The sequence below is a fragment of the Lynx rufus genome, unplaced genomic scaffold (assembly GCF_022079265.1).
Source record: "Lynx rufus isolate CCGP_SWC_20201006 ecotype Redwood Valley unplaced genomic scaffold, mLynRuf1.p SCAF_3, whole genome shotgun sequence".
NCBI lineage: Eukaryota > Metazoa > Chordata > Mammalia > Carnivora > Felidae > Lynx > Lynx rufus.
In genome coordinates, this window is record NW_025814845.1 from 142582187 (window position 1) to 142726365 (window position 144179).

A 144179-nucleotide genomic window follows, 5' to 3' on the forward strand; every position below is an offset into this window, starting at 1 on the left:
ATTCTCGGGCTACGGAAGCCTTGCCTCACCTGCCATGAGACTTCCTGAACCACACACAAATCACTGTTGAAATCATAACGTTAAGTTATGAAGAGGTGAACATTTCCCTTAACCCAGTTACTGATTCAAGTAAAAATTACAGACCCAAACATTTCCCAAGATGTCCGTATCTTCCTTTCTTTTAATAAAAATCCAAGACAGGGTAGCCCCATTCCTCCCAGGTCTTCCTTTTGGCAACAAAAACACCTAGACATAACACAAAAAACAAGAATAGGAAACTTGAGACTTGAGAAATGACATGACAATGAGTTCCCTGAGTTTTCTTGTTGTCTCTTATCTATCCAAAGGAGATGAGGAGGGGCTAATCACCACTGCACTTCACCCTCTCCAGGTGTCATTGGGCTTCTAACTGCCCTCTGACCTAGTGTCAATAAGAATACATAAGGCAGTGTGTGAGATGGAGCTGATCAGAACCCTGCCTTCACCCCCTTCCCTGGTGTGTGTGTATCAGGGAGCCGGGGGTGCTGAATCTCTACCCTCAACCCACATTAGTAAGAAGGAATTAATTGGGGCAAGAGAGAACTAATCACCTCTGTCTACAAACATTTCCCGTGACAGCTGAGCTTCCATCCTCACCCTAAAACAACAGAACAGTGTGAATCAGCCCTGTTTCTCTTCTCCCTTGAAGCTCAGTATACACCCCCATTCAAAGGTAAGGAACAAGACCATGAAGGCACAGTTCCACTTTCACCGGGAAGACGTCACAACGACTGCTGCCAGGGAAGCTGAACTTCAACAATGTTGCTATCTGCACGGAGGCAATGTCAGCTTGTGCTCCTTTAGCTAGAGAGATGTCAACAGGTCTAAAAGAAAGCTGAACCCCCACCCACCTCATCATGCTCTACACTTCAACTCATCTTCTAAAAAAGATTAAACAGGACCTAGAGTCTCATAGCAAATTATATAAAATGTCCAAATGTCCAAAGGATACAATAAAAAATCATTGATCATATCAATAATTAGGGAAATCAAAACTTGAATGAGAAAAAAACACTGATGCCAATACCAAAGTAAAGCTGATGTTGAAATTAAGTGACAAGGATTTTAAAGCATCTGTCATTAAAATTTTCCAACAAGCAAATGCACATCCTCTTGAAACAAATAAAAAATGGAAAATCCCAACAGAGACACAGAAGTTACAAAAAATGAAATGGGAATTATAGAATGGAAAAATTCAATAAAAGAAATTTTTAAAAATTGCTGGATGAGTTTAATGGTAGAGCAGAGATGACATATGATGGAATCAGTGAACTTTACAACAGATAAATAGAATTTATGAATCTGAAAAACAAAAAGAAAGTAGTCTGAAAAAAAAATGAACAGAGTTTTAGGGACCTGTGAAACAACGCAAAGAAGTTAACATTCATATAATTGGAGTCTCAAAGGAGAGGAAACCTGGGTAGGGCTGAGAATATACTCAAAGAAATAATGGCTGAAAACGTCCCAAATTTAGAGAAAGGGTATACCTACAGAGTGAAAAACGTAAGTGGACCCTAAATTTTAAAAAACATGCAAAGAAAACACCATAATTAAATTCCTAAAAACTAAAGACAAAGAAAAAAATCTTGAAAGCAAACAGAAAGAAACAACACATAACCAATAGCAGAATACCGATTCAAATTACACTGGGTTTCTCATCTGAAACCATGAAGGCCAGAAGTGGCACACTTTTCAAGAACTGACAATTTTAAAAACCTGCCAATCATAAATTCTACCTCTAGTGAAGATATTTTTTAGAAATGAGGAGAAAATAAAAACTGTCCACTGAAGCAAAATTAAGATAATTTTCACTAGCAAATCTATCCTTCAAGAATAGGTAAAGGAAGAGGCACCTGGGTGGCTCAGTCGGTTAAGTGTCTGACTTTGGCTCAGGTCATGATCTCACAGTTCACGAGTTCAAATCCCACATCAGGCTCTGTGCTCTCCGCACAGAGCTTGAAGCCTGCTTTGAGTTCTGTGTCTCCCTCTCTCTCTGCCCCTCTGCATGCTCATGCATGTTCTCTCTCAAAAATAAATAAACATTAAAAAAATTAGAAAAAGAAAAGAATGGTAAGGAAAGTCCTTTAAACAGAAAGGAAAGGATTATAAAAGAAAGCCTGCACCTTCAAAAAGGAAAAAAATAAAATCAGAATGGGTAAAAATAGAGTTAAATATAATAATTCTTCTCATGAGATTCTTACATCATATTTAATGATTAAAACAGAAATTTTAACATTCTGATGTGGTGCTCGATGTATGTAGACAAACATCTAAGATAGCTATATTCAAAAAGGAGGAAGACTAAAGGGATCTAAGTAAAAGTAGCATAGTAAAACTTGATACCAGTAGACTGTGATAAGTCATCCACGTATATTGCAACCACTAAGAAAACTATGCAAAGTGATATACTCAAAACCACTACAAGTAAATCAATATGGAATCCAAAGATTTTTAGGTAATTCACAGGAAGGCAAAAAAAAAAAAAAAGAGAGAGAGAGAGAAACAGAACAAGAAACAGAGGAAATATAAATATTAATAGCAGCTTTACTTCTAATAGCCAAAAGCTGGAAACAACCCAAATGTCCTTCAGTGGGTTAAATGGTTAAACAAACTGGTACAACCAACCATACTATGGAATACTATTCAGCAATGAAAAGGAACACACTATCGACACATGTAACAACCTGGATTAATCTCAAGGTAATTATGCTGAGTGAAAAAAGCCAATCTCAAAAGGTTACGTTGTAAGATTCCACTTCTACAGGTCTTGAAATGACAAAAATTACGGAATTAGAGAACAGCTGGAGGTTGGTGGAGGTTACAGTTGGGAGCAGGAGTGTGGAATTAGATGGGACTCAGGGAGAAGCAGGAAGGAGTTGAGAGGGGAGTGGTTTTGATTATAAAAGAGCAGGAAGATTCCTTTTGGTAATGGAAATGTTCTGTATCTCGCTGTAATGCTGGTCACACAAAACTACACATGCAACAAAACTGCTTAGAACTAAATACACAGGAATGAGTGCATGTAAAACTGATGGAATCTGAATAATGGGTTATATTTATATCAGTTTCCTAATTTTGATATTGTACTATAATTATGCAAAATGTTACCATTTGGGAAACTAGGTAAAGGCTGCATAGGATCTCTCTGTATTATTTCTTTTTTTATTGAGATATAATTGACACAATATATTAGTATACCTAAATGTTTTGGTATTTGTATATTTTGTGTATATTTGTATATTTGTGAAATGATCACCATAAATCTAGTTAACATCCATCACCATACATAATTACAAATTTCTTTCTTGTGATGAGAACTTTTAAGATTTACTCTCTTGGCAACTTTCAAATATACAATACAGCATTATTAACTATAATCGCCATGCTTTACATTAGATCCTATGATTTATTTTTTTTATGTTTATTTATTTTTGGAGAGACAGAGCATGAGCAGGGGAGGAGCAGAGAGAGGGAGGCAGACACAGAGTCTGAAGCAAGCTCCAGGCTCCAAGCTGTCAGAACAGAGCCTGACGCGAGGATCAAACTCACAAACTGCAAGATCATGACCTGAGCTGAAGTCAGATGCCTAACCAACTGAGCCACCCAGGCACCCCTATCCTATAACTTACTTATTCTACAAGTGAAAGTTTGTAACTTTTTACCCCCTTTACCCATTTTACCCACCCCACTTCCCACTTCTGGTAACAACCAATCTCTTCACTGCTATGAGTTCAATTTTTGTTTTATTTTATAGATTCAACGTATAAGTGAGATCATATGGTCTTTGTCTTTCTCTGACTTATTTGACTTAGCATAATGACTGACCTGAAGTTCCATCCGTGTTGTGGCCAATGACAAAATTTCATTCATTTTTATAGCTGAATAATATTCATATATATATATATCTCACATTTTTACTTATCCATTCATCCATCAATGGACACTTAGATTCCATCCATGTCTTGGTTATTGTAAATAATGCTTCAGTGAACATCAGAGTGCATATATCTTTTTCAGTTAGCATTTTCATTTCCTTCAGATAAATGTTCAGAAATGAGATTCCTGGGTCATATGGTAGTTCTGTTTTTTATTTTGTGAGGGACTCCCATAGTATTTTCCACAGTGGCTGCACCATTCCCAAAATAGTGCACAAGGGTTCCTTATTCTCCGCATCTGCCAACACTTGAATAACCATTTTCCCAGACATGAGGTGATACCTCTTGTAGTTTTGATTTGCATTTCCCTGCTGATAAGTGATGTTTAGCATCTTCTCATGTGTCTGTTGACCATCTGTATGTGTTCTTTGGATAAATGTCTATTCAGGTCATCTCCCCATTTTAATTGGATTATTTGGAGGGTTTTGGGTGTTGAGTTGCATGAATTCCTTATACATTTTGGATATTAACCCCTTATCTGATTTATCCTTTGCAAATATTTTTTCTTCATTGGCATGTTGCCTTTTTATTTTGTTGATGGTCTACATTGCTGTGCAGAAGCTTTTTTAACTTTATATAGTCCCACCTGTTTATTTTGCTTTTGTTGCCTTTGCTTTTGGTGTCAAATCCAAAATATCATTGTCAATATCAATGTTGCCAAGGAACTCGCCTAGTTTTCTCCAAGGATTTTTATGGATTCATCTTATTTTTATGTCTTTACTCCATTTTGAATTAATTTTTGTGTATGGTGTAAGATATTGGTCCAGTTTCATTCTTTTGCACGTGGCTGTCCATTTTCCCCAGCAACATTTATTGTACAGATGTTCCCTTCACCATTGTCTATTCTTGGCTCCTTTGTCATAAATGAATTAACCATATATGCACAGGTATATACATATATTTTTAATATGGAATAGTTCACAAATTTGCATGTCATCCTGGAGCATGTGCTAATCTTCTCTGTATCCTTCCTGTTTCAGTGTATGTGCTGCTGAAGTGAGCATGGTATATTATTTCCAGCATTTGCGTCTATAATTTTCTCAACATAAAAATTTTTACAAGTGGCTCTTCCAGAAGACCCTTTATAGACCTAATGCCAATATGATGTTTTCCTCTCATGGGAAAAAAATGGGAATAAATTACGGTGGTAATAATGATTCTCCAGTAAATCTTACCAGGATGTCTATACATATTTCTCAGAAAGAAAAATTTCACATTATCACAAAAAATGGAACATAAAATGTTTTCAGAGTTCCCATATAAATTCTCTCTTCAAAAGTTGTTCCATGTTACTTTTTAGAGTTATTGCTAAAAGTCAAAAAGGAAGCAAAGGAAGCTGACCATTAGACCTACCTTAAAGAGGTTAGGTATAACTTCCTCTTTTACTAGAATGCCAGTTTGTAGGAAATAATCTTATTCTATCCCTAAAACTTAGGGAGCCAGTTTGGTTCAGTCATGGAAAAAAAATCTTCATGTATTCATCAGACTTATGAAACCACAAGTGAGAGGTGGAAACCAACGTGACAATTTATTAATATTGTGTATCAGTGTTTCTAGGAGAGATCAGTAGTAGTCTACTGACCATTGAGTGGTCAATAGAAACGGCTTTGGTTTCTATGTATTTTGGTGTCCAGAAGTTGTTACATTGCGAGTTTTAAATAATGTGAATGGGTCTAAACCAAGGAAACTAGAGACCCCTAACATGGCACATGCAATAATGGGACATGTCCAGGTAACAGAGTATTCTTTTATCTCCAGACAAAATGAAGCACAGGTGTTTTTCTAAACCAATGTAATATATGTATAAATAATTTCATACAAAAGATCATCTTCAGTAAGACATCTGGATAGAAGGAGAGAACAGACCTTTTGCTCTGAGGATAAAATACTCAAGTTTAGGGTCTAAAATAGTTTCTAAAACTGTGATCTGAGGCTTAAGGCTAGGGAGTGAAAGTGATTATATGTGAACTATTTATTATATACAAAATGTAAATGTGTGTGCAAATAGTTTGAAAGATGCATAGACTTAACACAAAGAGACCAATGGTAAGTTGACTACACCCATTTTATTTCTTTGTGGTTTTTCAGTCATTTATATACAATTAAAATCAAGCCAAATCACAAGCCATGTGTTGTTTTAAAACATCACAGGATTCATGCCAGAACTCTCATTTATATTTTTTAAAAAAAGTAGTTCAAGTTTACTACAAGCCACCATTTTAAAGACCATATATATAAGTCATATGATTACATTTAAGTTAATTAAAGAAAACATATTTCAACTTCAGCGTACTGTAGTAGCTTATTCTAGCCTTAATAGACTTTTATAAATTATGACATTGAGGCAAAAAATGTTGAGAACGTAATATTTGTTTAGGCCTCACAGAGTAAAAATTGTTCTTCAGTCACAAAGAAAATCTACACATTTTCTCAATCAATCCACAAACTAGCTGAAACATAGGCATTATTATTAAACTATATAAAGAAGCCAAGATTCAAAGACATTAAATAACTTTTCCAAGGGTACTCATGAAAGACATGCCGGGTTTGATTATAATTCTGACTCCAAATTGTTACTTCCACTTCATTATATATGTATTTATGACCAAAAATATGAGGATCACAAAATATGACTTCAAAAATGCCCATGGAAATATTTTAAGTGATCTGGATAGTCTTTGTTTTTAAACTTGGTTAAGTTTTTCAAAAAAGGTTTCACTCAATTGTTCAAATGCTAAGACCACATTGTCATCTTCATTTTCACATAGTTCACGCAAGGAAACACTGTAAATGGAAATACACAGCATTTTAGTGAGAGTCAGTACTATAAGAAGGACTTTTTCCATGTGGGAAGAATTAAGAAAATCCCATTACATGATGAAATGGTAGAAAAATATGAAGAATGATGATAAGAAACATGTTTATCTTAAAAAAAACTTGAATGGAAAAAATAACAAAATAAAGATAACAAAACAGTTCCCGTACAGTTCCTCTTCACGTCAATTACCAAGAGGATTTTAAAGGCCAACAAATGTCATGTAAACCTATCCCTCTTCCCTTCAAAAGCAACAACACAAATTCCCTTCCTTTCTCCATGCACCTCTTTAGAGGCTATTTTGTGATTTTTTTTTTTTTTTTTTTTTTTTGGCTACCGTGTCCAATATATACTGAAACCCACAAGTAACTACCGCTAAGAAGGGCAAAATATTACTTCCTTTACCTAGGTATCTAAGAAAATTAAAAAGAAAAAAACAGGGTGTAATAAATAGAATAATGGTCTTCCAGAGATATTTATGTTCTAATCCTCAGAAATCTAGGGCCATGTTAGTTTACATGGCAATGGAGAATTAAGGTTGCAGATGGAACTGAAGTTGCTGATCAGGTGACTTTGAGATGGAAAAATTATTCTGGATTTTCTGGGTTAGCCCATTATAGTCTCAAAGGTTCTTGTAAGCGGGAGAGGGAGGCAGGAGAGAGCTCATCTCAATGTAAGACTTTCCCCACCATTGCTGGCTTTGAAGAGGGAAGGGGACCATGATAAAAAATAATGCCAGCAGCCTCTGGAGCCTGGAAAAGACAATAGAGCAGATTGTCCTAAAGCCTCCAGAAAGAAATGAGCTTTGCCAACATCTTGATTTTAACCCAGTTAGACCCATTTTGGATTTCAGGCTTCCAGAACTGTAAGATAATAAATTTGTGTTGGTTTAAACCACTAAATTTGTGGTAATTTGTTATAGCAGCAATAAGAAATGAATATGCAGGTGAAAAGAAAGGAGAGAGGAAATCCACAAATGAACCGTGCAGCTGCAGTGATAAAGTGCTGAACATAATCAGGATCTGACGTTTTATCAACCTATTGTAATTCCTATTACCTTGGTTTCACTAGAGTTCCAGAATTTTTCCTAGTGTCTTCATTGACCCAATACAAACAATGACCAGATCTGTATCTGTAACACTGAATTTCCTCCTAGTTACAGACCTATAATTATGACACCGACCATTTCCTCTTGAATGATTTCCCACAGATATTATGTGACATATATAAATTCTAACTCACTATTTTTGGTTCTTAGTCCTCCTCCAACCTCACCCTCACCTCTATGTTTCTTATGTATCATTAACTAAAATAGAAACCTTGTTATCTTCACCAACTACATGGCCTTTATTGACAGTTTCTTTGAATACTATATCATAAATACTTCTCTAATCATCATTGGTTCTATTTCCTTAATCCAGACCCACACCCACTTTCACCTGCATGGCTGTTATAGCCTTTGAGTTTCTGCCACATACATAAACCATACACATCTCTGTCACACATATAAACCATAGACCCATTATCATACTCATGTCTATGCACTGTCTACACATTATTCAAAATATTAAGCCCAGACTCCATAATATGAGAATTAAGACCCTTCTCAATGTATCCAAATTGTCTTTAAAGCTCCTTTAAGCAACTCAGCATCTTCCCCATCCCTATCACAACTCCCATATTCCCCATGCCACTATAGTGAGATCGAAGCCAATACCTGACATATCAGGCCCTTTCTCATTTCTGTACTTTGAAAACACTATTTCCTCTTCCCCCTTAATATACCTTAAGACTTAGTGAAAAAAATTACTTCATTTGAAAATCTTTCTCTGAATCCAAGGTCAAGTTAGTTGCCCCCTTATCTGTCACCCTAGCACTTATTACCTTTTTAATATCTACAAGTAAGTTTCCTCACACTACACTGTAAGATTATGTTTAAAGAAGGGATAGATTTAATGATTATCTGTATCTCAAATGCTTAAACATATTCCTCAAATCAGTAATGTTTCAATAATTTTTAAAGAAAAAAAATGAATGATATTTCTAGGATCAGATTTTGAGACAGCTCCAAAGTCTCTGGAGTTTCTTGAGATGTTCTTGAATAACTATGAGCTACTCAAGAAATACACTACATAGAGATACTCAAGAAACTAGAGCAGTTCCCTCTGCTCTAGCATCCTCATAGTTTCATTCTCTGTATAAAACATCCAAACAGGTCTAACTAATCTTGTATCAAAAAAATAAAAAACAATGACCTAATTAGCAACAACTTCATGAAGATGAAGAGATTCATGGCAAATTACATGTATTCATATATGTGAAGAAATATAATTTTTAAAGCAAGTGATAGAAAAGGGAAAACCCATAAAGTATTAAGGTACATGCAGAACAGAGGCTTTAGGAAGATGTATATTTAACCAGGAAATACATGATGGGCTTAAGGATGGATCTTCTAATAGAGCCTTAGGATGGGGGTATCCATATAAAGTTTGGAATTGTTTGGGTCCCCACAGAGCTCTGTTAAAGATGAAAACAGGAAGCCAATATGAGAGATTAGTGTCAGATGAAGCCTGGGCAAAACACTGTATAAAGCAAGAGAATCCAGAATATATAAATTGAAATATAACCAGGGACCAATGGAGCCCTAAGGGGCCCTGTGAAGTATCATGTATCTGACAAACACTGGTTATGAAAACAGAATACTAGCATCTAGGAATTCCTGAGGTTTTGGAATATCGTTCTATTATGCAGTGCCTGAGGCTAGGGTTCTGGTCTGAATTAAACCTTACGTCAAATGGGCTTTGGAATTAATTCTATTATAGAACCAGTGCAACAGGGTGTTGAAGAGAAGCTCTGCAAATTGTTTGGGGAGTTGAAAGGCATGACATCGAAGAAGCTCAGTGTCACTTCTAAGTATAAGGTCAACAGGGGTGCCTGGGTGTCTCAGTCAGTTAAGGATCTGACTCTTGATTTCAGCTCAGATGGCGATCTCATGGTTCATGAGTCTGAGCCCTGCATGGGCTCTGCACTGACAATGCAAAGCCTGCTTGGGATTCTCTCTCTCCTTCTCTCTCTGCTCCTCCCCTACTCATGCTCAAGCACTCTCTCTCTCAAATTAAATAAACTTAAAAAAAGTATGAGGTCAACAAACTCAATTTAATTACCATTAAAATTTTGGAAAATATGAAATCAATACTTAAAGTATATAACATACCTGATAGATCGAATGGTGAGTGCAAAATCTTTCAACAACTCATAAGCAGTTCCTTCATTCATCCTAAACAAAATATCATTTTGAAAATTAATAGTATAAAAACATTAAAGAACTTATTTGATGCTGAAATTTTGGCTTTGTCAATAAGAGATTACTTTCATCTGTCAAGACATGTTTATTAGAATGCCACAATCCTAAAGGATAATTCAATCAACAGGAGTGTTAATTATGAATTCAAATATCACAAGTACAATACGCATAGGAGACTGACCATTTCAGGAGAAAACCAAAGTAGGAAAGTTAAGCTCAGAAGAGTGAATGGGGGCTGGAGAATCAAAAGGGAAGAATCAGACTATTTACTAATGTCACAACTACTCTTACTCATGACAATGAGTCATTTTTTAAAAAATATTTAAATATTTAAAAATATTTTTAAAAATGATCAGAAATACATCCGAGGGGGAAGAAGGCAGCAGGGTAGGAAGACCCGAAGCCTGCTTCATCCCATGAATACAACTAGATAACTATCAAAACATCCTAAATACACCAGAATCAACCTGAAGACTGACAAAACAAATTCCACAACTAAAGGTAGACAAGAGGCCACATCAAAAAAGGTAAGAAGCACAGAGACATGGTTTGGGAGAGAAACATACTGTGGCTGCTGCAATGGGGAGGGAGCCACAGGCATGGAGAAGGGCAAGAGATAGACTAGCACATAGGGGATTGTACAAGGAGATGTTTCCCCATACCAACTGGCTTGGAAAAAGAGATGGTCCAAATTTCATGAGTTCTTACAACCAGCAGGGCCTAAATAAAGACTGAAATTTTAAAGGTCAGTAGGTGTGGCACAGATAGAGCCCAAAAGCATCGAGGCTGCTCTTGGAGAGAAGACAGGGCAAACAGCCCACAGATGCACAGCATGAAAAGAACTACCTGAAGAGTGGCTGCAGCACACAGTGGGGAGGTTATCTGCTCTTCTCAGAGTATGTTTCAGAGAGGCAGTGTTCACAAGACACCCCTCTGGGAACAAAGAAACTGGCCAGCATAATTTCCTCCCCCATCCCTCAGCATACGCACAGGGCCACCTGCAGGAAGCAGCACCATGCTAACAGCTGACAATCGCTACCTAACTTGCTCACACCAAGCCTCATCCCCACACACACTCTGTTGGAACCACCCTTCCCAGTCATTCTTGCCTCAGTCCCAGTGCTGCAGGTACCCTCCCAAAGAAGACCAGCCCAAACCTGTGCCTATACCATGTCTACCAACATAGGAGCTCTTCTACATAAGGCCATTACCATAAAAAACAGGGGAAGTAGCTGAGTTTCCTAACATAGAGCAGGCACAGAGACTTAGACAAAATGAGAAGAGAGAGGAATTTGTCCCAAATTAAAGAAAAGGACAAGGCCATGGCCTTGAAACAGATATAAGTAACATGTCTGATAGAGAATTTAAAGAAATGATCCTAAAGATACCCATTGGACTTAAGAATGGAAGACATGAGTGAGAACCTTAACACAGAGATAAGTTATAATATATCAGAGATAAAGGGCTCAATAAACAAAAACACAAACATGCATGATGGAATGAACAGCAGGATGGAAGAAGCAGAGGAACAAATTAATGACCTAGAAAACACAGTATTAGAAAGTAATCAAGCTGAACAAAAGAAAAAAAAGAATTATGCAAAACAAGAACAGACTTGGGGAACTCAGTGACTCTATCAAACATAAAAACATTCATATTATAGAAGTCCCAGGAGAAAGAAAAGGAGACAAATGATTTATTTAAAGAAATAATAGCTGAAAACCTCCCTAATCAGGGGAATGAAATAGATATCCAGATCCAAGAGGCACAAAGAACTCCCAACAAAATCAACAAAAGCAGATAAACACCAAGACACAACTAAAATGGCAAAATATAGTGATAAGGAAAACAATTTAAAAGCAGCAAAACAAAATAAGACAGTTACATACAAGGGAAATCCCATTAGGCTATCAGGGTCTTTTTCAGCAGAAACTTTCCAAGGAAGAAGGGAGTGGCATGATATATTCAAAATGCTGAATAGGAAAAATCTGTAGTCAAGGATACTCTATCCAGCAAGTCTATCATTCAAAATAAAAGAAGAAATAAAGAGTTTCCTAGACAAAAACTAAAGCAGTTCATGACCACTAAACCAGCCCTCCAAGAAATATTAAAGAGGATGCTAAGGAAAAATGAAACACCAAAATTGACAGTATGAAGGTGGGAAACACAAAATCAGTATAAATGAATCTTTTTTGTAAAATACCAGCCAAAGAACTCACAAAATTAAAGTATGAAAATAAGACACCATGTACCTAAAACATGGGGAGGAGAGGAGTAAAGAATGGGTTCAAATTAACTGACCATCTACTTAAGATAGATGGCTATATTCAGAAGATATAACCTAATGGTAACCAAAAATCAAAACCACTAATTAATATGCAAATAATAAAGAGAAAGAAGGCCAAATATATCACTAAAGAAATCCATCAAATCATGAAAAAGAAAATGACAAGAAAGAACCAGAGAAAATTTTCAGAAAGAACCACAAAACAAGTAATAAAATATCAATAAATATATATCTATCAATAATTACACTGAATGTAAATGGACTAAATACTTGAATCAATGACACAGGGTGACAGAATGGATTTTTTTTAGAAAAAGACTCATCTATACACTGCTTATAAGAGTATTTTTAGTCCTGAAGATACCTGCAGATTGAAAGTGAGAGGATGGACATTTATCATACAAATGAATATCAAAAGAAAGCCAGAGTAGCAATACTTACAATGAACAAACTCAACTTTAAAACAAAGACTGTAACAAGAAGTAAAGCACCCAAATACATAAAACAGTTAATAATGAACATAAAGGAATTAATTGATAACAACACAATAAGAGTAGGGGGCATTAACACCCCCACTTACATCAATGGACAGATCATCTAAACAGAAAATTGGCAAGGAAATAATGGCTTTGAATTACGCACTGGATCAGCTGAACCTAACAGATATATCTAGAACATTCTATCCTAAAACATCAGAATACACATTCCTTTCAAGTACACATGGAACATTCTGGAGAATAGGTCATGTATTAGGCCATAAAACAAGCCTCAACTAATTCAAAAAAGATTAAATCGTACCATACATCTTTTCTGACCACAATGTTATGAAACTAGAAATAAACCACAAGAAAAAATTTGCAATGACCGCAAAGAGATGGAGGTTAAGTAACATACTACTACACACTGAATGTGTCAAATAGGAAATCAAAGAAGAAATAAAAAATACATGGAAACAAATGAAAATGAAAATACAAAGGTCTAAAACCTTTGGGATGCAGCGAAAGCAGTCCTAAGAGGGAAGTTTATAGAAAAACAGGCCTACTCAAGAAGAAAGAAAAATCTCAAATAAAAAAACCAAAAAACAAAAAACTAATCTTACACTCAAAGGAGTTAAAAAAAAAAGAACAATAAGCAAAACCTAAAGCCAGCAGAAGGATGGATATAATAAAGATTAGAGCATAAATAAATGATATAGAAACTAAAAAAAAAAAAAAATAGGTCGATGAAATCAGAAGCTGGGTCTTTGAAAAAAATGAATAAAATTGATAAATCACTCTGCAGACTTATCAAAAAAAGGAGAAAGGACACAACTAATAAAATCACAAATGAGCGGGGAGAAATAAAAACCAACACTAACAAAAATACAAATAATTATAACAGTATATTATGAAAAAATATATGCCAGCAAATTAGACAACCTAGAGGAAATGAACAAATTCCTAGAAACATGAAACTTGCCAAAACCAAAACAGGAAGAAACAGAAAATATAAGCAGACTGACTACCAATAACAAAATTAAATCAGTGATCAAAAAACTCCCAACAAACCAAAGTCCAATACCAGATGTCTTCACAGGCAAATTGTACCAAAAATTTAAAGAAGAGTTAAAACCTATTCATCTCAAACTATTCCAAAAAAATGCAAGAGTAAGGAAAACTCCTAAATTCACTCTATGAGGCCAGCATTACTGTCATACCAAAAACAAGTAGAGACACCACAAAAAAAAGGCCAATATCTCTAATTAATATGGATCAAAAAAAACTTCAACAACTACCAGCAAACTAAATCCAACAATACATTTAAAATAAATTTCATATTAAAAATAAATAAAATAAAATTTTAAGATTAAAAAATAAATAAATAAATAAATGTAAAAAAATATATAAAAAAAGCAATACATTAAAGAATTTTTCACCATGAAAAAAAAATAAAAAATAAAAAACCATTAACCACAATCAAGTGGGATTTATTCCTGAGTTGCAAGTGTGGTTCAATATTTATAAATCAACCATATGACATATCACATCAATAAGAGAAAGAATAAGAACCATATGATCATTTCAATAGACACACAAAAAAAGCATTTGACAAAGTACAACATCCATTCATAATAAAAACCCTGAACAAAGTAGGTTTAGAGGGAACGTACCTCAACATAATAAAGTCTATTTAGGAAAAACCCACAGCTAACATCCTCAAAAGGGAAAAACTGAGAGCTTGTCCTCTATGGTCAGGAACAAGACAGAATGTCCACTTTCACCACTTTTATTCAATATAGTCCTGGAAGTCCTATCCACAGCAATCAGACAACGAAAATAAACAAAAGGCATACAAATTGGTATGGAAGGAGTAAAACTTTCACTATTTGTAGATCGTATGACACTATATATAGAAACCCAGAAAGATGCCACTAAAAAACAGCTAGAGCTGATAAATGAATTCAGTAAAATCACCGTACAGAAATCTGTTGCATTTCTATACACAGGGAGGAAGCAGCAGAAAGAGAAATTAATAAATCAACCCCATTTAGAATTGCACCAGAAAACAATAAGATACCTAGAAATAAACATAACCAAAGAGGTAAAAGACCTGTATTCTGAAAACTATAAAATGTTAATGAAAGAAATTGAAGATGACACAAAGAAGTGGAAAGACATTCCATACTTGTGGATTGGAAAAACACATATTGTTAAAATGTCTTTACTACCCAAAGTAAGCTAAACATTTAAAGAAATCCCTATCAAAATACCACCAGCATTTTAACAGAGTTAGAATAGACAATCCTAAAATTAGTATGGAACCATGAGAGACCCTGAATAGCCAAAGCAAACTTGAAAAAGAAAAGCAAAACTAGAGGCATCATAATTCCAGACTTCAGGTTATATTACAAAGCTGTGGTAATCAACACAGTATGGTACTGGTACAAAAGTAGATCAATAGAACAGAATAGAAATCCCATCAATAAATCCACAATTATATGATCAATTAGTCTTCAACAAAGCAGGAAAGAATATCCAATGGAAAAACAATGGTCTCCTCAACAAACGGATAACAAATGATGTTGGGAAAACTAGACAGCAATATGCAGAAGAACGAAACTGGAAAACTTTCTTACACCATATACAAAAGTAAATTCAAGATGGATTAAAGACCTAAATGTGAGACCTGAAACCATAAAAATCCCAGAAGAGAACACAAGCAATAACTTCTTTGACATTGGCCATAGCAACTTTTTTCTAGATAGGTCCCCTGAGGCAAGGGAAACAAAAACAAACATAAATCATTAGGACTACATCAAAAATAAGTAGCTTCAGGGTGTCTGGATGGCTCAGTCAGTAGAGTGTGACACTTTTGATCTCACGGTCATGAGATCAAACCCCACACTGGACATGAAGCCTACTTAAAAAAAAAAAAAGTAGTTTTTGCACAGTGAAGGAATCAACAAAACTAAAAGGCAACCTATAAAATGGGAGAAGATATTTGCAGATGACATATCCCATAATGGATTGTATCCAAAATATATAAAGAACTTACAAAAATCAACACACACACACACACACACACACACACACACACACACAAATCCAATTAAAAATGGCAGAAGACATAACGGACATTTCTCCAAGGAGGACATACAGATGGCCAAAAGACAAACGAGGAGATGCTCATCATCCCTTGCCATCAGGGAAATGCAAATCAAAACTACAATGGGATATAACCTCACACCTGTCAGAAGGGCTACAATCAAAAGCACAAAAAACAAGTGTTGTCAAGGATGTGAAAAGAAGGGAAGCTTCTTACACTGTTGGTGGGAGTATGAACTGATGCAGCCACTGTGGAAAACTGTATGGAAGCTCCTCAAAACGTTAAAAGTAGAACTACCCTGCAATGCAGCAACTGCTTTACTGGGTATTTATCCAAAGCATACAAAAACACTAATTCAAAGGGATACATGCACTCCTATGTTTATAGCAGTATTATTTACAATAGCCAAGATATGGAAACAGCCCAGGTGTCCATCAATTGATGAATGGATAAAGAAGTGGTATATATATATATATATATATATATATATATATATATATATAAAATGGAACATTATTCAGCCATAAAAAAGAATTAAAAATGCCATTTGTGATGACATGGGTGGAGCTCAAGAGTAGAATACTAAGTGAAATAATTCATCCAGAGAAAGACAAATACCACATGATTTTACTCATCTGAGTAATTTAATAACAAAACAAATAAGCATAGGGAAAAAGAGAGATAGAGGCAAATAAAGAAGCAGACTCTTAACTATAGAGAACAAGCAGATGTTATCAGAGGGGGTGGGGGTGCAAGGATGGGTGAAATAAGTGATGGGAATAAGGAGTGCACCTGTTGTGATGAGCACCAAGTGATCAAAATAAAAACTTTAAAAATATAATAAAACACATCTGCATGAGTGATCTATGAAATATAAAAAAGTTGATCAACATTTCTCAAGTGTCTGGAGTTTTAAATACTTTAATTCAATAAATACTGTTCAGAATTTTATATAAAATGCTATTGAATTACTGACTGGTATGACAGAATGCTCCTCCCACATCCACCTGCTCAATGTCTGGGCCAATTTTTCTTCTCCCAGGTAAATCCAAGATGGTTTACCCCTCCTTACTGTTTTTGAAAATGTATTCCCTGCCAAAGAGCTAACACAACTGTCATATGCTCAGTCCTCAGATGTGTGAGTTACATACCTTTTTATATACTTCTCTCAGATAATGGTGAGCATGGCACTGTTTGTTATTATTTTTCAGTTTTAAAATATCTCATGATGAATAAAATAGGATAGTAATAAATAAAAACACATCTGTGAGTATGCACAAATATTTATATCTGTAGTGTACATCCTTAGGTCAAGTGAGTCAGCCTAAGTCCCAAAAGTATGTTGGTAAACCACAAAAATAACACAGAGTTTGTTATTCCCTCTTGCCATTAATCTACAGTAAAAAATTCCAGTATATTTAGCATGATTAACCTATACTTAAAATTGTAAAAGGCTTTGCCTAAAATTCATCCGTTAGATAGCAACGCAAAGATGGATACATAAATAGAACCAAAGGTAGAGGTAGAAATGAAAGAGAAAGATGCAGACACAGACATGAATGCAGACATGGAGACAGAAATAAAGGTAGAAGTAGAAATGATTAAAGAGCAAGAGAGAGTGGGGGGATAGGTGAGGATAGACAAAACATACCTGTTGTCCTGGACTAGTCCTGTCAAGGAACCATGTTTATAGAAATCAAGTGCATAAGCATTAAGTGGCATTCTTCTTCCTTGGTTATCAAATATCTTTGACCACAGCACAGGAGCCTGAGTGTGATTGATACCAATTGTGCGCAGAATGACCTAAAGAAATACAACTTTTACTGTTATTTATGTATAAAGGAAGGTAATGCTTTCTTATGTTGTGCTTTGTAGTTCTTTTCCTTAATCAACATTTTTGAAGCATACTCTTCATGGTGAAGGAAGAGGGTGTCTTTCATACACACTGGTTTGTTGCTGTCCTAAGTACACCTAGATAATAGTACCTATGAACACTGTTAACCTCACAGCACACTCTTGGCAATTTCAACCTTCTAATCAGTAGAATAATAACAAGACTCACTAGGAAATAAAAGCTAATTAAATTTTTTTTCATTATCCTAATTTGTACAGGAGATACCTTGTAAAGAGAGTATCAGAGAACTGGTGCCTTGTTTAAGAGAAGAGTTCAATTGAACAACTCTAACAATTGTTAGAACACAATTACCAGAATAAAAAGGAAAGGGAGAAAGATGTAGGGGGATAAGAGAAGAAGGAGGAGACGGAAAAGGAGAAGGAGAATGAGGAGAAAGAGAAGGAAAAGAAGGAGGAGGGGGAGGAGGAGGAGGAAGAAAGAAAGAAGGAAAGAAGGAAAGAAAGAAAGAAAGACGACAATGAGGAGGAGGAGGAGCAGGAGGGGAGGAAGGAGATGAAGAAGGAAAAATAAAGAAGGAGGAGGAGGAGAGGGAGGAGGAGGAAGAAGAAAGGAGAAGAAGAAGAAACAGAAGAAAGGGAATGAAGAGAAGGAAGAGGAGAAGGTGGAGGGAAAGGAGGAGGAGAAGGAAGAAAAAGAAGAGGAAGAAGAGGAAGAAGAAGGAAGAGGAAGAGGAGAAGGAGGAGGAGAAGGGGAGGAGGAGGACGAGGAGGAGAAGTAAGAGAAAGAGGAAGAGAATGAGGAACGGGAGGAGAAGGAGGAAGGGGAGGAAGAGGAGGGTGAGGAGGAGGAGGAAGAAGAGGAGACAGAGGAGGAGGAAGTAAACAAGCCAATAGCTTTTGATGTCTGCTCATTTTTTGAAAACTGTATGGGGTTAACAGGAAATCTAATATATTAATCAGTAAAACTACTTTCTAAAATAATATGGTAGTAGCTTGGGAAGCTCTTTTATTATTAAGAGTTTTGGAATATTCTTGGGGCACCTGGGTGGCTCAGTCGGTTAAGCATCAAATTCTTGATTTTAGCCCAGGTCATGATCTCATGGTTCATGAGTTTGAGCCCGCCATCAGGCTCTGTGGTGATGGTTCAGAGCCTGTTTGGGATTCTCTCTTACCCTCTCTCTCAGCCTTCCCCCAACTTGCTCTCTATCTCTCTCCCAAAATAAATAAATAATGAAAAAAAAGAGTTCTTGGATATTCTTATTCCATTATGATCCAGAAGACAGTTTTGACTGCAAAAATCCAGATTTACATTCAAGAGAAAATGCTGGACATGTATACCAGAAATTTGCAGCAGCCCTGTTTGTAACAGTAAAGACTAGAAAAAAACACAAACAGTTTTTAATAGGAAAATAGATCAATGGGTTTTTTATATTCACACTCTGAAAATTATGAAGTAATAAAAATAAAATTGAGTTTCACAGGACAATATGAATGAAACTTAGAGGCAACAGCGTTGAGTGCAAAAAAGAAAACAAAACAGCAAAAAACAACATTCTGGAAACTATGGAAACTTTTCATAAAATCAAAAGCAGCAAATATAAAAAGTGACTTTACAATATTATGTTTTTAAAAGGAGCATTAAAAACACAAAATTTTGGATAATTGCCACCGGGGGAAAGGGGAGAAGCAAGGGAATAAAATAGAAGAGGAGCACGTAGATCCTGAGTCCATGGGTGTTCATTTTAGTTTTATGCTTTATACCTTATCTCTATGTTATTTAAAGACATTGCGCATAAATATTTAGTATTAAACTAAAATCTAACAAACAATAAAAGCTAAACATGCTTGAGAAGTTATAACTTACACTAGGAAAGTAAATTTTCACAAAGTGAGTTGGGGAAGGCAAAGGGCATGTTGCCATCATGGAATACTCTGGAAATATCCATCAGTTCAAGATGCTACAAAATAGAAGAAATAAAACTGGCCTCCTCTCTCTAGTACACCACCAGGAACAACAATGAGTCTGAATTAGTTCATGCTCTGTACCTTAAAGATCTCTTCTAATTGACGGTGACTGTGTGGCAATAAGACACAGACATTATACCCTATTATAACTGTATTCATGCCCTCCAAAACCCCAAGGAAAATTTTGCATATGGCAAGGAAACAGAAGTTAATGGTACATACTGACCGTAAGTTAAATTAATCATAAAATAGAGAAAAGGGAAAATTATGTCTTGTTAAAATGTCTGGTTTTCAACGTTATTAGCTATAAACTTCTTACGGAAGTAATTAATTGTTTATGATTCTAGAAATAAAATACAGGGAAAAAAAGCTTCATAAAATCTTATAAGCTAAAGTTCAATCCTCTATTATTTCCATGCCAGAGTTTCACATTCCTCCACAATCTGTAAGACACCACTCACATGAGGGTAAAGCCCTATAGCATTAGCCTCAAAGAGCTTCACATAATATCAAGAGCAGTAGTTTCTAATTCATTTTTGAACTATATACCTTTTCGGTAAAAAAAAAAAAAAATCCTTCCCCATCTCTTCTTTCATTAATGTTTTTCTCTCATCTTATAAAACAGAAAGTCTCCTCAAACTTACTATGGTACATTTCCTTGGGGTTTGAAAACGTACAGACTACCAACAAAGAGCAATACGGCTTTCTTATCAAGAAAATGGATGACTTTACAGACTAAGTTAAAAATACTTTTTTTTTTCTTTTAAATTAGGTTGTTTCCAACTATTTGAATTCAACAAAATTAAAGTGGATCTAATTAAGCTATTCATTAAGAGCACATACAAAACATATTTGTGATAATAGATTGCTAGGTGATTTGGCACAAACTCGGAAGGAATTAGAAGAATTGTATACCACTGTTATAACAAAAGTTGCTCCATTCTGAGCTACTTATCTATTTGAATAAGGTTTCTCAGAATTCAAATTAAGATTTAATTCTGGAACTCTGTCTCATTCTAAAAATAAGTAAATATTCATCTTCAGTTGTATGGACTAATTTTAAAAGAAATAGCTTCGCCATCCCATTCGTATATACATTTCTAATACAATGTTAATTTTATTCTTAGCAATGCTTCTCAAAATTTGTATTATATTTAATTTTCTGTAATAAACAGGAAATAACCATTAAACTGAAATTGCATACTATTTAAGTGAAGAAATGTGTCAGGTAGGGTGACTTCATGTTTAAAAATATATTACATTAAGGTAAAATTATGTAGGGGGAGGTACAATCTAAATACAAGAGAAAAGAACTATGCCATATTTGAGATTGTTAAAAATTTTATTTTTGACTGCCTTTAGCTTTATAATTATGGTTATTCAAATGCTTCAGTATTCATATTCTTTTTTATGTATTAAAATGATATGATGGCTTTATTTTAATTTAGCAACATTTATCTAAAGCTGGAAATTATATCATCAGAAATTATTTGAATTTATGATTAAAATGCATGTGTCGACTTAAAATGCACAAGGGTCTATTTAGGTTTTCAAAATTCTTTTAAGTGATACTGGACTATTTTACATAATAGGGGACTATCTGATTTTGGACTAGGATGGAGTTTTGACACTAGCGTTAAACCATAATATCAAATGTAACAAAAGTTTTTTTCTTCTCAAACCTTGTCTTAAAATATCAATTAAATTTCTACGAGTTTATTCCAACATTCAATGGGTTTTCCAGCATATTCCCAAGGTGTCTAGTTCTTTACACTCCATTTTGGACACTAGTGATCCTGAATATATACGGCATTGACAGCATCTATAACAATACTGGGAAAGCTTGAAGATAGTTTTATATGCTCTTTTCATGACAAACTTGCACCAATCTACAAAGAGAGAAGGGAAGTGGTATTACTGGGAATTCTGCATAATGGAGCAGGGTCCCTCAGGCCAACATTGAAAAGCTGAAATCATACGGGCCTCAAGAGTGACATTTCCTGGATAATTCTGATCATACACCTGAAGTTTTTTTTCAATTTGAGAAATTTGAATCCTTTCTAAATAGCCTAGAAGTGTAAGTCCAATTCTTTCTCCTTTTTAAAAACATTTTTAAATGTTTGTTTATTTTTGAGACAGAGAGAGAGAGAAAGTGCAGGGGAGGGGCACAGACAGAAGGAGACACAGAATCCGAAGCAGGCTCCAGGCCCTGAGCTTTCAGCACAGAGCCCGATGCAGGGCTCGAACTCATGCACTGGAAGATCATGACCTGAGCTGAAGTCAGATGCTTAACCGACTGAGCCACCCAGGTGCTCCAATCCAACTCTTTCTTAAGGATCTTTTATTTATAAACCCCATTTCCACTTACATGGTTTGGAGTATTTGGCTGAAACAAATCACCATCAGAGTTTCCAGAGAGGCAAGCAAATGGAGAAATAGCTACTCTTCCTTCTTTGCAGTTCATCAAGTGAGACACAAGTTGGGAATCCTCACATTCTTTTCCTGTGAAATCTTGCCGTAACAGGTTGGGATAGATTAATTTTTAAAAATCAGACAAACTGTTGAGCTTTATGCACCTATACTAGACCATGCTGCATATGGAGTCCTTCAACTTTCCAGGACTGACATCAGACTGAGATACATCACATAAAGTGAATGGTACATCTAACATAAAGTGAACAGCACAGAATTCATTCAATAAATGTTAGCTATCAATACAATTATCAATGTAACATTTTGCATACTTCAGTTCCTTGACCACCAAGTAATAAAAGACTACATTTAAATTGCATAATCTTTTAACATAGAATTACTGTTATTACCTTGGTGCTTTTTCCTACTGAACTCAGATCTGGCCTCAGAATCCTTCCAAGACTGGGTGTTCCAAGAGACCACGATTAGTAGGTTTGAGAATGGCATGTGAGAAGAAATATTCTTTCCATTCTTACTCTTAAAAAGCACCAGATTATGCATTCAGTGTTCACTCTAATTTGCAATGAAGGCAGAATATTCATGCACTCCTATTTTGTCTCCTCTGGGATGCTTACAATGCTTCACTGTTGTCTGCTTTTGTTCATGCTGCTCCCACTTTAATAGGGCTCAGGAAGCTATGGGCCCTGCTTCCTTAACTTTTTCCCAGTTGAGGAGTTAGGGTATAGTGAAACTAGGAAATTACTACTCATGGCTCAACTCTTTTCCTTTATCCCAGTCAGTTTTTCCTGTTTACTTTCCCCTAGAAGATTTCTATCCAATAGCTTATGAAAAATAACAGCAAAGATTAATGTGTATACTATGTGCTTAGCACTGTTTTAAGGTATTCACATATATTAACTGAATTACTTAAAGATCACCCAGACTAGGTAGGTAATGTTATTTTCTTTTTTATATATTTTTTGAGAAAATGGAGGCATGAATATGAACTCATTTGCCCAAGGTCTCACTGCTAATAGCAGCAGAGCCAGAGTTTGGACCCAGGCAATCTGCCAAGAGTCTATGTTCATGAACACTACACATATTTCCTCTCAAGAAAACAAGTGACAGAATAGTCTCTTGTTTCTCTTCATCTTACAGATGTCCTTAATGCATGTGCCAGGCTTGCCCCAAAAGCAACCTTTAATCAAGATGGGTTTACAAATGACTCTATTTAATTTTATTCTCCATTACCCTTCTGACTTCTAATAATCAAGAGTTTCTTTCTTTGGAAAGTAGAAAGAATCCCCTTATTTTAAGGCAGACTGATATTTCCCAGGCTCTACCCTTCCTCTGGAAAAAATATTCTTAGAAAAATTACTTTTTCTTTCTAATCCACAATGGGGCTAGGATATACTTACTTATTTTTGACAATGGGAGTTGATATTCCTGTTTCATATCAGCCAATTTAGAAACACTTAGTAGGAAGGAGGCGAAGTCTTTTGTAACGTTCATGTTATACTCATGTAAAGCATCATTAAAATCCTTAGGAAGATCCTCAAGGAACACCTAAGTCAGCAAGAAGATCATTAAGAACACCTAAAGGCCAACTATTTTTCAGAAAGATCTATATATCTTTCTCAAAAACTGAAACTTTGGAAGAATGGCAAAGAACACCGCAATATAATTCTGTAGTTACCTATTTATTCAACAATGTAACTACTTCATTCCTTCATCTGTGAAAGTAAGGTAAAGTTCATTTTTTGTTTCTATATGCATTTATAAAAATCAATACCCTCACTCTCAAAAATTTGCTTTCACACTACTTAATCGACACCCTCTTTTTAAAAATTTTTTAAGTTTTTATTTAAATTCTAGTTAGCTAACATAAAGTGTTATATTAGTTTCAGGTGTGCAATTTAGTAATTCAACTCTTTTGTAAAACACCGGGTGTTCATCACAAGTGCAGTCCCTAGTCCCCATCATCTATTTCACCCATCCCTCCACACACCTGCCCTCTGGTAACCATCAGTGTGTTCTGTATAGTTTGAAGTCTGTTTCTTGGTTTGTCTCTTTCTCTTTCCCCCCTTTGACACTTCTTTTACATTTCACTTCTGAATATTTCAAAGAATCTAGTAACATGTTTCGAGAGCAAACAACAATAAAAAGTAGTACACTTGCATGCCTGGAATAACTCTCACTTGGTTGGGAAGGTTTTCAAAACCTCACCGGATTCATTTTGTCAATATTTTGTTAATTATTCTTGCACCTACATTCATAAAAGAGATGCATCTATAGCTTTCTATAGCATCTATAGCTTGTTATAATGTAAGGGTTTTGGTACGAATTTTAGGTTTTTCTCCCAAAAAGAGTTTGTATCCTCTAGAAGAGTTTGTGAAAAATTGGTGGTATTCATTGAATGTTTGAAAGAATTCTCCAATGAAATCATCTGGGCCTGTTTTTGTTTGTTCATTTGTTTTGTTTTCATGGAGATTTTTAAAAACAATTGATCACATTTCTTTGATACCAGACACTGAGGACTTTTTATATCTTCGTTGGTTAGTTTGGGAAAGTTGCATTTTCTAGGAATTTTCCCTTTTTGTACAAATAGCCAGATGTCTTGGCATAAATCATTCATAATATCCCCCTTTTGTTCTTTTTGATGACCAAAGTAAGATCTGTAGTAACGTCCCATTTTCCTTCCTGATATTTGTAAAATTTATCTTAAGTTAGATTTTCTATTTCATTTGTTTGGTTTCCCAGCTTCTTAAGTTGAAAATTAAATCACTGATTTTTTTTCAGCTTCTATTCTTTCCTACAATATGATTATAAGGCTATAAATTTCCCTACAATCACTGAATGAATTGCATCTTGTATGTGTATGCTTCTTTCAGTATTTAATTAAAATATTTTATAATTTCCATTTTATTTTTGTCCTATATGTATTTTTCTTTTTTAATTTTTTAATTTTCTTTTTTAAGGAATTTAATTTATGCCCAAGATGTATTTTATCATAGTAAACATTACAAGTATAAATTTTTTTTTAAATCAAATAGTGTTAAAAGGCTTACAACTACATCAGGTCTCTGTATTATACCCATGCTTTCAGTCTCAGAACCATGTTAACTCTTTTGCTATTTCTTCTGATGTCCTACATGTATTTGGAAATGAATCTGTTAATTTTCAGACAATTAAGGTGTTTCTGATTCTTCTGGTATTGATCTGGCATTTTCTGACCTGGCATTTACTTTCAAAATTTCTTGGACTATATAGCTAAGATGTGATTTGTATAAACAGCATACAATTGTGGGTTTTTTTTTCCTTAATACAATCTAAAAATGTTAACATTTTACGTGATGCATTTAGCACATATATATTCAATGTAGTTACTTACACAGTTGAGTTTATATATACTATTTTAGTATTTGGTTTCTATCTGGACTATATATTATATATTATTTTCTCTGTTCTTGTCTTTTTTTATCAGTTTTTCTTCTATCATCACTTATTTGTGCATTATTTTGCTAATCTTTACCCCCAGAGATTACAAAATACATCTTTAATTTACACGACTCTTAATACTGCAAGAACCTTAAAATATTTAAATATATTTAATCTTCCCAACACCTGCATTATAAATGTCATGCATTTTAGTTATGTGTATATATTATAAATTTATTATAATACATTACAATTATTTTTAGGTACAGTCGATATTATCTACCCACACATTATCCTTTCTAGTGCACTTCATGCCCTGTTATATTTTCAAGTTTCCCAAGTTTAGATTTTTTGTTTGCCTAAGGCATATATTTCTTTTTTTTTTTAATTTTTTTTTCAACAATAAGGCATATATTTCTTTTAGCACATACACAAAAAACTATTAGAACTGATAGGCAATATTAGCAAAGTTGCAGGATACAAAATCAACATAAAAAAAGTTGTGCTTCTGTACATTAAGTATTTGAAAAGAAAATTAGGACAATCTCATTTGCAATAGCATCAAAGAAATAAAATATTTAGGAATAAGCTTAACCAAGGAGGTGAAAGGTCCTACCTAAAAGCTATAAAACACTGAAAGAAATTATAGGGGACACAAATAATGGAAAGGCATGCCATGTTCATAAATTGAAAGAATAATTACTATTCAGATGACAAAACTATCCAAAGTGACCTACAGATTCATTATAATTCTTACCAAAATCCCATGGCATTTTTTACAGAAATAGAAAAATAATCCCAAAATGCATACAGAATCACAAAACACCCTGAATAGTCAAAATGACCTTGAGGGGAAAATAAATCAAAGCCAGAGGCATTACCATTCCTAATTTCACAATATATATCAAAGCCACAGTATTAAAACAGTATGGTACCAGCATAATGAAAGACATACAGACTAATGGAACAAAATAGAGTCCAGAAATAAATCCATGTATATGGTCAGCAGATCTTTGACAAGGGTGCCAAGAACACACGGGGGGGGAAAGGATAGTTTCTTCAAGCAAAATTTGATATACACATATAAAAGAATGAAACTGACCCTTACCATACACTGTACATAAAAATAAACTCAAATGGATTAAAGGCTTAAAGAAGACCTGAAACTATAAAATTCATAGAAGAAAATATAAGGACATGGGTCTTGGAATTTTTTGTTTGTTTTGTTTTTTATGACACAAGAAGCATAGGCAACAAAAATGAAAATAAACAAGTAGGACTATATCAAACTAAAAAGCTTCTGTACAGCAAATAATAAGAATAAGAATAAGAATAAAGCAAAAAGGAATTTCCAGAATGAGAGAAAATATTTCTAAGCCATCTATCTGATAAGGGGATAATATCCAAAATATATAAGAATATTCTATAACTTAAGAGCAAAAAAAAAAAAGGGGGGGTAAAGGACATGAATAGACACTTCCTCAAAGAAAACATGCAAATGGCCACCATATATATTAAGTCACTCAACTTTTAATGATGGGTATTATCAAAAAATCAAAAGATAAGTGTTGAGGGGAATATAGAAAAATTAGAATTCCTATACACTCTTGGTGGAAATGTAAAGTGGTACAGCCACTATGGAAAAAATTTGAAGGTTTCTTCAAAAATAAAAAATAGAACCATATGATCCAGTAAGTATTTGAAGTATATATCCAAAATAATTGAAATAAAGATCTTGAAGAGATGTATGTACCCCATGTTCACTGCAACATTATTCACAATAGGCAAGATATGGAAACAACCCAATGTCCATCAACCGAGGAGTGGATAAGATAATATGGAATATACCTACAGTAGAATATTATTCCATCTTAAAAAGGGAGGGAATCTGGGGCACCTGGGAGGCTCAGTCAGTTAAACATCCAACTCTTGATTTCGACTCAGGTCATGATCTTATGGTTTGTGAAATTGAGCCCCATGTCAGGCTCTGTGCTGAGAGCACACAGCCTACTTGGGCTCCCCCTCTCTGCCCCTCCCCTGCTCTCTCTCTCAAAATAAATAAAAAACATTAAAAAAAAAAAGAAGGAAAATTTTCTATTTGCAATAACATGGATGAACCTAGAGGATATTATGCCAAGTAAAATAAGCCAGTTGTAGAAGGACAAATACTTCATGATTTCACATATTTGGAAATTATACCTTATAAATTTTTATATTCCATTTATATCTTAAATAGTCAAACTCACAGAAGCAGAGAACAGAACGGTGATTGCAAGGGCCTAAAGAAATGGGGAATTGTTTTTCATTGGATATGACATTTCTGTTATACAAGGTAAGTAAATTCTAGAGATCTGCTGTACAACAAACTACCTATAGTTAACAATACAATACTGTGCACTTTAAAATACAAGAGGATAAACATCATGTTAAGTGTTCCTACCGAAAAAACAAACAAACAAACAAACAAACAAAAAAACACCCCACACACTAGGAAGTTTGGGGATGTGATGAATATATGTAGTACTTTGGTTATAGTGATGATATCATGGGTATATGCATATGTCCAAACACATTAAGATGTATACATTAATCGTGTGCAATTATTTGTATATCAATTATACTTCAATAACAATAAAGCTAAAAAAATAAGGTAGATATATGCATATCTTCCTGATATGTTATTAATTCAATCACAATATATTTACCCTATTTTAAATTATATTTAAAATATATGCAAAATATATATACATATTTCTGTATGAAAATAGAGTAGGATGAAATTTTTGCCCATCTTCTTCTAGTTTCCATTATTTTGGTTAAAAAGTCGGCCTTCAATCTTATTAGTACTTTTTTTCAAGGAAATGTCTATTTCAGCTCTAGCCAGTTTATGATTTTCTCTCTTTTTTTGACTTTGAGTAGTTTTTGTTTAATATTTCTTTATATTTAACCTTCTTGAATTTGACTTATAAGCTTTTGAAACTATGGAGTGCTATGTTTTATCAGCTTTGGAAAACTCCAAGTTATTAGTTTTGAGTACTCTTCTGCCATTTGTCTCCCTCCTCTTCTTAGGGGACTCCCATTACATAACATTAAACATTTTGAATGTGATCCATAATTCTCTTATGCTATCTGCCTTTATTTTAATTTTTTCTCTTTGTTACCATTTGGATACTTTCTATTGAGCTGTCAGCTCATTGATTCTTTCTTCTGATATGTATATTCTGATCAGATATATTTTTCAATTCTTAAGTCTCCTTTTAATTATCTGAGAAAGGGTGCCTGGGTGGCTCAGTTGGTTAAGCATCCAGCTCTTGACTTCAGCTCGGGTCCTTATCTCACAGTTGTGAGATCGAGTTCGGCATCAGACTCTACACAGAGCGTGAAGCCTGCTTGGGATTCTCTCTCTTCCTCTCTCTCTGCCCCTCCCCAGCTCATGCACTCTCTAAATAAATAAACAAATATTAAAAAATTATCAGATAAAATTCTAATTATATGGTGAAAATCCCCATCTTTCTGAATTTTGTCTATCACTTCTCCTATTTTCTTTAACATATTAACCATACTTATATTCTTTGTCTCTTAACTCCAGTATCTGAATCATCTCTGTGTGTACTACTATTGCCTGCTTTTCTTCCTGCCATCTGGTCATATGTTCTTGCTTATTCACTTTTTTAGTTTTGTACCTTTTTTTCACCAGAAATTGTTTATAAAAGGACCTGGTAGGCTGATGTCATCTTCCACCAGAGTGAGTTCTCCCCTTTTTGTATTTGGTTAAATGAGTGAAGATGTGATCACTTTGATCCAAGTAGAGATTAAAGTGGTATTGTTGGTATTGCTAATATTGTTTTCCAGTTTTATTAAGTTTCAGTCTATATCCATTTTATCTCTGTTCCTGAGTCATGACCCTCTTGGAACTTTGAGTATGAGACTGGTGGGCCTAGTTTTCTCAGTCCTAAGACTGCCAAAGATTTACCTCTTTCCTACAGAACTTCCTAACCCTTTATATCCTTCAGCTCTAAAAGCTTTCAAAATGTTTTGAGGGGGATACAAGCCTATGAATAAATGCAGAACCTTCCTTTTCGTGGGTTTTCTTTAATAAATTCCATAAGACTGCAAAAAAATGTTGTGTAGTAACCCAACATTTCATGCAGATCTGGGACTCAGTATAAACATCCTCAGTACACTCACAGAAATACTATGTCTCTCAAGTTTTTGTCACTTTAGCCCCATGTGATCACTAAAAGCTTTCATAATTTTTTTTAATCTCACAGAAGAGGCTCTGTATATGCTAAGAACATTTTCAAACCATGTCCAGAATCAACAAATTCTTTGGGAGAAAAACCATGGTTAGAGATTCCTATCACACCTTGAATAAGTTCTTGCCGTTGTATAATTTTATCAAATCATTGTTTCCACAGCTCTCTGTTGCAATACAAATGATGACCATTTACTATACCCTACCTGGAAGTGCACAAATTTCCAATAAACTTTAAGAAAAGCGAGAGAGAGTGACAGTGAGAGAGAGAGGAGGTCTTCATGCAAAACCTTCTTTTATTGTGTATTTTTATGATGTCTTTGTGAGAATTTAGATATTGACTTTCCCAAGTTTAATATAAATCATTTAAACAAAGCGAGCAATACTTCAAGCATATACATGTGATGAAAAAATGTGAAGATGATAGATCAATAACTAAAGGTGTGTTCACTGATCAAGACAACATTGTGTGAGGCCTAAGATTTGTATTTGTGGAATTAGACAATATAAATTAACTCATCTCTTTTTGTTCCTTGTCACCTTTTACTAAGATTATGTAGTACAACCGGACTATCCCACTTTCTCAGATTCTTATGGAGTAAATTGGTAATAGTATTTGATGTTGATTTAAAAATAGCAAATCATGATCAAAGAATATTTTGCAAATAAAATCGGCAAACAGTTTTTTGTTTCTATTCTGTATGAGTCAAGGAATGATTTCTTCAATGACTATTCTAATATTTTTTTCAATGAGGACATTAGAGTTCACAACATATACTTCCTACCATAGCCCTATCTCAACATAAAAAGACCCTATGAGAACTACAGATTCAATGATAGGGACTTTTCTTTAAGTTCATTAAAGTTCCTTCAATGTATAATTATCTACATGGTTTCTTTAGCTGCTGAATGCTGTAATTTGATACAATCATACAAGCAAATGGAAAACATGGACAAAATTCTTGATCTTATTTTTCTTAAGGCAAGTGATCTTTTGATAGGTTTACAAGGGAGAAGCTTATGAATTTGAGATTAAATGTAACAGTCATTACAGAAAGAAAAATTATTATTCCACAAAACAAATGAAACCTATGTTGATAAAAATCCTACTGCTGCTGAATCACTTATGATAGGCTCTATTTAATTATACTAATTATTTAATGTTATCAGAAGCATACATTTTACCTTTGATTGATAAAACTTGAGAGTGGTATCTTGGAACTTCGCTGGAAGCAATCTTCTTCCAAATAGATTTGCCAATACTAACACTAGCTTTTCCATAACATCTTGAGAAAAATGTTTTGAGCCTATATAAAACAAAGTGTCTTGTTACAAATGTAAAAACCAGTATCAATCCAATTTTTAACATTTAAATTGTATGTTCTATTGCATTTCATTTCATGAAAACTGAAAATTTGTGACAAATATAGCAACCAAGGAATGACTCCGTCTGCTGACAGTTTACATCTGTGCCTTCTTTTTCACTCTTGCTACACCCACTCTAATTCATACCCTAGCCATTCCAACCACAAATTGCCTCATCTCCTTACCTGGATTCTACTCCCCAAATTCAGGCTATGATCAGTTTTCCTGAAGCATTTTATGATCATGTCTCTCACCTATTCAAAAATCTCTGATTGTATCTAATGCCTCATAAACAAAATCCAATCTCCTTAGTCTAGCATTTAAGGCTTTCCAAAGTACAGCCCACAAATCACCTCCCAGCTTTACCTCCCTGTCTTACCTTCTCGCCACTCATACTAAGATACCATCAACTTGACTTACGTTCTATTCTTCACAACACATGAGCACTATACAGTAGTGATTAAAAAGGTGCTACATTTAATAACTTGGGCTCCAGAGTCAGACTCTTCCTATTTCAATCTTGGCTCTGACATTTAGTAATTTGTGTGACCATGGCAATTTATTTAACTTCTCTGTGTCTGAGTTTCCTCATTTACAAAATAGTGATAGCCATATTATGTGCCTCATAAAGTTATCAAATTTTCTATCTCCATGTTTATAATAGCATACACCCTCATACCCCACCCCACCCACACACACATAGCAATAAACACAACTGTATTTCCGCTTGCAGGAAATTATTTCTCTTGCAGAGCTTTTGAGGGGACAGAATTTCCTGAGTATCCTTGTTTCACAGAACAATGCATGGTCAGAGCATAGTAACTAAACCTACTGCACAAAGTAAACTGTTGTTATCAATTCATGATAGAAGATAAAGAAACGCTCTGAAAGGCACTGCATTTGCCAGGCATTAGGAACTATAACAAATGTAAGCACAAAAAGGAAAATATTTCTTTTAGGGACACTGTTTAAAGGTCCATGGTTTAATTATAAAAATCAAAAAGGTTTTAATAAAAAATGTGTTAAGTGGAGTATTAGGTGGACATTAAAATGGAATTCACAAAAAATTTACATGATATTGGCAAAAATATATTTTGGGGAAAGCAAGATTCTAGATTATGCAATTAAAGTAATATCAGTTATTTAAATATACTATATAGTTACAGTCTAAGAAAATATGATTGGAAGAAAATATACAGAAACACTGATGGTGAATTTCCTATTTAACATAATGCTTTCCTATATCCTTTTTCTATGATGAGCGTGTGTGACATTTAATTAGAAAAAATATTTATTAAAAAACCATACATTATTTAATAAGTTCTGAATCCTGGAGTCCAGAAATCACTAAAGTTCATAAGAAATTGACATTTTAAAATAAGTGTCACAAAATATGGCTGTCTTCCATACAATTAGTAGGTATATAAAACTTCATTTTATCTAGTTTGGCATCTCTAAATTATCTAAATATTTGTAGAAAAAAATACTCCTCAAGTGTTGGCTTCATATAGTCTCTGTTACTATTTTTAGATTATATACCCAAAACATCAAGCTTACCTTTCCTAGTTGGCTGACAAAGATTACGGAAAAGGCCTTTTACAAGAAAACTGACAAACACAAGATTAGAAGGCTCATGATAATGCAAATGTGATACAAGTCCAGCAAACCCCATCAGTTTACCTTCTTGATCTAAATAGCCCTAAAGAACAAAAATAATTTATTAGTTTGAGTCAACTCACCACAGACATGAATTAATAACGAACTGATTGTCAGTTTAAAATAGTACTTAATGGCAATGTAAGAGACATTGGTAATCATTACCTCGCCAAGTTTTGGTAATTATATCAAGTGTAAGAAATATTAGTCAATGGATAGGACCTTCTAAAGACTATAACTAATTTGGCATGATAAAAATTAAAGATAGTTCCATTCCTTTTCAAAAAAATAAAACAAAAACAAAAAAACAAAAACAAAGGACAGCCATACCTGTTTCATAAGAAACTGCAAAGAAAACAAGAAGTAAAGTTTTAACATCTCCGTGACTCTGGGTTGTTTGAAGGACAACAATGAATGCTTTAGCACTGACAGCACCTTGAAAGAATAATTTACACCATGTTAGTTCTATGAAATTCATTTGTAAATAATAATATGGGTATACTGTAATTCAATTTTTTTTCCTGTATATTAGGATGTTTTGACATCTTAAAAAAACTTCTCTGGCTGATGAGAGACTGCTCCTCCCAGTGCTGGCTAATTTCTAAACATAATAACAATTTGCCTAAAAGCATGCCTATCATAGGCAAACCAACCAATCCCAACCATATACCCCTAACTACTTCCTTCAGTGACTCGCATCCACAGAGTCAAAATTTCTTGTATCCTAAATCATCCCAGGGCCAGGTGCCAGGCCACAAGAGGCCACCTGTACCGCCCACACAAAGCTCACTAGAATTATTCAAACCAGCCAATGCTAAACTGCTTATCCTCCCCTGTCTTGCTTTTCCTATAGAAACTCTAATAAAAGCAGGCACCCAAACCTTCCCGCTGCTCTTATCCTCTGCCTCCTGACCAGCCTGCTGTCTTTTGTACAGAGTCCTGCATAGAGTGCCGTGGTTCCTGTCGTTAACACTTACAGTACTTTATTTTCCTGAGCTCCACCTCTGACTCCTCTTGGGGCTGCACCTGACTGACCATCACACAAAAGAATACAAAACAACAGTATAGGTATTACCCAAGACTCAGTCACATTTCATAGTTTGCTTTGCCATCTTCTGGCATGGTACATCCTTCTTTTAACAACCAGAACGTATCAAACAGAATCATCAGAAATGAAACGTATTGCCAAATAATCTGACAATAAATGTGAATCCAGTTTAAGAGTTTACAGCTCTTGGTTTGTTCTGCGAGAAAACAAGATATGCTGTGGCACGTCCTGCAGTACTGTTGCAAAAATAATGGAACTATCTTGATTAGAACCGAAGTAGTAAAAAGATTGCTTGGTTTCCAATATAAAACAGCATTGAGGTAGCAGTTCAGATATCTTTTATGTGCCCACTAAAATGTCTATGAGGTTCCAACAAAAGGAAAACTTCCCAACATCACCAAAATTTAAGCCTGGCCACCATTAAGCCTGAGAGCTTATAGAACCTAGGAAGAATCTGCAATCATTTTAAGGCCAGTGGATTCTGTGAAAAGAAGGGGGGGAGGGGAACATAGAGAGGAGAGAAAGAAGGGAGAAAGGAAGGGAGGTATAGTGGACATCACCTTTACTCTAGGATGATTCTTTCTCAGGGTGCCAAAAATGCCCTTCCTGCTACCTCTTCTCTCTGTTGCTCTACATTTAGAATTAGATGGCAACAGCAAGAAAACAGCAGACGACTAAGAGGGTGAGCAATTCATGGTGGTTCACTGTAATCTTAGAGATGTAGACACATAACTAAAGTCTGACTAGGACAGTAAGGACTCTGACAGCAATGCATAATGTAGTTTGTAGTGGTGAATGACATCCACGTGATCAATGTGGCAGCGAGACTGGCAGGAATAGATCAATAAGCTTTCAGTCCAGAAAAGATACATAAGTTAAAAATCTACTAAATACTGACATTTGGGCCAAAAGCCATTCATCTAGCTTCAGATTTAAAAGGGTATTTGGGGGTGCATGGGTGGCTGAGTCGGTTAAGCAGCCAACTCTTGATTTCGGTTCAGGTCATGATCTCACAGTGGTGAGATCGAGCCCCACATTGGGCTCTGTGCTGGGCATGGAGCCTGCTTAAGATTCTCTTCTCCCTCTTCTTCTGCCCCTCCCCTGCCAACACTCTAAATAAATAAATAAATAATAAATAGGTATTTGAATAGCAATTAGGTGGTGAGAGAGAAGCCAGAGTAAAATCATGTATTTTATTCCTTGGCAATCCATAAGATTTATTTCTTTTTTCTTTTCCTGAAATTTATCATCAAATTGGTTTCCATACAACACCCAGTGCTCATCCCAACAGGTGCCCTCCTCAATGCCCATCACCCACTTTCCCCTCCCTCCCACCCCCCATCAACCCTCAGTTTATTCTCAGTTTTTAAGAGTCTCTTATGGTTTGCCTCCCTCCCTAACTTTTTTTTCCCTTCCCCCCCCCCATGGTCTTCTGTTAAGTTTCTCAGGATCCACATTAGAGTGAAAACATATGGTATCTGTCTTTCTCTGTATGACTTATTTCACTTAGCATAACACTCTCCAGTTCCAACCACGTTGCTACAAAAGGCTATATTTCATTCCTTCTCATTGCCAAGTAGTATTCCATTGTACATATAAACCACAATTTCCTTTATCCATTCATCAGTTGATGGACATTTAGGCTCTTCCCATAAGATTGAAACAAACGTACCTGCATTCAAAAGTGACCAAAACCCACAATAGATCAACTCTTTATAAGAAAATTGATCATCTTTCTAAAATTATTGTCATGCTAACAATACTTATTAAATGTGTGCACAAGCCGGGGTGCCTGGGTGGCTCAGGCAGTTAAGCCTCTGACTTTGGCTCAGGTCATGATGTCACAGCTCGTGGGTTCAAGCCCCACATCGGGCTCTGTGCTGACAGCTCAGAGCCTGGAGTCTGCTTCGGATTCTGTGTCTCCCTCTGTCTCTACCCCTCCCCTGCTCTCAAAAATAAATAAGCATTTATGTTCTGTCTCTCAAAAATAAATAAGCATTAAAAAATAAAATAAATAAATAAATAAATAAATGTCTGCACAGAAATTAGGACAAATGTCTTTAGCCACAGGGTAAATGAGAAAATTTCAATGAGAAATATAGAGAAAACAAATAAAAACATGAGAGAGAGAGAGAGAAAGAGAAAGAGAGAGAGAGATTTGATGCTATATAAAAAGAGATATATGCTATATATAAATGAATAAGGATCACAGTGGAGCAGACAGGAGATACATTTACAATTTAGAAGGGGTGGTAACAGTAGTCTTCACTGAGAGTAATGTTAGAACAAAAACTTGAATAAGGTAAAGCAGGGAGACTATGCACGCAAAGTCATGGTCCTCAGACTGTAATGTGCCTGAAGTATCTATGGAGCGGTAGTGGGCTCATGTGGGGGGGAAGAGAAGGGTGAGGTCAACAAGAAAATCAGGGACCAGGTTCTGTAGAACCATCAGGAAAACACTGGTTCTTACTCTTAAACAAAACCAAACAACAACAAAAAGGTACCATAAAGAAAAAAAAGGTCGACCTATAAAAATTGTTTTCTTCATGCAGCAACAAAATTTTTTGAAAAATTATTTGGCATCCTCGGATGTCCTAAGACAAGACCTCTACAAGACAAGGCACAACAGCATAAGGTAAGTGGACAATTATAAACTGACATTTAAAAAAATAATATTTTATTAAGATGTGAAAGAGTTCACATAAGAAATAGTGAAGAATTTCAGGAGAACTAAAATTCCATAGCAGACTTAATATCCACATGTGTATTACTAAAGAGCAGAACTGAAACTCTGGAGAGCAGCATTATCAATGTGAAAGATAAATTTCACATGATTTATCATAATGAAGAAAAACATAGCATTAGAGAACCAAAAAAGGATTTTTGATTTAAAAATTAAACCTTTTCCTGAAAAAGTTGAACAAATTAAAACAGAAGCAAATATCAAAGATCTAATTTAAGAAACCTCTTTTGCATTCCAAAACTATTTGAGCATTGCACAATGCAAATACATTTAGCAATACTGAATTGCACACTTAAAAATGGTTAAGATGATACATTTTATGTTATTTGTATTTTGCCACAATTTAAAAAATCTGAACATGAAGGGGAGCCTGGGTTGCTCAGTCAATTAAGCGTCCGACTCTTGTTTTCGGCTCAGGTCATGATTTTGGGGTTCGTGAGTTTGTGCCCCTCATTAGGCTCCATGCTGACAATGCAGAGCCTGCTGGGGATTCTGTCTCCCTCTCTCTCTCTCTGCCCGTCCCCTGTTCGCTCTCTATCCTTCTTTCTCAAAATAAATAGATAAACATTAAAATTGTTTTTTAAATCTGAACATAAAGTTTCAAAGCTCTTAACATTTAATAACAAAAACATCAATTTAAAAACTGATTCACAGAACAGAAAATCCTGACGAAAAGAATTTGAAACCTAAGGATTTTTTTTAATATTCATATAATTACATAGACAGAAAAAAATCAAACTACAAGAAAACAGGAATTAGCATGGCTCCACTAGGGGAGACTAAAAAAATCTACTCCTCTGTAACAGTAAATGCCAGAAGAAAAGAAGCTATCTTAGTTTGATGTGATGAGTAAAGAGAATATTCTAAGAATTTTATGTCCACATTTGAGCCTTTTATGTATAAAGATTAGATAGATCTTCTCAAATATGCCAAGGCAAAGAAAATAAACCAATTCAATAAACTTTCTAAAAAATATTTTTAAAAGCTTACTAAAAATGTGTTTTTCTTTCCTACACAGAAGTAACAATTAAGAATGCAGAAATGGGGAAGTTTTGGTCTAAAATGATATGTGCCTGCTTTGTAAGACCATCAACAACACAAGAGCCAACTCATCACAGAAGTCCTAAAAGAACCCTCACATTGACAAACACATTGACAAACACTGATTTCATTGGGCATATACAAAAACAGGGAAGAATGGGTGTCTTTAACAAGGCATCTTCATAAGGATGAAAATCAAATTGGTTTAATTATGAATTTTAAACCTCTCATTGTGGGACTGGACTTAAAATATTTACCTGAGCAAATAAACTTCAGGAAAAGTTTACAACCATATTCTGAAGTCCAATTAAATATATCAGTATTTGAAACCAAATGCATACCTATGCCAAAATACCAAAATGATAATATCACTCACTGTCTTTGGATGATAAAACCTTTTCCTTCTTTCAACCTTTTGCATTATCTAAATATTCTTTGATGACTTTGGGTTACTACTTTTTTTACAAAAAAATATAAACTTTTATTATGAAATAACAACTAATCCTGTTCCTTTTGAAAACCAGAATCTAACCCACATCTTTTAAAATCTATAGCCTGCACGCTTAGTCCTGTAGGATAATGCTGATCACACATGAAAAAGGTAATCTTTAATTCCATATGTCCATCCAGCCATGAATTCTATAATTGATAGAGGAGACAAATAAAACTAATTATTATTCTCCCATTCCACTCCCAACCTTATACTATTTAAGACATTGCAAAACATAAAAAAAAAAAAAACCTGATGAAACAGAAGAGTTACTGCTACAGACTTCTAATCAAGAGCAAACCCAATCACAGCGCAGCTAGTAATGAAGACAATGCCTCAGAAAATGTCAAGCACGGTACCTTTGCCTTAGCATCTTCTGGGTCATCTCCCTTGGAAGCCAGCAGCATGAGTCGCAGGACCAGGGTTATGCTGAGAGGAAACTGTCCTCTCAGTTCAGGAACATTGGATTTAATGAGTTTTCCTATTTTGGGCAATGGAATATCAAAGAAATATACATCTCCCATCAGGTCTTGACCTCGTCTTCCAGCACGTCCAGACATCTGGAAACAAAATTACAAAGTAAAACCTCCCTGAAAGATGGCAGAGTAGGAGGAGGACCCTGACCTTGTCTCATAAACACAGCTAGATCAACATCAAATCATCTGAACACCTAGGAAATCAATCTGAGGATTAAGAGATCAATCTCCATAATTTTTTTTTTTTTTTTTTTTTTTTTTTTTATAATTTTTTTTTCAACGTTTATTTATCTTTTGGGACAGAGAGAGACAGAGCATGAACGGGGGAGGGGCAGAGAGAGAGGGAGACACAGAATCGGAAACAGGCTCCAGGCTCCGAGCCATCAGCCCGGAGCCTGACGCGGGGCTCGAACTCACGGACCGCGAGATCGTGACCTGGCTGAAGTCGGACGCTTAACCGACTGCGCCACCCAGGCGCCCCTCAATCTCCATAATTTGAGGGAGAGAACATGGCAGGTACGCAACGTGGAGAAGTGAATTGGGGGAGAGAAAAGCCACCATGCCCCAGAGAGGAGGGAGCCCTTTACACAGACGAGAAAAAGAGAAGGAGACAGGGAGCAGAGAGTATCAGGTTCACAAAAGAAAATCACTACCCCTGAAAAGTAGCCAGAGAGAAAGAGTGGGGGAAAAAAGGAGTGAAAACATACACACAGGAGTGCACAAGAAAATTGTTCCCCAAAACCACTGACAGGGAAAAGGAGAGGGTTTCAATACCACCGTTTTTTTTTTTATAAACAGCAGAGTAGAGAGTCTGAAGTTCTGGAGGTCGGCACCTGCTGATGCTCCAGCGAGGAAGCAGGGGGGAGCCCAGGGAGAAGGGAGAAGTGATTTCCTTATAGGCAGTGCATTTGGTAGAGGTGATACAGCCTCTCCATGGGCAAAAGATCTGGTGGGCGCCACTGAGCTGCCCCATGGCCTGTATAGGAACAAAGACTCTGGCTGAGGACAGCAAACCCTGGCATCAGCTGTGTGTTGTGATTTACCATAAACTTCAAGCTGCTGCTGCTGTGTGGTTATGCAACTGTTTTATGGGGTAAGCCAGGCCTGGCCATAGCACAGTGAGACCCTCTCCTACAGTATAAGCGTAGGTTGAGCCCCAGAAGTCTCTGAAGTGTATGATTTTGAAACACAGCCACAGCTGAGACAAAACAGAGGAGAGCTATACCACCTGACAGGTGGACAGCTCAGACACAGACAGGGTGAAGGTAGGGATCTGACAGAAGCTGGAGACACAGGAGGAATGATTATTTCTGTGTCTGGGAGGGTGTGAACTTCCCACTCCAGAGACTAGAGAATGGGACAAAGCCATTTTCACAAATAGCCCACCAGCATTGATTGACTTCAGTGAGCTAAACTGTGCCACTGGGTAGAGAATGGAGGTGTTACACCAAGCCCCACCCCCGCACCCTCCAGGCACATCTCCATTTAGGCAAATCCGCCTAAGAATTAGAGAAGCAGGCCCTTCCCCAAGAAGACCAATAATGATCCAATAAAAAGATGTATAGTATAAGAATGGATAAAAATAAAGAAGACCCATCTATATGCTGCCTACAGGAGACTCATTTTAGACTAAAGACATTGGCAGATTGAAAGTGAGGGTATGGAGAACCATATATCAGGCTAATGGATGCCAAAATAAAGCTAGAGTAGCCATACTTATATCAGACAAATTAAATTTTAAAACAGACTGTAACAGGAGATGAAGAAGGGCATTATATCATAATTAAGGGGTCTATACACCAAGAAGATCTAACAATTGTAAATTTTGTGCTCCCAACATGAAAGTACCCAAATATACGAATCAATTAATCACAAACATAAAGAAACACATTGACAATAATATGATAACAGTAGGGAACTTTAACACCCCACTTATAGCAATAGACAGATTACCTAGTCAGAAGATCAACAAGGAAACAATGGCTTTGGATGATTCACTGAACCAGATGGATTTAACAGATATATTCAGAACATTCCATCCTAAAACAGAATACAAATTCTTTTCGAGTGCACATGGAACATTCTCCAGAATAGATCACATACTAGGTCACAAATCAGCCTCAACAAGTACAAAAAAACTGAGATCATACCATGCATATTTTCAGACCACAACACTTTGAAACTGGAAGTCAACCACAAGAAAAAATTTGGGAAGACCACAAATACATGGAGATTAAAGAACATCCAACTAAACAATGAATGGGTTAACCAGAAAATTAAAAAGGAAATTATAAAGTACATGGAAGCAATTGAAAATAAAACCATGACAGTCTAAAAACTTTGGGATACAGCAAAGGCATTCCTGTGAGGGAAGTATACTGCAATATGGGTCTACCACAAGAAGTAAGAAGGTCTCAAACACACAACCTAAACTTACATCTAACGGAGCTAGAAAAGGAACAGCAAATAAAGCAATAAAGCATAAAGTTAGCAGAAGAATGGAAATAATAAAGACCGGAGCAAAAATAAATGATATGGAAACAAACAAAAAGAACACCCAGTAGAACAGACCAATGAAACTAAGAGCTAATTCTTCAAAAGAATTAGTAAAACTGACAAGCCCCTAGCTAGACTTACCAGAAAGAAGAGAGAAAGGACCCAGATAAATAAAATCACAAATGAAAGGTGAGAGATCACAATCAACACCACAGAAATACAAACAATGATAAGAGAATACTATGAAAAAATTATATGCCAATAAACTGGGCAATCTAGAAGAAATGGATAAATTCCTAGAAACATACAAACTACAAAATCTGAAACAGAAAGAAATAGAACAGACCCATAACAGCAAAGAAATTGAAATAGCAGTCAAAAAATCCAAACAAAAGTCTAGGGCCAGATGGCTTCCCCGGGGAATTCTACCAGCAGACATTTAAAGCAGAGGTAATACCTATTTTTCTCAAACTGTTCCAAAAAATTGAAATGGAAGGAAAACTTCCACACTCATTCTATGAGGCGAGTATTAACTTGATTCCAAAAACCAGACAAAGACCCCACTGAAAAGGAGAATTATAAGCCAATATCCCTGATGAAAATGGATGCAGAAATTCTCAGCAAGATGCTAGCAAATCAAATCCAACAAGACACAAAAAGAATTATTCACCACGGTCAAGTGGGATTTATTTCTGGGCTGCAGGGGTGGTTCAATATTTGCAAATCAATCAATATGATACAACACATTAATAAAAGAAAGGATAAGAACCCTATGATCCTTTCAATAGATGTAGAAAAAACATTTGACAAAATACTGCATCCATTCTTTTTTTTTCTTTTTCACAGCATCCATTCTTGATAAATACACTTAACAAAGTAGGTATAGATGTAACATATATCAACATCATAAAGGACATAAATGAAAGACCCATGCGTAATATCCTCAATGGGGAAAAACTGAGAGCCTTTCTCCTATAGTCAGGAACAAGACAAGGATGTCCACTCTCACCATTACAATTTAACATAGTACTGGAAATCTTAGCCTCAGCAATCAGACAACAAAAAGAAATAAAAGGCATCCAAATTGGCAGGGAAGAAGTCAAACTTTCACTATTTGCAGATGACATGATACTCTATGTAGAAAGCTGAAAGTCTCCACCAAAAAATTGCTATAACTAATACATGAATTCAGCAAAGTCACAGGATATAAAACCAACATACAGAATTATTTTGCATTTCTATACACCAATAACAAAGCAACAGAAAAATAAATCAAGGAATTTATCCCATTTGCAATTACACCAAAAACAATGAGATGCCTAGGAATAAACCCAACCAAAGAGGTAAAAGATCTATACTCTGAAAACTATACAACACTTATGAAAGACATTGAAGAGGATATAAAGAAATGGGAAAGCATTCCATGCTTATGGACTGGAAAAACATTGTTAAAATGTCTATACATTTTATGCAGTCTACATATTTAATCCAATCCCCATGAAAATATTGCCAGCATTTTTCACAGAGCTAGAACAATCCTAAAATTTGTATGGAACCACAAATGACCCTGAATAGCCAAAGCAATCCTGAAAAAGAAAACCAAAACTGAAGGCATCACAAATCTGGATTTTAAGCTATCTTATAAAGCTGTAGTCATTAAGACAATATGATCATTAACTCCATTTTACAATGTAGAAAGAAGGACATGGGGAGTAGAAGAAACTTGTCTATAGTTAAACACCAGAAAGTGAAAGGTCCTGAATTCACACCCTGGTAATTTGATTCCCAAGTTCAATTTCTGAAATATTATAACACCCTTGCTCCAGAACCCTAACTCTGTGATTCCCAAAGATGATGTGGGAGAGGAGAGCTCATGCAGACACAGGAGCAGAAAAAGAAATCAGGAGAACGGGGGTAGAGGTTGGTAAAGTGGTGGGAAATAACAGGGGTGTTATACTGAGTAGGAACAAAGTCTATAAGGGAATAGAAAGTAAGTGTTTAGAAGGGAAAAACTTGAATATTGGCTGATATATCTAAATTTGATGCCACTGGCAGAAAGAATCATCAAATGTTCCTGAGTATGGAATCCTATAAAGACAAACCATACTGTGTGCGGGGCATAGGAGAGTAAGAATCGAAAATCTAGAGAACTGTTTTAATAATACAAGTGCCTGGGTGGCTCAGTCAGTTAAGCATCTGACTCTTGATTTCAGCTCAGTTCGTGATCTCATGGTTTGTGATATTGAGCCCTGTGTCACTCTATGGAGCCCTGTGTCAGGCTCTGCACTATAGCGAGGAGCCTGCTTGGGATTCTCTCTCCCCTCTCTCTCTGTCCCTTCCCCACTCTTTCTCTCTCTCTCAAAAGAAATAAATAAATATTTAAAAAAATAATAATACAAGCCCAAGAATATATGATGAGAGATACTGAAAGCAGAAGTTGCAAGGCAAAAATCGAATACCACTACATGTAGGAGAATAATGAAATGGGCTTGGTAAAAGATTGTGTATTGGGAGCAAAAAAGAGAGAAGTGTTAGCTCCAGAGGCAAAATCATATGCACAGGAAATGAATGAGTAAATGTTTACCCGGCACCTTTGATGTGTATCTTTTGTAGAAATTACTTCATTTAATTTTTACAAATGCTATGGGATAATAATTATTACCCCTATTTTGGAGATAGGAAAAAAGGATCAGGCGGGTCAGATATCTCACCTAAGGTCACATATCTGGTTAGTGATGGCCACACCATTCCAAGCTCACATGCTTTCCCCTATACCACAGCTAAAAATGACAGTCAGGCATGAATGAATGCTAGCAAGGTGTGCTAGCACACAAACTGCAATAGGTTTGTAAACTAACAGCTCACATTTTTTACTATTTTATGGTCCTATTTTCATGATGCAATAGTGAGTGTATGCATATTGAAATACCTGTCTGTAATTTAAAGCATCCAGGTAGACTGAGTTTTGAGCAAAAACCACAGATTTACAAGGCATGTTGATGCCTAAAGCAAGTGTCCCAGTAGCTGTCACCACCTAGAGAGAAAAAAAAAATTATGTCATAAAATAGCATTTCAATAGAATGCCATATAGTTACTAAAACTCTTTGAAGTTCAGTTGAACCACACTGGGAAAATGGTATTTTCCCAAGTGAACCAAGTGGCTACAGATACTAGCCACGTTGGTAATCTTGTTATTTCACAAACACATCCAGTACATTCTCAGCCCAGGACCATACCAGTCACTGCTCTGCACGTAATATTTTTCTCCCAAATATTCGCCTGGCTTGTTCAGTTCTATGCTCGAATGTCAAAGAGAAATTTCTGGTCTACCACACCCAAAATAACCACCCACACTATCCTACATTATTTCTCCTCATAGCATTAATGACTACTAGTATAATAGTGATAGTATTTGTTTATTTCTCCTATATCAGACTCCAAGCCCTATTCACCATTGTATCTCCACACTGAGAAGAATAAATGACAGGTGTTCAGTAACTATTTCTTAATAATAACTAAAAAGGGAGTTTCCTTATGACACAGTAATAATACTTTTATAAAGCCACTTCTGGGCAATTGCCTACTTCATCCACTATAACTTATTTGTGAAGTTTATTTCTTTGGAAAGAACATATTTTATCATAATACTAAAACAAAGTTTCATTTTTCCCTCTGAATTGCCTTGATAACTGGCCAAACAAAGGGGTAGGATAAACTTTAAAGTTTCTTAAATGATCAACTTTTGCTCATTTTCTCATATAATGTTGGGTATTTTAAATGGCTTTCTTTTTCTCTTTACATTGACTGTCATATATGCTACGGTTTATTTTTAATATTTAAGTATTTGGAATAATTTTCTCTATTTATTCTGTAACTGAATATATCTGTGACAATGAAAAACACATTTATTAAGAATTTTTCTAAAGTTCTTCAATTAAAAAAAGTGGGCAGAGTAAAAACATTACATTTATGCTGTAACTAGAAAAAAACGCCTTTTTAAAAATGTGTTCTTTATAACAAAGCTATCACTATTTCCATAGTGTCTTTTCTACAGTGATCCAATTATTCATTTATTAAAATAATAGTAATTAAGACACTACCACTTAACATATAGTATTTTAGACACAAGACATAGTGATCAAAATAAGTGTGCCTATTTTCCTGAATTTATAATCCTGGAGAAAATTTTGTGTCCAGTTATTGGCTTTTAAAGCAAATAAATAGCTTATTATTAGTTAAGAGAGAAATTAAGCAAAGTTGTTAATGACATGGTTTTGTTTTTATCCAGATTAAAAAAATTACCCTTGAATTTTTCTCAACATCTAGTTCAAGATTAAAAGATACTCCTTACTGTAGTACTCTCTCACTCTCTCCTCTCAACCCTCCTCCTCTTGCTCTGTCTCCCTCCCTCTCTCTCACTCTGGGTCTCTGTATCTCTGTGTCTCTGTCTTTCTCTCTCACACACACAAATGTAATATCCATCATACAAAAATTTTAATATGGATAATTTTTAAAACTCACAGGCTATTTTTAAATATTACTCATGTAAACAAAGAAATTATATAAATCCTCCTTGTGGATTTATCCAGATTATCCCCATGCACCTTCATGGAACATACTAAGTAAAACATAATAAGGGTTGGTTTTCAAGCTATTTAAAGTAATCTTCCTCTTGTCCATTATTAGTGATAGGAGAGAGAGCATTTAGGAGTGACTCATTTAGGAATGATTCATTGCCAAGTTATGCAATGGGGCACTGAGGAAGCAATGCATTCTTGCTCTTATTTCAGCTATTAAATTGCGAAAAGATTTGGTCAAAATCCTATCATAAGCATCCTCCAAGCCCAGGAAAGAATGTCTGTAGCCAAAATTATATGAACAGCTGACAAAATTCCCTAGATATTATAAATGAAACAGAAAGGGGTTGTTCCAAGATCATAATACGTATGCTTCATTACAGAAATATTTAGAAAAGTATCTGTTTAGAGAATATTTTAATCTCTTGAAAAAGAGAAAAGCTAAATGATAAACTTCAAACCTCCTCCCTCAATTAAATGAGATGGAAGAATATGCAGTGACATTATGGGCTATTTAAAAAAAGATATAATTAGATGAGAAAAAAGTGGTCCATTTTTCATGGACATTCACTTTCCCACACACATAGCTTCACTTTTTGGAATGAAAACATTTACCTACCCTAATAAATCCTTTCCTAAAAAGAATCTCAACTAACTGTTTTTCTTTGAAGTTTAAAGAGCTGTGATGATATCCAATACCCCTTCTTGCCAAAGCCTTCAGTTGTTCACCTTTTCTTGTGGATTTTACTCGATCAAACACCATCTGCAAAGTCTGAAAGAAGCAAGAGTGTTAGGGATTTTGATCATTTCTTATCTAAGTTTAATTTAAATGAAAATAAAATAGTTAAATGAAAATAACAGTCATACTATGCAGTCGTTTGACAAAACAAAGCAAGTGCTTGAAATTGACTCTACGTGAGTACAAACAACATCTTATGGCAGCAGCAGTAACTATAGGAAATATTCCAAAATCTTGAACAGACTGTCTCTCACTTTCTCACCCCACTACTCAGGTGAAAAGTCCTGATGACACAGTAGATAAAACACCCGGAGGAAGTGTGAGTGCATGACCTGAGGGAGCCTTGCAAGCTCTCCCCAGGGAGAAAGAGAAACTTCTCCAGAATGGCCGGGCAGGTTCCTCATCCTATATGGTGGGGGAGTGCTTACTTCTCACTGCAAATCCATCACAAATGGCCTTAAAAATGTCAATTCCCTAAGAAGGAAATCCACTTGTGTAGAGATATATGTACAAAGATAAATACAGCTTATGAGAGGGAGAAAAAGAAAAACAAAAAACAAAAAAACAAAAACAACCTAAGTGTCCAAAAGCCAAAGACACTTCAGTTGTATAGTCATCCATGCAATGGAATATTGAGAAGGAATTCAAATGATGATGTAAATTCATGGTTATTAAAAAAAGAGAGAGACCATGAAGTTTACAAAAAAAAAGAAACAAAAAAGGTATATAATAGAACTGTGTGCGTAGGCGCCTGGGTGGCTCAGCCAGTTAAGCATCCACAACTCTTGGTTTTGGCTCAGGTCATGATCTCACGGTTTCATGGGTACAAGCCCCACGTCGGGCTCTGCACTGACAATGCGCAGCCTGCTTGGGATTCTCTCTCTCCCCCTCTCACTGCTCCTCCCCACTCACCCTGTCTCTGTCTCTCTCAAAATAAATAAACTTTAAAAGAAAAAAAAAAAAGACCTGTGTGTGTGTGTATGTGTGTGTGTGTGTGTGTGTGTGTGTGTGTAGTCACGAATGAAAGGTTTATCCAGAAGATAAGTGATTACCTCTGATTGATGGCATTGCTTTTATTGTTATACTAATTTGTATTTTCAAATTCATCTACCTTAAGCATGAATTATTTGCATTAAAAAAGGGTATATATTTTTATTATTTTTATTTTATTTTTAATATGTGAAATTTATTGTCAAATTGGTTTCCATACATCACCCAGTGCTCATCCCAGAAGATGCCCTCTTCAATACCCATCACCTACCCTTCCCTCCTTCCCACCCCCCATCAACCCTCAGTTTGTTCTCAGTTTTTAAGAGTCTCTTATGCTTTGGCTCTCTCCCACTCTAACCTCTTTTGTTTTTTTCCTTCGCCTCCCCCATGGTCTTCTGTTAAGTTTCTCAGGATCCACATTAGAGTGAAAACATATGGTATCTGTCTTTCTCTGTATGGCTTATTTCACTTAGCATCACACTCTCCAGTTCCATCCACGTAGCTACAAAGGGCCATATTTCATTCTTTCTCATTGCCACATAGTACTCCATTGTGTATATAAACCACAATTTCTTTATCCATTCATTAGTTGATGGACATTTAGGCTCTTTCCATAATTTGGCTATTGTTGAGAGTTCTGCTATAAACATTGGGGTACAAGTGCCCCTATGCATCAGTACTCCTGTATCCCTTGGGTCAATTCCCAGCAGTAGCACTTGTACCCCAATGTTTATAAAAAAAAGTTTTAATGAAAAAATTGACATACCACTTTTAGATATAACAATGTCTTTTTAGTGGTATGTTTTAACTACAATATACAAAGCTTCTGATTTTGACAAATTCTGTGTACATTATTTAAAGAGCATTGAACCATATGTACCCAAATATTCAAATGAAGCATGTGGGATTGAAGTCTAGAATTCAGGCTGCGAAACCCTTTTTGTGAAAGAAAAAATAATAAAAGGGCAGACCATCTCAGGGACTAATTGTTAACAAACAAGAAATAATCTATAAATCCTGATCTTATCCTTTTTAGACATGCTCTGCAAAGCCCTCAAGAGTTATGTGTAACTGGAAGTTCACACACAGAGATTTCTATTCTCGTAGAGATTGCATTCAATACTGTCTATAACTGAGAAATAACAGCTGATGAGCGAAATCATTTCCTGGAGGAGCATTTCATTCTAAGAGCTGACCTCTGTGTCTATTGCTTTTTGGTTAGCATAGGTACACTCCTGAGGGATTTCCAGGTTCTTCTCTAAAGTCCTGAGTAGATTAGTATGTTCAGCTTCGTGTATTAGTCTTTGATCCATTTTTCTGGGATTTTTCTGGCTTTTCTCATCTCTGTGCATAAAAATAAATTTTAATCAATGAATAGTCAGATTTGCTTACCATAGTGAGCCCATGACTTCCCAGACCCCCTCATCACCCAGACAGTCACTCCTATATACATCTGTACTATTTTGACTCAAACTTCCTCCTCTAATGCACTTCCTCATTAGCTTCTGGGCCTTGTGATCCCATAGCAAAAAAATTTCCCTGTACACCCATATTTTCCCTGAGTGTTCCCTTACCTTCTTGCTGCAAGTAGCCTTCTTACCACATCCAGTTCTCCCCAGAGGACTTTGATTCCTCTTGCTAAATTGGTGATCATTTTCTCTTTCTCATCTTTCATTACTCTAGGCTTGGAGGTAACATGGGCATACCCCTTGCTCCACATTGCCAATTTCAGGCCATTCTCCTTTCCTTCTTGTGGTAGAGGCTACAAGCTCTCTGAGTTTGGTTGGTAAGGAAGGGCTCTCAGTTACACTGTTCCCTGGAGAATTGTTCTCAACTGACAAGAGCTTCCTGGACAAGAGCTTACAACCTCTCCTCAGAGTGAGGAAGTTGCCCACAGCCAGTAATTGACTGACATGAAGTACAAAAATCAGCCACCTTGACCCAAGTTGGGCAATTTTGTGATGCTCTCAGATCTCCCTGTTGGATCAGGCTCAGGCAATGTTGCAGCAAGACCCATATCTATGCATGTTTTCTTCACTTTCCCTTTTTATGCTTCCTTCACTTTCTTACAGGGCCCTCATGAGCTCAACCTTTCAATAAATCACTTACACCGATACCCTCCTTTCAGGGTGCGCTACTAGGGAATCTTGCCTAAGATATGGCCGCATAAACCTCTGCCATGTCATCAGACTGTATTATCCATTACCTCTCAATGTGACAGCCTTTTACAGATACCCAGATCACTTACCCTTTCTTTTTTTTTTCAGTTTTCCCCTTAACTGTGAATATAAGACAACTCCAAATATGAGAAGATGACCTCACGTGTAACCCATCACTAAGAGGTCTCACCTCCAGCTAACATAACCCTTAACTCAAGGATATAACTATGGAAAGGCCTGGCCCTAATGTTTGCAGAGCATGAGGCAGAGTACTAGTGGAGGCCCACATATTGTGGTTTAAATATTTATAAGTTTTAAATCAAGGTAACAAACTATCAAATAAAATATATTCTCTTCTCCTACCTTGACAAATATAACTCCATAACAATGCAGAATTTAAAAGGGTGAGAATGAGCTCCAGGTGGCCAAGTCCCCTAAGATCCACTAACACCTAATATTATTGGAATAGATACAAAGAGAGGAGGACCAGAGTAGTACTCTCCAAAACACAAGGACCAAGGCAGAGGCCCCCTCTCACTCTCCGTATAATGATGGTGCTGAACAAAGTGTTAAAACATTCTTTGTATTTTTATAGTGTGAATTGTTGGTCACTAATCCAATTTGAAATGATGTCTCCTAGTGCCCTGAAGAAAAGTTGTCTAAAGATCAGTACTAAAAAGGCTTATACTTCCTACACTGTCTCTGGGCTCTTCACCTTCCATTACTTCCAGGGAAATAATACAACAGGCAGAAATAATAGAGGCAGAAAGTTCAGCAGCGAATTATAGCTTGCCCTAGAATTTGAGAACTCTGAATGAGAGAAGCTCTAAAATCTGTGTCAGCTTTGAAGAAGTATCTGCGTTTGATTGCTCAGACTTACTTAAAAATATTTATGAAATGACTATTACCTGTCAAGCAACATGCTGAGCACTAGAGATAAAAAGAGGGAAATACTAATAATGTAGGAAAAAGAAAGACAAGTAAAAATAACAGCAATACACTATAATAATTGATCTACTAATTATTAAAAGTGTAGCAAGAACACAGAAAAAAGAACACTAAATTCAACTGGAGAATTAGGGAAAGATTCAGAGAAGAGATAGCAAAATTATGAGTGTAAGCTTTGGGGGCAATCACAAAGGAGTGCAATTAGGCAGATGGGTCAGATCATGGAAAAACACAGATGCAGAAGAACAGGTCATGTAAGGAGAACCATACATACTGAATATTGCTGGAGGGGAGTGGTAGAAAGTAAAGCTGAGAAAGTTAGGGCAAAACCTAAAACCTGTTGGCATACCAACAACAGTCAAAAAATTTAGACTTTATCATCTAAGCAAGGAAAAAAGAATATTGAACATGGAATAATTTAACCAATTTGAATGTTAGCAAGGGCCATTGTTAGCTATACTGGAGAGTAGTGACCTCTAAGGCTCTGGAGTCTAAAAAGAAGACCTCTATCGTCATTCAAGGAAGACATAATGAGCATCTAAACCAGGCAGCAAGTAAAGCAGAGAGAATAATAGGGAGAGAATCTTGGACCTAGAGTTGTCAGGATTAGACATGAGAACAAGAAAGAGGAGTCAAAAATAAATTTCTACCAGGGCACCTGGTTAAACACCAGTCAGTTAAACACCAACTTCAGCTCAGATCATGATCTCATGGTCTGTGAGTTTGAGCCCCATGTCAGGCTCTGTGCCCACAGCTCAGAGCCTGGAGCCTGCTTCAGATTCTGTGTCTCCCTCTCTCTCTGCCCCGCCCCCCACCCCCCTCCCCCACTCATGCTCTGTCTCTCTCTGTCTCTGAAAAATGAATAAACCTTAAAAAAAATTAAAAAAAAATTCTACCAAGCATAAAATTGGCATTTCAATGCATTCTAAAATTCATCCTATATTTACTTATGTGACTGTGATGGTAAATCAGTGACACCTCCATGTTGTGACCCCAGACAACATGTGTTGATTTTGTTCTGAGAACTGAGAGCTGCAGTCACATATGCTTAGTTTGAGAGATGATTATGTCAGGTACATAATCCACCTATGCTCATAGGCTGTGGTCCTACCTCTCTGAAGTCCTAAATGAGACTCATCTACGCAACTGAGGAATACATACATAAATATTATGGCCACTTATCTTCACCTGATTCTCCCACCCAAATTTACACAATTGGCAAATAAGTCCAAGCAATAATTAGAACTTCTTTATTGCACGTTCAAAGTATGTTTCCCACTGGACTTATGAAGTATTTTAACCTTTTTAGCCACTAATTTGTTTAGTTAAATACTTACATTGTCTTTTGTTTCTCGATGGATTTTTTAACTTTTCGAAGTTTGTTGGTCACATCATGGGCTTCTTTATCAGCTTTGAGAGACCTTTTTTCCGCTTGCTTTTGCTCCAGGGAAGTTCTCACACTTAAAGCCCTCTCTTCTACATCTCCTAAGTTAAATCTACAAACAAATGAAAAGACTCCTTGCCTTGAAAACAATATCATTATCAAGATTCAAATAAATTTCCATCTACTGTTAACATCCTGACATATACTTGTCAAGTTTTTAATTCCACTAATCTTTAGGTCTACCTCCTAAACAGAATCAAAGACCCTTAGCATTCTGTAAATATATGTAAGTTCAGATTTCACAAATCTTCTATGAGTTGTAGAGACTCCTTTATTTTTCTCTTTGTTTTTCCCCCAGTTTTATGGAAGTAAAATTGGCATGTAACATTGTATGAGTTTAAGGTGTTCAGTAGGATGATTTCATACAGGTGGATATCACAAAGTAATTACCATAATAAGGTTTGGTAACACATCCATCACTTCACATAGTTACTTTTTGTGTGTTAGTGTGGTAAGAAGATTTAAGATCTACTCGTTTAGCTATTCTAAAGTACACAATACAGTATTGTTAGCTATAGTCACCATGTTGTACATTAGATTCCCAGAACTTAATCATATTATAAAAGTTAATTTATACCCTTTGACCAACATGTCTTCATTTCTCTCACCCGCTGTGTGCCCCCAGTCCGTGGCAACCACCAATCTACTCTGTTTGTATGGGTTCAGCTTTTTTAGATTCTATATATACAGTGAGATCATACAGTAAAAATTTGCTCTTAGGCAGTAATGGAGATAATCTCGGGCTCTCACCCTAACCTTCTGGATTGTAGTTACTTCTTTCCAGAAACCAGATAAACCTCAGGTGTTGCTGGCCTTTACAATCCAGAAATGTCTCCAGGCTCTGGGCTTTATACCTTTTGAAACGTAAATACCTAGGGACCTAGCGGTCCAGGCTTCCTGCTACTGTAGGACTTAAACTAGCAACCTAGTGCAGGTTGTAACGATTTGGCCGTTTCAGACCTGATATATTAACTAGGAAAATAGGAAAAAGACCAAATTCACATGGTATGTGAAGAGTAATATGTTTCTAGGGGAAGTAAAATTAAAAAAAAAAAATCCTTATCTTTACATCACATGCATTTCCCTGAGTCAGGAAGCTAGGACCTTTGATAAGAAGACTGAAATGTCCATGGAAGTTTTAATCTCCTCTCAATATTTTATTGGCAAAATGCTGCGGCTGGCAGTAGCCAATAGCCATCATTACTATACTAGCCACAGCTTCTTACAGCAAATCGTAAGTTGGCTCTAATCAATAAAGCTTTCTAAATGTGAGGCAAAGAGTTTTTGTAAAGTCTTTAAAGAGCCAGCATGAAGAGAAAATCTTGTTAGCTATTGAAAAGTAAATAAATTGGCATACTGGTGAAGTAAAGATTAAAAAAAAAGGCAGTCTATACCACATGGCAGGAAATTTTATACAGTAGACAATGAAACAATAAAGTTAGTAAACACTTAGACCTGCTATTTTCAGACACTACCCTAACTGTCTTATGTATATTTATTCAATTTGTACTCACAATGATCCTATGAGGAAAGCACTGTTACTATCCCGGTTTCACTACTGAAAAAATGGACACGTAAGTGATCTGCCTAAGACTCCACATTTGTACGTGGCTGAGTCTGGCCTCCAAGTCCATGTTCTTAACTACGCAGTCATGTTGTTTCTCTTTTATATTAATGCAACGTACATGATCTAGGTGAACATCTGTATGAAATGACATCATTTTCATCACAGTACTTCACTGTTAAAAATCTAAATCACTTGGAAATAATTTTTTCCTCTCAAATCTCTCTGATAACCTATTTGAAATGAATGTGCTCATGACTGGACTTCAGCCAATAATACTGTGTAGTGCTACACTTAGGACTTTCATAATTTATTTGTATTTAATTCTCACCCCAACCCTATGCATTACTATTTTTCTCACCTTATTTTGCAAATGAGGAAACTAAGTTTGAAAGTCATCAGGTAGCTGTGTCGAAGTGCCATACTAATTGACAACAGAGGTAGGATCCAGACTTGAGCCTGACTGTGAAATGCATGTTTTTAAGCACACTGATACCATCATAAACATTAAACATGCTTCACACTCTTTTTTTTCTAGAGACCAGACTGGAGACGTTGACAGGTACAACTATTATTTGAAAAGCTCTCAGATGCACAGATTGAGCCCTAAAGTATCCTGATTTGTTGATGATCTGGAGTTACTTATGAGTAAATTAAACTGCATAAGACCAAGCATTTTCATAGTACATTTTCTAAAGAGCCCAAAATTCCGTAGACATGCCAAGATTCAATTCCTCAAGCAAAATTAAATCCACGATATTTTTGTGAAATATGTTCCATTTTTTTAAACATTGATGGATTTTAATGAATCAAAATTAAACAGAATTATTTAACAAAAAATAGCACAGGCAAAGTTAATGGACAGGTGTTAGACTCAGAGAAGATAACTGCCAAATTAGTAACTGACAATGAATTAATTAGAATTCCTGAAAATAATACTCTGGTTTCTCTTCAGATCGTATAAATCTTTCACCTTTTAGAATTCTTGAAATAGTAAAAAAAAAAAAAAGCTACAAAACCCAAAAGAAAAATTACTTGAATAGCACATGAGCAAAAACTTGAAAGACTACTTACTTGAAAGAAATGCTCAAAGTCAATCCCGATCAGAGTAATGCAAATTACAACAGTAGCAAGACATGATTTTACACAATCAGAATGGCAACAATTAGAAAAACCGATCCCACAAGCTTGTGACGATAGGTCACAATAGAACCTCATGAACTACTGTTGGGACATAAGCTAAGAAACCACATTAGGGGTAAGTCAACTTACCCCATTAGTTTGTCCACACTACAAAATATGGTGATTGTGCTCCTAGGTATAGGTTCCAAAGAAGCTTTTACAGGTGCATAAAACACTATATATTCTATTATACACTGCCCTTTTTTTTTAATTGTGGTACAATTAATATACAAGATTATATTAGTTTCAGATGGGCAACAAAATGATTCAATATTTGCATATATTATGAAATGATTGCAATAATTCTAGTTAATATCTGTTACCATACATAGTTACAGAATTTGTTCACTTGTGATAAGAGCTTTTAACAACTAATCTCTTAGCAACATATGCAATACAATATTCTTAATATAGTAGCTATGCTGTACATTACATCTCCATGATTTATTTATTTTATATGTGGAAGTAAGTCTTGACTCCCTTCACACATTAGGTGAAAATATTTTGCTTTTTAAATATTTTAAGCATGTATGTGTACATGAACAATAAATGTAGTTATTTTTGGATTTCTATTTTACAGTTAGGCTTCCAGAAATATCCCAGATGCACAGAATTGTGTTTGTTTCTAACTGAAATCTATAGCCACACTCTAAAGTAAAGTAGGTGAGCTGTGTAACTTCTTAGTAGTTTGAAAATTTATTTTCCTTGTCCCAATAACAAAGGTCAAAGGAACCACTGTACTGTAATCTCCAAAAGTTCCAAACACAACAATACATTTAATTATCATTATTATTTTAAATATATATCACCAGTAATGATTAATTACTATATGTCTATTTAGGTGTAAACAATTTCATTAAACTTTGCCACTTAAGCGAGATTATGGTGCCTTATTTACTATTTATTTATTTATTTATATCTGTGGCTTCTTTAAAGCTTCCATGGCTTAAAATAGTCTGAAATTATCTAAAGTAAATAAAGCATTCTTTCTGATCGCAAACTATGTGATCCAAGTTAATATCCAATTAATAAGTATATTTTCATATAATTTATACTTCACCCAAACTGGATGATTACATTCAATTTTAAGCTATTTCATGTTACAGCACATAAAATTTAGCAAGATAGCAGTGTCTCAAAGTTACAGTTCCCATAACCATAAATTAAAAACAATAAAATACCCCGTGAATAAAGATGCTAACATATAGTAAGGATACTTTAATTTTATATGGGATACTTGTGTGCATAAACATTCAATTTATTTTGCAAAGAACCTCATTATTTACTGGAAATGTATAAGACCGAAATAAAAATATAATAGTTTACAACAAAAATATAACAAAAAAAGGAGTAGAAAACTATTTAAAGATGGCAATTTGTAATAACACAAGTAAAAAAATTTTTTCAAGAACTGAACTAGAAAGATGCTAAATATGCATTCTGCTAACAAATGAGCACCAAAAACAGTAATGAATAGCTTATTACAACAGTGGATTTTGTAACTTTCCTCACCTTAAAAGAATAAGCCTGATACAAATTATAAAAAAAAAATTAAATTAGATGACTTACAAAAAAAATAATGCCGGTAACTTTTCCATTTTCCTTAGCTTCTCAACGAGCAGTGGAAACATTTTTACTGTGTTTCCTGAACTAAATACTGAATCAGGACTAAGATTCCTCAGAACCATTTTGGCCTGTAGCAATGAATAAAAAATTTTATTAGTTTTAAATGCTGCATAATAAAAAAAGGAATTACTACTTTTGGCTAAAATATTTTCATGGTCATCTAATCTATGTTTCTGAGCTTTTTAAAATAAACTATAATAACAAAGTAAGTATAAAAATATAAAATTTTGTAAAGAAACCATCAAAGAAATATGTAAATCAATGCACTAAAAGAACAACGACAAAAAGAGGAATATATATATATATATATACATGCACACATATATGCAATTTAACATGCAATTATTTAAGTCCACACAAATCAGTCAGAAAGAGGTTGTTGAGTAAATGCTGCTGGTTATACTGTGGCTGAAGGTAGGGTAAATCAGTTTCTCTCCATGTCATGTATAAAAATCACTTTCAAATACATTCTGAATGTTTTTAAATGACAAAATAAATGGAAGGAAATGGAAATTAATTATGTTTCTGAATGGGAGATGATCTAACTCAAAACGTAATGTAAAAAACTCACATGGGAAAAGTCTAATATATGTCACTCCCCAAAAATCAAAAACCACAATGTGTGACAATAAGACAAACTTCAAAATATAAAAACCATCATCAACTTACTTAATATAAATATGTAAAACTTACATGATCCCAAGTTAAGGTTTTAATATACAAATAGTTCCTACAAGTTGCAATAAAAATCATGAAAGAAAAAAATTACAATTGGAATGCCTGGGTGGTTCAGTCAGTTAAGCATCCAACTCTTGATTCTGGCTCAGGTCATGATCTCACAGTTCATGAGATCAAGCCACCCATCAGGCTCTGTGCTGACAGCATGGAGCCTGCTTGGTATTCTCCTCCTGTCTCTCTGCTCCTCTCTCTCTCTCTCTCTCTCTCTCTCTCTCTCTCAAAATAAATAAACTTAAAAAAAAAATCCCAAGACAGCAGAAGATAGAGGAGTAAAGAATCTTCTCATTTACTGTTACTGTGATTTCAATCTCTCTGCTGTCATCAAGAACACTGACTCTGTGGATAGTGACCCCTCTGTTCTTATCTATTATAACACCAAACAGGAATTCCTGGCTTGTGGTACATGTTTTAGAAAGCACCAAGTATTAAACAAAGACCAATTTCCTTTTCCTCTTTCTATTCTATCTCCGAATCACTAGACTTCCAGTTCAACTTACAATCCTAAAATGAAAATTGAAGACTAAAATAATAACAATAATAGTAGTGGTGATAATGACACCAAGGTAACTCAAGAAAACAGGGAACATATTGTTTTGCCAAAAAACATGTGAAAATTACCTCCTCAACATGGCCATTTTTAATCCAACTTGTTAATTCTGCCTTTAAGCTCTCTTCGTATTTTCTAGCATCCAACTTTTTAATGACTATTTTATTCTTACAATGAATGGATTTCTCTGGATCCAACTCCTTGAAGAGAAATGCCACAAAGTTAAATAAAATCATGCAAGAAAATCCAAAGATGTTTCTCAATTATACATTTCACTAAAAGAATTACAAGCTTCTTGAGAGTATAAACTATTAAATGTCTTTTTATCCCCCCAAAGTTTCCAGTACATAAACCTAATAGGACACATAAACTCTTCAAAGGAAAGAATGCAGAGCAAAACCAAGTAGAAGATGAAAACAGACAGCAATTAGGGCATAAAGAGAGAAGGGGAGCACAATGAAAGAAGATGAAGGAATATGAATCCAAGATGTAAAAGGAGACTAAGATATTGTAGCATCCCAGAAATTGAAAGAAGAAATATTTTCAAGAATCCAATGGCATTGCACCCCTGTTAAAGTAACACACACAATATTAGGAAGAAGAATGTCTGAGAAGGGGCAGCTGTATTTTGGAGAGTGTATGTATGATTTTAAAAGATTAGATGCACATGATCAGAAAGGGTGAGAATTTGTCTTTATGAACAGCAATGTTACCATCCACTACAATAACATTAATTCAGATTAATTGTGTAATTATTACTTACTTGGGCCCTGGGCCAGCTTTCCCAGAATTGAAACATGGTATCATAAAGCTGGATGGTTTCTCGAGGGGAAAGGGTAAGGTCAGAAGGAAATCCATACTTTTCAATCTACATTTAAAAAAAAATTAACAATTTTAATATTCTTTTATTTTATCTTATGTTCTGTCCTTTGCCTCATGAACCTGGGTAAAACCTCCGAACATGAGAGACCCTATTTTGGAACTAAAACTTTATTCTGTTTTTGAAACAGTAACTACAACGGACTATTGAACTGGGCAAAGGAATAGGACTGAAAACAGGACTGTTGCATGTGCATTCTTGATAAAAACTAGACACTCTGAAAAAGATATTTTCCTAGTAACTGACATAATGTACTCAGAAAACCAATAAATTATAAAATGTCATCACATCTTCCAATCATAATTTTTGGAAAACAACTTGTGTAAGTTTCCTGATAGGGAAAGATAGGATAAAATAGGCAGAGAGGGAATGATTAGGACCTGAGGTACCAGGGCAGGAAAAGACACATATTTTGGAACAATACTAGGAGGGTCTGACCACAGCCAACCCCCCTCAGGGGTAAGTGTCCTCTTAAGAATGTAATAACCACCACCCACTCCCCCTCAGGTTTCCCTCAGGAATTTGACAAAAGACCTAACTAAAAATAAGTAGTAAACCATAAAATGCATAACCCAAAAGGAATGATATGGCCATAGACCACCCCTCATACAATGGAAATGAGCCAATCACGAAGGGACAAGCCAGCACGTAGACTTATCAAGCCAATGAGGGTAGGACCTGAGAAGGAACTAGGGGTAAGAGAAGGGAGGGCCGACCCGAACCCTATAAAACAAGGACTCTAGCCTATAGTTCGCAGGCATTCACTTTCAAATGTCCCCTCTCTGTAGAGAGCTTTCCTACTATTCCTCCTTTCTGATCTTATACTCTAATAAACTTTTGCCTGCTGCTCATTTTGTGCCCACCTCTTCATTCTTCGAAGCCACAAGACAAGGAACCTGGGGAGTTGAAGCAAAAACTCCTGCAACACCAGGTCTTGCTAATAAAGACCTTTGGCATTTACTTTTCAATGGGACAAAATTTGGGTTGCTACCCAAATCTGTGCTTCCCAGTTTTCAATTCTAAGACCCCAAATAAATACTTTTGTTTTAGTTCAGTTCTTCCTCTTTTTTCAGACAGCAGCCTCAGAGTCACTATAATGAACACAAAGACTTTCAAAACAGCACTAAACTAAAAAGTTCATATGATGGTCAGTGCTACATGCAAACAAAATACTAACCAAGAGTGTGCTTGATTTAGCAAAATTGGGGAAAAAAAAAACTTCAAAAAGTGGGTTTATTGTTTCCCAAACCTTTTAATTGGGCTAATTCTCTATAGATGCTTCCACATTTCAAATCAAGAGTACTGGGAAGCTAAAAAATTGGTGGACTATTTAGACAAGAAAACACAACCGGTACCCTGCAGGTTGAAATTGATTCAATTAGTAACATGATTCTTTGCTTTAGAGTACCAACCCAGGCTAAAGGGACAAGTCTTACTTGCTTAAGTTCTAAGATAAGAACTTGGTCAACTTTAACACAAAGACTTTCAGATCACCTTCAGGACAGTCAAGAAAGCTTCTTCCCCAGCTCAGTCCCTTGGTTCTGCTTTAAGCCTTTTGGATAATGCAGGGCATTAATTTTTCCACAAGTATTTTAAAGCATAAATCAAAAATTCCTGTTTCTGAAAAAGCTTGCATTGTAGTATTTTCTGCTGATGTCAGCCACTATTGCTAAAAAAATTGCCTGTCAAACCATGATCCCTGAAATGCCAGTAGGTATTCTTTAAAAGAAAGGGGAGTGTCTTTTCACGGGTGTTCTATTAAATAGGCTTCTAGAAGGTTTGCCATTGGAAATGTCAAATCTCAAAGAAGGGACAATCATATACAGATTTCTCCAAACTTATGTGGCGATAGGGCATTTGTTTTAGTAAATAGCTGTTAAGTTTTAAAAGCTAGGTTTGGAAATTCTGGGCAATAAAGCCATGCCAAACACACACATTTGGAAAACAACAACAACAACAACAACAACTGGTAGAATGGAAAGTACAGTAGAGTTTGAATTAGAAGATTTAGTTTCAATTCTACTTAAAAAGGCCAGTTTAGTTCTTCATCCATAATACAGGAATTAAAATATCTGTACTTCTGCCTGATAGAGTGGTAAAATCAAATAAGATACACATATCGGCATGATTTTTAAACTTTTAAAACTAGTAGATACGTAAGTCCTGAAGATCTAATGCACAGTCTAGTCATTATAGATAACAATACTGTATTATAAACATGAAACATGCTAAGAGACTAGATCTTAATTACTGCCACCACAAAATAACATCTTAATTATGTGACCTGACAGGGGTGTTAGCTAAAGCTACAAGGGCAATCATACTGCAACATATAAATGTGTCCAATCAGCATGTTGTACACCTTAAGCTTTCACAATGGTACATGTCAAATATATTTGTTAAAAAATCAATTAGTCTTGAATTAAGCTTTGTAGGATGCAAATCATTCCATGGAATTATCATTTAGCATCTCTCAGTTGGACTATTAAAAGCTAGCTAGATAGTAACGACTGCATTATGTCAACATAGTAACTGAATATGTTATTTTGGAATGTTAGCATTTTGTTCTTTTATTAACACTACTTGAAGGTGGTGGGGCACCTGAATGGCTCATTTGGTTTAAGCATTGGACTTCTGATTTTAGCTCAGGCATGATCTCACCATTTGGTTTATGGGATCGAGCCCTGTGTCAGGCTCTATGCTGACAGCACAAAGCCTGCTTGGGATTCTCTCTCCCCCTCTTTCTCTCTGCTCCTTTCCTGCTCTCTCTCTCTCTCTCTCTGTCTCAAAATAAATAAACTTAAAAAAAATACTACTTGAAAATGGCAACTTTCTGCCTACTAAAATACATATATGTAAAATAAATTCAAAATGTGTCACAATTTTTAAGATATAAATCTTATTTCTGTCACTAGAATGTTTATGATTTCTTAAGTCTCTTATTTAACCTTTGTACAGAGCGTGGCTTTCTTCATTTCCAAAATGGACAATAATTCTGCCTATGCCATAGATTTGTTGTAAGAATTAAGTTAGATTACGTAATAGGTCTAGTGAAATACTTGGCACGTGGTTGATGCCTCCACTGTCAATGATCAACTTATAAGTCTTAATTTTTTAAAACTAGCTTAATAACTCTGTGGCTAGAAGCTGGGAATTCAATTCAATTTTTCTCCACTACACAGTGAAAGAACTGGCAAAACCTGAGCCAGCCTAGACACAGAAGGAAGAAAACTAAAGGGTCACAGATTTGTCCCATCCTTCCTTTGTAAATACAATAGTATTATACCATGATGTTATTTTTGCAAACTACATTGTCCCTAACGCCACAGGTGATGGTAGGCATTGATCTGTACTGAGCAAAAAGAGGCAACAGTTCTTTCAAGGACTTCCTGGGGCTGACAGCTCTCCAGGAGTGAGCAGCTGTTCCTGTGTGACATGGTAATTGGTGGCAAAGGCCAAGCTCTGCTTTTTGCCAGAAATAAGCCTCACATGGATGGAAGGGCAATCCTTCACCTCAGTTGGATTAAGGCCAGTTTACTCATCCTGTTCCACCCCTTCCCTTCTGAAATGATTTCTATGATAGAGCTGTAGGGGCGACAATCAAGGTGGATGGCTCTTCTCTTTATGTTGCCGCAATTTATTATGCTTTTTCTCACCACTCAGTTCTTTCATATTAATCTGAAGTTTACTATACAAGATCAGGAATTCTTTACTTGTTTGGAAAAATCTACCTGTTTTTCACTGATGCTCCTTTAAGGAAACATACTATAAAACATATGCTGCACACACAGCTGTCAACACACATTTAATAATGCTCGGGCCTTTGAGTACATCCTCCACGACTGCTACAAAAGTCCCGAAGTCAAGAAGACTCATACAACAGCATGACCTTTGCAGAAGTCACACAGGGTCAGAGCACACTGTATGTAGAAGTTCTGTTGCTTTCCAGTTACTCCATTAATAGCTACTGAGAATAGAGGAAAGGCACTTGGACCAAAATGCCATTCTTGCTAGGTACTCCAAATCACTGTACTCATTGCTACTTAAAGATAACCTGCCTTGAACCATCCTGCACAAAATAAATAATTTTTTAAATACTATGCTGTTATAAAAATGCCAAGTGATGACAGGGAAAGAAAAAAGGAGACAGAGAGAAAGAGAAAAGGAGAGAGAGGCAGAGACAGAAAAAGAAGTCTATTATTTATGTGTGGGTTATCATCCATATTCTAAGTCTGGGGTGTGAGTTAAGTCACAGGAATTTTGTCCATAGTTCAGTTTTATTTAGAGTTTGGATTGGGCCATTACCACACAAAAGAGAAACTTTTGTAATAAAATTTATAAGAAAATTACCAGGATTAGGATTCATTCAGTTGCTTTTAGAAGCCATTGCAATATTGCCCAAAAGCTATAGTGATTCTCATGCATTCACTCATTCAAGGATTTATTCAACAGATTACTCAGAATACTGTGATGACAGGGCAAACTCTGTACTCTATCTTGATTGCAACCTGCCCCCAACACTTATTCATGGTGCAAGAATGAGTTAGCTGAATTATCTATGCCTCACCTTCCTCATTTGTAAATGGGAATATTAACAAGACATCCATCCTAAAACTATTGTGATGTTTCCAAGACACAAAATATGGACAATTATTAGAACACAAATTCAATGCTCAATTTAGGTTGGCTGTCTTTATGTACCATACATTTATTAAGCACCTTTTATATACAGTTTGTTAGGAACTCATAAGGACACAAAATTTGTCTTCAAGGAGTTATTCTGGTAAGATAAAGGACACATGTATAGAAGTAACTTTAGCAGTAAGCTGATCATGACTTCTGTCATACAAGAAATACAGACAAGATGCTATAGAAGTAGAAGATTACATCCAGCTAAGGAGGTCACAGAAGGACTCTGAAGATGTTTCACATTAGAAGAGTCATAAAAGATGAACAGGATCTGGACAACTGGCATTTAGCATCTAGAGTGAAACACTCCAGGAACAATATAAATTATGAGGTAAAATATAAATCTTACCTCCAGGTAAGATACATCAGATTTTGGGGTGAGGTCAGAGAAGCCATAGGAAGCCAAGCTAAGGAGCTGTGCATTCAGTAACTTCCAAAGGAAACTCATTAAAGCTTGGCAAGATCATAATTATGTTTTAGGAGGCTTTACTGACAACTTGGATTTTGGAAGGAAGACAGATTTTGGAAGGAAGACAAACTACTAATTATCACTCTGAGAGGCAATTAAGCTTAAATGGGCCATTCCTAAGAATAGAATAAGAAAGGAAGAGAATTATGAAAGGAAAATTAAGAAATCTTCCTCCACAGACACCCCAATACCCCAAATGATGTCCCCAAACCTCTACTTTATTAATTTGCTACCAAAAAAATCATGTTGTGACTGGTATGTGAGCAAAACATCCTTTCCTTATTTAACCTAACTCAGTGATCAGATTCTCAGATATACTAGGAACTGTCCACATATAGTTGTACACTAAGAGTCAGTGTCACAGAAGTGGATGGAGAGACATGCATGTTGAGAAGAAGGAAAATGAACAAAGAAAATCTCTAAGAATAAATAAAATTAACCAGAAAACTTCAGGTTAAAATTTTTCATCATTTTCAAGCGTTGTGAATCCAGACACCACTGAGGGTTCATTGAAGACTACAAAGTTATTTTTGTTACTTTTAAAAAAACTAAGGTTAGAAATATTATTCAACCCTGAGAAAGGAGGATATCCTGCTGTTTGAAACAACATGATGCACCTTGATCACATTATAAGTTATACAGAGATAAGTCAGAGAAAGACAAGTAACTGCGTGGTATCACTTATATGTGGAATCTGAAAAAGTCAAACTCGTAAAAAACACAGTAAAATGATGGTTATCGGGGGATGTACGGTAGGGTGGGTGGTAAGATCAGTGTTGTTTAATGGTACAAACTTGCAATGAGTAAATAAGACATAGAAATTTAATGTACAATATAATAAATATGGATAATAATATTGTACTATAATTATGTAATGTGATAGAGGTGCTAAATATTGTTATAACAATTATTTTACAATATATAAGTACATCAAAATAACATGTTATACACCTTAAATTTATGCTACATGTCAAATATATACAATAAACAAAGTAAAAAAGAAAACTAAGGTAAAATGATATAAAGTATGTAGTCTATAATTCTGATAAGAATCATGTAGGCAGCTTTTCAATTATAATATATATACAAGTAATTTATATTACTCATAACAGATATGGCTAAAGTATTACTTACATGATCTGTTGTTAGTGCTGCACATGGGTGAAAATGATCAAAATAGATGTCATCATGTGTTATTGAACATATATGCTTCTCTAAATCATTGTATCTCTCTCCATAGAGCACTAACAATGAAGAACAAGAATTTCCAAATCAATGGACACATAAGGACTGGACTGATTTTAGGGCAAAAGAAAAATTCCAAACATACCAAGTCTAACTTTATATGATTCCTTCATTCGAAAGTGATATTTGTGAGAACTGGCACAATAGCCAGCATTTCTATTTTTTCCCATTGTACTGTCTTCTTGTTTCCAGTAGCGTTTTACTGATTGTAGCCACCTTAAAAGATAAATTTACATATCATGTAAGCAGTAATATAGTAGTACTTCTTGTGACATTAAATATTTTAAATAAAGAAAATCTCATATGCTGGGGTGCCTGAGTGGCTCAGTCGGTTAAGCGTCAGACTCGGCTCAGGTCATGATTTCACAGTTTGTGAGTTCGAGCCCCGCGTTGGGCTCTGTGCTGACAGCTCAGAGCCTGGAGCCTGCTTTGGATTCTGGGTCTCCCCTTCTCTCTGCCCCTCCCATGCTCATAATCTTTCTCTGTTTCTCAATAATAGATAAACATTTTTAAATTTTTCATATGCCTTAAAAATTGTACTTAAAGGAATAGGCCCTGGAGGTATACTACCTGAGACTGAATCCCAGCCTCCTTACTGCTATCTGTGGTTCTTGGTTGAATCACTGACACTCTCTGTGCCTCATTTTCCACATTTTCACATTCCACAAAAATGGAAATAATAACAGTAGTATTAGAAGTACTATTTAATAGTAGTAATCACAAGTAGTAAATCATAAGGGTTGTTGGGTATTTGAAATAAATTAATATTTGCAAAGCACTTAGAACACTGCCCAGCACATAGTAGTCTTTGCTATAATGGTTATTATTAGTAGGCAAAAATCTAGCCCAATGACAAAATGATACGGGCCTTTCAATTATTAAGTCTTTGCTACCTTTCCAAACATCTACAAAGTGGGCCAAGATAAGAAATCTCAGGGTCTGGGGCAGAGTGTGTCATTATACTATTTTATTTTTTATGTCTTGCTAAAGGACTAAAACAAAGAACACAGATCTATCACTTACAGTGAACTTTATTAGGGATATGAAAGAAATTTTCTACTCAATTGCAGATCTGCCTGGGACATTCCTTGATTTTCTTTTATTAAGTGTGGCCTTTCTCAGCACCTGCTAGGAGGTGCTATTGATGCTCTGTTCCTTAAATAGTCGGAGATAAGTTAATAAACTCACCAGAATGTTATGAAACTCGTCAGAACCCATATAGAAAGTATAAAATTTTAAATACAAAAGCATTTATATAAATTGGAACATAAGGCCTACTCGGTAAGATGTTCAGGGTTACTTATGGTAGCTGAAAGAGCCAAAAAGGGACATCGGATCATGACAAGGAGATGCTCCCAGACTTCTGCTCCAATTTCTCCACCAAGACAATGGACCTATTAAAGCAAAAAATTTCTCCTTTGAAAAGCTTACTTAAAAATAGCAAATTAAGGGGCGCCTGGGTGGCGCAGTCGGTTGAGCGTCCGACTTCAGCCAGGTCACGATCTCGCGGTCCGGGAGTTCGAGCCCCGCGTCGGGCTCTGGGCTGATGGCTCGGAGCCTGGAGCCTGTTTCCGATTCTGTGTCTCCCTCTCTCTCTGCCCCTCCCCCGTTCATGCTCGGTCTCTCTCTGTCCCAAAAATAAATAAACGTTGAAAAAAAAAATTTAAAAAAAAAAATAGCAAATTAAAACAGGACGTAAGAGCTTGGATCATCATACACACTTTCCTGTTACCTTTAACTGCCCATACGAAGTTTTTATAAATATCCCCAAATCCAGATAATAGAAAAATTTGACATGTATTTTCTTGGTTTTTTAAAATATTTATTTACTTACTTTTGAGAGAGAGGGAGAAAGAAAGAGAGAGAGAGGTAGGGAGGAGGAGAGAAAGAGAGGGAGAGAGAGAGAGAGAGAGAGACAGAATTCCAATCAGGTCCACACTGTTAGTGCCATCAGCACAGAGTACAACAGGGGGCTCCATCCCACAAAATGTGAGATCATGACCAGAGCCAAAATCAAGAGTCTGACGTTTAACCAACTGAGCTACCCACGCACCCCTACACAAATTTTCTTTAATCCTCATAACCAATCCATCAATAATTCCTCTTTCTCTTACTTCTGGAAATTTCTTTCAAATCTACGCATTTCTTTGCACGTCTACTGCCAGCCAAGTCATCATCATATCTCAGTGCACTACCACAATATCCTCCTGACTATTATCCTAGCTTCCCTTAATGCCCCCAGCATTCTTCATATCATTAGCCAGAATGATAGGTCTAAAAGATAAATTCGATCAGGCCATGTCTCTAATTAAATTTCTTCAGTATCTTCCTTTACACATGGAACAAGATATTAATTCCTATTATAAAAATGTAAATATCTTCTATTTGCCCCTATAAATCTCCATTGTTTTCCATCCTGCTCTCCTTGGCCAAAAAAAATGACCTATAGAGATTGCTTTAAAAGAACTCCAATATTCTCAGGTTCCACTGGACTCGGCCAATGGACAGCCTTGGCAAGGGATCAGAAGAAGGGAGGAGAATGAGCATGAGGTCTTTGTTCCACTGGATCCTTTCCTTAATGGTTACCTTGAACTAGCTATGTCCCTCAACTAAGATAAGTACTCACAGTGTGGCTAGCTCAATCAGAATCTCCTTCTGAGTCTAAGTAACTGCTTCTTTGCCTTGCCCCTTAAAGCACAGGGGTAAGTTACTGGCCTAGATTACTGTATTAATCTTTATTAATGTGAGTTTCCCTCACACACATTTTTGGAAAACTCTCTTCTTGAATTGTGTTTTTACTCTGCCATTTGTTTCCTGTTGGGTCCGTGACTGATAAAATAACTTATATAACTGTCATTATTATTAGAGACCAAAATTCTTGGCTTTAGACATCAAAGTTTGGATTTTGAAATTTCTATCCGGGAAAACTTATGCCATGGTGGTTAATTGTGCTCCCCTGAAACAGTAGTCATCAATAGCAGGTATCTTTGCCATATACAGCTCCGCCGCATATACTAATAACCCCTATTGAATCACAACAGGAAAACAGAGCCAAAAGATATATGATTCACTGGGGAAACCATTTAAAAGGCAGCACCTCCCCCACCCCCGCCACTGCCAAACCTGAACTCTACACAAAGGGACAGATGTCTTGAAGCACCAAATATCTTCATTATAACACTTATGCACACTAGGAAATCAACCTAGAGAAATAATACCAAACCTACCTCATCAAATATAACATATCTGATCCTTTTCACCCATGCTTGGCGATGAGGAGATAACAGCAGAATTTCAAAGCAGGCAGGCACTGTAATAAGTACCTAAAAATAACATTGCATAAACAAACATTTTGAATACTTACTATGTGCAGACTTTGTTATAAGAGTATAAAGATAGAGTTATAACTCCTAAATGTTCCTGCTAATAACTAGGATATAGTATTACTTTTGAGAATGTTTCTTTAAAATTGTGATATATTAGGTTGAACCTTATGAAACTATAATTCTTATGCATCAAAGTGGCAAAATATCAGTTTGAAGTTTAAAATTCTTATCTATAAGCATTCAAAGCAATACAAACAGAGTTAATCATCACAGGTTTATTTCCTCAAAATCGGACCCTGAGATAGTTTTGTTTGAAGAATTTCTATTTTCAAACATGGGGAGAAGGAGGATTGGGCTGAGGAAGGAGCTAACCTTCAAAACAAGCCTGAAGAAACCCTGGCCAACCTGGCTCAGAATTCTGGAGTGAATACTGGTTGTCAGAAATAGTCCACATCAGGCCAAAATGTCCCAGTGTTCATACTCTAGCCTAACTCAGCCACAGGACACAGACTGTGGAGGCAGAACTGGAGGAACTGACAGCTAGTATTTGTCTTGACCACCCTCGCCACATTTGGGCAGCAAAACTGTCCTTGAGAGGCAATCTGGGTAGCATATCTTCATGCCTCCTCTGCTGTGTTCTACGATCATCTTTTCACTTTTTGTTCAGTCTTACTTGTTTATTTATGAATTCGTTAAGGAGGAAAACTATCTATGATTTACTTAGTGTCAGGTATTCTATCAATAACACAACATTTTTGAAATTATGATGAGTATCCTACTCATCAAGAACAGTAAGAGTTTCCTAATTAGCAAGACAAAGTAATTCTTGTTAGAAATCAGTGTTTGTGAATTTTTAATAACATTGGACTCTTCGGATCATTTTGAATCCATTTATAAATCAAGATGATGCAGTAAACAATAACTGAAATATGAAATCAAAATTTAAGCGTCCTCAGAGAAAGACGAGTGCTAGTTCTCACTCTTTGGAATATAACAATATTAAATTTTCTGTTAAAGTCATTCATCTCTTGTAAATTCAAAAAAAATATTTCCACAAGGCTTTGTGCAGATGTGGAATCTCTAGTGTAAGAAACATATATTAGTACTATTAAGTAATTTAATAACAAATGCATTAATTAATATATCCTACCTGACAGTTTAGGGCATCATGACGATAATCCCTTGTAAAAACACCACATAGAGCTTCACCATTTGGCAGATTTTTGGTAAAGCGACTGTGAACAGTTGCTGCCACTTGATTAACAAGGGCCTGATTGATAAAGGATTGATAAAGGAAGAGATTCAATAATCACATAATAAAGCACAGGTGAAACCTCAGAGAACAACAGGAACAGTCTAAAAATATGTATGACTACAAGTACAGAAGCTTAACAGCCCCTTTCTTATACCCATCTACTCTAAATACACTCACATATTCTCTTTGAGATATTTGACTAAGCATGTGAACCTCATTGATAAACCTCAACTTAAAGTAAAATGGGAAAAAAATGGCTTAATCAGAAAAAACAGGAAATGTTGCTCACACATAAGAAAGAAAATATCTGAATACCTTTGACAAAGGCTTAGAAAGAAGCTGTGAGTCTACTATAAAAGAAAGATCAAGTGAAGGATAGTCAGATTTCTAGTTCTCATATTTGGGGACTTCCTTCAGATACCTAAAGTTTAAATATAGATACATGAGGGGCGCCTGGGTGGCGCAGTCGGTTAAGCGTCCGACTTCAGCCAGGTCACGATCTCGCGGTCCGGGAGTTCGAGCCCCGCGTCAGGCTCTGGGCTGATGGCTCAGAGCCTGGAGCCTGTTTCCGATTCTGTGTCTCCCTCTCTCTCTGCCCCTCCCCCGTTCATGCTCTGTCTCTCTCTGTTCCAAAAATAAATAAACGTTGAAAAAAAAATTAAAAAAAAATATAGATACATGAATACTTTGGATCAAGTAGGTAGCCTGGCTAGTGGAACTGAGTATGTGGAAATCTATGAACATCTATTTCACACTTATGCACACGCCACCCCCCCACCAAAATCCACATAGATTAAAACATAAAGGTTAAAACATACACATAAAGACACTAAAAGTGAACATTTTCATATATTTTCATATATCTGGGCACACACATGGATATACTAAATGAAAACATTGATAAGCCTGACTACACAAAGATATGAACAGATTATTATCATTTATATGACCCAATATAGTAAAAAGCCAAAATTAAAGTATATTTATTATAACATATAAAGAATAATATACTTAGTATACAAAACTCTAACAACTCAATAAAAAGAAAAGCCCACTTCTTCCTTAAAAATCAAAACATGGGCAAATGCATCCACAAGTAGTTCATGAATAAAGAAATGTCAATGTCCAGGGGCACCTGGGTGGCTCAGTTGGTTGAACGTCCAATTTCTGCTCAGGTCATGATCTCATAGTTCGTGAGCTCGAGCCCCACATCGGGCTCTGTGCTGACAGCTCAGAGCCTGGAGCCTGCTTGGGATTCTCTGTCTCCCTCTCTCTCTGCCCCTCCCCTGCCCGCACTCTGTCTCTCTCTCTGTCTCTCTGTCAAGAGTAAGTAAACATTAAAAAAATTACAAAAACAAAATGTCAATGTCCAAAAAAAATCACATAAAGATACCCAAAGTACTAGTGATCACAGAAACGCAAATTGAAATCTGAGAGAAGTTTTCACCTGTCAGTATCGCAGAAACTTTATTTTTATGGCAGAAACTTTTCAAGTGATAATAGAAATGTTGGAGAAGAAAAGAGACTATACACTGCCATACGTGCCAGTGGAAATAAAAATGGATTTAAACTTTTAAGAGAGTAATTTGGCAATATGTACAGTGTTGACTTACTAAAATTCCATCTCTGGTTGGCTTAATTTTTCTTGATAAATGTTATTAATTCCTGCAATGAACACTTAATGTTTTAATAGCCATGAAAAACCAAAAAGCTACAATAAAAAATAAAGTGCCAATTTCAATTAACTGTATTGATCAATCTCGTTCTCAGGCTGACCACAAGTCACTAAACTTTACACATTTTCCTAGAAACTGAAATGGAATTTGAATTCATTTTAATCTATAGAATTAAAGTTATCTCAACTAAATTTGTCTTTCCTAAGAGTAATCACATTACAAGCAAAGGGTCATGAATGAGGAAATGCAAACATACTTTCCATAAATCAAACTTTCTCCTAAACGACAAAGATCATACTTTCTGTTTTTAAGCTCAACATTAGGCAGTAATAGACATAAAAGAAAAATGGCAAAACAATCTGGCTTGAGAAACAGGCCAGTCACAAATGCCCAACAGCAGATTAGATCAATCTCATAAATTCTGGAAAGGCAGTATTAGATTCCTAAGAGACTCAACATTGCCCAGCAAAGTGTGGGTGCTTCTCTCGATTCAAATATAATGCTGAATGACAAAATCCCAAGACCAGACTTTTTCCTCACAATGGCTCTAAGAAAAGTGTTATTTTGGCCTCTGAAACTGGCAGGGGAAAATGCGGGTCAAAAAACAAAGTGAAAGTTCTGGAAACAGAGAATAAATTGGTGGGTACCAGACGGTAGGGGTAAGAGGGAATGGATGAAATGAGTGAAGGTGGACAAAAGGTATGAACTTCCAGTTTTAAAATAAGTAGTAGATATGTAATGTAGAGCATGGTGACTATGTTTAACAATACTGTACTGCATAGCTGAATGTTACTAAGAGTATATATAGATCTTAAAAGTTCTCATCACTAAAAGAGTTTGTAGCTATATGAGGTGATGGGCGTTAACTAAGCTCACCGTGGCAATCATTTCACAATATACACACATACCGAATTATGTTTGGTACACCTTAAATAACACAATAATGTTATATGCCGATTATAGATTAAGAAGACTGGAAAATAAATAAATAACAAAAAGTGAAATAGATTCACCGCGTGACTAGATGCATTATTTTAAAAGAGGAGGTTCAGGAATGAAAGAGAAAATTCAAGTCACGTGAGCACTACCTTTGTTGGTGCAACATACACGACCACCCCTTCATTGCTCTCCTTCAGCACTTTCTCCATGCAGTAGTAGGAAGCATAGGTTTTGCCCGAGGACGTTGGGGCAACAATCACTGCTGACTCATTATTATCCACAACATCGAGGAGTTCACGCTGCAGGGTTCAGAACACCATTCATGTGGACAACAGGAACAGCATGTTACCAAAACAAATATATGAATACACTTCCAATATTTTTCCGAACTTCAAATGGAATAACTGGGAGTTGAAAACACATGAAGAAACATAACAGGAAAGTCTGAAGAACTCGCGGCATTCTCTCAGAACAGAGAATTGTTACGCTTTTGAGCATCTGGAGGTAGGTTTGTGTGTGAAAAATGGAGACTGAGACTGAAGAAAGTATCTTGTCATTGGGAAGATTTTTTTTTTCTAAGTATTTGTCATTGACTAAATACAGCTCTTCTCCAAAGGCTTTGAGCAATGAAGCTCTAAGAACTAACCAGTATGTATTTTTTATGATGGTGAAAAGGTAGCTGAGGAGAAAAAAAATCAACCATTCATAATTTTACCAGTTATCTTTTACTTTGTATATAGAAGAATACCAGATCCCTCCTTTGGAGGGCATGTGAAATTTCATCCCCTCAGTTTATGCTTTTATTCATCAAAATGATGAATAATCAAAAAATCGTATGATTTGGCAGAAGATGGAAAAACATCCCAAACCTCACTCAGTCCGCACATTCTTCATCTAGGTCCACTCTGGGCCACACCTCAAAGTGTACATCAAAAGAACTGAAATGTGCAGGGGATTAATGGAGAGCATCTGGCTGCTTTGTGTCCTGCACTAAAGTAAGGAACTAGTCCTCTCATTACTGAAAAGGAGGGGGGAGTTTTTTTAAGATATCCCACCATCATCAATATAAGATAAAGTCATATTCTGTTTTTTTAATATGATTACTTATTGTCAAATTGTTTCCATACAACACCCAGTGCCCATCCCAACAAGTGCCCTCCACAATGCCCATCACCCACTTTCCCCTCCCGCCCCACCCCCCATCAACCCTTAGTTTGTTCTCAGTATTTAAGAGTCTTTTATGGTTTGCCTCCTTCCCTCTCTGTAACATTTTTTTTCCCCTTCCCTTCCCCCACCGTCTTCTGTTAAGTTTCTCAGGATCCACATAAGGGTGAAAACATATGGTATCTGTCTTTCTCTGTATGACTTATTTCACTTAGCATAACACTCTCCAGTTCCACCCATGTTGCTACAAAAGGCCATATTTCGTTCTTTCTCACTGCCAAGCAGTATTCCATTGTATATATAAACCACAGCTTCTTAAGATAAAGTCATATTCTGAACTGGAAGTCTGTTTGATTGAACCTATGAAATTGCACTTTTATAGGTCAACATGTTCAACTTATCAGCAATTTTTTTAGTCCAATCTATGCAGAACCACACCATTTAATTCTAAGTTTTATTTCCATCAATTTTACATTTATTTATAGAAGAATGACTACTATGGTGACATGTGTAGCATGTAAATATCTAAACAATTGCTGTACTATTTAAACTACCAAAATTCTGCACATTTACATGTGAAATCCTATTGACACAGGGAAAACACAGAGATTGCTCCGCAATGATACAACTGGATGACACACAGACAACGTTAAAAATATATATGTGAATTCATCAAAGTACCTCCTAGGCAATGGTCAATATACAAAAAAATGAATGAAAAGAAAATTTCACTTTAAGCGAAAAAGAATTTACCAATGACGTCAATTTTCAATGATGAAATAATTTTAAATGACAGGACTCAATATTAAGTTCATGCCAAATATAAGATGTAAAGCCACAATAATGAAAAGTTTCTGAGGTAACATTTAATAATAAAATACAAATAAAATAAAATTTTTGTTTCATTCAATTATTACCTGCCACGTGTCAGGAATAAAATCCTGAACTCTGGGATCTGGATCTTTTCTCTCATCTCGTATCAAATAATGGCCCATGTATTGTAGTTGAAACCGAACTGGTCCCATGCCAACTGAATATTTATCCATTTTCTTCTCCTCTATGTCATCTCCTACAACCTATATTAATTCAAAAGTCCATTTGGAAAGTGATTTTAAACTATAACATTGTTTAAATAATTAAAATATTTATTACTGAGCACTTTTTATGAGAAAAGTATTTTACCACATTTTCAGTTTTGTAATATTTATTGAACAAGTTCTTTACCACCTAAATCATTATCTTAACTGTGAGTATATTGATAAACATCAAGATTTTCAAATATCCATTATGGTATTTATAGCTACAATCTAATATATTTAAAGACAATTAAATAATTACTATATAGTTTTTAAACTGTTTGCTAGAATTAAACACAGGATTAGTTTTAAGGCTTTGCAGAAATTACCTGGCAGTTAGTCTGTCCAGACAAGCATTTGTACCAATTTTCTAATTCTAGATTATCTCAAGTACAGGCAGCTGAATCACTAGTAAATGACTTTGAACTTGGAGGAAATACTGTCAGTATAAAAAAAAAACCTAGAAGAGGTGACTTAATTTGCAAGATACTTTATGTATACCCAATAATTATTCTATTAAAATGGAGCTATTCTGAAAATTACCTGGGTTGGATATAAAGAACTTGTCAATTCATCAAATCCTAAGTACTTCAGACATCTGGCTATGAGTTGCTGATCTGCCTCCTGCAAAAGTTCTGGGTATCTTTCCATCAAGGAGTGGATCCTTTTCATCATTTGAACAGCTATACTTAAATCTTTTGTGCTTTCACCTTAGCAAACAATAAACAACATACAAAGATCATCAAAAGTAATGTTTGATTATCCAAGATTAGTCATCCAGGCTATCAATCTGACCTAGTTAAATTCACTATCTTAACATTAACAAAGGTTTTGGAATAAAGAGGACTAGGAAAAATGTAATAAAAGTGCAGCTATACCCACTTCATCATCTCCATGAGTAACTGGGAAATAGCTGTACAAGTAACAGAGACAAAGAAAAATCTTTTTTTTTTATTTTTTTTAATGTTTATTTATTTTTGAGACAGAGAGAGACAGAGCATGAACGGGGGAGGGTCAGAGAGAGGGAGACACAGAACCGGAAATAGGCTCCAGGCTCTGAGCTGTCAGCACAGAGCCCGGCACGGGGCTCGAACTCACGGACCGCGAGATCACGACCTGAGCCAAAGTCGGACGCTTAACCGACTGAGCCACCCAGGTGCCCCCAAAGAAAAATCTTACAGTTCATGATAGAAAGAAGATTGTTAAAGTTCAAGGTTGTATAACAACAAATCTTTTCTCCACCTATTATTTTCATGTGTGCTCTACCGTGGTCAAAGAAAAATATTTAGATGACTTTAAAGATCTGGTTAAAAACTTTGCAACATTTATTGAATTCTACTATTGACCACAGATAACTATTTGGTGTAATCATTGGAGGCTGTCAATTCAATCAGTCTGTTACAATTGCCAGATACAGACTTTGCTAATTCTTCTTCATTTCTTTATAGTTATAAATATACTTTTTATTCCTCCACACTTCTAATCTTTCCATACTTACCATGTTAGGGCTGTTTTTAATTTCGCCTTTTCTCCAATAAGCTTATATTTTAGCTATCTAACAAATATTACCAAACACCCACTGAATACTGTAAGAGACTACAAAACAAATTCAATATAGAATTCTTACCCTCAGGAGAGTAAGCCACTGAATTCTGATCTTTCTTAGTAGCAATCAACTGCAAATTCTGATACAACATGTTGTTTAGGGAGAAATATATAAGCGAAATCTTATGCTTCTCACTGTGACAGAATCCACAATGAAAGGCTGACTATGTTAAAGGAGATTGAAGTTAGCAGAACAAGAGTAGAAGGAAAAAAAAAAAAAAGAACCTGGTAACCATGTGTTAAATGGATTCAAGAGTGTGGAGATGCTCAAACCGGACAGATCACGTAGGTTTACTAGGAAGAATTGTCAGTTTGGAGCTATTATGGCACATGATCATTCACCTGTTATCAATTTATATGTCTCTACCCAGTTTTATTTCTCCTTTATCTTCCTCTTCTTGTCTCTTCTTTTTTATTCTACCACATTCTACAGAAATTGCAAAGTAGAGCACATGCAAGCAATAGCAACATTTGGAAGAATTCAAACATGCTCAGCAAACATAATCCTTAGTTTTACCTAGCAAGAAAATGTTTGCACTTCAGATATCAAAGATGAGTGACAGATTCTCCCAGGGAGCCTCACCGTCATTGTTGGTTCCCTTGACTATGCGCACAATTTTGGAAGTAGTTATTCTTAAGCCTATCTTTGACTGATTTGATTTGAATTTGTTTAGGAATGTGCTGTATATTTGCTACTTAGACTCTCTCTGAGATTTCACTGCTCACTGGTAAAAGAAGTAATAAGACTTAGAGGAATTTTGTAAGGATAAAATCACATAATGCATCTAAGGCTTCTAACACAAATTTCCAGTTAACAAATGACATCCATTATCATTACCTTATTTTATTAATTCTCCAGTTATCAAAGCAAAAAATATAGAGTCACATACCTTTACCGCGACACTGTTCTTTCCACGCTTTCAAGCAGGCAGTTAACGCGACCATTTCAACTCGAAATTTCACAGAGTTACTTTTACATGATTTTAAAAAATCTTCCAGGTTCTTTATTCCAGAGTTTAAGTTCTCTTTCATTTCCTCTTCAATGGAAAATGACAGAGCATTCCATTTTTCCTCCTCTTTTTGTTCTTCCTTAGCAAATAACCTCTTCTTATTCTCTCTAGTAATTATTTCAGCCTTGGTCTCCTGACCAAAAAGGAAAACAAAAAAACAACATACCATAAAAGAAGTTGGAAATATCCCAAGATTAAATTTCACATATGGGAGAATATTTTTAAGTCTATATTGATCATTTTGACAACCATCCCATTCTTGAATAGGAACAACTTTAATTTCAGTATCTGTTTCCTTTTTTTTCCTAGTATCTGTTTCTTAAAGCCTCTGTTAATTGAAAATTTATGACAATTAAATTTAAGACTAAAAAGCCTCTCCACAAATAATTTTGCAGATTTCAAGTGGTGTAGATCAGAAACATCAGGCCATTGTTTTTTCATGTTTCCTGCATTTGTTCCTGCTGCTCTCCCTGTAATGGATTAAATACAATATGGACCCACTTTACTATACTTTCACCAACCCAATTTATTAATCTGCAAAAAACAAATTGGAGACTTATAGGGGCACCTGGGTGGCTCAGTCAGTTAAGCAACCGACTTCAGCTCAGATCATGACGATCTAAGGGTTCATGAGTTTCAGCCCCGCGTCGGGCTCTGTGCTGACAGCTGAGAGCCTGGAGCCTGGTTCGGATTATGTGTCTCCCTCTCTCTGCCCCTTCCCTGCTCTTGTGTTCTCTCTCTCTCTTCTCTCTCTCAAAAATAAATAAATATTTTTAAAAATTCAAATTAGAGAATGTATTGACAAGAAAATTCTGATAAACCTCCCACTACTCAGGTTAGTCATGAAACTAATATCTAAACTTTGCCTATAATAAAGTCAATATTAGTTGCCACACTTCTCAATACTTAATTCTAATCAATATTATTTGAGGTGTCCCAATGTTTTCACCTACCAAGTGGGTTAACTCAGCATGGTTCTTTCTCAATAAGAGTGACCTTTGGCCTTTTGCCATACACAATGCTTATTATATCTTGAATATGCAGACTTACTGAACAGTTGCTACAAAAGCATATTTACACAATGTTGAGGGTGTTTAGTCCCAATGAGAGAATTTATTTAATTACTAATGACATAAAAGAAAAAAATGGGATTTTTTTCCAGTCTTCATATCTTACAGTATGTAATAAGAATTTTTGCAAACTCTCTACTTTATAACATCTCTCAAAAAAACAAAACAAAAAACACAGAACCTTCTTGCTAGCCCTAAATGAGAGAGAAAAAGTCGTAATTGGATGATCTCACTAACAATAAAATTGGCTATGAAAATAAAAACTCTTCTATAGTCTGTTTTCATTTCCTATGATATATACCCAGAAGTGGATTATTGCTAAGAACAATGCCAAGGCACTTACCCCATTTTCTTCTAGGAGTTTCATGGTTTTAGGTCTTTTATTCAAGTCTTTATTTTGAGTTGATTTTTGTGCATGTTATATGGTAGGAGTCTACTTTCATTCTTTTGCAGGCAGATGTCCAATTTTCCCAGCACCATTTATTAAACTGTCTTTCCCCCCATTATATATTCTTGCCTCTTTTTTCTTGAAACAACCATATATGTGTGGGTTTCTTTCTGGGCTCTCTATTCTGTTCTATTGATCTATGTGTCTGTTTTTGTGCCAATATCATGCTGTTTTGTAGTATATCTTGTGTATATATTGTGATACTTCCAGGTTTGTTCTTTTTTCAAAATTACTTTGACTATTTGCGGTCTTTTATGGTTCCATACAAATTTTAGGATTATTTGTTCTAGTTCTGTGAAAAATGTTGTTGGTAGTTTGATAGGGAATGCATTAAATCTGTATATTGTTTTGAGTAGTATGGACATTCTGACAACAATGATTCTTCTAATAGAAGAGCATGGAGTATCTTTCCATTTTTTTTGTCGCTTTCAATTTCTTTCATTGATGTTTTATAGTTTTCAGAGCACAGGTGTTTTACTTCCTTGGTAAAATTTATGTCTAGATATTTTGATGCAATTATAAATGAAATATTAATATTAGTATTAGTATTAGTGTGCATTCAGCCATTCTATGTCTTTTGATTGGAGAATTTACGCCATTTATATTTAAATTAACTGTTAATAGGTATTGACTTACTATTGCCACTAATTTTTTTCTGACTTTATTCTTCTCTTCTCTTTTTCTCTTCCTTTGTGATTTGATAGTTTTCTCTAGAACAATGCTTATAGTCCTCTTTCCCTGTTTTTAAAGTATGCAAATCAGCCTCTTTCGGAGAAAGATAGGGAATGAGCAGTTTGGTATGCTGCCTCTGTGCTGAGCCCTGGGGAGATAGCCAGGCTAAAGTCTTGTGGGTCTTGTGGATGCAAGCTTTGTTGGCATTTCAAAGCTAGATGTTTTAGGGAGGCTCATTCCTCAGGTGGAACTAAAATGTTGGGGTGCTAGACCCAAAATTTTGGTCCCAATCCTTTCCTCCTGAGGGAAAAACTGAAGACTTGTGAGTTCTCTCCCAATTGTGTCTCTGCACCAGTGGTGGAGTTTTTGGTGACAATGTGTCTCAGCCTCTTCTACCTGTTTCATTGTGGGTTTTTTCTCATTTGTTCAATGTGTAGGAGTTCTTTCTCTAGTTTCTGGATTGTCTTCATGGAGAATCCTTCTGTATGTCTCTGTAAATTCATTATGTCTATAGGAGGAGGTGACTTCAGGAAATTCCTATATTGCCATCATAGACCAGAACTCCCAAAGAACTATATTTTTAATTTTACTTCAACATTTCTAAATCCAAGCCTTTAGTAACTTAATATCTTATATTCTTTTCCAAATACATATATATATTTTATTATGCACAGTGGATCACATATAACCTTTTATATGGAGGTTAGACTTTCTTAGCAAATAAATAATAAATAATCCAACGATCATATATAAAAAGAAAAAGCATAGCATGGAAAGAAACTACCAAAGGAATTGAACAAATATCAACTTAAGAAAAGGAAAAAAAATGTTTTAAATATGATAGAATTAATAGAACCTACATGTGCCTTTTTGTTCTTGGGTATACTGAAATTACTCTTTGGCTTGACAGCTTGAGTTACAACAACTTTTGGAGAGACTGATTCTAATGAGCTTCCATAAAATCGTTGAAAAACATGATACTTCTGCACAGACCTAAGAAAACGAGGATCTCTAGATTTTTCTGAAAAAGAAAAGACTTGAAATGTAAAACTATTATTTTTTTTTCAATAACATTCTCACTAATTCTTCATACCATCCCATGCACACATGTACTTTTTAGTTTGGAATAGTAATTTAGTCTGATTTACTTTTGTTAAAGAGGGAATCTTAAGTCAGGCTAAATCTTGTCTATGGAGTAAATCCTTACTTTATTTAAAGGACAGAAGTGACAAAACACTCTTTCACTGTCTACTTCCCAAAGCAAATATTAGGATGCTACAAAGAATGACAGATTCTAGGTATTACCTCTGTTATGTGCCCTGTGAATGAGTTTAAGAAGAAGGTAGGGGCAAAATCTAGAATATATCCATCTTAGATATTCTGGCTTCTGGCATCACTTGATAGGAAAATCCTTACTCCAACCATAGCTGCAGAGCCAACAGGTTAGCAACTGAAGAATACTTTCACTATGGAAAAATCCAATGACACAGGAAATCCCAACAATCAAGGTATGACTTGCTCCCACACCCAAAACAAACTACAATTTAGACAATAATTAAGCTGGTTAATTTTTCTGTGTCTATATCTACATATATCAAATTAAACCACTTTGAAGGATATTAATGGTTAATCTAAAAGACCCCCCCACATCTTTCAGGATCTTAGTAGCCATTTATAAACGCAGACTGACAAGTATTTCATATGAGTGAGCTTACTATGCACACTCCTCAATTCTTCTGTAAGTTTTGTCAACTTGAAGAAGGGTGGAGGTTAAGCATCAGGATAGACAAAAGTGAGATGAAGACAAGGGAACCAATAAGACAAGATCCCTAATTCGATCTCTATGGATCTACTGTTAGTGATTTCATGGGCCTCTTTTTGCAGTTCTAACCGTCCTCAGCAGGAAGGTACATAAAATGCTAGAACTTGGTACACGTAATCAACTGGGTGATGTAAAAGCAGCTGAAATTGCTTGAAAGACTATGGCCTTGGTGTTTTGAACTTCAAGGAATACACAGGCATTTTAACTATAAACCATATTTCTTTAAAACAGCTTCTAATTTTTATGGGGACAAATGCAGGATTGGTTCCCTTCCTAGGACATCTGCATACCTGTGTACGTATGACTATCAGTAAACGAAGTGGGACTTCTTCATTACCATCTTTACTGTCATACATCTAAATACCTTGTAGACTATCATTATTCAAGAAATATAACTTATAGGGTGCCTGGGTAGCTCAGTCAGTTAAGTGTCTGACTCTTGATTTCAGCTCAGGTCATGATCTCACACTTGTGAAATCGAACCCTGAGTCTGCTTAAGATTCTCTCTCTGCCTCTCACTCTGTCTTTCTCCCAGTTGCGTGCACATGCATATGAGCTCTCTCTCAAAAAAAATTAAAGAAAAAAAAAGAAGTATAACTGTGGCTCCTAACCTGATAATTTTTCATTACAAAATAAAAAGCAGAGACTGAAATTGATTTTAATTTATTTCACCAGAGTCACAGTACTCACCATCAAATTGACACTTTGTCCTGTCATAATCATCACTAAGCGGTCTGTGAGAATGCCAATGCACAAGTTCATCAAATTCCTTTTGTTTAACCAGTGAAGTTACAACAGGATCATCGCTATGATACAAAAAGAAATATATGCATATTTTAAATTTCATGCTTCCAAACAGAACACAGCACAGATTTCATTTTTTTAGATTTCATTTTTTAATATTTTTAAAAAATCACAGCCACCTTTCCTCTTTCTGTAAGATGATGTGGGTGTTAGAATCCAAAAAGCAGTTTATTAGGTGCCTAAGAACCCAGAATCTAGCCAACATGTCTAACAGTACCATCAACATCAACAAATATTCATTATTGATCCATTAATTAAAAACATCCAGCTGGAGTACTTTTTAAAAAATGTTTATTTATTTATTTTGAGAGAGAAAAAGAGAGCTGCACATGTGCACATGCATTGGCAGGGGAAGGCAGAGAGAGGGAGATAAAGAATCCCAAGCAGACTCTGCACAGCCCGCATAGCCAGTTGCAAGGCTTGATCTCACCAACTGTGAGATCATGATCTGAGCCAAAGTCAGGAGTCAAACACTTGACCAACTGGGCCACCCAGGCAACCCCAGCTGGAGTAATTTTACTCTAAGATTAAAACCATGTTGATTTGGGGGCACCTGGGTGTCTCAGTGTGACTGACTTCAGCTCAGGTCATGATCTCGTGGTTCGTGAGTTCAAGCCCTGCGTTGGGCTCTGTGCTGATGGCACAGAGCCTGGACTCTGCTTCGGATCCTGTGACTCCCTCTTTCTCTGCCCCTTCCCTGTTCATGCTCTGTCTCTCTTTCTCTCTCAAAAAGAAATAAACATTAAAAAAAATTTTTTTAAACCATGTTGATTTTAACCTAGTTAAGATCAAAGACACTGTTAAATTTGCTATTAAACTCATTTGGTATTACAAACACATATTGCATCTAATATATTCCATTTAATCTGTTGCACTTCATAGAATTGCGACATTTGTTGTAAATCATTTGTCCACCCAATCATTTATTGAGACATTTTTGTTCTTATACCTCTTTAAGAAAGGCAAATCTTTCAAAATGTCACCAACAAACTTATCAACCAATTCACATGACATTGGAATAAAACCCAAGTTAGGAATATTTTCCTTGGAAGTATCTGTAAAGAAGTAAAAAAAAAAAATTAAGACATTGTAAAATGTGAAACTTTCATACAGGAATATTATACATTATTTTGTAAAGTTTTACATTAAAAACCATTTTTCATTGATTTTATTTACATTTATCAATTCCAGACCTTCCCATACAGCTATTACCCACATTAAAACATTTTGGAACATAGCAGAGTATAACGAAATAGGCAGCATTTAGGCACATAGGTAAGTAAGTAGAAAAATACCTGTGTCCTCTTTATTCCTTTTATTTTCCCCCATTATAAGGAATTTGAATATGGAACTCTTACTCAGATATCTACCCTATAAATACTTTTAAGAAAATGAAATAAAAAAGAAGTTAGGGGAAATGAAATTTGGTATCATTACAGTATTTTCTTACATGCTCTTTGATATCCATGTATAGATATATATGTGTATATGTATTTCTATATATACACATAAACTTGATAGATACCGTACATAACACACATATATCCTATATATAATATTTCTAATAAATGCTTTTTTATTACTATCTGGTTCATAATTCTAGGTAAGCTGCTATTGCTGTGCCTGTTAATCCCTTGGTGTTCACTGTTCTGTGTTTGCCTGACATCTTCATCCTCCAAGTCTCTGCCAGAGCACTTTTCTTCTTACAGCCATGTGAAGAAGGCCAGAGGTGCTGAGTCTCCACTGCCCCAGAGATAACCCTCAGCCAAAAACATGACAAGAATTTCACAGTAAATGCCCCAGTCTCTTCAGGTGAGACATCTCTGAGGTGGTTTGTACACCATTCTAAGATTCTCAGTGAAATCTACCTGTAGTTACCCACAGTGGAAACCAGTAGCCTGTCCTACATTGGTTTTGTTCTCTTCCCGATCTTACCTAACCACTTCCTTATTTGCTCTTCCTGGGATCAATAAATTACTTGCACTCAATAGTCTGTGTCTGGTGAGGGGTGCCTGGGTAGCTCAGTTGGTTGAGCGTCTGACTTCAGCTCAGGTCATGATCCCACAGTTCATGGGTTTGAGTCCTGCTTTGGGCTCTCTGCTGACAGCTCAGATCCTGGAGCCTTCTTTGGACTCTTTGTCTCCTGCTCTCTCTGCCCCTTCCCCACACGCACTCTGTTTCTCTCTCTCTTGAAAATAATAAACACTTAAAAATTTTTTTTAAAATTTTAAGTCTTAGGGCGCCTGGGTGGCTTGGTCGGTTAAGCGTCCGACTTCAGCTCAGGTCATGATCTCATGGTCCGTGGGTTCGAGCCCCGCGTCGGGCTCTGTGCTGACAGCTCAGAGCCTGGAGCCTGTTTCAGATTCTGTGTCTCCCTCTGTCTCTGCCCCTCCCCTGTTCATGCTCTGTCTCTCTCTGTCTCAAAAATAAATAAACGTTAAAAAAAATTTTTTTAAAAAATAAAAAATAAAATTTTAAGTCTTGGTGAAACTCATCTGGATATAAAAGTATATATATTCTTCCCCCATATTTGGAAATATATCAACACATCCCAAATTCCCATTAGCTTTCCTTCTCATATTCCTTAGGGGGACATTTTATTCTTCCTGAAATTCAATCGTATGGAAACATCTTCTGTGATGCTATGATGATGGATAAATTCATTTTTGTATTTCTTACAATGGTGAATTATTTCTTCATTCTTAAATGATATTTTAAGAATTATATGTAATTTCACTATATTCTGATTTCTATCATTGTTATAGGGTAGTGTATCATAGACTAATTTTTGTTCTTTAACTCTTGTTAAGATATTTATTTTTTTGTATTCTACAGCGTTACTATATTGTATCCAGTGTGTGTTTTTATCTATGAGTGTATACGTGCTTATGTTTAATTTAGCCCACTTAGGATTCATCATACATCCTTATATGTGCAATTCTTGTCTTTCATCAATCCAGGCAATACCCAGCCACGATCTCCTCAAATATTGTCTAACCCACATTGGTTCATTCTTTCCTTGTGAATCTCCAAATGAATGAAAGGCTTGACTTCTTCATTATATCTTCTTTTTTGACATATCTTTTTTTATTGTTTCATCTCTTATTTCTTTTTTTTTCTTAAGTTCTTTTCAGCTTTATTGAGATGTAGCTGACATATAATATTGTATAAGCTTAAGGTATATAACATGGTCATCTCTATTTTGAAGTGTAATTCTTTTGATCTATTTCTAGTTCACACATTCTCTTTAGCAATATCCAATCAGCTTTTTAACCTATCCATTGACAATATTTTCATTTCTACAACTTTGGTTACTTTATTTCTCATGTTTCAAATTTCATATTTTATTTTTTTAAGCATTTTAAGTATGTATATAGTATATTCTACTTTCGATAATTACAAAATTATTCTAGTTCCATAGCTTATTGTTTCTCTTAGCAGTTTATTTCCTCTGTTGTTTTATAAATTTGTATTTGTACTCAGATTTGTCAGAGTATGAGTAAAACATGTATCCTGTAAAACCAGGCCTTATGATGTTTTTCCCTTACAGAGAATGTACCAGATTCTTCTGATCACCTTATTTATCTGGCTTAGTGTTATCTTGACCCTACTTACAATGTAATTGAAACCACAGATTCTTGGGAAGATGGACTTATAATTAAAAATTATCAGAGTAATTCATTTTGAATTACCCAGAGATCAGCCTCTCCCTTTATTTTTGACTCCTGGAATTTCCCTTCTATTTTTTTGAGTTTAGCTGTGATAATACAAAAAGATGTTTAGTGTGTCTGACCAGCATTTCAATTGTTTCCCGAAAGAGATTTTTCACCTGATTTATACCGCCATATTGATAGAAATGAAACTCACATATAACTGGCATTTTTTTAACTGGCAACAATTAGTTACGAGCAAAACATACATATATATATATATATGTGTGTGTGTATATATATGTGCGTGTATATATATGTGTGTGTGTATATATATATGTATACATATGTATCATTGGGGTTATATATATAACCCCAATGATACAGTGAGAGGTAACTTATTATTAAAATGCATAGTGCCAGAAAATAATTTAGACCTGTAGCATTTAGTTAGTGGTGCACTCAAAACATTTTCAGAGACTTGAACTGTCATTTCAAATTAATTTATAGATTTATTACCTTTGATTGGTGATGGACTCTTTTCAAGAAAAGAAAGTTTTGTTGTTCTCAGAGGAAATGGCTTTCCAACAGAAAACTTTCTGACCAACTTTGACACAGTATTCCAGAGATGTTCATAATCCTTCATAATGACATCTCCCAAATTCAAATGTAGGCCTATATAATATTTAAAAGTACTAAACATTAAAAGTCATCCCTATATATAGAGAAGCACACATTTTTACTAAATTCATAGAGTTCTGAAATATTTCTCAAACAGTGAAATTTTCAGTGAGTTCCACACGATACCTAAATGAATATGGTCCCTAATGTGACTATAGATTTTCAAATTATCTTGTTTTCCTATTTGATAGCTAAGTATTAAGATTGCAACTGTCTTAACTAACAATAACTGTGGATATCAATTTTATAAGGTTAAAAAAGGTTATGCCACATATAACTTCTACAACCAATAAAACTGACCAAAGCTCATTTTTCAGAGATGAGAAAATTTGTAGAGGGTTGCTAAACTTAAATGCAGTTAACTCATTCCAATGTTTGCTATGTGTAGGAACCAAATTCTAGAGGTCAAATAAGTTTCAATAATGTACAATGGGCTATAGCTCTCTTAAAACATGTTTTTTTTTTTCCCTTTTGGCTATTAAGAAACAGCAAAAAATTATTCTAAGAAAATAATTCAAAGAAAGAAAAATAAATTTTAATTTTTTATTTTTTTCCAAATATATAAATCAGCTTTATCTTTGGGAAAAAATTAAAATTCCCTAAATATCTCATAGTAATACATTGATTATATTAATTAAAGTAAATATTTTTTAAATGTTATGCATATATTTAAATGAAAAATTCAACTGTTAAAATGATCCAGAAATGCTAAATACCCAAACACATATTTTTTCTAAGAATACTTGTGGAGTATATTAAGTTAAAATTTTTAAAAATATAACATTCACTCTGATTGCAACTAAATAAAACTTATATACATGTATAAACAAAGATTGGGAGGAAAATAATTGTTATGTTATATGTTGGACATATAGGAAAATTATTTTGAAATTTTAAGTTCTTTATAATGTTTATCTCTGGGTGAAAGTACAGTTATTATAATATATTAAGATGGTACCTTCAACATTTTCATTTTCATAGTAAAAAGCAATATTCTTCAACAAAAGCTCATCACTTAAGTCGCAAAGGTGAATTAAATTCAGATTCCAAAATTCAAAAATGTTTATATTACTTAGGATGAAATATTCACACCACTTTTTCTGAAAATTAGAAATAAAACCAAGTCACTGACAATTGCTATACTAGCAATAAACTATTATACAACTTCAAACACATCAATAATCCAATGAAAGACAAGTTGGCAAGATTCCTCCAATTCTTATTAATGTAAGACCTTTTGAGCTGGATAATGATGAATGCTTTATATCTAAAAAGACTGGATCATAAAATAAAACCAAACTGACCAAAAAATTAATTCAACATCATTCCTTATTCTGAATCACAGAAACCTGTGTTGGACTCAATACAATTTTTTTCCTCACACTAATGCACAGATATAGTTCCAATGCTACAGAAATACTTCTGCTTTCAAATGCGCCTCTGTTCTTTACTGAGGTTTTAATGTTTTCCGGTTTTACTTTCAGGTCAAAAGAGGATTTAAAATATGGCATTTGTTCAGGGGAAGATGCTGAATCCTCAAACTCAAAGATTCCGCTCCATCTACTTTGGTGTGCTCTTGTGGAGTTTATGACAGTGAGGTTATCTTCATGTCTAACACAGGCAGAATGTCTTCACTGGCCACACTTAGTTCAGAGCTGAGTAGACATGAGTAGACAACCTCAGCGAGTGAAAGCCAGTCATCTTTTCAGCCAATGATAGCTTTTGGGGAATAAAGTTCAGTAGGGGGAAAACCGAGTGTTCTCTGCTCCACAATCCCTCAATGATAAAACCAAACACTTTCCGAACATGAACAATTTATTTATCTATGTTGATGTGGAAACTGACCCCAGAAGTATCCAATAGAAACGTAACATGGGCAAGCAGCATATATCTCATTCTAAATTTTCTAGAAGTCACATTTAAAAAAAAAAAGCAAAATTAATTTATTGATCTAACATGACATATCCAAAATGTTATCATTTCAATGTGTAATCCATGTAAAAATATCAACAGAATAGTTTATGTGTTTTTCATACTAAATTCTTTTGAAATCTGGTGTTTCTTTTAAACTTAGAGCACACCTCGGGGCGCCTGGGTGGCGCAGTCGGTTAAGCGTCCGACTTCAGCCAGGTCACGATCTCGCGGTCCGTGAGTTCGAGCCCTGCGTCAGGCTCTGGGCTGATGGCTCAGAGCCTGGAGGCTGTTTCCGATTCTGTGTCTCCCTCTCTCTCTGCCCCTCCCCCGTTCATGCTCTGTCTCTCTCTGTCCCAAAAATAAATAAAACGTTGAAAAAAAGAAAAAAAAATTAAGCTTAGAGCACACCTCAATTCAGACTACCCACATTTCAAATGCTCAATATCCACTTGTGGCTATGGGCTACTGCTTTGAAAACCTAGTTTTGACCAAATAAGTTAGGGAGACTGCCCAAGGTTCATGAGAAATCATAAATATCAAAGTAGGAGCCTCCTGCCTATAGTGTAATTTAAACAATAATAAAATACTAAAAAGACCTCCACAGAGCCATAGAGCAGTGGTTCTCAAACTTCAGCATAAGCCTCACATGGAAAGATTTTCAGATAAAACACAGATTACTAGGCATCATCCCCAGAGATTGATTCAGTAGGTTTGGGGTAGAGCCTAAGAATTTGCATTTCTAAGAAGTTCCCAGGTGATGCTGATGCTGTTGGTCAAGGGAACCATACTTGGAAAACCACTGTCATGTAAGGTTCTCTCCACCTAATCCTTTCACAAAATACTACTAAGTACACAGTAACGTGTGAAAATAGTATAGCAAATATTCCTCATTTTATACACTTCCTACAAGAGGTGCCTCCATGTGGTCTCCAAGTGTCCAGATGTGAGTAAATATTAAACTCTCCCTTCAGTTTGCTTAGCTGCTTTCTCCAGAGGTCTCAGAACATGCCTTTCTTTGTGAACATTTCAGAGGCTACCTGAATTTACACTTCCAGTCACTGGGTGCTACCAAAATGAAGCATGGAGAATAGAAAGGAACAGAGGGATGCTTGACTGTGGGATAATCAGTTGTTTCCCCGCATTAAGAAAGCAGAGGATGGTGGGAAGGGCACAGATTTGGAGGCTGGAGAGAAATGAAGTTAGCTCCAACTCGATCACTCAGTTGTGCTAATGGGCCACTTAACCTTTCTGAGCCCAAGTTTTTCATTTGTAAAATGAAGATATAAGAGTAGTAGTAATATACGTTAATAGGCTAGGCAAAGTACACACATAAATCTGGTGCAAAATAACTGGTAGCTATTCCTATCTTGCCCAGCAGTCCATGCCATCCTAATTAAAGAATGATGGTTTCTATCAGCTACAACCACAATGTCCTGCAGAGCCATCTTAGAACATTCCACAATTTAGACAGACTTTATAATATCCTTTTCACCTAATGACCATTGTCCATAAAGAAAATTGCTTATAAAACTCTATAAATGAGGGGCACCTGGGTGGCTCAGTCGGATATGTATCCAACACTTGATTTCGGCTCAGGTCATGATATCACTTGAGATCGAGTTCCCTGTGGGGCTGTGCGCTGACAGCGTGGAACCTTCTTGGGATTCTCTCTCTCTCTCTCTCTCTCTCAAAATAAATATATAAACATTTAAAACTTACTTAGAGAAAATTCCCCAATGGGATTTGGGATATAGGAAAATATTTTTCCCCAAAGCATCAGCAGAACCACATGATATTGTGTTCACCACAACACAAAACCTTGTAACACTTCTGTTAGAACAGTTGTAAATGCCCATAAATACAAACCTAGATAAACAATCATGAATATTTGTTTCTTAACTTTAATTGTTGGTCCTACATCCCTATTATGCTATTTCAATAAATATAATCTAAGCACTACAAAGTAAAATCCAATTACTTCCTAGTCACACTCAGATCAATTCCCTTCATGAGCCGCCACTGCACCTCCCATGCCAGACTTTGACAGGAGTGTTACCTAAGTGTCATCCTCATTTCAGTAAAAAAAAAAAAAAAAAGTGCCTACCACTCAGTATGGCTGTCTCCAGTTATACCTCACTCTTTAGTATTCTATACAGGCAATAGTCCCAGATCTCTTATATAGAGATTAAATGGTCAAATGGCCATGGATTGGCCTCTAGTTGGTTCCATGGAATTCCTAGAGTACTGAAATATAGTCTTCAAATTTAGAGGGTTTTTTTCCATGTCATTTCCCACTTAAATCCCCTCATCTGGCTTCTGAGAACTCTGTGAAGAATCACAGGTTCTCCTTCCCTCTCGATCAACTACCATGACTCATTTAGAGCATACAGGAACTTTTAGATGCCCTTCCCTCAGGAAGCATAGGGAAGATTTCCCACACTTTCATGCCTAGACAACACACTGCATTTTCCAGACAAGTTCCCTGGCATACATAGCCACAGGTATCCTAGGTGAGGCTAGCTTTCTCCCAGTCTTTTTCCTGGGAACTAAATCACAGCTTCTTTTTATACACAGACCCCTGAAACTTTAGGAAGATTCTATCATGCCCTTCCCACCCCACTTATGGTGATTCTATTCATTTATTCCCCAACTCTCTCCCCCTCCCCAACTCATGGACACTTTATGAGGGAGATGTAGTGGGGGCAGAAGATGGTAATTTTCTTTTTCAATAATATTTGTTATACATAGACCAACAATTATTATTTTTCCCCAATCCCTAAAGAATCCCTAACTACATTTCAGAGTTATATCAACCTGTATACAAGGAAGCTGGGGTCTTCATCCACCAACTCCTCATCTGTCATTGGTGGAAGGCATGAGAAACATTAATACCCCAGCATTTCAGATCAAGAAAACAAAACCTTCAGGCAGAGAGTTGCACTTACAGTAAGAGGGAAAAATAGGTAAGTGGGAGACATAGATAAGGAAACAACAATAGCATCTGCCACACTCCCTGATGAATACTTCCTCACTCCCACCTGTTGACCCATGCCTTTAACTTTGTCTAATGATCATTCACAATTCTTTATTGATCATATCAGGACGTCCAGTTCTACGTTCCTCTACTTTCTCCTTATCCAATAGAGTCCATTTGGTCTGTCTCCAGGAAACTTTGTTTCCTAGTCTATCATTTTTACTACCTTCTTGCAAAGATACTAAAGTCTCTTTTCCTTTTTTATTTTCCATCAAACTGTATAGATCCACTAATAGCATTTTTGTGCCTAAATTATCTTGTCCCTTTTTTCCATACCATCCAATTAGTTGCTTTCCTTGTGCCTATGGCCATGTTGTTGCGACTACAGAAAAAGAAAATCATACAATAATACAAAGTGATGCCACTATAATTGTTTTGTCAAAAACTTCAAATAAGCATTCAAAAGTGCTAGGCAGGACAGAATGGTTTCTCTGTTTCTCAGTACAGTTTACTCCCCTAAGTTCCCCAATAAATATTTCCAAAATATTTCCTGGTTCTAAACTTCTGGGCTTGCTTCCTTACCACAACATTCAGCATATGACTTTGTCTCCTACTTCACAAAGAAAATTGAACCAGCACATAGGAACAAAGTTATCCTACAACTTCTATCACAGCCAATGTTGCACTGTTCTTTCTTTATTGTCTCCTACAAAAATGGCAATATTGCTCCCTCTGTATAAGAATATACTCTAGATCCTATCCCCTCTCACCTTATTTTCCTTGTATTTTCATCCTATTCTCTTAATTTTATGATCAGCATTTAAACATGCTCTGTCTTTGCCATTTTAAAAACATTCCTAATAGAAACACTTTCCTATCCCATTTTATCCTGTGTCACTTTCCTTAATCTCAACCTGTTACATGTAAACTTATTTTCACCTTTATTTTCTCCTTTCTACTCACCACTGAACCCACTCTACCACAGATTTTTGCTTCTAGGCTCTCCATTAATATGTCTCTTCATTAAAATCAACAGTGAGTCCTATGTCATTAAACCCAAAGTAGTATTTTTGGTCCTCAACCTCCATAGCATTTGGTACTATTAACCACAACCACCTTTTGAAAATCCCAGTTCCTTTGACCTTCACAACAATCTATTGTCTTAGCTTTCTGCTCTATTCATCTAAGCAGCTCCTTCTCAGTGTCTTTTGCTAGTGTCAATCTATCCCTAACCATTTAATATTGGAGTATCTCAGGTCTCTGTCCTAGGCCCTCTTGTCTTTCCCAAAATAATTTTATCCACCACCATGGCATTAATTAACATCCATAGGCTAGTGATTCCCAATTCTTTACCACCAACTTACTCCACTCCACTAAGCTCCAAACCAGTATTTCAAATTGTTTACTAGATATCTCCATTTGGATATTTCACTGGCATCATAAACTCAATATTCCCAAAACTGAATTCATAATCTTTCTTCGCAATTATACTTCATACAATGATATTGTCCCCACAAAAGCTCTAGCCAGAGATCTAGAGTCATTTGACTCCTCCCTTTTCCCCATGCCCACATTAAACTTAAGTTTATACTTTAAACAATTCTTGAAATTGCCTACTGCTATTCATCCCTACTTACCATTTCCTTAGTCCTTAATATCATTAGCATATATATCAACTGAGGTAACAATCACCCAAATGGTTTCCCCAAATCCACTTTTACCTCTACAATGAACTCTCTGCACTGCAAGCCAAAGAAATTTTTTTTTAATGTTTTGTTTTGTGACAGAGAGAGAGCATGAGCAGGGGAAGGGCAGAGAGAGGGAGACACAGAATCAGAAGCAGGCTCCAGGCTCTGAGGTTTCAGCACAGCGTCCCACGCAGGGCTCTAATTCACAGACTGTGAGATCATGCCGAGCTGAAGTCAGACGCCTAACCGACTGAGCCACCCAGGCGCCCAGAAGAAATTGTTTTTTAATGAAAGTGCCATTCATCTCCTTGCAATCATTCAGTTGGTTCTCATTGTGCTTATGATCAAGTTAAATCTCCACATTCTCTTCACAGGACCTATACAGACCTATGTGATTTGCCTCTTACCCATCTCTTCAGCTTTATCACTTTCTCTTTCTATTCTAGTTCTACAAGTTGTATTCCAGTTCCTTGATCATGCCATTGTCAGGATGATCCCGCATGCTGTTTCATCTCCTAGAATCCAGTGTCCTTCCTCTCACCAACTTGCCAATCCCTACTCATCCTTCAATATTTGCATTACTTCACATCTCTTCAATTCTTGGAAGAAGCCATCCTTTTCTAACTGAACTGAGACTTTTTATCATCAGACTCTAAAGTATCCTGTAATTCTTCCTTCATATTAATTTTAAAAAATCAGTATCTGTCTTCCTGCAAAATGTAGCTCTATGAAAGTGGTAGGATGAGATGGGTAAATATAGTCTTATTTTTCTCACTGTATCCCCATTGATTCACACAATGCATATACATTAGATAAATATTTTGGGGCTAGCTTACTAATTGATTGGTTCTAAAATATTTTTCTTGAATATTTTGACTAAAAGTGTCAAGATTCTCTAAAATTTTCCATTTAGGGGCGCCTGGGTGGCTCAGTTGGTTGAATGTCCAACTTTGGCTCAGGTTATGATCCCATGGTTTGTGAGTTTGAGCCCCACATTGGGCTCTGTGCTGACAGCTCGGAGCCTGGAGCTGCTTTGGATTCTGTGTCTTCCTCTCTCTCTGCCCCTCCCTTGCTTGCAGTCTGTCTCTCTCTCAAAAATAAATACACATTAAAAAAAATTTTTTTTAAATTTTCCATTTAAATTGATCCACTAATCCCACTTCTGGGCATGAAGTCTAAGTCAACATCCCCAAATCAAAGGAAAAGGCTTACACTCAAAAACCAGGAGAATAGCAGCAGCATTTATAACAATTAAAACCCTCTTAATATTCCACAATATAAGAATGGGTGAGTAAACCATGGTACATCCATTACAAAAATAGTGGCCACTAAAAAATTATGCTAACCAAGAGTATGAAAGAAAACTTCTAAAAATATGTGAGAAGAAAATGTCATATATGAATATGAATATATATATTCATTCCAATGTCTCAAACAATAACAAAAAATAACAGAAAGACTTATTCATTTAAAATTAAGAGAATAAACCAAAATATTAATAGTTATTGACTTGAATAGTGGGTACCTGGGTAATTTTTTCTTTTGTTTTTGCTATTTTCCTACAGTCTACAAATATTCTCTAAGTAATATCTGTAATGGACAAAAATAACTATTACATTTGTATCTTTAATTCCTCTCAAGAGCAGAATACAATGGTTACCAATCTCACATAATTAATAACACAAAAACCTGATCTTGACAGAAACTGGAAGAAGGAAAATAGAGAGTTTTTTCCTTAGGCTGGATATATAGCATGCTGTTTGTTATTATTACCAAACAGAGTTGTTGAAATTAGCAAGAAAATGACTTGGGCCATTAAACCTTTAAAGTCCCCAAAGGGCTGCCATTATTCCCTTTTAAATCTGTTTTGAAGGTGACTGTGGTTTCTTTATATCACACAATTGAAACAAAAAATAAACAAACTAATACAGAGCATATTTACCATTTTCAAGAAAGTCTGAATGTTCTTAGCCCAATGGGAAGTGATGAATCTAGCACGGGCCCTTTGAGAAAGAGGTGAGTGGAGTAGAAAAACCACACTGAGACAATGCAGTTTACACAAATCTTCCATTTCTTGCATCATGTCTAAGCAATTACTTTCCACCTGAATAAAATAAAGAAGGCAAACTAGAGACCACCAGGCTATGAATTGCATGTAGTACCACAACAGTCAGCAGCCACATTTTCCTGTGTAGGAATCACACTTTATTACATTCTTAATTCTATGTTTTTGAGTTTTTTTCTTCATACATAAATTTGAATGCATATAAAATACAGAATTCAGGTAAGGGGACAGGGAACTGCCAGCTGAAGAGCAGTTTACATAAAGCATTCTTTAGTATTTTTAGTGAAGCCTAACTTTAGGTGAGCTGGTCCAGCGTCTAAAGAAGCCATGATCCCACAGGGCTTTGCACTGATGGAGCCATACTTTAAATGCCCTATTCTGTCTAAAGCATCATACTTTAAATTTTTTTCATCTTTTTATTTATTTTTGAGAGAGAGAGACAGAGTGAGCGAGGAGGGGCAGAGAGAGAGAGGGAGACACAGAATCTGAAGCAGGCTCCAAGCTCTGAACTCTCAGCACAGAGCCTGATGTGGGGCTCCAACCCTCAAGCCATGAGATCACGACTCAGCCGAAGTTGGATGCTCAACTGACTGAGCCACCCAGGTGCCCCTAAAGCATCAACTTTAAATTTTTTTCAATGTTTATTTATTTTTGAGACAGAGAGAGACAGAGCGTGAGCAGGGGAGGGGCAGAGAGAGGGAGACACAGAATCTGAAACAGGCTCCAGACTCTGAGTTATCACCACAGAGCCCAACACGGGGCTCGAACCCACAAACCGTGAGATCATGACCTGAGCTGAAGTTGGACGCTTAACCGACTAGCCACTCAGGAGCCACTAAAGCACCATACTTGAAAAGTTACACTGAGGGGCGCCTGGGTGGTGCAGTCGGTTGGGCGTCCGACTTCAGCCAGGTCACGATCTCGTGGTCCGTGAGTTCGAGCCCCGCGTCAGGCTCTGGGCTGATGGCTCAGAGCCTGGAGCCTGTTTCCGATTCTGTGTCTCCCTCTCTCTCTGCCCCTCCCCCGTTCATGCTCTATCTCTCTCTGTCCCAAAAATAAATAAAAACGTTGAAAAAAAATAAAAATAAAAAAAAATAAAAGTTACACTGAACATTACCATAGTGAATAAACTAGGACACATCTAAAAAACTTACCCAATTAGAAAAAGTGTGAAGAAATGGGCATATTTAACATAATGGGACAAGGGTCTCCAAGCCATCTTCAAATGTTTGCAGGGTTGTCAGTAAAGCAAAATTAAGACTTATTTCAGAATGCCCCCAGAAGGCCAAGTAGTCTAATAGTTAAAGAAGTTCCAGAGATACACTCGGTCTGGTATCATTTTTGTGATAATAATTTAAAATGTCGTGCCTAATCATGTAAAAAATATTTTACTAAATATGTATTCAAGTAGATATTGGAAAACCAAATATAAAGGATGTTAGGTAAAATGCTGTAAGTCCTGTTCATTTCTCTGAGAGTGTACAAAAATGCTACAAAATGTTTCATTTTTCTTTAATAAAAACTTTCAAGCAAGAATGCCCTCGCAGTCAGGTTGTATATAAAATAATGTGTGTACACACATGTGTGTGTACATGTGCATATGTACACATATATATATAAGGAGGACTATTTACTGAAGAGCAAATCCATACTGGCCAGCAGAGTCTTAAGGGACTCTATCAACCATAAAGAAGTTTAACACCTTCGGTGGGGTGGGGGGGCGCACCTGGGTGGCTCAGTCCATTAAGCCTCCAACTTCGAATCAGGTCATGATCTCACAGTTAGTGAGTTTGAGCCCCTCATTGGGCTCTGTGCTGACAGCTCAGAGCCTGGAGCCTGCTTCAGATTCTGTGTCTCCCTCTCTCTCTGTGTATCCCCCACTTGCACCCTCTCTCTCTCTCTCTCTCCCCCTCTCTCAAAAATAAACATTAAAAAAACAGTTTTTAATAAATTAAAGTAAAATTTTAAAAAAGTTTAAGACCTTTAGTACTTCTCTAGCAAGGACGGCACTAAGACACTACAATGAGGATGTTCTTTCTAAAGACAGTTTGGTATTATGGAATTTGAACAAAACAGACATGGGTTCAATTCACACTGCTATTTAATTGAGGAATGTTTCCTGGACTATCTGAACCTCAGGTGTTCCCATATGTGAAGTGGGAATAACAATACCTCCCTTAAAATGCAGTTGTGAGTATATAAAGGCACAAGGCATAGAGCCCAGAACATGATAATGTAAGCTGTCACCATGTGCTAATTTCCTTTCTTATTCCTCCTTCTTCTGGATGATTGGACAAATGTGACTTGAATGGGTACTAAGAAGTACAAAAATCTGTATAGTAAAACACTAGATCATATAACAATATAATAGATATTTCCTGTAAACAAATTCCAGTTTTTCCCTCTTGGGGGGAAATTTATACGAATAAACTAGGGAAATAAATAAAATACCAAAAGGAAGAAAAGGCAGATAGAAATCAATGAAATTTCAAAAGTGGACAGCAATGAAGTTTCACAGGAAAGTTATAATAATCACACCTCTTGGATGTCAGTGTTCTGATCAGAGATAGTCTTGTTCCTGTTTTCTAAAAAGTGATGGTACATTCTCAAAGACAACGAGCATGAAGTAACGCAAAGAACACGCCGAATGTCAGATCCTTCTGGCCAGAGTTGCTTAAGCAGAGAAATAGTTTCACATGCCTGTCACAGAAGAAAACTGTAAACATCATGACATCTAAAAAAATATTTTTATTCAAGTGATCTTACCAGAAAAAATCATACAAAGATAGATATAGGGATTACATAAAACTATAAATATTTGTTAAAAACAATAAATAAAATTTTAAGATGAGAGTGCTCATATCTGTAATATACAGAGAAGTATTAAAAACTGAAAGACAAAAAAAAAGTGATATAATCCTTTTAGAAAGACAATTGATAAGACCTAAGTAAGCAATATATACACTTACCTTTTGACACATCAATTCCATTTTTAAAATCTACTCTGAAGGTATACCTCTAATAATACAAAATTGCACATACATATCATTAGTCATTACAGCATTTATATTTGTATAAATAAAAATATATAAAACATATTTAAATATAAATAAATATAAATTCCAGAGTAGGAAATTGGTTAAATAAATTACAGTATATCCACACAAGGGAGTGTTATGCAGCTATATAACATAATGAGACAGATTTTTAAAATCTCTTTAAAATGATTTCTAGAACATGCTAAATCTGCAAAGAAAGTCACTAAAGAATATCTACATTATGTGATCCTTTATTTAAGAAAGAAGAGGATATAAGAAAATACACACGTCTGCTTTTTTGTGCAAAAATTAATTAATTAATTTTTAAAAGGAAAGAAAAGAAAGAACACCAGAAGGATAAACCTGAAACTAAAGAGACAAGTTACCTACAGAAGTATTTGGAAGTGTGGTGAACAGTAGAAAATGGGATCAGAGTAGCAGGGATAAGAGTAAAGTGTCACTTTTTAGAGTATATCCTTTTGTATATCTCTGATTCTTAGAATCATAAGTATATTTCATATACCTTTCACATACCCTCCAAAATAAACAGGTTAATTTTTTAAAATCTGGATATGGTTGGGGTACCTGGGTGGCTCAGTTGGTTGAGTGTCCAACTTTGGCTCAGGTCACGATCTCACAGTTTGTGAGTTCAAGCCCCACGTCTGGTTCTGTGCTGACAGCTCAGAGCCTGGAGCCTGCTTCGGATTCTGTGTCTCCCTCTCTCTCTCTGCCCCTCCCCTGCTTGTGCTCTCTCTCTCTCAAAAATAAATAAACATTAATTTTTTTTTTTACTTTAAAGATCTGAATATGGGTGGGAGGGACCCAAAATGAAATACAAATATTAACCAACAAACCTACCTGTATTAATAATGAATAACATAACCAAACTGAATGGGGTGAGCAAGAAAAGAACTAACCTAAAAAACTTTGGAAAGCAGTATTTTAACATATTCTATGACTAAGGCTAAAAAGAACTGCACATAAATCCCGTAATCCACCTAGTGAATATGTTTCTCACATGATATGGTTAGCAATTCTAAAACTATATGTATATATTAGAATTGATGAAAAATAAGTAAATATATTGTATGTAATGAGAGAGCTGAATTTCTCACAGTTGGAGAAAGAAATTACAAATAAAGAAATGGGAGGGGTAAAATGAAGCATATGAAGTTGAACTGGAGTAAAAGTCATTGGTGTGAAAGCATGATATTTAAGATAGATGATAGATATATGCTAGATAGATACATAGATACATAGATAGATTTAAAAAAAACAGACAGATGTGTATGCATGGCTTATCATATATACATATATTTCCTAGCTGTGTCTGCTGAAAAGTCCTTATAGTAATGACATCCCAGTGGAAATGAACAAACATTAATTCCCAGATCTTGGCTTCTAAATTCTACTTTCCAATAAAAGCAACCAGAACTGCTTAGAGAAGTAGTTGATTTCAAGGCTGGGATAGAAAAAATACAAGATAAGAATGGTACATCTTGGTTTCAAAAAGTGTAAAACAGTGCTCAGAAAGACCAGGCTTGATGAGTTTGAAGATAAATATACATCCATGTAGCCATCACCACCATGTATATCATCATCAAGGTCATGAAAGACATCAAGGTCATGAAGGATAAGGAAACACTGAGAAACTACTACAGATTGGAGGAGACTAGATAGAAATAACTAAATGGATGTGGAGCCCTAGACAGAATCTTGGAACAGAAAAAGGACATTCATGGAAAAGTAAGTGAACCTCAAATAATGTCTGAAGCTTAGTTAATAGTATTACACTGATGTTAATTTCCTGGTTTTGAAAAATGCACCATGGTTACATAAGATGCTAACATTAGGGAAAGCTGAGTGAGAAGTCTATGGGAACTCAGTACTATTTTTGCAACTTTTTTTTATAACTAAAAAATTAGTTCAAATAAAAAGTTTTTAAAAGTTTCAGTACCTCGTCCATCATATTTTTCCATTTTAAATTTCCAAAAAGAGATTCTAGTGCTAAAATTCTACATTCTTGCAATTGTTTAATCAGGATTTTATAAGCATTCTCAATCTTCTTTTTATTCTGTAAAAGAAAAGCAAGTCACATAAATTGTCATAAATAAAATATCTAATCACTTTCCAACTACAGAAAATCATATATTGAAGATATAATTGTGAAAATATATTTCCAAGTTAAAAAAATTACACTAATGTAATTACAGATCATCAACAATACTTTTAAAGTCTGTCAAGCAGCACTATGTTGTCTTTGCTGAATTAATATTTGTCCGGGAACTTAGTGCATTTTATTTTTTAAAAAACTTTGTAAAAAGTATAATTAGCATAACATAAAATTCACATAAAGGGGACAATTCAATGGCTTTTGGTAAAGTTACAGAGTTGTGTAACCATCACCATAATCTAATTTTAGAACATTTCCAACATCTCAAAAAAAAAAAAAAGTGCGCCCATTTAATACATTATATTTTATTGTGAAAATTTTCAAACATACATTTAAATAAGCAATAGCATCATCTCCCCTCAGGTACCTATTATCCAGCCATTATCATCATATACTGTTTTTATTATTTATATTTTAGTTAGTTAATATACAGTGTAATACTGGCTTCAGAATTCAGTGATTCATCACTTATTACACTGAATTTTTATTTGCATTTCATATAGTCCTCAAATAGATAAGTGAAACAACCTCTTTAAAATGAGTACTCACTAACCTAGGAAACATATTATTATACTAGAAATAAAACCTAAAATTAAAAAAAAATTTTCTTTTTCAATTTTTGTAATGTTTATTTATTCTTGAGAGAGAGAGAGAGACAGAGAGACAGAGTGCGAGCAGGGGAGGGACAGAGAGAAGGAGACACAGAATCCGAAGTAGGCTCCAGGCTCTGAGCTATCAGCACAGAGCTCGGCGGGGCTCAAACTCATGAGTTTTGAGATCATGACCTGAACTGAAGTCAGTCACCCAACTGCTGAGCCCGCCAGGGACCTTTAAAAAAATCTTCTTAAGGACGGACTGGGAAGGATGTTTGTAGAGCACTCTTCAAGCTCAGATTCAGAAAATGTTTTCACAGAATGAAATGAGATCAATTGATTACAGTTCCTCTTCCCAATATAAAAATCAACTCCAGGGCTGATCCTACCCACAGCAGGCAACTAGAGTTGGAAATAGTTTAATGACTGGGATTCTAACTATAGCAAAACAAACTATCTTATCAGATTTCATGACAACCATCTGGATGTTTCCAAATAGCAGAAGGAGTATGACAGTATTGTCAAAGAGTAAAAAATGTTAATTGACTCACAAATTATTTTGATGAAATACAGAATTAATATCTCCATATGAGGATTCACTATAAGTAGTGAAAATTAACCAGAAACTAGATTCATTTATAAAATTAGTATTTTTAACTCCCCAAATTTCAATGTAGTAATTGTCAAATATACCAATGCAGCAAAATAACAAGATCAAGCAAAGGATTAAAATCTAAATACTCTGAAAATTCTATTAATGCCTTAATATTATGAAATAAGCATTTTGCTTATTTCCCATCCTCATCACCCTTCTCCATTGTTTTCTCATTAAAACTACCGTATTAACAAGTATTTCACCAGTATGTCTTAGCAACAGAGGCATGAGTTTTTACCTCCAAATGAGTGCATTTCTGACCTTCATTAACTTGGAGGCAGTATACCACACAGTAGTTACGCACATAAGGGCTAAAGTCAGACTGCTCCTTTTCAATCCATGCTTTATTATTCATTTACTATTGATAATGAGCAAATTACTTACTCAAGTATCTATTTCCTCATCTGCAAAACACGGATGATACTTACACCTAACTAAAGAGCTGTTGACAAGATTTAAAAAATGACTCATGAGAAGTACCAATCATTGTTGTTATTACAAGTTCTGAACATATGATTGCATTTGTATTATCATTATTGTTAATTTTCTATACCTCTCTGTGAAACCTATGATAATTTCCATAGAAGTGGTAGAAATAAAAGTCAAGTAACTTGGAAAATTCTGTAAAAGTCTAGAAGAAATTTATATTTAGATATCAATTACCTCTTTGAAAAAAGTTTGGTTCGTGTACGTGCTTGGCATAAGGTACGCATAAAGTCGAAGAATATTGGATGTTTGCCCTGAGGAAAGCACAACATTGACTTTGATTGACCAAGACTGAATAATTAAAAAGTTGAAAAGGTGCGTTTGCAGATGGTTCAGGCCTTCATCTGCAACCATCAGGTAATATGGGTAACTGTCTTCTAAGAAACTTTTCCATCCTTGTGACAAGCATCCAGAAAATTCTGTTTGAACATCAATGGTGGTATTATGCTGAAGATGAAGAATGAAAGCAGTTCTCAAAGGAAGAAGTTCAGGGAAGCTGAAATATGCATACTCAGCATCCTGTAAAATTGGAATAAAGTATATTTTTTTTGAAATTACCATTTCGTTGGTTTACACGTATCATTAAAGTCATTAGAAGAAAAGGTTCCGATACAGTTTTGTTCCGCGTTATAGTCAGACCTTGACTGTCATTTCACAAATATGTGCCATAAATCACAGTTTGGATTTAAATACAGGCGTCCCCATTAAGCAAGCACATAATGCTCAGGGTTTATCATACTTTCCCTTCGTAGTCTAATTCTTTTCCTCTCCAATTTCACTTCAAAAAGAAAAAGGAGAGAAAAAATATGCAAAAGCAAATGGCGGATATAAATTATCCAGAACAGGAAGCTGAGGTGAACCACTTGGAGAGGACGATCCCAATTTAGTGTGATTGTCCTGAAGCAGCAGAGGTTTTTCTCAACAGATCAAAATTAGTGCAGTAAACTGGACTGGAAACATGAGGTTAGAATACCGGCTCTGTATTCAAAACATCACTTGCAAGAAGTCAGCAATGTTTAAAAATCTAACAATAGTGTTGACTGCAAAATGACTGAACAGACACATTCCAAAACCCTTAAGGGTAATACCTTGGTTACCTTCAGGGATAGGATAAGGAAAGGGTGGTAGTGGTTATACTTCTGTATTTGATACTGTTAATATTTTATTAATTATATTCATAATCAGAAAAGGAAGACCAAATACCTTCCCTCAGAGGTATTTACTATGGAACAAAGAATAAATGAAGTAGTATCAATGAGTTTGACATTTTTCCAGGCTCAAAGAAACTGACTACAGAGTTCTGAAAACAGAAGCGCTTCTCCGAGTTGGAAAAGTTGAATCCAACTGAGCTTCTGTAGAGACTACTCATCCTCCTTCATGAGCGTGTGTGTCTTTATATAAAGTTTAATGGTTGCAAATAAAATATAACCTTAAATGTGGTAACTTCTGAATACGGGGACTATGGGTATTTTTTCTGTTCTTCCCTTTAAACTATGAATTCTTATAGATGTATTTAACATGTTAATAAGAAAAAAATATAAAATAGTAAGGAATTTTAGGTTTAGGTCTTAAATCACATGTTACCTTGAAGAAAACTATGGCAAATTGTCCTCCTTTACTGATAAGATCCATAAGATAGCATTCAATTACATAAAAGAAGTGGAGCTGCTGCCCCTGCTTTAATGATTTCTCACATATGCATGTAGCAAGTAATGAATCGCCATCAATCAGAAAAAATTCAGATTCAACAAAATCATTGAATAAACTGGAATGTCTAAAATGAAAACAGTTAAAACAAAAATTACATATTGATTAAATAAGGCCCCCAAAAGACAGTAGCATTGTCATTATTCTCCCATTATCACTATCATCAGTAGGTGAATTTGCCAAGGAATTATTTTATGTCCGTCTCTACGCTAAGACTTTTCAAATATATCCATATGTATGACTATCCCTCACAGGAAGAAGGTGGGATCATTCCCATTCTATAGACATAGAAAAAGAGGCTCAAAGAGACAGAGCAAATGATGTAAAACCGCATGGCAGAATCTGGATTGGAATCGGGAATTTAACACCTCTATTCTGAATATAGACCTGTGTTAAATTTCCTTCCTGTTTAATCAATACTATTTCTTTATAAAACAATAGGTTCATTGATAGCTGTGTACAAATAATGCAAGACAAAACTGTTTCCATTCACTATCAAACAGCTCTCAAAGTTCTATGTTAAACAATCATATATGTATTTATATATGCATGTGCATATATAATTGTATATATAATATACTATAATATATATACTGAGATAGATACACATTACTTTCATGTCAAATAGATATACAGGAAATATGGTATCCAAATGTACACCTCTTTTTTAATTTATTTATTTAAATTCAAGTTAGTTAACATACAGTGTAGTACTGGTTTCAGAAGTAGAACCCCGTGATTCATCTCTCACATAGGATACCTGGTGCTCCTAAAAGTGCCCTCCTTAATGCCCATTAATGCCTTAATCCCTCCATTTAGCCCATCCCCCCACCAGCAACCCTCAGTTTGTTCTCTGTATTTAAGAATCTCTTGTTCTTTGCCTCCCTGTCTCTTTTTATCTTATTTTTCTCTCCTTTCCCCTATGTTCATTTGTTTTGTGTCTTAAACTCCACATAGTGAAATCTTTATTACAATACTCACTTGGCTTTTGGCAATGCACTCATAATTAACTGTGACATTTTTTCTAAAAACATCATGTGTTCTTCTAAACCTAAAAAATAAATTATTTACTTATTATTTGAAAAAGAAGAAATAACAATAAAGTTATGTTAATTCTATTAAATCCATGTAGCTTAAAGAATCGTTATTTTGTAATTTATAAATATTTTAAATTGAAAATTACCCATTCTTGCTGCTCTCTGGACCTCGAACCTGAACTGGAAAACATTAAATATAGCAAATTTCCTTTACTTTGGTACCTCTAAGTGGCAGTTATTAATGAAAATGACAGACCTACAAAGAAAGAAGAAAAATTAGAAATTCATTTATTCCATCAGCAAATAGTATTAAATGACTACTGTGTGTTAAGCAAAACATCAGGCAATGGGAATATATGAACAAAGAGCAACATGCTGTTAGTTCTCATGGAGCTTAAAATCCATCAGGAAAGACAAATATTAATCAGATAATCATATGGACAATGGAAAATTTAAGCTGTGACAAAGAGGATAGAGGAAGCATCCTAATGAAGTAATGCTTGAGTTGATTTCTGAAGGATGAAACAAAATTTAATTAAATACAGGGATGGGGGGAGTAGCATTCCAGGCAGAAAAGACCGTGTACAAAAAATACCAGAAAACACCACGTACAAAAGTCTTGTGTCATGAATGAGCGTGGGTGGTTCTAGATCCAGAACAGAAGTCAACGAGGTTGGAATGGAGAGAGTGAGGAAAGAGTTAGCTGTACTAGAGGGTTACAGAAATATAAGAGCAGGCAGAGCCTTTGAGGGCATGTTTTCATCCTAAAATCCACTGACGGACTTTAAGCACGTAGTGTTATGAGCGGCTTTACATTTTGAAAGATTACTCTGGCTGCAGTAGAGAGAATAGATAAGATGGGATCAAAGTTCCTGTTAGTAAAGCAGAGAGAAAACCACAGTTCAGAAGGGTAATGAGAGTAGTTTGATGCAATACAGTTTGATGGTAGTTTGGGACCCCTATGGATATTAAATATTTGAAAGGTTAGTTTAACATAATTTTGTAATGGATCTGATATGGATGGAGAAGAGGGAAGAGTGAAGGTTGTCAAGGATGATTTTAAGATTCTACCTGATGCAACAGGATGGAGGACGAGGCCATTCCCTGGGCAGGAAACCTTGGAACAAGCCTACATTTCAGGGAAGGATCATGAGTTCATTTGTGGTCACTCTGAGTTTGACTTGAGTTTAAGACTGTAGGACATGTCACGTGAGTAATTAAATATGTAGGTCTAGAGGTCAAACCCAAGGTCTGGGCTAGACCTGAATATGTGAGTAACTTGAATATTATTGTAAATAAGGCCACTGAGGTAGAAGAACTTGCTTGGACAGATAGACACAGTATCATGAAAGAAGAAGAAAGGACTGAAAATACAGTTTTGCAGATCACTAATATTTAATAAATGCCAACAGAGAAGAGGAAGAGTCTGCAAAGGTAATTGAGAAAGAACCGTCAAAGAGGCAGAAGAAAATGCACTTGAGCATTCTGTTACAAAAAACAAATATTGAGACATTCTTCACATATGCCATATAGTGTGTTAGGGCAGTGGAACTTGATAGATAGATGATAGACAGATAATAGATAGATTAGATAGATGGATAGATAGATAGATAGATATTCATATTATATGACATTAAAGAACATATAATGATGAGGCACACATTGATATTAAATATTAGGGGCGCCTGGGTGGCTTAGTCGGTTGACTGTCCAGCTTCGGCTCAGGTCATGATCTCGCTGTTCCCGAGTTAGAGCCCTGCGTCGGGCTCTGTGCTGACAGCTCAGAGCCTGGAGCCTGCTTTGGATTCTGTGTCTCCCTCTCTCTCTGCCCCTCCCTCACTAGCTCTCTGTCTCTGTCTCTCTCTCTCTCAAAAATAAACATTAAAAAAAAAAAAAAAGAAATACTCCACCAAAAATTTTGACCTGAATTTGATCAAAACTCTAGTAGCAACAATTAATTAACGAGACATTTATAAGATAGAAGAACCTGTTAAATGATACCAGGAAGATTAGAATCTCTACAAGGCCAAAAAAAAAAAAAAAAAAGGAAAGGGAAGGGAAGGGAAGGGAAGGGAAGGGAAGGGAAGGGAAGGGAAGGGACTCCAATTTATTAACAAATTACAAGAGGATGAAAGAGACTACAACAAGCCTAAAGACATATTATCCAATCACAGTAGTGCCAAAACCTTATCTGGGTTCTGATTTAAACAATCTTTAAAAGAAAAAAGAGAAGGGATGGGAAAAAAGAGAAATCATAGATTATTAGAGACAGCCCAATTCAGAAAATAAGGCCCAGGGAATGATGGAACCTCTTGATGGAAAGAGTCAATTTCCTGAAACACTGGAGAAAAGCTGACCAGCAATGGACAGAATTCTAGATGCACTCCAAGACTCCAGCCACCCTGGTGCACTGCCCTGTATAATATCCTCTCCTTGGGTGTGGGCAGGACCGGAAGATTGAATGGGATAGTCTCTCCCATGATTAGGTCACATTATGTAAGACTCCAACATTCCAGGAGACAGATTCTCCTGATAGCTTTGAAGACATAAGCCACAATGCTTTGAGAGGACCACCTGGCCGGGAGCTGAGGGTGGAATCTAAAGGCTGAGAATAACCCACAGCCAACAGCCAACAAGAAAACAGGGAACCTCACAATCCCACACCTGCAAGGAATTGGATTCTTCCAACAACTGGAAAGAACCTGGACAAGATGGCAGCTCCAGTAGGCACCTTCATTTTAGTCTGGTGAGATGCTGAGTAAAAGCATTCAGTTACTCTGTGTCTAGACTTCTGATTCACGGAAATTTATAAAATAATACATTTTTATTGACTTAACCTCCCAAATTTGCGGTAATTTGTTATGCAGCAATAGAAAACAAATACATGCCCCTTGACCATTTTTACATTCTTTTAACTGTTATATAAGAAATAAATGATTATTGCATGAAGCCACTGAAATGTAGGGGTAGGTAGGAATCGCCTGTAAGTTATTCGAATGCAGATTCTGATTCTGCAAGTTTGTAGTTGCGCCCCGATTGTGCGTGGGGTGGGGATGCTAGCTGCCTGCCGCTACCGATGTCTAGGTCATATTGGTTATGCTCAGATCTGACCTCCCTTAGTTTCCCTAAGGCCCCAGATCCCAGCATTCTTTCTTTGAAGAGGTCCCCTTAAAAGCCTGAACGCTCGCCCCTCTCCTTCGGATTCCAGACCCCGCGCTCCCCACCTGCGTCCCTTTCCTCTGTCTCTCCCCACGCCTTGCCTCCCGGCGCCAACGGGAGACCCGTCCACCACCATTTTCGGGGGGCGCAGCGAGGCGCGTCCGGGGCCGCTCCCGGGCCACCTCCCGCCTGGACCAGAGAGCTGGAACCGCGAGCGACATCTCCACTCCGGGTTTCTCCCTACAGTGACCCCGGTCGCCTCGGAGCCCGCTCCGCACGCCTCCGCCCCCACCCCGGTTCGCTCCCCGGAGCACCTTCCCCTGCTCCCGCCAACCTCCACCCCGGCGTCCGCACCGGAACTGTGGCGTCGGTGGAGCAGCTGCCGGGCACCTGCAGGGAAGGAAGCGACCGACAGGGGCTCAGAGCGCGGAGCCCTGAGTGGCAACTCGAGGGGGCGCCTGAACCTTGGCTTCTGACCTGCCGAGCCGCCTCGGCCAGTCTTTTGTACCCGGAAAGGAAGTTTTGGTTTCGTTTCTCACATCGGGCACGTTTGAGTTTCGTTTTCCTTTATCACGAAATAGGTCCGACGGATTTCAGAAGAGTGAGTCTGAACATCCTTCCCTTCAGTGGGGACCTTAAGACATAGCAGAAACGGTAACCTGGGCTTCGGAATTCGGACAGGAAACAGAGGGGAGTGAGGCCGAGAGATCTGGGACAGCTGGGAGATAAAAATCAAGGAGGGGCAGAGTTTAGAAATAGATCAAGTAGAACACTGTGGAATCTGAAGTTCCACCGTGGGTCTTGCTGCTCCCCTTTGATGCAAAAACAAAAACAGTGGGAAGGAACACCTGAACGTGGAGTTCTAGTAGGAGAAGATAATGATGACTGCCCTGTGCAAACTATATGTGGAGCCAAGAAACACCATTAAAAAATCGAAAGCGCAGCCCGCTCGCTTTTTACTTCTGCCTTCATGTTATTTTCGCTAAATGTCTGCCCGTCGTGGCAGAAACTATTGTCAATTTGGGTTTTAACCCTAGCCTCTCTTTCCTTCTAGTCTCTTAATGTGCTTAGATTCATGTGCAAATATACTCGAATTCTAGGAAGAGGCAACTGGAGGTGACAGTGGATTTGGGTAATATTAGCAACAATGGAGAGCCACAGCTGCTTTGTCTGCAAGGCAGGTAAAGAACAGATGAGCAGACACTGTCCCACAGAGAACAGAGAGAGCAGTGCGTGACATATTTTCTTGTCATAAATTGAAGAGTCAAGTTGTTAAAGAAAAAGGGATGGAGAGACTGGACATTGCTCACATCCATCAGGCACCCATTCATTCATTCACTTATTTACAAATTTGTGATGACGAAACTGAGGAAGGAAACTTAAAAATTTGGAACTTGACACATGACTGGCCTAAAGTTCTATTATATTCATATCTGTCTTTCTCTAACATCTCTAATAATGATAATCCTCTCCTTCCTCCTGTCAAGAAATCAGTATTCTAAATCCTGCGACCCGTGAACATGTTAACTTCTCTGGCAAAAGGTACTTTGCAGAATTAAGGATTTTGAGTTGTGGAATTATGCAGAATAACCTGATGGGTCCACTCATTGTCTACAACACTTCTTCCCCCTCTTCCAAATCCTCTGGCCCTTTTAGGCCAGATGTGCTCTGAACCTGCTCTGTCAAAGATCACCGATGATGATCTAATCATTGAGAAATCTAAACAATGCTTGTGCTTGTTTAGTCCATGATCCATTTACTTCTCTCTCTCTCTCTCTCTCAAATGCTTGACAGATATCTAACCCATCTCTCTTTTCCAAAGAGCTTCTTTTCTCTTGGCTTACAATATTCTTCAAATCTATTCTCTTCCTACCTTGACTATCAAAATGGATGGATTATCACCTAACAACTGTTCAGGTGAAAAGCCTGGGAATCATTGTTGCACCTTCACCTCCCTCAAAACCTTAGTGAACTGGAACTCCTGATACTTACAGAATCTCTTCTCTCTCTCATTTTCCAAAGGCTAGAGCAAACAACACCATTCCTCATCTGGCTAACTGGAACAGCGTATTCCCTTCCAGACTCCAGTGTGTCCCTCCACTCCATTTTCTAACCTGCCACCAGGGTTATTTATTAGCATGTAAAACCAAGCACATCAAGTCCCTGTTAAAAAACACTTCCATGGGCGCCTGGGTGGCTCAGTCGGTTGGGCGTCCGACTTCAGCTCAGGTCATGATCTCACAGTTTGTGAGTTTGAGCCCCACGTCAGGCTCTGTGCTGACAGCTCGGAGCCTAGAGCCTGCGTCGGATTCTGTATCTCCTTCTCTCTCTGCCCCTCCCCAACTTGTGCTCTATGTCTCTCAAAAAGTAAATAAATGTAAAAAAAAAAATTAAAAAAAAAACCCACTTCCAACATTTCTTCATTGCTTTTGGACTAAATCTACCTAGTAGTATTACCTTTCCTTTGAGAACTCTCCAACTCTGATATGCTTCCTTTCACTTGCCCTAGAGTTATGGGGATGGGCAAACACATGACATCTAACACTGGATAGATGTGGTTAACCACAATTTATTAGTTATGTATACTCACAGCCTTGCACACCATGTATATATAGGGCTTGAACTCAAGAGCAAAATAAATAAGGTGGGACTGTGGGAGGCAGACTTTGTAACAACCAGAAGCGGGGAGACCGCTGGTGCCCTTGGGAAGACAGGATTACTTGTTTAATTACTTTTGCAGGCTGACAAGGAAGTGAAACTGTTAGGTAAATGCAGTTGTTCTGGCTGAGAAAGGAACTGGCTAAGTAAGGAACCCTTCTCTCCACATATGACCCCAGTAACTTTGTTACTTTTTTGCCATTTACTACCCATAGCCCAAATACCTTTATCTTGTCAATTCTTCACATATTTATTGTTCATTTTTCTAAAAGGTATAAAAGCTTCCTGCTCTGGTCCCTTCTTCGGGTCTTTATTCTCTTGGTTAGGTTCCCATGTACATACAAAAATTCAACAAGATTTATATGATTTCCTCCTGTTAATCTGTCTTACGTCAGTTTAATTCATAGGCCCAGCCAGAGACCCAAAGAGGGTAGAGGAGAATTTTTCCTCCCCTACAGCAGCACATGGAAATTTAGGACTTACAATACAATGCTTTGGCATCGTTTTAAGCCTTGGTGACGATTGAAGACCTTTTCCCTAGGAAACAAAGTAGACACTTGACCAGGAGGGAGAGGGAGCCAAATGGAGAGGTGATCATTGAAAACATAATTTTCATTTTTTTTAAGTTTATTTATTTATTTTGAGAGAAAGAGAGCAGGGGAGGGGCGGAGAGAGAGAATCCCAAGCAGACTGCACGCTGTCAGCACAGAGCCCAATGCGGGGCTGGAACTCACAAACTGGGGGATCATGACCTGAGCTGAAACCAAGAGTTGGACGCCTAACCAACTGAGCCACATAGGTGTCCCAAAAACATAAATTTTAGAGGTGCCCTCTTTATGGCCAACAAAGTCAGCTAAGAATCTGTGTGACACTGATGCAGGCAATGCATGTCCCCAGAAGGCTTGAATTTAGTTTAATAAATCCCTGCCACAGTGGATCCCAATGGGAAATCCATTTGCTACTTTGTTACTTAAGAGCTCTTTGAAGAGTTCATTGGACCTCTGAATTAAACCAATTAAATTGCAAAGGGCATACAGGGAAGGTGGAAATTCCATTGAATGCACTTTTAAGAGCCCACCACTGTTTTCTAAGAAATTAAATGAATTTTCAGTCACTATCAGTAATATCTGGAACTCAAATGGATAAAGAATGTCTTCCAGAGGTGTTGTGTTGTGGCTCTGATATATGCAGAGATACCTGTTATGTTAATTTATATTTGGGGTATCTGTGAAGCAAAAGATTTCCAAAGTTCTCTATCAAAGGGAGAGACTCTTAGGTTACCACCCAAGAATACATAAAAATGTATTGATGGGGTCAAATTATTGCTCTGGGCATCCATGCTGAGATGACTGTCTAAAGTCTGGCCAATTTTGCTGACCCTTGGGTCTCTTCTTTTATCAGGGAAACTTGGTTAAGAGATGGGAAAGCAACAGCATCCCACTGAGCTCCATCACATAGAGTGGTGGTGATTCCATCTATAAAACCTACAAATTCCCAATTTTGTTCACTCAGTTTTGTTCCTCAGGTAGCCAAAATGTCTGGGAGAGGGGTGACCTCCTCCAACACAGTGGTTCCTGGCAAGGGACTAAGAAAAGGAGATAATGAGGACCTGTCCAAGTAGGATATGCCAGAGAGCCCACATGTGACTCCATGCTATAGCAAGGAGGGCTTGGTTGTCAATCCAGGTTTGTGAGGTATGGCATCCATGACCCAAAGTATAATGGGCAATTGAGTACACAAGGTCTATAAAAGTCTCTATTTCCAGGAGATCCCAGCATGTGGCCAGTAAATGTCACTCTAATAGTATACAGCACAGAATTGAAGAAGGGCAGTATTGTGTATCAGAAGTCCATTGGAAACTTATGGACATTATAGGTGGTCCAGAAACTCTGGGAGTCATAAAAGGAGGTCAGTACAGCATCTACAGTAGAGAGTCTCTGAGGATACTTAATGAAGGTGCCCCTTGATTTCAGTTTAGACAGATTTCATAACATTTTGTTGGAGGGGACCCCATTTAAGTTGGACTGACTTGCAAGTTAAAGTATCAGTGAGACTAAAAAAAATAAGGAAATGCAGAATATGCTGCCTCCAGACCCCAAAAGAACTAAAAGTTGTTGGAGTTGTATTAATATTTTGAGTGCTAAGAGGGATGATAGCTGGGTCATGACATTGCCTGAGATGGCACAGTTCACCACATAATTTTCAAGAATTTCATCTGAGTGGCAGGACCTTGCACTACGTGTGAAGCAGTGGCCCATCCCCTTTTTTGTAAACCACTTTGTTGGTATTTGCATGTCCTGAATGAGCATTTCAAGTGAATTAATTAATTTCCCCATAACTGGACATAGATAAGACCTTGCCTTCAAAGACTGTGTGCAATGGAAAGACTGCTGAGGTACCCCGTGGGTAGCCTTGTAGAGGTGTATAATGTCTAAGAGGCTGTGGAAATAGGCACTGATGAGAACATATTAACAATTTCTACAATGCCAAATTATTTAGAGGCTGCTGTTTGGATGGAGCCAGTAATTTTAACACCATTGACTATTGGGTATGAGGGCCTTCATGAGGTCCACAGCATTAGGCTGTGGTAATCCACTGTAAGAAGCCATTCTTTCTTTTCAGGTTTAAGAATATGCTAAATTAGGCTGCTAAATGGAGAAGCAGGGAGGATGATCCTTCCTTCATTCATTAGGTCACATATAATTCTGTCTTATGTTTAAACTCCTGAAAATTACTTGTCAAGAGTATAGCAATTTAATACTACATTGTTTTGCCTTTTACTTTTTCTCTGATAATGATCTGATTGTTGTTTCTGAAGCTTACCTGACATGGCTTTGTAAAGAATCTCAATATTATTTTTCCAGATGTAACAAATTTTTTTAAAGTCCAGATTGTTACATGCTTTCTTAAAATCATAATGCTAGCATATTTCATTACAAAGAGAGTGCATTCTCTACTAAATGTGTTCAGATTTGAATTGTGTGATCATACCCCCAATATTAAATTTACAAATCATAAATAAACATATGATATTGATAAATTCATATGTATACATATAGAAGAGTAATCACATCAACGATAATTTATTTACTTCTTTATCCTCCAGAAATAAAACATTCCAACAAAATCAGAGATACAGGTATGAAATTAAGTTGAGTTTACTGGGTCTGTGATATTTCTGCCATAGGCTTTTCAACACCTGTTGATAAGTCAGTGAGAGGAAACACTGGGGGCTGGACATGCCAGCTCTGTAGAAATTCTTTCCCAAAATAGTGCTGAGCAAAATGTTAATCCAACAGAAGTAGACACTGAACAGACCTCAGAATTTTGTGTGATAGAGCAACTGTGTCTTCAACGATTGGAATTTTTTAAATATATAACTCCTCCTTTGGTCCAACAGCTGATTTCCTCCTTTACCATATTTCTCCTTCCTTTCTGTTTTCCAAGGGAATGACAGCCACATCCTTCTACATTAGACTTCTTTGGTAAACAGCTTTAGAAATTGTTATACAGCTGTCTCTAGTCGTCTGGTAGTGATGACTCCACTTGCAAGTTTGATATTCCCTTGGTATCTCCATGATGATATCTTCACGGGGCATGTAAAATGCAAATTTTAAGAGAAAAAGATGGCTCTCAGTTTTTATTTAGATCAAATAAGTTTGAGAGCCATTTTTAAATAGCCAATTACTTTGGTAGCTTTGCCTTTCCCCTCTGGTGAGGTAAAAAAATAAATAAATAAATAAATAAATAAATCAAAATGCCTCATCCAGTCAAGCCTTTGTTTCTCTATATCAACTCAATTTAAAACATTAAAATCTTCAGCCCTAAAAAGATGTCTACATTTTTTAATAATGCATTCATATTGTAAGTACAAATGATTTTCTTCTTTTTCTTTCCATTAGTATTCTATAATGAGTTTTTTTCTATAAACACAACATAAACATCACTTTCTATGACCACTTTAAAAATCCATGAGTTTATTTAACCATTTCATCAGTTAGAGATTTAGGGTGTTGCCCATTTTTTTGCTATTATAAAAAATGTCTGGATAAACATGATATCATATAGGTCTTCAAAGTAGAGTAGGATGGGATGAATCAAAGGATATGAACTTTTAAAAGTGGGAACATTTAGGGGTGCCTGGGTGGCTCAGTCGGTTAAGTGTCTGACTTAGGCTCAGGTCATGATCTCACAGTTTGTGGGTTCAAGCCCCACATCGGGCTCTGTGCTGACAGCTCAGAGCCTGGAGCCTGCTTCAGATTCTGTGTCTCCCGCTCATTCATGCTCTGTCTCTGTCTCTCAAAAAGAAACATAAAAAAAAAAAAAAAAAAAAAAAAAAAACCTTTAAATACTCAAGGTAATACAGCTATTCTACAATGAGCCTCTTCGACCAGTTTTGAAGCATCCAAATCCAGAGACTTTCTTAGGCAAGGTTACTTATTTACATTATTACAAACTGGAATTAAATTTTGCTTACTGAGTCTTGCCAAAGGAAGTCGATATTCATTTCTCATGTTTGCCAACTTGGAAGCAGGCAAAGGAGGCAAAGTTCCCTAACACTTTTCAGTTACACACATGTAAAGCAGCCTTAAAATGCTTCAGAAGTTCATCCAGGATCACCTACAGGAAAAATATTTCTCAGAAAGATTTTATTTAGACAATTAAACTGCTTGGTAAAATGACTGCATCACAGTTTTGTAGATGAATGTTCATTCACTGACGTCAGCATTTACTTTATTCATTTGTGAAATTAAAGTAAAATCCCATTTGGTTTCAACCAACATCTATAAATTCAAGTATCTTTCCTCTTAAAGATCTACTTTGACTCTATCTAATCAAAATCACCATTTACTAAGATGCATGCCCTAAGCTAATCTTAAACTTAAATTTCAAAGACTTTAGGGGCATATTTAGAGAAGAGGTAACAAGTCAGTACAGTGATAACAGTATAAATTCATTATTTAGTTCTGATTATGCTTTGTTGCCCTTTGTGAAGCACTTGTTTGTTACCTCATACAAGTTAATCTATTAGAACAACCTATGAGGTTGGCATTTTCATCTACATTTTATAGATGAGAGAACTAAACCTCACAGAGGTAAACTTGCTCTAAGTCACACAAGGGGGTAAGTAAAGAAGTAGCTGTTGTTGGTACTATAAGCTAGATTAGCTTCCAAATTTTATACCTAAGCAAGAATTCTTTCAGAATCAAAGCTAGAAGTTTCTTTATTTAACTAAAATAGCATAAATGGAAAACGGTGACATTAAACATACTCTTAGTTTTCTTCTGCTACAACTACTGTTTTAATTATTCACTTGGTATTTTCTTTCATTTAATTTATTCATACCATGCACTATTCCAAGAATTAAGGTACGTTATAAGGATGAAGATAACACAAGGTAATATAAATTAAAATGTGGTAAAAGAAGAGAAAAACAAGGGAAAGAGCATAAAACAGGCCACAAATTATACTCGAAGATTTCTAGCAGCCAAACGTGGAAAGAAAACCTCATCACTTAACAAACACATTTCACAGTGTCCGTGACATACATAGTTATTTCAGCACTAAAACCACATAAGGACGTCTTGGTGGATTCTTACAAAAAGTACTGCGTGAATATGATGAAGAAAGCCTCCAGCCAAATCTTTACATGCACAATGTGACAATTCTCCCAGGGCTTTTTTTTCATCTGATTCTCTGTATGTGTGCATGAACAAAGACCACAGAAAAGGGCAATAAATTCAATTCTGCCAAGGAGCCAAAGTAATGTGTTAATGTGTCTTCACTCAGTATTGTACAAATATTACTGCTGTGCTTTTTTTTTAATGTTTATTTATTTTTGAGAGAAAGAGAGATAGCGCATGAGTGGGGGTGGGGGGAGAGAGAGAGGGAGAATCTGAAGTAGGCTCCAGGTTCCCAGCTGTCAGCAGAGACCCTGACGCGGGGCTCGAACTCACGAATTGTGAGATCATGACCTGAGCTGAAGTTGGATGCTTAACCGACTGTTGTGTTTTCCATTTGCCTGCTTCTGTGCCAGTGTTGAACACTGTGCTAGGGGTGTGTGTGCTGCTTGCCAGGTACAACCTCGCATTGTGAGCCATCTTCTCCGATGTGCAAGCCATATATTACAAGCTAGAAGGTAAGCTCTTTGAAGGCAGGAATCACATCTTCTAACTCTGATTTTTCTACACAGTTTTCACATAGTTATTACTCAAATCTTTGTTAATTGACAGATATAAAAGTTATTCCCAAATTGCGGCACGTGTAATATTAGAAGCACGTGAGAGAATTTAACATGACACACAGATGGAGCATTAAATAATATTAAAGAAGTTTTTAAAAATAAAAACCACCCCTTTTCCAAATCTCTTTACTTCTTTCTGCTAATCCCAGAAAGTCTGGAAGTGGTAGGCCTCTAATATCTCTCTAGAACTTAATCGCCTCTTTTTTTTTTCTTTTTAGTAAGAAGCAGCTTCAGCTGAAAGCCATGATAATTATATATATTTTTATAGTTATCTTAAGTTTTAAGACCAGAAATCAGAGATCTTGGCTATCCACTTACAGTTCAGTATATATGAAGTTTCCTTTTGAAATACTATAAAAATGGGTCTATTTAAGAAAAAATTATAGGGGCGCCTGGGTGGCGCTGTCGGTTAAGCGTCCGACTCCAGGTCACGATCTCGCGGTGCGTGAGTTCGAGCCCCGCGTCAGGCTCTGGGCTGATGGCTCAGAGCCTGGAGCCTATTTCCGATTCTGTGTCTCCCTCTCTCTCTGCCCCTCCCCCGTTCATGCTCTGTCTCTCTCTATCCCAAAAATAAATAAAAAACGTTGAAAAAAAATTAAAAAAAAAAAAAGAAAAAATTATAGTTTCAGTGGTCTGGAGGTATATCAAGAGGTATACTATGAGGTTAGAGAACATAAATTAGTGCTAGTCTCCTTTTTTTCAATCTATTCATCAGGGTTATCTGATAGAAACAAGCTTCTACATTGTCAGATTCTATGGAGGTTTTCTTGATTTGTTGACTATTGTTTTTCTTATAGTTTATTTTTAATAAGAAATTGGGAACAAGGAAAATGTTATAAATAAATTTATTATTGCAAATAAATAATTTTCTGAATTATTTTCCTGCTTTCAGTCTTTTCAATAGACCTTGAGTTAGGGTACTCTTTCAAGCCCCATGTCAGGCTCTGTGCTGACAGCTCACAGCCTGGAGCCTGCTTCAGATTCTGTGTCTCCCTCTCTCTCTCTGCCCCCACCCAGCTCTCTCTCCCTCTCTCTCTTTCTGTCTGTCTGTCTCTCTCGCTCTCTCAAAAAATAAATAAACATTAAAAAAATGTTTTTAATTAAGTCAAATCTAAACAAAATTGGAGAATTTTACCAACAGCAAAAGTGAGTAATTAATATTTGCAACAGTAATGAGAGTTGTTCTTACAATTAAATAAATATCTTGCACCCACAGAGGTCAGGGAGCATTTCAAAAACCACACGCCTCTCTTTTTAGCAACTCTTGTTCACAACATGCATCATTAACTGGGCCACAGGCATAACAATGTTCAAGTAAGCAGCTTAACAAGGATCATTTTTTTCATTTTTACCTATGAACTAATATTGCAAAATTTTCAATGGTAAAGTTTCAGAATTGTTCCAAGTGTAAAAAATAATAATAATAATAATTTAAATAGATTTTGATTATAGAAAAATCAACTTAACATTATAAAAACAAATGGAATATCTTATATTAATTCAACCCTACAGGTACTGAATCCTTTATAGTAGCATACATTTAATGACTATCAGTATTGTATCATTATAAGTATCACAAATCTCACCTTTTGTTGAAAACCTAAATTCACATCTTGGAATTTTGCTGGAATATGTTTTCTTCCAAACAAATTTGCCAACACTAACATGAGTTTTTCCATCACATCCTAAGAAAATTGTTGCGAGCTTAAGCAAATAAAGGATAGATATTATGGTAAATAAGAAAAAATGTTGATTCCATGGATTCCTTCCTTAAGTTTGTTTTTATGATACATTTCCTTTTGTGAAGGACAAATTTTTCTGGTAAATATACACCTCAGAAAATGATCATATCTGCTATGCTATGTGTGCATTTATTTTTAGTAAAGGCATGCAGTTTTATATTCTGTGCTTCCTTTTAATTCTTGCTACCTTCACCCTAGTTCCACCAACAAAACACTTATCAACTAGTTTCCTGATCTGGACTCTCCTCACTTGAGGCCATCCTTGAGAATGATCAAATTTCCCAAAGCATTATGATCATGGCTCTCCTCTACCCCAAAATCTCTAATGGAGTTTCAATGCCTAATTAAAACAACAGCAAAAAATTCCAGGTTCCTTGAACTGCCGCTTAGTGTTGCAAAATCCAGCCTAAAACTAAGCTCCCAGCCTTACCTATTGATACTTCCCAACACTGGATCTAGATTCTGGTCATCTTTTCTTACTCTCCATTCCCTATAAAACCTGAACACTAAACCATACTTGTCAAGAGGTGGCTAGGTTTAATTAACCAGACCATGTGACCATGGCAAAGTAATTCAACCTCTATGTGTCTATCTCAGTTGCATCTTCTGCAAATATTCTTAATTAGTTAAATGATACATAAATATTTCCCTAATGTTTGTTATTAGTACATGTAATAAAAACAAATTCACTGTCAGTATCTAATTTTGAGGGCATCTGTAAATCTGAACATTTAACATTTCTTTGTAGAACAGGAGAAGAAAGAAGAGAAGAAAGGGTAGGATAAGGAGAAGAAAAAGAAGAAAGAAAACATTTCTGAGGCTTGGGCTATTTTATAAATAGGTTGTTGGGGCACCTAGGTGGCTCAGTAGGTTAAGCGTCCAACTTAGGCTGAGGTCATGATCTCATAGCTCCTGAGTTTGAACCCCACATCAGGCTTTGTGCTGACAGCTCAGAGACTAGAGCCTGCTTGGGCAGGCTCTGTCTCTTTCTGCCCCTCCCCTGTTCACACTCTGTCTCCCTCTCTCTCTCAAAAATAAATAAACATTAAAAAAATTTTAATACGTTGTTGTCTTTGGACTACATATATAAAATTTGAAGCTCACCTTTTGTGATTGGCTTACAGAGATTATGCAAAAGACTCTCATAAGAAAACTGACACAAAAAATTTGAAGTTTCATGACCATGTAAATGTGATGAAAATCCTTCAAATCTCAGCAGATTACCTTTTCGACCTAAATATCCCTGCAAAAAATAGAAAAAAAGAAATGTGTGGTTTAATTCAATTTACCAGGCACTTAAATATCATTTAATACCAGTATGAGTGATTGATTAACACTTGACCTCATTTGATAACTACGTCAATGGTAAGTAACATTAATCACTGCATGCTGCTTATAAAGACTTCAAGTGGTTTGGCATGGTAAGAAATCCACAAAGTATTAATCACAGAGAACAAAAAGCCAAAGGACAATCATACCTTTCAAACAAAAGGTAAAGTTTCCAAATTTCCAGGGCTCTGGGTCGATTAAAGCACAGCTATGAATGCTTTAGCATTGACAGCACTCATAAAGAGGAGTACTTTAATTTATCCAGTACTTGTAAATAATGGTAAGTGATACATATTATATATACAAACAATATAGATAATATATAATGTTCCTAGGATATATCTTATGTGAAAGTAAATTTCACTTGATTTTATATTATTTCTTTGAATGTGTTTTTACATAATATACGCTTCTTAAATAAAATAGGTCATATAAACCAGAATTGCTAGAAATAACACATATTGGCAAGCAATCTGGTAATTCTCTGGAATAGTGGTGACCAAAAGTGAGCTGAAAAATAAAGCATGAAAGCCAATCCAATTCACAATTTTAGCTCTCTTAAGCCATTCTAAAGGCAAGCTGTGTAATTACATTGTTCTGAATCCTGAGATATTCCACCAAAAATGATGGAACTAGATAGATTATAATCAACAGAATAGAACTATTGCTTGGTTTCTAGTGAAAATGGCAACCACCTGGTCACCTAGGTAATCTCAATTTTTTAAATAAAATATCCATGCATTCTCAAAAAATGACCAAAAACTTCCCAATTTCTTCAAAAGATAGGCTTCAGTCTTTAGGCTGATAGATTTCAGAATTATGGAAGAATTTCCTCTTCCTATAAGGCCAATAGATAAAAAAAGGAAGGTAAGAAGGAGAAAGAGAGAAAGTCTGTATCGACTTTAAAATAGGCAGTCACCCCTTTTCTGGAGAAGCCAAAATGCCCTTCCCCACATCTTTAAGTCCCCTCCTTACTCTCAGTCAGAGGCTGCAACTATAAGAAAACAATAGGGTAGAATATTGGGTGAGGGAGTCATGGAAGCGTATTTCATCCTTAGAAATAGATCTATAACAATAGTGTTGCTAAAACAGCAAAATCTTCAGAGCAATACATTCACGATATTGCAGTGATTAATGACATCTTTATCATCAACAACTCAGTGAGCCAGGAAATGGATGTAGAAGAGTGTCACTCTCAATATGGCAAACCTATACTCAAGAAAAACCCGGCGCCTAGGTGGCTCAGTCGGTCAAGCGGCTGACTCTTGATTGTGGTTCAGGTCATGATTTCACAGTTTCATGAGTTCATGTCCTCAGGCTGTCAGCACACAGCTCAGAGTCTGCTTGGGAATCTCCCTCACTCTCTGTTGCCCCCCCCACATTTATACACTCTCTGTCCCTCTCAACATAAATAAATAAACTTAAAAAAGAAAAAAAGAAAAGCCTGCTAGACACTGAGAATTGGACTAGAAGCAGTGTCTATCAACCGACTATCCAAATGTAGATAGTAAAAGATATTTGAACAAATCCTAAGTGAACAAAACATGAGTCCTGAAGAAATCCATACACTATACATTTGACAAACTGTATGATTTAGATAATTATGATGTATGTCAAAGACAGGAAATAGGTTCAAATAAGGTAAAAATCAACATGGGTTTATAAATGAATTTTTCACAAAATAAAGTATCACCTTAAGAACTTACCATTAATTCAACAAGTTTTACTAAATTCTTTCTATGTAGCAAGCTCTATTCTTTTTTTTTTTAATTTTTTTTAATGCTTATGTATTTTTGAGAGAGAGAAAGACCAAGTGTGAGTGGGGGAGGGACAGAGAGAGGGTGACACAGAATCAAAGCAGGCTCCAGGCCCTGAGCTGTCAGAACAGAACCCATGTAGGGCTCGAACTCATGAAGCTCGAGATCATGACCTGAGCCAAAGTCAGACACTTAACCAACTGAGCCACCAGGCACTCCTATTCTAACAAATTCCTAATAGAAGGAAGATTAAAAAATAAGGATCAAAGACTGGAGGATGTCTGGCATTAAGGAACAGGAAACCAGACAGTGTTATAGAAGGTCTTGAGTTACAAGAAAAGTAGGAGATGATATCAAAAAGATCAATAATGGGCCAATTATTTAAAAGTCAATCACCCATTCATGTTTAATGTAGTTTTCTTTGAGTATTGGAACTAGGTATGGGTAATTTTTTTCTTCTTTCAACTTTTCTATGCTGTTTAAATATTCCTTAACAAATGGATTATTTTATTTTAAAATATTATTTTAATAATAGCAGTACTGTAGTCTTCATCCTTATCTATGATTTAGAAGAGTGATATGTTTTGAGAGTAGGATCAATCTTTAATTTCAATCATACATCTTTTAGCGATTTTTAAAATGTAAAAATTTCTTAACCTAAAGAACTAATTTAAGGGCAAATGCTGACAATGTAACAGCATTTAAGATATATGAAAATCAACTATGCCACAAAACAAATCTAGAAAGTCGCAAACCAAGTTCTGTTACCAGTTCTAACTTATACTTGATCTCCTTTAAAAAAGGAAACATAGGGGCGCCTGGGTGGCGCAGTCGGTTAAGCGTCCGATTTCAGCCAGGTCACGATCTCGCGGTCCGGGAGTTCGAGCCCCGCGTCAGGCTCTGGGCTGATGGCTCAGAGCCTGGAGCCTGTTTCCGATTCTGTGTCTCCCTCTCTCTCTGCCCCTCCCCCGTTCATGCTCTGTCTCTCTCTGTCCCAAAAATAAATAAACGTTGAAAAAAAAAATTAAAAAAAAGGAAACATAAAATACAACATTTAGAAAGGATGGAGAATTGGGGCATCAGGCTGCCTCACTCAGAAGAGCATGAAACTCTTGATCTCAGGGCTGTGAGTTAGAGCCCTCACTGGGTATTACTTAAATAAATAAAAAACTTTAAAAAAAAAAAAAAAGGATGGAGAAACCAGCAAATTGTTTGCCCATTCTTCTCTTTAAAGAAGGCTAAAACACGGGGCACCTGAGTCACTCAGTCCGTTAAGCATCCAATTTCAGCTCAGGTCATGATCTCATGGTTTGTGAGTTTAAGCCCCAACTCAGACTATGTGCTGACAGCTCAGGGCCTGGATCCTGCTTCAGATTCTGTGTCTCCCTCTCTCTTTGCCCCTCCCCCACTCACACTCTGTCTCTGTCTCTCAAAAATAAATAAACATTGAAAAAAAATTTTAATAAATAAAAAAAAGAAGACTAAAACAAAAAACAAGCAAACAACAACAATAAAAAAACTTGATAATTGAGACCATAATGATGATGATAGCTGATACATATGTGTTTACTATGAAACAAACATGACACTAAGAAGTCCTTGACCTATATTAAATTATTTCTTACTACATACTATAGTTGCCATGATTATTCTCATTTTACAGCTGAAAGCTCTGAGGTTTAGAGAAACTAAGTGCCTTCCCTAAAGTTAGTCAGTAAACTGTTGAACCTAGGATCTATTCCAGACCTTGATAAGTCTATAGCCAGTATTTAACCATTATAGTATATTGTTTCTCACACACTAAAACAATGCCAGGTAACTCTTATTGTCCTAAATGCTATCTTTGGTGATGAAACAAAACAACTATTATTTTAATTATTATTATATAACTAATTATAATTAATTGAGTTATTAAAATAATTATTCCATTTTTCCTGCCCTTAATAAACTTATAATGTGCAAGAAAACATAAAGTATTAAAGCATCGATGAAACGAAGAGTTATAGCTATAGACTTCAAAAGAACAGGAGACCTAATACATAGGCTAGTAATAACAACTCAACCTCACACAATGTCAAGCAGGGCATCCTTTGCCTTAGCCTCCTCTGGGTCATCTCCCTTGGAAGCCAGAAGCATGAATCTAAGAACCAGGATTATGCTGAGAAGGAACTATGCCCTCAGCACAGAAACACTGGATTTCATGAGTTTTCATATTTCGGGCAAAGGAATAGCAAAGGCATAAATCTTCCAGCAGGTCTTGACCTCATCGTCTAATACATCCAGACATTTAAAACCAGAAGAGAATCACAAAATAAAACTTGTCTAAATAATTTCCTATGAATAAGATAAAAGAGCTAAGACTATACCTGTTATCGTAGATTGGCTTAAGTTAATTGTGCATGAAGTCCTGAAATTACTCTATGCTAACATGGTACTTAGGAAATTCAGTGGGGGGGACAAGCATTTATATTTAACATATCATACAGATATCTGTACCTGGCATTATAAGATGCTATGCAAAAGAATTCAAAACATGGACTCTCCCACACTCAAGAAATTTACAGTGCATTTTCTGTCCCCTGCCATTTCTCTTACCACCCACCCACACAAAGAGAGAGCTATAGAGAAAGAAACACAGAGACAGAGAGAGAAAGAATGAACAGAAGTAGAAACTACAAGTAGAGTTAAAATTAATGAAATAAAATCAATGTGCCTAAGCCCTTGGAGACACAAATCAAGTAAACTCACTATGATGTTATGAAAAGCTTCTTGGAAGAAGTATGTCAATAACCAATCCTTTAAAGAAGAATTAACAGACATTTATTGAATGCTTAATAAGTGCTAGGGCCTTTATGCAAGTTATTTTAGACAGTCCTTATAACAACCCTTTGAGGTAGATAGTATTGCCACCCAAACTAAAGAAGAGGAAACAGCACAGAAAACCTAAATAACTTATCCACAGAACATCAACTGAGAAGTAGCAAGATTCAATCCCTGACATGTTGATTACCACATGTGTGTTCCCCAGGTCCATATTAGCCTGCCTCCAGAATTCTAAAGAGGAGAGTCGTGAACATCACACAGTAAATAATCCAGGCAAAGAAAAATCACACAGAAGAAGGCAAGAAGACAGAGACTAGTAAAGAGTAAAAAGACTAACTTGGTTAGGGTTGTGAGAGTAAGAGTGTAGGAATTTAGACTGGTAGAAAGAGAAGGAGAACTTGTTGATAAAGAGCTCGAATACTGGCTGATACTTGGAAATTTGATCCAAGGATAGAATAAGTCACCAAATATTTCTAAGCAGGAAAATTAGATTAAAAAAAAACTAGGGTGTCAGTCATTTTCAGAACAGAACAGGATATGAGCAAATGAGAATCACGGGGACTGTTAGAATAACCCAGGGAAAAGAATGAAGGATGGATCCTGGCTGCAAAAATTCTAGGAGATGAAGGATAGGAGCTGCCTACAGAAATTCTGAGTCAGGAATCTGAGAGATCACTACAGGAAAGTAATTGATGGTCTTTATAACAGAATGACTATCAAGAGCAAAAGGAAAAGGAAGCATCAAAGGCAACTCCGGAGTGGTAAAGTGTGTACAGTCAAAGGATAAGGAAATGTTTATCAAGTAATTTCAATGTGTTTCTTTCCTACTTCATTTAATCCTTACAAATACTGTGGGGTAGGGACTATAACTTCCATTCTGAAAATGGGAAAGGAGGACCCAGCAGTTTGGATATATCACCCTAAGTCACACATCTGGTTAGCAATATTCACATATATGGGAGCACCCAAATATATAAAACAATTGATAATAAACATAAAGGAACTCATTGATAATAAGACACTAAAAGTACAGGACTTTAACATCCCATTCACATCACTGGACATATCACCCAAACAGGAAATCAACAAGAAAGCAATGGCTTTGTGGTTTTTGTTAATTTTGTTTATATTTTTTTAAATTTAAATCCAAGTTAGTTAACATATAGTATAATAATAATTTCAGGAATAGAATTTAGTGGCTCATCACTTACATATAACACCCAGTACCCCTCCCAACAAGTGTCCTTCTTAATGCCCCTCATCCCTTTAGCCCCCAAACCCAAAACTCCACCAGCAACCTCAGTTTGTTCTCTGTATTTAAGAGTCTCTTATGTTTGTCTCCCTATCTGTTTTTATCTTGTTTTCCCTTCCCTTCCCTTCCCTTATGTTCATCTGCTTTGTATCCTATATTTCCCATATGAGTGAAATCATATATTTGTCTTTCTCTGACTACTTACTTCACTTAGCATAACACACTTGAATTCCATCTACATTGTTGCAAATGGCAAGATTTTACTCCTTGTGATCACTGAGTAATATTCCATTGTGTGTGTGTGTATATGTGTGTGTGTATATATATATATATATACACACATCTTCTTTATCCATTCATCAGTCGATGGACATTTGGGTTCTTTCCATATTTTGGCTATGGTCAATAGTGCTGCTATAAACAACACTGGGGTGCATGTACCCCTTCAAATCAGCACTCCTGTATCCTTTGGATAAATACCTAGTAGTGCAATTTCTGGGTTGTAAGGTAGTTCTATTTTTAATTTTTTGAGGAACCTCCATACTGGAAAACAATGGCTCTGAATGATACATTGGACCAGATGGATCTAACAGATATTTTCAGAACATTCCATCCTAACAAAGCAGAATATTCTTTTCAAATGCATATGGAACATTCTCCAGAATAGATCACACATTAGGCCACAAATCAAGTCTCAACAAATTCAGAAACATTGATGTCATACTATGCATCCTTTCTGATAACAATGCTATGAAGCTAGAAATCAACCACATGAAAAAACCTGGAAAGAGCACAAATACATAGAGGTTACATAGCATGCTACTAAACGATGAATGGACTAACCAAGAAACCAAAAAGGAAATCAAAACTACATGGAAACAAATGAAAATGAAAACACAATGGTCCAAAACCTTTGAAAAGCATCAAAAGCAGTCCTGAGAGGGAACTATATAGCATTACAGGCCTACTTAAAGAAGCAAGAAAAATCTCCAATAAACAACCTAACCTTACACCCAAAGGGGCTAGAAAAAGAACAAGAAAACTAAACCTAAAGCCAGCAGAAGGAAGGAAATAATGAAGATTAGAGCAGAAATAAATTATATAGAAACTAAGAAAACAATAGAACAGGTCAATGAAACCAGGAGTTGGCTCTTTGAAAAACTTAACAAAATTGATAAACCTGTAGCCAGACTTATCAAAAAGAAAAGAGAAAGGACTCAAACAAAATCAAGAGTCAGAGAGGAGAAATAACAACCAATACTACAGAAATACAAATAATTAAAAGAGAATATTATGAAAAACTATATGCCACAAACTGGACAATCTGGAAGAAATAGATAAATTCCTGGAAACATATAAACTACCAAAACTGAAATGGGAAGAGAAAACTTAAACAGATCAATAACCAGCAAAGAAGTTGAAACAACAAAGAAATTGAATCAATAATCAAGAAACTCTCAACAAACAAAAGTCCAAGACTGGATGGCTTCACAGGCATATTCTACCAAACTTTAAGGGAACTTAATACCTATTCATTTCAAGCTATTCCAAAAAGTAGAAATGGAAGGAAAACTTCCAAATTCATTCTATGAGGCCAGCATTACCCTGATACCAAAACTAGACAAAGACTCTACTAAAAAAGAGAATTAAAGGCCAATATCCCTGATAAACATGGATGCAAAAATTCTCAATAAAATATTATAAAGCCAAATCCAGCAATACATTAAAAAAATAATTCACCACAGTCAAGTGGAATATATTCCTGGGTTGCAAGGGTGGTTCAACCTTCACAAATCAATCAATGTGATATACCACACCAATAAGAGAAAGGATAAGAACCATATGATCATTTAAATAAATGCAAAAAAAAGCATTTGACAAAGTACAATATTCATGATAAAAACCTTCAACAAAGTAGGTTTAGAGGGAACATACCTCTACATAATAAAGCACACACAAAAAACCCACAGCTAGTATCATCCTCAATGGAGAAAAACTGACAGCTTTTCTTCTATGGTCAGGAATAAGACAGGGATGTCCACTCTAACCCCTGCTATTTAACATAATACTGGGAGTCTTAGCCACAGCAATCAGACCATACAAAGAAATAAAAGGCACCCAAATTGGTAAGGAAGAAGTAAAACTTTCACTATTTGCAGATGATATTATACTGTACAAAGAAAGCCCAAAACACCACCAAAAAAACAGCTGGAATGGATCAATAAATTCAGTAAAGTCACAGGATACAAAATCAATGTGAGGAAATCTCTCGCATTTCTATATAGCAATAATGAAGCAGCAGAAAGAGAAATTAAGAAATCAATCTCATTTACAACTGCATCAAAAAGATATCTAGGAATAAATCTAACCAAAGAGGTGAATGACCTATACTTTGAAAATTATAAAACACTGATGAAAGAGATTGAAGATGACACAAATAAATGGAAAGACATTCCGTGCTCATGGATTGGAAGAGCAAATATTGTTAAAATGCCTATACTACCCAAAGCAATCTACATATTCAATGCAATCCCTATAAAAATACCACTAGCATTTTTAATAGAACTAGAACAAACAATACTAAAGTTGTATGGAACCACAAAAGACCCTGAATAGCCAAAACCACCTTGAAAAACAAAAGCAAAGCTTAAGGCATCGTAATTCCAGATGTCAAGTTAAATTACAAACCTGTAGTAATCAAAACAGTATGATACTGGCACAAAAACCAGACAGACACATAGATTAACGGAACAGAGCAGAGTACCCAGAAATGAACCTACAACTATATGGTCAATTAACAAAGCAGGAGAGAATATCCAATGGGAAAAAGACAGTGTCTTCAACAAATGGTGTTGGGAAAACTGGACAGCAACATGCAAAGAATGAAACTGGACTACTTTTCAACATCATACATAAAAGTAAAGTCAAAATGGATGAAAGACCTAAATGTGAGACCTGAAACCATAAAAATCCCATAAGAATTCACAGGCAGTCACTTCTTAGACATCAGCCGCAGCAACCTCTTCCTACATGTGTCTCCTGAGGCAAGGGAAACAAAAGCAAAAATAAACTATTGGGACTTCATCAAATTAAAAAACTTCTGCATAGCAAAGAAAACAATCAACAAAACTAAAAGGCAACCTATGGAATGAGAGAAGATGTTTGCAAATTACATATCCAATAAAGTGTTAACTATTCAAAATATATAAAGTACTTATAAAACTGAACACACAAAAATCAAATAATTCAATTAAAAAATGGACAGAAGACATTTCTCCAAAGAAGACATCCAGATGGCCAGAAGACACATGAAAAGATGTCCAACATCACTGATCACCATGGAAATGAAAATCAAAACGACAATGAGGTACTACTTCACACCTGTCAGAATGGCTAAAATTAACAACCCAAGAAACAACTGGCATTGGCAAGGATATGGAGACAGAGGAATCCTCTTGCACTGTTTGTGGGAATGCAAACTGGTGCAACCACTCTGGAAAACAGTGTGGAGTTTCCTCAAAAAGCTAAAAATAGAACTACCCTATGACCCAGCAATTGCACTACTAGGTATTTACCCAAAGAATACAAAAATACTAATTCAAAGGGACACAGTTATCCCGATGTTTACAGCAGCATTATCTACAATAGCCAAATTATGGAAATAGCCCAAGTGTCCATTGACTGCTGAATGGATAAAGAAGATATAGTAGATATATATATATATATATATATATATATATGTATATATATATATATATTACTCAGCCATCAAAAAGAATGAAATCTTGCCATTTGCAATGACGTAGATGGAGCTAGAGAGCATTATGCTAAGCAAAATCAGTCAGAGATACAAATACCATATGATTCCACTCATATGTGGAATTTAAGAAACCAAACAAACACGTAAAGGAGAAAAAAGAGAGAGGGGCAAACCAAGAAACAGACTCTTAACTATACAGAACAAACTGATGGTTACCAGAAGGGAGATGGTTACCAGATGGGCTAAATGGGTGATGGGGATTACGGAGTACACTTGTGATGAGCACCAGGTGATGTATGGAACTGCTGAACCACTATATTGCATACCTGAAATTACTACTACACTGTATGTTAGCTAATGGGAATTTAAATAAAAACTTATACATACATACATACACACATACATAAAAATAATACAGTGAAAGTTTAGGACAACTAAGTTCAACTAAGACTGTAGATATGGGATTATGATAAAATTGAAGTATTTAAAATATTTTTGGTATAATTAATGGTAAGTGCTCTCACATGTTAGGAAGAGAATTAACATTTTCTCATTCTCAATACACGACATGACCTTTTAAAAAATATAGAGAGGGGCGCCTGGGGGGCTCAGTCGGTTGAGCATTCGAATTCAGCCCAGGTTGTGATCTCATGGCTCCTGAGTTCAAGCCCCGCATGAGGCTTTCAGCTATCAGGAGCCCAATTCAGATACTCTGTGCGCCTCTCTCTCTGCACCTTCCCTGCTCACGCTCTCTCGCTCTCAAAAATAAATAAACATTTTTTTAAAACTTAGAAATGTTATTAAAGTTTTCTGCTTTAACTGAATTTCTCCAAACACAGGCTACCTCACATTTGGGAAGACTAGACAGTTATTCAGATGTGTTTAAGCTCAAGGTTTAAGTTCCCAGAAAGGTCTGCCACCCGTCTCTCTAGAAACAAGTAAAATCCAAAGGGAGAAAAGATATTTTCCCTCCCTGAAAAGAAAATGCCAAGTCATCAGGGTAGGATAACAAAATAATGTGATAATGAATAATCATTCACATTTAAGGTCCATAGTAAAAGAATGATACTAAATTTCTTCCAAGAATGAGATTTTAAGGAGAAGAAAAGGGGACTCAAATGCTAAAGAGAATCAGGAGTCCCTTAAAGAGAAATGTCATCCGCTGCACGAAAACAGTAAGACTGAGAAGTTCCAACCTAGGGGTTTTTTCAGCCCAAAGGTGATCTGGTTCATACTGATGAGGGACGGACACAGAGAAATGTACATCCAGGAGGCTGACTATAGCCTGCATAGTTTCAATAAGGATCAAATACATGCTGGTTGCTACATCCTTAAAGGGTCTCATATCTCATTAATAGTTAATATTGAACTAAATGGTAAGCAAGAGAAATCTTGTGGAAGTAGCTTTATGAGTATAAATTTGTAACAAACATTTATGATCCTATACCGGCTGCATGCCCCACACCACTTCTTGAGCGCTAAGCATATTAACCATGAGCCTCACGCAGCAAAAAGTGCAGCTCTTTCCATCCACAGATCCCATCCCCGCGCTACTTAAATAAACTCACAAAGTTGCATCATAAAACTTCTCAAGAATTCTTTCTTGACCACTGAGCTTGATGGCCCTGGGACAATTCCCTTGCCTGAGAAAAAGGCTACATGTCTTTTAAAGTTTAAACAGCAATATCCTAAAAGATCATGAAATGGAGATAAACTCCTTTTATCTATAAAATTACAACCCCCACATCCCAATTCTGACAAAGTTAACATGATCAATATTTAAATGAGAAAAGAGGAAATGGTTAAGAATAAGCAAAATATTAAAATTTATATTTTAAGACTTCGTAATTTTTTTTTTTTGCAGTGTGTGGAGAAGAGGAAGTTTTTCTTTCCCTCTGACTTGTATACGTGTTTTAACATTTCTGTGCCATACAGTAAATGACCAGATGCTGCAAGACCTCATCTTTGTCTTTGTCTCTGAATGTCTGCTATAGGCCTGTTCTCATTTTTCTCTCTCACTCTCACTCCTGTTTTTCTTCTGCTTATCTCTCTTTCCTCCCTTGCCTGATAGTACAGAATACGGTGTGGTTTTTTGTTTGTTTTTTAATAATTTATTGTCAAATTGGTTTCCATACAACACCCAGTGCTCATTCCAACAGGTGCCCTCCTCAAGGCCCATCACCCAGAATACAGTTTTTATTCTTGATTTTTTTTTAACATTTTATTTATTTTTGAGACAGAGAGAGAGAGAGCATGAACAGGGGAGGGTCAGAGAAAGAGGGAGACACAGAATCTGAAACAGGCTCCAGGCTCTGAGCTGTCAGCACAGAGCCCGACGCGGGGCTCAAACCCACAGACTGTGAGATCATGACCTGAGCCGAAGTCGGACGCTCAACCAACTGAGCCACCCAGGCGCCCCTATTCTTGTTTTTTAAAAAGTTACTTGGGGATCTCCGGACAACATCCTTCCCTCCAAAAATTCCACTAAAAAATTATAATAAGCTTTCTTTTTTAAAAGCACAAACTCACAGCAACAGGGTGAATGGCAATAAAATTTTGGAATTTAGGGGCACCTGGGTGGCTCAGTCGGTTGGGCATCCAACTTCGGCTCAGGTCATGATCTCACACTCCATGGGTTCAAGCCCTGCATCGGGCTCTGAGCTGCCAGCACAGATTTGGATTCTGTGTCTCCCTCTCTCTGACCCTCCCTCGTTCATGCTCTTTCTCTGTCTCAAAAATAAATAAACATTAAAAACATTTTTTTTAATTTTGGAATTCGTAAAGTAGAAGGTAAATGATCCCCAAATAGTCAATACTAAACTTGCAATAAGGAAGTCAAAATTCACCTGATGGCAGAATTCTCGAGACCCAGGAACTGACGATACCAAGTGCCACACACAGAAAAAAGGTGAATGAAAGGAAATACATGATGCAAGAAATGTCAAAATATTTTCTATATTCCCATGAAAAATAAAGGGGCACCATGAAGGATCAGGGAAATAATGATAACTACACTAACATTATTAAGCCATTTAATGCTAATTGTGAGAAAGGAGTGACGCGGACAAATCACACGGCATGAAGCAAGAAGATATAAGGCAACTGTGGTCAAAATTGCTAGCCCACATAGGAAGTAAAGGGAAAAACACAAACTGTAGCCTGTTTGTAGATGAAAGTGCCACATGACTCGTTATTTCACACTCATCGTTCAGCAGTGAAAGTAGAGATGACCTATCTATAAAACACCTGGGTAGACGGAGTATTGAACAAAAATAATAGGCTAACGTGGCTTGTAGATTCCTAAGACAAGTATTCTGGCAGCTGTGATTACCTACAGAAAGAATAAGAGTTAATTCAAAGTATAGACACAGGATCTATACTTTGTCTTTATAAAGACACAGGATCTATTTTCCGCTTCAGGCACTGAAAAACTCTTAACTTTAACCCACAGGCTCTTGATGTCAACATATCAGCCACATGGTTCTTCTTTCTAGTTCCTGAGTATAAACAAATATACTCCAACTGCAGGGTCTAACTTCTGTTTGCTTAGCCTAAAATGGTTTCTCTCAAATCTGCATTTGTAGGCTCTTTCTGATCTCTATATAAATGTCGAAAAGGACTTCCAGGACCACAATTTCCAAGCTAACCATGTTCACCTGTCCGTTCTAGACCTTAAGGATCATGAGGACAGTGACATCAATTTGTCTTATTCACTGCTGCATCCCCAGTACCTGGAAGAGTATTTAGCACACAGTAGATGTGCAATAACTATGTATACATACACGAATGAATGAATTAAAAAACAGCATACAACCTTCCTTAAAATAATACTTTTCCTTACATACTCTAGACAATCACCTTATCCTATCCTCATGCTTTGCTTATGAAGGTTTAATTTATACAAATAACTGATCCAAGTAACTGAACATAGTAAAGTTAAATTTTTTCCCTTACTTTCCTAACATCAGCTAGGAACCCACTCATCCATTTAATACTGGGTACATATAATTGCCCTCTCTTCCTCTCAAATGCACTGATAGTAATCCATGCCATAATTATTTTAATCATTTAATGATAGAGAAAGCAAAAATACTTTCTAAATGATATTTACAGACCCATCTAAATTCAACCCATTATTTGGTCACCTCAAAAAGTGCATTAGGAAGAAAAAAGACAGACTCACATCACTAAAATTTAGAATTTAACTATGAGTACTGTATTTAAAACTTCCGTGAAGCAAAGAATCACCATTTCATTAAGAAACGATGCTGAATTTTGTCAAATGCTTTTTCTGCATCGATTGACAGGATCATATGGTTCTTATCTTTTCTTTTATTAATGTGATGTATCACATTGATTGATTTGCGAACGTTGAACCAGCCCTGCAGCCCAGGAATGAATCCCACTTGATCATGGTGAGTAATTCTTTTTATATGCTGTTGAATTCGATTTGCTAGTATCTTACTGAGAATTTGTGCATCCATATTCATCAGGGATATTGGCCTGTAGTTCTCTTTTTTTTGCTGGGTCTCTGTCTGATTTAGGAATCAAAGTAATGCTGGCTTCATAGAATGAGTCTGGAAGTTTTCCTTCTCTCTATTTTTTGGAATAGCTTGAGAAGGATAGGTATTATCTCTGCTTTAAATGTCTGATAGAATTCCCCTGGGAAGCCATATGGTCCTGGACTCTTATTTGTTGGGAAATTTTTGATGACTATTTCAATTTCTTTGCTGGTTATGTGTCTGTTCAAGTTTTCTATTTCTTCCTATTTGAGTTTTGGAAGTGTGTGGATGCTTAGGAATTTGTCCATTTCTTCCAGGTTGTCCAGTTTGTTGGCATATAATTTTTCACAGTATTCCCTGATAATTGCTTGTATTTCTGAGGGATTGGTTGTAATAATTCCATTTTCATTCATGATTTTATCTATTTGGGTCATCTCCCTTTTCTTTTTGAGAAACCTGGCTAGAGGTTTATCAATTTTGTTTATTTTTTCAAAAAACCAGCTCTTGGTTTCATTGATATGCTCTACAGTTTTTTTAGGTTCTATATCATTTATTTCTGCTCTGATCTTTATTATTTCTCTTCTTCTGCTGGGTTTGGAGTGTCTTTGCTGTTCTGCTTCTATTTCCTTTAGGTGTGCTGTTAGATTTTGTATTTGGGATTTTTCTTGTTTCTTGAGATAGGCTTGGATTGCGATGTATTTTCCTCTCAGGACTGCCTTCGTTGCATCCCAAAGCGTTTGGATTTTCATTTTCGTTTGCTTCCATAGGAATCACCATTTCAGAATAACCCTTTTGTAACAGGCTGGTCATTCATTCATTCATTCATTCATTTATCTGTTCATTCACTCACACTTTAACTTTTACTGAGCAACAACCATGTGACAAGTTCTCCAATAGTGGATGTGAAGAACAAAATGAGTATGGCCCTTGACCTCAGTTAATAATCTTTTTTTTTTTTTTTTTTTTTTTTTTTTAATGTGCGAGTAGAGGAAGGGAGGAGAGAGAGGGAGACACAGAATCCAAAGCAGGCTCCAGGCTCTGAGCTGTCAGCCCAGAGCCTGATGCGGGGCTTGAACTCACAACTGTGAGATCATGACCTGAGCCGAAGTCAGACACTTAGCCGACTGAGCCACCCAGGTGCCCCAATAATCTTTATACAGATTCTTTTCTCTGGTTCTTTCCCTTTTAAATGACCAACTTATGTTTTTATATATAGTATAAATTTTATATTGCACACATGCACATACACCACACTAAAAGGAAAACTGAGCAGAGTTGTTCATGGTATTTTTTTTCTGATAAATGCCAAGTAATAACCTTTATTTACACTTATACTCTTCAGTTTTCTTGAGATCACAAAGATAAATATCTTGAATGGCAGTATGCCTTTCTACACAACCTTTCACATACACACGTGTGCATGTGCATGAAAAGGATAAAGCTAGTGCCTATTTTTATAAATCACTCAAAAGGAAAACTACAAAAGTAATTTTATGAATATCCTTGGTGAATTTATGGAGCCTATGCCCACCTAGGAATAGAATATTGCATTCTTCTGAGACACACTATTCAAGAAGTTAAGAAGTATTGTTACGGAACCTGGTCTGGATCACCCAGCGGAAGAACCATGCGGCACTGAAGATCTTGGAAGGCAGGAGGTTGATTTCACAGGGGGGGTGGCTCAGAGGAAATCACAGCCCAGAGGTCTGAGTCCAAAACGTAAGCAGAGGGGACAATTTATAATCTGTTACTTCTGCATTCCTGGCAAGTGGAGTGGGAAGAAAAACCCGGAAGGGGAGTCTTCATGCAGGGACTGGAATTCCCCTTCCAGTCCTGTCGGCCATCTTATAACAGATTTTTCCCTATTAGTATTTGTTTGTAAACTATACAAGATTATCCTACTCTTTTCAAGTTCATTTAAAGGTACGGCACCTAGAGGCGCCTGGATGGTTCAGTCGGTTAAGTCTCAGACTTTGGCTCAGGTCATGATTTCAAGGTTCTTGGGTTTGATCCCTGCCTGGGCACTGTGCTGACAGCCCTCAGCCTGGAGGCTGTTTAGGATTGTGTGTCTTCCTCTCTTCCTGTCCCTCCCCTCTCCCGCTCTGCCTCTCCCTCTCAAAAACAAACATTTTTTAAAAATTTACTATGAAAAAAAGGTACCACACCTATTAATTCTGCCTAGAACCTGTTACTCTAGGGGTGGGGTTATTACTGAGGATGATGAGATTATACACAATGGTTGGCTAGCTCAAATGTAACACGGAGATTAGAGATTACCGGTGGATTGCAGTTAAACTTGGGAGGGGGGTGGGTCTCTTCTTAGGTCACAGGCCTGTGTAACTGCCCTGACTGCGGAACACCTGGGGCAGCACCCTCCCAGGTGTTTCTGCAGTCCTCCCGGAACTCCTCTGGAACTCCGCTCCCTGATCTATACATTGTATACAAAGTTGAGCAAAACAATAGGACACTTAGACCCTTGCGGTATATCTCTGATTTAATTAGTCTCTTGTGATTGTCCACCTTTAAGTGATGCAGCCTTTATTTTTGCATGTCTGAAATGTTGTAAGCCCTGTGCACAGCAAATCGAGATTTGTAATTGGCCTGACCCTGCAATAAATGAAAATATGAGTGAGGCATATGGGATCTTCGTCTGTAAAAGTTGACCCCCATACCTTTTCCTCTCTTACTTAGCACTTCCCCACAGAGGTCGCTGGCCCTTTCCAGAAGTCTAGGACAAGTTTTTTTCCATTCCTGGAAGAGATACCTTCCTCTTAGTTGGACTATGTCATTAGAAAAAGGTCTGACCCAAAGTATATCTCAATTATCCTCAGGAAATCTGTAGGACAAAATAAAACTATGTCCTAGGCACTATGTGTTTAAAAAAAAAAAAAAAAGAAAAGAAAAGAAAGAGGAGTATGCCTAATTACTATAGCTATAATATTTCATTATAGATTTTTTTTTCACTATAGAAATAATTTTAAACTCTAATGAGTGGAATAGGCAGAAAAGAGGTCAAATGAGTGTTATGGAAACTGGTCTGGAATCACCTGGCAGAAGAACCAAGCAGTACTCAGAGATCTTGGAAGGAAGAAGGTTTATTTTACACTGGTGGGCCCAGAGATCATTCTCCAGAGATCTGAGCCCAGAGCCTCAACAGAGGGGACAATTTATAGTTACTTCAGCCTCCCTCATTGGTAGTAATTTGGCACCTGAGGCAGGGGGGTAGGAAGGAAATCCCGAAATGGGAGCCTTCTGGCAAGGACTGGAATTCCCTTATCAGTCCTGTCTGTCATCTAATAACAGATTTTTCCCTAACATGAGTTGTAATAAAATGACACTTTGGTTAGGTGAAATAAACATTTGGCATAATTTTTCACTTTTCACTGACATTCAATACTATGCCTAACTTTATTTTTTAATGTAAAAAACAAACAAACAAAAACTATCTACCCTGACAAATCCTTTTACAAAGAGTATCTGAACTGACACCTTTTCTTTAAAATACTTAGAGTTGTGACAATATCTAACACCCTTTATGCTAAAGCCTTCAGTTCTTCGCCTTTTTTTAATTGTACTTGTTTAAATACCACCTTCAAAGTCTACAAGAAAGAAATTGTAAGAAAACTGATAATTTATTTTAACTCATTTTGATTTCATTTTTTTTATATATATGAAATTTATTGACAAATTGGTTTCCATACAACACCCAGTGCTCATCCCAAAAGGTGCCCTCCTCAATACCCATCACCCACCCTCCCCTCCCTCTCACCCCCCATCAACCCTCAGTTTGTTCTCAGTTTTTAAAAAATTTTTTTTTTCAACGTTTATTTATTTTTGGGACAGAGAGAGACAGAGCATGAACGGGGGAGGGGCAGAGAGAGAGGGAGACACAGAATCGGAAACAGGCTCCAGGCTCTGAGCCATCAGCCCAGAGCCCGACGCGGGGCTCGAACTCCCGGACCGGGAGATCGTGACCTGGCTGAAGTCGGACGCTTAACCGACTGCGCCACCCAGGCGCCCCTGTTCTCAGTTTTTAACAGTCTCTTATGCTTTGGCTCTCTCCCACTCTAACGTCTTTTTTTTTTTTTTTCCCTTCCCCTCTCCCATGGGTTCCTGTTGAGTTTCTCAGGATCCACATAAGAGTGAAACCATATGGTATCTGTCTTTCTCTGTATGGCTTATTTCACTTAGCATCACACTCTCCAGTTCCATCCACGTTGCTACAAAAGGCCAGATTTCATTTTTTCTCATTGCCACATAGTATTCCATTGTGTATATAAACCACAATTTCTTTATCCATTCATCAGTTGATGGACATTTAGGCTCTTTCCATAATTTGGCTATTGTTGAGAGTGCTGCTATAAACATTGGGGTACAAGTGCCCCTATGCATCAGTACTCCTGTATCCCTTGGGTCAATTCCTAGCAGTGCTATTGCTGGGTCATAGGGTAGGTCTATTTTTAATTTTCTGAGGAACCTCCACACTGCTTTCCAGAGCGGCTGCACCAATTTGCATTCCCACCAACAGTGCAAGAGGGTTCCCGTTTCTCCACATCCTCTCCAGCATCTATAGTCTCCTGATTTGTTCATTTTGGCCACTCTGACTGGCGTGAGGTGATACCTGAGTGTGGTTTTGATTTGTATTTCCCTGATAAGGAGCGACGCTGAACATCTTTTCATGTGCCTGTTGGCCATCTGGATGTCTTCTTTAGAGAAGTGTCTATTCATATTTTCTGCCCATTTCTTCACTGGGTTATTTGTTTTTCGGGTGTGGAGTTTGGTGAATCAAAGGCTATTTGCATGAATGCAGTGTTTGTACTTTGCACAAAGTAAGGCTGTTCTTTTACATTAAAGCTACATAAGTAAGAACATTTTGTGACTACAGAAGCAATCTTCCCAGTTTTTGGAACAAACTGTCTCAGAGAAGAGATTCTCATAAACCAAAGAGAGAAAGGTGCTGTTAAGGCAGTAAACAAGATGCCACAGACAGGGGAAGTTCCGACCTGCTGCTGTAGAGAGAGCTTTTCTTCCTGAAAACTTTTCTTCCCAGGCAGGAAGAACTCTGCTTCAAGAAAGCAGGGCATGGGGGCGCCTGGGTGGCTCAGTCGGTTAAGCGTCCGACTTCGGCTCAGGTCATGATCTCGCGGTCCGTGTGGTCCGTGAGTTCGAGCCCCGCGTCGGGCTCTGTGCTGACAGCTCAGAGCCTGGAGCCTGTTTCGGATTCTGTGTCTCCCTCTCTCTCTGACCCTCCCCCATTCATACTCTGTCTCTCTCTGTCTCAAAAATAAATAAACGTTAAGAAAAAAAAATTTTTTTTAAATAAAAAAAAAGCAGAGCATGGACCTTAACCTAGATGATTAGAGAACTTACTGTGAATCACTCACAACTTATATCCAAAGCTCTAAAAATGTCTATACCCTTTTAATCCTCCTTCTAGGAATTTATCCTAGGGAGAAAATCCAGTGAGTGGCAAAAATATCAAAGGTAACACTGCTTATAAGAACAAGAAAAAAATTATGAAAATAACCTATGCAGCTGAGGATAAGAAGACTAAAGAAATTAGCCACCCGTCTCAATACACCCTATAAGGTTATTAAAATAATGATGTAGTTCTATTGTTACTGAGAAAAATGAACAGGTGAGGAAAGCAGATTATGGACTGATTTATATAATATGATACTCTTTTATTAATAAATAAAGATATGGAATGTCTATATGGGTATGGGGTTTTTTGTATGTTTCCACAGGAAGAAAATCTATGAGGACAGTGAATATCTGTGAGCTGTGACATTGTTTTTATTCTTGCTATTTCTATTTTTGCTGTAAACATAACATACTTGCATAATAAAAAAAATTATTTAAATGCCATACCATCTCTGGATATTTCAATATCTATTTAATGTAGTGGATGTCATACAGAAGGTCTCTGAGACTGAGACATTCTGAAGATATTGCTTAAGATATATTTTACCACACATACCCAAAATGATGAGCATTAAAATATACCATATGGGACTCAATTCTAGAATCAGGCCATACAGTAATCCAGGAAAGCAGAGTGAAATAAAAGAAGAGACTGACACTCTCACAGGCAAACGACTAAGCAAGAAGACATCACCTATAGAAATTTAACACATGAAATATAGATAATTATTGCAAAGCAAACAAAATTACATACAGAGATAATAATAATTCAAAGATACCATAATGAGCCAGTCTCCGTCCCGATCACAGAATAGAGCACACTGACATCAGCACATAAGCAGTTTTCAGGGATCTCCAGAATCTTTTTCCGATTCTTCAAGAAATTAATATATTCAGCTTCATATGTTAGTTTTATTTTCAACCTTCTGGCCTTTTCCTACTCTTTTCCAATGCTCTTACTTAAATAAATAAATAAACTTTTAAGTAATAAATGTTCACATTCAGCCAGCACAAGAAGGCTAAGACTTCCCAAGTCCCTTCATTGTCTACTGATTCTTATATGCAGTTCTGCTAATCCTGAGTATAAGATGGATGAGCCAACAGAAAGGAAGACCCCTCAGATACACAGATTCAGGTGGGAGAGAGTATGTCATACATGGAGAACAAAAAAGATTGAATCTTACCAGATAGGGTAGCAGGAAATGACACAGAGGAAAGCAAGGACCAACTCATGAAAAGCCTTATATACAACACAAAAAGACTATGCTTTCTGAACTCTACAATTAAGGAAAAACACTAAAGGCCTAAATGTGAGACCTGAAACTATAAAAATCCATAAGGGAGCATAGGCAGTAACTCTCTGACAATGGCCATAGCAACTTTTTCTAGATATGTCTCCTAGGGCAAGAGAAATAAAAGCAAAAATAAATTATTGGGGCTACATCAAAATACAAAGCTTCTGCACAGCTAAGGAAACAATCAACAAAACTAAAAGGCAACCTATAGAATGGGAGAAGATATTTGCAAATGATAAATCCGATCAAGGTTGGTATCCAAAATATATAAACAACTTATAAAACCCAATACCCAAAAAACAAATAACACAATTAAAAATGGGCAGGTTACACGAACAGACATTTCTTCAAAGAAGACATAACAGGGGCACCTGCTGCTCAACCAGTAGAGCATGTGACTCTTGACCTTGGGATTGTGAGTCTGAGCCCCACATTGGGCATAGAGAGTACTCAAAAACATACAGGTAGCCAACAGACACATGAAAAGACATTCATCATCACTCATAATCAGGGAAATACAAATCAAAGGTACAATAAGATATCATCTCACACCTGTCAGAATGGTTAAAAATCAAAAACAAAAGAAACAAGTGTTTCAGAGGATATGGAGAAAAAGGAAACCCTCATGCACTGTTGGTGGGATTGCAAACTGGTGCAGCCACTATGTGAGACAGTATGGAGTTTCCCAAAAAGTTGAAAACAGAATTATCCTATGATCTAGTAATCGCACCACTGGGTATTTACTCAAAAATACAAAAACACTGATTCAAAGGGATATATGCACCTCTATATTTATTGCAGCATTATTTACAATAGCCAAACTATGGAAGCAGCCTAAGTGTCCATTGACAGATGAATAGGTAGGTAAAGAAGATGTGGTGTGTGTGTTTTATATCATATAATAATATTCATATACATAAGAATAGAAAAGAATGCAATCTTTCCAGTTACAACAACATGGGTGGAGCTAGAGAGTATAATGCTAAGTGAAATAAGTCAGTCAGAAAAAGACAAATACCATCTGATCTCACTCATGTGTGGAATATAAGAAACAAAACAAATGAGCACAGGAAAAAAAGGGAGAGACAGACAAACCAAGAAACAGACTCTTAACTATAGAGAACAAAACAAACTGATGGTTAGCAGAGGGTGAGGGGATGGGTGAAATAGGTTATGGGGATTAAGGAATGCACTTGTCGTGATGAGCACTGGGTGATGTACAGAATATCTAATATTCTTTGAAACTGAAATTGAAATGTACTTAGATATCAAGATGATTTTATGATTTTATGGGTACCAAGTCATGCAAAAAAAAAAAGATAAAAATCTTTGTTAGTTAGAGATTCAAAATAAAAGCTGAGTCAACTTCATGAAGACAAAGGTTCCCAGACAACCTTCAGATATTCAAAGAAATTTCTCTCCCAAGAGCTACCCAGGACAATGACCAGGATCTATCTTAAGCCTTTAGAACATGTGTACTACTTACTCCTCTCACAAATGCTTTTGGTGTTACTTAGGTGCTAAGCACTGTTTCAGGCACAAGAAGATAAATCCTGCCCTCATGAAGTTTGCACCATAGATCTGTGTGGCTTCAAATATCACTACTTCTAGTCTATTGGGTGAAAAAGGGCTATAATAATCTCCCTGAAACCATGATCTTTGAAAATAATTTTAAGGGTAGATAATCTATGGGAAATACCCTATTAAACACAGTTAGCCAAACATCTTTATTTGAAGACTTTGGTTATGTTAATGTGTACTGTGAATCTCCAAGAAAGGGGTACGGCATTATGCTTTTCCCCAACTTATTTGAAGAAGGAACTCCTGCATTAAAAAATACGCATTACTAGTTCATAGAAGACCAGAAATACTGGGCTAAAGGACACACTCCAAAGATAAAACATTTTGGAAAGAACAGAAGTGTTTGGTGCAGTGGAAAGTGTAGCACACTTGAAGTTCTAATTACCTCTAATTACTAGCTCCCTGGGTTTGGTCTTTCTCCTCTATAATGTGAGAATGATATTATCTACACTGTAGTCCTTCAGGATTGTGGTAAGATTCAAAAGAATTAAATACATCGGAATTTTCTTTTTATACTATACTATGCAACATAAATATGAACATGTCTTTTATTTACATAGAGATTTATCTAAAGATCATTTAACAACCCTTGGAATGGATCTACGGAATTAGCTAAATGGTAAGTACTACTTTTGTGCACAATATGTAGTATGTGTACAATGTTTTGGAAGGTAAGAATTTCAGAATCTCCTAAATTATATCTCGCAGGTAACCACATAGTCTGACTATAAATGAGACTATCCCTTACTTAAGTAATTAGTTTTCTAAGAATTTCAGGTTCTGACTGATGTTATGCTTTTATTTTGATTTCTGGAATAAGAGTGATGCGGTTTCCAAAGTGTCTGCCATCCTTTCATAGATGCCTTAGTTTCCTCATCTCTAAAATGGGGATAATTACCCCAGTGCCACAGGTTTATTGTGAGGACCAAATATATATAACACACTATTAAAATATCTGGTGCTTTTTTGGTGTCCCATTTATAAAGGTGATTGATTATCAACGTGTAGACACTCTTTTTTCAGGGTATCAACACCGTCACTAAAAGGGTATCGAACACAGTTGTTCTCTTCTGTTCCTTAGCTGCTATTCTTTAAACCAACCCAGATGATATATAAAGTGATACAGAACGATGATACATAAAAGATCACTAGTTTTCCACTAGATCTTCATTCATAAACACAACTGTTTCATGCCACAGTGCTCTGATTTTACTTTCCAAAAATAAAATAATGAGTCAAAAGCTGTAGATGCTGGTAAATTGAAAGAGGCTGACAGCAGTTCTTTCTAGGACCATCTGGTGCTAACGATCTCTCAGGGAGCCAGGCAGCTTCGTGGTGATGACTATTCAGCTTTTTTCTCTCTCTTTTGTGTAACGCTACCTTAGGCGCTCAAAGAGAGTTTAATGTAAATGCATGCCTCAGAAACTTAACTACAGTTGTCTAAACACTTAAAAAAAGCAGAAGTCTTGGGGCACCTGAGTGGCTCAGTCGGTTAAGCATCCAACTCTTGATTTCGGCTCAGGTCATGGTCTCACTGTTCGTGTGTTCAAGCCCCACATGCTGACAGTGCGGAGCCTGCTTGGGATTCTCTCTCTCTCTCTCTCTCTCTCTCTCTCTCTCTCTCCTTCTCTCTCTGCCCCTACCCCCTTGCTCACTCTCTCTCTCTCTCAAAACTATATAAACTTTAAAAAATAAAATAAAGTACAAGTCTTTGCATGTATCCCCAGACATAAGAGTCAAGATGTAAGAAGACTCGACACAACAGTACAGCCTTGCAGAAGTCATGTGGGGTCAGAGGATATTATAGAGGTTATGTTTGCTTTCCAGTTACTCCATTAATAGCTACTGAGAATAGAGGAAGGCATGTGGCCCAAAATTATATTCTTGCCAAGTACTACTAGCCACTGTACTCACAGGTGGTTAAAGATAACCTGACTGGAACCTCCCTAAGCAGAGTAAACCATTAAAAAATATTATAAAATTTGGGGCACCTGGGTGGCTCAGTTGGTTAAGCCTCCGACTTCAGCTCAGGTCATGATCTCGTGGTCTGTGAGTTCGAGCCCCGCGTCGGGCTCTGTGCTGACCACTCAGAGCCTGGAGCTTGTTTCAGATTCTGTGTCTCCC

The 144179-nt window shown here is 36.3% G+C and overlaps 1 protein-coding gene and 1 non-coding gene across 2 annotated transcripts; both read right to left on the bottom strand.

Annotated features, from left to right (window-relative positions):
* Positions 1 to 4876: 4876 nt before the first annotated feature.
* LOC124521433 (U6 spliceosomal RNA) lies at positions 4877 to 4978 on the bottom strand. Its single transcript, XR_006964521.1, has one exon. It is a non-coding gene; the product is annotated as a U6 spliceosomal RNA (small nuclear RNA).
* A 1051-nt stretch (positions 4979 to 6029) lies between these two features.
* Positions 6030 to 104831, bottom strand: LOC124520577 (probable ATP-dependent RNA helicase DDX60). Its single transcript, XM_047091550.1, has 37 exons — positions 104676 to 104831; positions 104474 to 104543; positions 103370 to 103559; positions 101963 to 102304; positions 99836 to 99952; positions 97379 to 97540; positions 94718 to 94879; positions 87158 to 87299; positions 86038 to 86193; positions 82818 to 82923; positions 81755 to 81870; positions 80103 to 80263; positions 76933 to 77185; positions 74981 to 75147; positions 74279 to 74437; positions 72347 to 72496; positions 69478 to 69597; positions 68229 to 68324; positions 66280 to 66395; positions 65087 to 65217; positions 64891 to 65000; positions 58482 to 58586; positions 57790 to 57918; positions 56377 to 56501; positions 51955 to 52113; positions 48707 to 48854; positions 46401 to 46553; positions 44134 to 44238; positions 38592 to 38792; positions 33241 to 33345; positions 32812 to 32953; positions 31075 to 31196; positions 23615 to 23762; positions 22153 to 22295; positions 17617 to 17768; positions 10004 to 10066; positions 6030 to 6758 (listed from the first exon to the last, which is right to left on the bottom strand). Exons 1-37 carry the CDS (start codon positions 104677 to 104679, stop codon positions 6659 to 6661), a joined length of 5130 nt encoding a protein of 1709 aa, XP_046947506.1. The 5' UTR covers positions 104680 to 104831; the 3' UTR covers positions 6030 to 6658.
* Between the last annotated feature and the right edge of the window lie 39348 nt (positions 104832 to 144179).

Coding starts and splice junctions, on each gene's coding strand:
- LOC124520577 (XM_047091550.1), bottom strand. Junction 72,497..74,278: donor TTATTCCTGACACGTGGCAG/GTAATAATTGAA, acceptor TGAACCCTGCAG/CGTGAACTCCTCGATGTTGT. Junction 17,769..22,152: donor AGCCAAATACTCCAAACCAT/GTAAGTGGAAAT, acceptor GTATTTCTTTAG/GTCATTCTGCGCACAATTGG.